Source organism: Eptatretus burgeri, chromosome 18, assembly GCF_056783735.1.
Source record: "Eptatretus burgeri isolate ZD-2024b chromosome 18, Ebu_testis_v1, whole genome shotgun sequence".
Lineage (NCBI taxonomy): Eukaryota > Metazoa > Chordata > Myxini > Myxiniformes > Myxinidae > Eptatretus > Eptatretus burgeri.
The window spans coordinates 7,071,730-7,185,491 of record NC_140978.1 but is presented as its reverse complement, the minus strand read 5'-3'; the positions used below and the strand labels follow the sequence as shown (position 1 = coordinate 7,185,491).

At 44.8% G+C, this 113,762-nt stretch overlaps 1 protein-coding gene across 2 annotated transcripts; it reads right to left on the bottom strand.

Annotated features, from left to right (window-relative positions):
* Window positions 1-21,966: 21,966 nt before the first annotated feature.
* DNAJB12 (DnaJ heat shock protein family (Hsp40) member B12) lies at window positions 21,967-89,791 on the bottom strand. 2 transcript variants are annotated; one of them, XM_085864163.1, is made up of 9 exons: window positions 89,542-89,791; window positions 67,027-67,219; window positions 65,292-65,437; window positions 63,604-63,792; window positions 40,919-41,001; window positions 33,812-33,921; window positions 29,438-29,610; window positions 29,176-29,314; window positions 21,967-23,624 (listed from the first exon to the last, which is right to left on the bottom strand). In XM_085864163.1, exons 1-8 carry the CDS (start codon window positions 89,672-89,674, stop codon window positions 29,193-29,195), a joined length of 1,149 nt encoding a protein of 382 aa, XP_085720289.1. In that variant the 5' UTR covers window positions 89,675-89,791; the 3' UTR covers window positions 21,967-23,624; window positions 29,176-29,192. The 2 variants fall into 2 exon arrangements, with proteins under 2 accessions (XP_085720289.1, XP_085720288.1); XM_085864162.1 differs by having other exon boundaries at window positions 29,162-29,314; window positions 89,542-89,790.
* Window positions 89,792-113,762: the final 23,971 nt, after the last annotated feature.

Sequence of the window (113,762 nt, the reverse complement as noted above, 5' to 3'; positions counted from 1 at the left end):
GCGGTTGGTCCAAAATAAAGATAGTAAAAGAAAAACGGCTATCCTGAAGAGTCGCAGCACGCATAAATGACATGTATTCCCACTAGACAACGGGTTTGGGCCTAACTACACATGTACTTACCGAGATACCTCACCTAAGGGACCTGAATGGTGGTTTGCGAATTTGGTAACCACAACACTACCCCCTCCCCTTTTTACAGACTCGTCCCGAGTCGTCAAATTTTCGTGTGCCATCATGTGTAGTTTTCCCCTAGTACATTTTACCTACGGATCCCTGAGTGCGACATTCATGGTATTCGTGTCCCCAAAATAAATAACCTGAGGGCTGCGTAACTACCTAAACAAACTCACTCACACGGACGACTTAAATAAAATTGCCGGTGCTAGACAGACATGCCGGGGGCGCACTCATATTTACAGTACATCTTAACCTTAACTTACAAATTTTACACTAAACCATGGCCCAGGATCACTGAACTCTGCAAAAGAAAAGCAGTTAGCAGGGAGCCAGGCTGCCCACATGCAGTCTCTGGCTCAAACAATGCAGGTGACAGGGAACGTGGCTGGCTGCTCACACGCAGTCCAAGGCCTTCCCTTTTGAACTGAACGCAGTGAACCACAACGGTGCATGGGCTGCACAACGCAGTCTCCGTGCCAGCTCAAGTGGCACACGCAATGAGCACAACGAAGGGATGGATGAATGGTTTGAACACAAACACGGTGCACGGGCCGCCACTGCAGGCCCGTGTTGTAGCTGCCAACAGGGCAGTTCTCGCAGCTTGCAAACTGTTGCTTTGCGGATCCTGGCGCACATGGAAATGAACAGGGGGGGGGGGGCAAAGCAAAATTGAACGGGGCTGGTGAACATGGGCAGTGGGCATGGCATGGCAAAGGTGAGCAGGCAAACACAGCCCACAGAAGAAGGCCGCTGCAGGCAAACACAGCCGGCAGATGAACTGGCCGGCACAGGCCTTGACGCAAAACACGGCCAGCCGATGGCACAGGCCTTGCAGCACAGCAGCTGCAGACGATCCAGCCGGCACAGACCTTGCAGCAAAACAACAGCTACCGATGAAGTTGGCCGGCACAGGCCTTGAAGAAAAACAGCCAGCCGGCTGAAGTGGCCGGCACAGGCCTTGAAGCAAAACACGGCCAGCCGATGAAGTGGCCAGCCTTTGCCGTTCAGTGGAGGTTGGTGGAGGGAGTGCGGTGGTGCTGGCCACTTGGAAGGCGGGCTCGGACCTACCTACCTGTCTCCCTCCCACCTATCGCCTTTGCCTGTCACTGTACATACCCACTCCCTTAATTTGTCAAACCCCAATTTAGCCCCAACTTATTTTTTTGTTGTTTTTTTTTTCTTACTTCCCCACTATAAATCGTCCCCTAACCCCCTTTATCGTCCTTGTTCGGCTAACCTATCCTGTCACCTAGCCTACTCCCAACCCCTACGTTCCCTTCCCGGAGGGGAATAAGGGAGAGCTAACGTCCTGTGTCGAGGCCCAACTCAAGCCTCAGAATGGCCTCCCCAGAGTTCGGCGATCTAACCCAAAGTGGGTCCAGCGGCCCACAACGAGAGCGAGGGGATGGATGGTGCGGAGGGGTACATCACCTAATCTACCCTAACCATTTAACTGTTAAACTACCCCGGGGCTTTCAACAAGCGCCTCTCGCTTAAACTATTGGTTCTAACAACCCAGATTCCCGTCGCCTGTGTTGGTGTCCTTACAATTTCGGGCCTCGCCCCCCAATTTTCTCTCCGTGCCCTCACACGGTCTCCTGGCTGGGACACGTGGCTCCCTTTGGCAGGCACGACCCTCTGCCGAATCTCCCGCTATGGCACCCCCGGGCACTATACTGCCTCCGAGCCTACCAGCTCCCTAACACCGGGGAGTGCCCCCCATGGCACCTCCCCTGAAACGCACACGTGGCAGGCCGGCCTCCCAGGCCCCTTTCCGAGGGTCACCCGTGCCCACAACACTGCCCACGCGGCTAATGGCGCCCCGGGCCCCCGCACCAAGCAGGCGCACCCGTGCCCACTACTCTATCCCGGCCCCCCCATGGGCCCATGGCCTACCGCGGCCGACCTGCCTGGTGCCCGGGGTACCCACTCAGCGATACTCACCTTTCGCAGCCACGCTCCCAAGCCCGTCAACAGGGCTCCTGCACCCCTCCAAATGGGTCTCGAGCCTACTTTCCCACCAACAGCAAAACGACCTCCATTTTGTAAATTTGACTAACCCCCAAACTCACTTTACTCTGACCCCGGGGTCCCTTGGGCGGGAGTCACTCCTCCCCCCAATCACTCATCGCACCATGCATTCCCCATTCACTCCACACACACAGACCCGCTGGCCTCACTCACTCAACATGTACACATACTCTCCTCACAACTCACCAACTCTTCAACACACACACCGCTGAACTCTGCCATCCTTCTAACTACATCCCCTAACTAACTCGTGCTCCCACGTCGTCCCTTAAACTATAGCACGTTCCTTTTAACACTACGTAGCTAAGCTACGTCCCCTCTACACATTCACAAGTCTGTCAGTGTCTTCAAATGTCCCAAAAATTAATTTCCCAACCTAAATCTGGCTACAATCCCTCTACCTAATCCATTCCACGGACTCCATGAGGACTTACCCCTGCCCCATGAAGTCGGTCTAACTAAGCTAACCCTTCCCCCTAACTAGTTTCCATCCTGTGCCCAGGTAAGGGGGTCTTTCACCCCTTGCCCAGGAATCCTGTGCACCCGAAAGTGAGGCTTGCTTTTTTTTTTTTTTTTTTTTTCCATGCGCAGCACCTGCGCGGCAACTCAGAGCTCGCGCACTTTGCACCTGCCCGTGACGTCATGCAGCTGCACGTGTTCCTCGTCCCTCCTTGGACGGTACCATCCGGCAGAGATACCCCTCCTGCCGGATTCCAACCCCACGTGCAGCCATGACGTCACCGTGCGCATAAAAAAAACAAGCCCCACGTCTCGAGGGGTTCCCCACGCGAACACATGTGCTTTGCCCGTTGGAGCTTAACACACACGATCGCGTGGAGAACCCGTCCGGTCCAAATCCGTTTACCTGCCTAAACTTTGTCCGTCCGCGGGATCGGCAAATCCACCGCGTGCGTTTCCGGACCGGGACTTCACTCTCGCAAGCGAGCACGTGGTGGTCTCGTGCGTTGCACAGCACGAACCTCGTGCTCACTGCTGGGTGAACCCGGCACGGTCCCCGAAACAACTACAGCCGCTACTCGGCTTTCGTTTCTCCCATGTCGCCGTCTCCGTCTCCATTCAACCCACGCACACCTGCGTGTTACGACGCTCACAGTCCACACCATTAAACTCACTCCGGGAGACGCGGCTGCGTGCTCCCGCATGCCAACCGACATCTCCCTCACATACCGCTCTCTCACACACACTGTCTCCCTTGCATACGGCCGTTCACTCACGCGTGCCTCACTACTCACACAAACCATACTACTCACACACGCGGGGGAACTCAACCGCGGTGTCTCATCCATACTCCGTGCCTCACTCACACACGCGGGGGCACTCACCCGCGGTGCCTCATCCACACACGCGGGGGCACTCAACCGCGGTGTCTCATCCATACTCCGTTCCTCACTCACACACGGTGCCTCACCCACACACGCGGGGGAACTCACCCGCGGTGCCTCACTCATACAGGCCGTTTCACTCACACCCACGGCCTCTTCCACACACGGTGCCTCACCCACACACGCGGGGGCACTCAACCGCGGTGCCTCACTCACACTCCGTGCCTCACTCACACACGCGAGGGCACTCATCCGCGGTTCCTCATCCACACACCGTGCCCCACTCATACACGCGGGGGAACTCAACCGCGGTGCCTCATCCACACTGGCCGTTTCATCCACACACACGGCCTCTTCCACACACGGTGCCTCATCCACACACGGCGTGCCGGGAAGCACGCACTCCGGCACCATCGCCACCACACCACTCACACACGGGGTCGCTTCCACACACGGGGACGCACTCACACCTTGCACCACGCACACAGGGACAACCACACTGGGGATTTGTGTCCCCACAAGGGTCTCCGGGGCCTCTATACCCCCCAAGCTCTCCGTGCACCTGTCCACAGCACTCCTCCCCTCAACCTCGCAAAGCACGACCGAACTCACCTGGTCGTGACTCACCTCAAGGGGGCATACTCCCTCCCCTCGTTCCTGGAGGAGGCCATCCAGGTGCTCGCACTGGGTCCCTACACGCTCCACGAGCTCACCCCCATGATCCTCCACTACCTCCGTGTGTGTGTGTGTGCGTCACTTACCCCGTCTTCATCGTGTAGTCTTTCCTCTATTTTTTCTATCTCCCGTGTCTCTATACATTTATGAGTTTCTATTGTCGTCACCTCGTGTCTCGTCTCACACGTTTTGGTCTCCCCATTTAATTTTTCCCTTTTGGTCACCGTCGATTCCCCTGTCACGACCCTCGCCCAACACGCCCCCTGAATTATTTTTTTACCCGCCTCCACCGCGGGCCTGTCAGCCGTTGCACCCCCTTCCAGCTCGTTTGCTCCCACACGTGGAGTCGCCATTCCCAGCTCCCTGATCACGGCCTTCATGCCCGCCTGCAGGCATCGGCCCATGTTCTGCGTCTCACCCCGGAGTTCTTTCATTTCTTTTTTCATTTGCTGTGTATTCGCATCCATCGTCGTTTTCACTTCATTTGTATTTGTATCCATCTTTTCGTTCATTTGCTGTGTATTCGCATCCATCCTTGCTGTATTCGAATCCATCTTTTCGTTAATTTGTTTGTTCATGCCTTTCATTTCGTTTTTCATATTCGCTTCCATCTTTTCGATCATTTCCGCATTCATCTTTGCCAGCATGGTGAATAGCTGGGCCATGTCGGGTACGCTTGGGTGAGCCGTTTCGGCAGGGATCGGGGAAGGGTTTTGGTGGAGAGGGGGGGGGGAGGTGTCATACACCGCGGCCGCTGCCGCACCCATTTCGGGCTCTGGGTTCAGTTGGGCGAGTCCGTGTTCCTGCACAATCAACATTTCCTGCTCGGGGATTCCATCCTGGACCATGGATTCTACACATTCTACATCCATTTCTAATACCCCCGGCTCCCGCTCGCCTTGAGACGCCATCTTGCTTCTCTTAAAGGGTTAATTTGAATCGCTCGTAATTTGGAGGGAATCGGGGGTCGCTTCTCTCACCCCTGGACCGATTCCCGTGAATTTAATTGGAGACAGGAGAGCCCGTTTTCCTGTTCTCCGATACCAGTGCCGCGAGGAGGGCGATGAATTTGTATCGCACGACCTGACACCAGTGTTGCGGATTCGCGCCCGCCGGCGTGCTGACGGCCACGTAACTCGAATCGCGGCACGTCGCCCACCGGACGGACAATCCAGTCGTGACCCTCTCGGACTAACGCCGGGAACCAGTCACGGGTGGACCTTTCGGTCTCACCGCGATCGAGCCAATCAGCCCCCGCGTGGGATAGGGTTGCTCGCCAAATTCGACCTACCTAAGTACCCACGCGGAGGGTAGACCGGGCGATCGCACCTCGCCGCAGGTCGACTTCGGACACGGGCCACTTAAGCGACCCGTTCCGTACTATCGGGATAACCGAGCGGTGTTATTCGTCGACCTCGACGGTTCGATTAATTATCGGGCGTATTCAGCCCACTACCAACCCTTTACGTGAAGCAAGATGAGGATTCAATGAAGGAAATGACGAAGCGAAGCGGGAAACAGTTCAACACAAAGCACATTTATTCGCGACGAACGGAAAGCACACATATTCAATTCCACCAAAAGCACACAGAAGAGAAAAACAATTCAATTTACACAAAAAGCAAATGCGACAATGCAGATCTAATACCGATTACACGAGCACACGGCAACACTTATACAATTTTACTTCACAGACGGCGCCGACAACACATACCCAAAACCAAGGAAAAAATACCCTCAAGGATGAGGCGGGCCTGAGGCCGAGACCGGGTCGGGCCTACCCGTCTGGTGATGAGACGCGGAGCGGCGATGGTGCCTCAACTCCGCGGGCCTCGCGGGCAGTGTCTGGTAGGGGGTGGGAAAGGGGCCCCCTTGGTCGCACTATCTCAGCGCGGGGGAAACAGGAGGGGGTTGCTGATGCTCGGGGTATAGAGGATTTTTATTGTCCCGCGACGAGCGTCTCCACCTCGGCCAGGTCGCGCTGTCGGCCTCCCTGGGGTGCAGCTCCCTGCACGACGCGAGCACCCCCTCGTCTGCCCTCGCCGCCTCTCCACAGCTCCGTCCCCTCCGTTCCGACTCCAACGCACACGACGACCAGCTCCTTCTTGCCAACTCCACCGCCCGCGAAGTCTTGACTCTCTGTTCCCTCTCGACTCTCCTACTCTCTGGACTGACGAACACGGTCGCTTTTATCAGCCCCGTAGCTTCGCCCTCTCATCTTTGACCCCCTCCCTTCGACCTTTCACCTCGCTCCCCATTGGCCTGAGAAAAAGTGGGCGTGAATGCTTTTTGATCCATAAATTTGCATATATCGATCGCCCTCCAACGCCCTGGGGGCGGGGCCACCCGCCCTCGCTCACCGATTGGACGGCAAAAAGTGGGCGTGTGTCGTTTTTGATCCGTTTTTGAAGCACAAAATCCGTGATTTTGTACACGCTGTTCGGCGCGCGCCCTGCACGAGTCCAACACCGGTACCCACAAGCGGCGCAAGAACGGTGGCGATGCGACGGTTGCGAGGTGTGACGTGAAGGTCGTGGCGGTTGTGGTGAAGCGGCATTGTGGTTGGTGGTTGATGTTGTGACTGGTGGTGGTAACAATGGCGGTTGGTCCAAAATAAAGATAGTAAAAGAAAAACGGCTATCCTGAAGAGTCGCAGCACGCATAAATGACATGTATTCCCACTAGACAACGGGTTTGGGCCTAACTACACATGTACTTACCGAGATACCTCACCTAAGGGACCTGAATGGTGGTTTGCGAATTTGGTAACCACAACAATATGTATATATATATATATATATATATACATATATATATATATATATATATATATATACATATATATATATATATATATATATATATATACATATATATATATATACATATATATACATATATATACATATATATATATATATATATATATATATATATATATATATATATATATATATACATATATATATATATATATATATATATATTCTGTTACACCTCCCTTCTTGATGAAGAGTAAGATCATACATTGTCAAAGTATTGTCAACTGAACAATCAGCATCCACAAAGCTTTAGCAACATGTGAAACTACTTATTGGCTTGCAGTGCCACCATAAACCAACTTCATATGTCAGGTATATCAGTACGAGTCTGCAATGGTCATCAACACCAGTTTTCAAGAAGTTTATGGATTTAACAAACAAAATCTTTATACTTCTTAGGCTCAGGCCTAAGTCACATTTGCTCTACGGCGAGGATACGGCGGCCATACGCCCTCTGAATTGACAGAAACGTGCGGCGGCCGCAGAGTTTCTGCGGTGGCCTCAGGGTGGCCCTACGCCATTTGGTTATATTTTACAGGTCGTAAGGTCGCCGTGGAATTATAACGCGGAGCTATAACCTTTTTCATTTCTACGTTCGCCATACCAATTCGACAAGCCGAAAAAAAAATATGGTAAAAAAAAATAAAAAAAAATTAACCCATTTGTTACCGTCCGTCTGGCCGCACGTTCGCCTCCGCCCCCCTGCGGTCGCCTTGCGGGCACCTTGAGTCTGCCTTGAAAATTCTATGGCCGCCGCAGGGCCCCCTTAAGGTCACCGTGCGACATCAAATCAAAGACCGTACAGCAACCCCACGTTTTTGGTCTCCACAATTTCTAAGACCTAGGCCTAGGTCACATTTGCTCTACAGCGAGGATACGGCGGCCGTATGCCCTCTGAATTGACAGAAACGTGCGGCGGCCGCAGAGTTTCTGAGGTGGCATCAGGGTGGCCCTACGACGTATGGCGATATTTTACAGACCGTAAGGTTTCCGTGGAATTATAACGCGGAGTTATAACTTTTTTTCATTTCTACGTTCTCCGTAGCAATTCGACAAGCCGAAAAAAAAAAATATATATATATATATATATATATATATATATATATATATATATATATATATATATATATATATATATATTAACCCATTCGTTACTGTCCGTCTGGCCGCACGTTCGCCTTAAGGCCCCCCTGCGGTCGCCTTGAAAATTCTATGGCCGCCGCAGGAACGCCCTAAGGTCACCGTGCAACATCAAATCAAAGAACGTACGGCAACCCCACGTTTTCGGTCTCCACAATTTATAAATACGCCGTGCAGCTCCCCGAAAAATAAAAACATATGTGACTGCTACATTGTGTGACCGTGGAAATACTGCGGCCGCCCTATAATTGATAGTGGCCGTAGATTTTGGAGACCCCACGGCCGCCATGGCAAATGTGACCGAGGCTTTAACGATCTCACATCTTCGTCTAGTATGCTGCACAGTTGGACGCATGTGTGTTGCAGTGTGCGTGTGTGTAATGTTCTCTCACAGGTGTAGCTGGTTGTGGCATACCTGCTCCACTGTTCATGTCTTCATGAGTGGTATTGCTCATATTGCTCGTCGCAGCAGGTTCTTGCTCACGAGGGGTCAAGACGTCATGAGAACTGATGGCTCATTCGTTCTCAGCTGATGACGTCTGTTACTGCGTAAACCACTCCGGATGCCGTTATCAATGCAGTATGATCTGGGGTGCGAATCCACTTTGTTAACGATGGCTGGCTGCCAGGTGTTCTTCCTCCTGATGCGAACATTGTCACCTGGCTGGAGGTTACTCAGCAATCTTGCCGATCTGTCACAACAGATTCTGTTTCAGCTTCTGTTGCATCAACTGTGCTCTGGGATGTACTATTGCTGGTTTGAGCAGCTGCTTGGTGACTGGTATCTTGGATCTCAGAGTCCTGCTCATTAGGATCTGTGCCGGCGAGAATGATGTACCTGTGACAGGAGTGTTTCGGTACTCCAGAAGTGCCAGGTAAATGTCGTCATCAGCTTTCTTCATCATCCTCTTGATGGTTTGGATAAAACGTTCACTTTAGCCATTGGACTGGGCAAATCCAGCACTGGATGTCGACTGTTTGATTCCCCAGTTTCGCGTGAACCACCTGAACTCTTGGCTGTCAAACGGCATATTATCACTCATGAGCTCTTCTGGGATGCCATGATGTGTGAAGACCTCCTTTCTCTTAGTGATGATCGTGGTGACAGTCTTGCCTCGATTTCCACCACCTCCGGATACTTGCTCTCGTAATCAACCACCACGAGATGGTCTTTGCTTTGATATATGAAGACATCGGCTCCCACCTTCTGCCATGCAAGCTAGGTATGGGGTGTGGTCTCAACGGCTCCTTGGGCTGTGCATTCCTATGGCTGAGGCAAACTGCACAGTTGACCACTGTCTGTTCAATGTCTGCAGTCATGTTGGGTCAAAACAGAGCACCAGCGGCCCTGGCTTTCGTTTTCTCAGCTCCCATGTGACTCATGCAGCAGAGCCAGCATCTCACTCTTCGGTGGGCTCGGGATCACAATGCGGTCAACAACAAACAGCAGTCCGTCAGCGATGTGAACCTCATCTTTGACCGGCTAGTAGTCTTGGAGGATGCTCGAAGGACTGTGCTTCTTTTTTGGCCATCCCATCATGGCTGCCTGCCTTACCATCTGGAGGTCAGGGTCCTCAGTAGCTGCAGCTCGGATCTGCTTTTGTCTCATGGCACTCACCGGCATGTCACGCACCAGGCAGTGAACCATGACTTATGTCATCCTCCATCTGATCGGTCACCTCGTCGGTGTTGTGAGCAGCAGCACCTCGCCCATCTTTACTAGCCATTTTACTAATAAAGAGAAGAAAAAAAAATCAAAGAAAAGTGTAATGGTTATGAGCCCAAGTAAAGAGCAGAAAGAAGATGAAAAAAACCTTAATAATAACTAGGCGGGAAACCACCGTTCCACTATCACTAACCAGTAACCACCTTAAGTTGTTAGCCCCAAAACATGCCACACTATCTCTTTCCTCTCTCTCTCTCTCGCTCAACAGATAAGACAAACCAAGGAGAAAAAGGTAAAGAGAAACGAAAACAAAACGTTAGACGATAAGAAGAGAGAAAGGAGAAGCAACACAGGCTCCACACGTACCGCCAGAGACTGAGCAACAGCACTGCGATTGCACGTGCGTGCCAAGCGAGCAACAGCTGAGCAAAGTGGGAGGAGAGACAGAGACAGACAGAGAGAGAGAGAGAGAGAGAGACAGAGAGAGTGAGAATTTGAAACCTCATTTATTGCATTCAGGCATACACAGTACAATACGTATTTACAATAATAAGAATTCAACAGAATAAAAAAAAAACTCACAGTTTAAAGAAAATTATAAAATAATTACAAGTTATGAATTCTTCACAAAACAAAACATTTGTGATGCGCCATTCTCTCTCAAAAAGTTTAACATTTTGATTGCTCAAAAAGAAATCAAATTCCAACCTAAATCGTGTTGAGACAAAGCCTTTAAAAATCGAGATAACACCTGATCTGTGACCATTGTCGATTTTAATCTTCCTAGATTTGTCGATTGCATATTTTGCAACAGCACCTAGAAAATGTAAAAGAACACCCACATCTCTACATATAGGTTTAAAGGGTACAACCAAAATAAACATGTGCAAATAAACATGGGATACGTTTCCCTTTTGTCGAAGATGAACAAATTCCAGTCTTGGTTACAATATGAAAAGGGGGGGGTATGTTCAATCCCCGACCGAAAAGAAGAAGAAAGCAGTACTTTAATCTCGAGAAAGCTTAACCGGAAATCCTCAGTGATACAAACACCTTTCCAGCCAATATTTATCTGTTTAAATTTCCGGATAACTATACACACCACTTGGTCCACAAGTTGGACAGATCTAGAACCAACTGCGGACACTACCCCACCAACAGGTTTCCACTTAACCCCAGATATGTCTCTCAAGTCACACATCTTATTGGTTCCTCCTTGGATAAATTTTTGAATCATGGCATGACTGAGGAATACCAGGGAAAAAAATATTGAAAAAAAGGGGTTCTTGAAGGAACATTCTACAATTATATGCCACAAGCAGCCGATGGACATTAAAACCTTTCCAAATGTACAGTAAACTTCAATAGAACTTAGAAAGAGAAACAAAGTTTATGTGCTCGAGACCCATCGTAAAAAGATGCCGATCATATCTCAATTTACCAGCTTGTTGCAGGAGAAAAAATGCAAAAGGTCACCAGGTAGCCGTTCAGTGAACAGCAGTCTCTGCAGAGACTGCAATCGAAAGGCCACAATCCGACCAAAGATGGGAATAACACCTTGGCCACCTTCCTTCTGGGGACAGTACAGTATCTCAGGTCAGAGCCAATGGTATCCACTCCAAAATAAATTTACCAGCATTTGCTGAATAGCCATAATTAGTTGATTTTATGGCTGCAGAACAGCGATTCAGTGCCACAATTTTGTTGCAATCAAGTTATTGATGACAAGAGTACGACCTTTTTATGAAAGGGCCTTCGACAGTCCTTCCCATGTTTTTAGTCTATACTTAATTTGTTCTAAAACCCCTCCCCAATTTTTCATCTCCATCTCATGATTGCCAAAGTACACTCCAAGATATTTAACTCCATCCGTTCTCCAGACCAAGTTCTGTGGGAGTGATGGTGGTAATGCACAAGAGAGGTCACTTTTCCCACACCATAATGCTGTACAATGCACCATCTGCACAAATTTTGCTCCTTCTATACCTCTCATTCCCTTTGGAGGTATTTGCTGTCTAATGGATAACAGGAGTGGTTCAAGGGAAACTATATATAAAGACCAGAAAGAGGGCAACCTTGCCGGATACACCGTTGAAAGGGAAAGGAAGAACATAACCTATTGTTAACTTTCAACATACAATGAGTATTGATATGTAGGAGTTTTACACAAGAGATGAAGTTTCACCAAAACCCATTCCCTTCAAAACAGAAAAAAAGGTATTTGTGATCAACACGATCAAGGGCTTTAGCTTGATCAAGAAACAATAATCCAAAATCATCACACAGGTGCTTATTGCACAAAATAATATCTCTTACCAAAAATATATTGTCATGGATAGATCTTCCAGGCACACAATAAGTTTGGTCTGGATGTATAACAGAACTGACAACAGTTTTCACAAGATTTGCAAGGACTTTAGAGAGAATTTCATAATCAACGCACAGTAAAGATACCGGTCGCCAGTTCTCCACCAGTTGAGGGTTCCCAGATTTTGGCAGTAAATATACGACCGCACTTCTGCAAGACACGGGAAGTTCTCCATCACGTATGCTTTCATCAAGAACGTCAAGTCAATCAGGTCCCACAATGTTCCAAAAAGTCTTATAGAATTATCCCGGTAAGCCATCCATTCCAGAGGCTTTTCCATCTTTCAGGCTCCTCACAGCTGCTTCAAGTTCATTTACCAAAATTGAGGAGTCAAGCACGCGTTTCTCATCCTCCTTGACATTCGGGAGCCCAGCAATTAATTCTTGCATTACCTCATTGTTCATGCGATGAAGGAAAATACTAGTTCGAATAGAAATCCCTCAGTGTACGCCTGATCGCTTGCTGAGAGGTTACCAGGGACCCATTGGAAGTGAGTAAACGATGACTTTGTTTTGACCTTTTAAGAACAGTCTCTAATTTAAAGAACCCCTTGTTTGGTGTATCCAATGTTAAATAGCTCATTCGCATTCTTACCAAGGTACCTATTGCTTGTTGCCATACCATCTCCTCTAGCAATGCTTCCTTAGCCCATATGAATCGGTCACGTGCGTCTTTCCCAACCTCATCATCGTTCTGTTCTTGGAATACTATTTCCCGTTTTAATCGGTCAATTTGACCGCCTTTTGGTGCTGTATAAACTGTATTGTTGGCAAAAAATTTTATTTGGGTTTTTGCGATATCCCACCGCAATCGGAGACCATCAAAATCAGATCGAGAAGACCGAATTTTCTCCCACACGACTCGAAAGGCATCAATGAAACCCTCATCTTGTAAGAGACGAGTATTGAGAGACCAATAAGCACTGCCACAGGGTGGAAAGAGTAATTTAAAAGACATTGAGATTAGACTGTGATCAGTAAACCCAGTCGGCACAATTTGAGTCGAAGATACAACATTTGACATTGGCTTGTTTACGTAGAACCTGTCAAGTCTTGCCATTGACTTAATGCCATCATTACATCTACACCATGTGTAACAACGCAAGAGTGGGTGTTGCGACCTCCACACATCCTTAAACCGGTAATTTTTGATGGTGTCTTCTAACACTTTTGTGGAGGCCACATGAGGTTCATGGCCATTCCTATCAATTGAAGGACAAATTGTAAAGTTAAAATCTTCTGCAATACAAATAAAAAAACAGTTGCATCCAAAGTTTTGACTTCGTCCTGTAGTGCGGAAAAGATTTTTCTCTCCATGGGATCACTTGGTGCATATACATTTAGGATAACAATCTTTTTTGAGTGTTGTAAGGAAACTCTACTGATATCAAATGCTCTTTATAGATTTCTTTGAAGGAAACCTGGTGAGCACACACCCTGTGACTTAGGCAGATGGCAATGCCGGCTCGAGGTGTAGGAAACCCGCTTAACCACCACCGCCCCTTGAATAGTTTTGCCCAATCAGCTACCTGAGTATTCATAGCATGGGTTTCTTGTAATAAAATGTCAGCTTTTGCTTTCTCGATTGCTTGAAGGATTTGTACTTTTTGGAAGGTGGAACGACCTCCATTTATATTCAGAGATATAAAATGTTCAATTCCATCATTAATTGTTTTGTGGAATGAAGTCACTTTCCTCATTTACTTCCTTGTTTGCTTTTGTAACAGCTTTCCTTAAGTGCTGAAATTCAGGTTCCTAAACATCCTTCCCTTGCAGCAAAGGCTTTGCGGCTGGAATGAAGGCCAGAATATCGGGGGGAAATGATCTTTGATTCTCACGTTGTGTTGTCTTAAGGTTTCTTTCAAGAACCTAACAACGTTTTCTTTAACCACTTCAGAATGCTCATCTTCTTCTTGAGGTACAGCTCCTCGCAAAGGAAAAGAAAGGTCATCAGCCACTACAACTGGTTCATCGTGGTCACTTAATCATGCTTCAGCAGCTAGCTATGCTTCCGTGCTACCTGCTCGATCATCGCCCAGGTCAAAAAACCAGTAAAGACCAGTAGCTTACTGGTCAACTGGTATCAGTTGAAAACCAGTAGCCAACTGGTACCAGTAAAGCCAGTTGGTTTCTTACTGGTTTTAATATGGAAATTGGAATAGAGTGATATATTACCAGTTGAAATACAATTGTATTTAACTAACTGGTATCAACTGGGAGACCAGTACATTGCAACTGGTATCAACTGGGAGACCAGTACATTGCAACTGGTATCAACTGGAACCAGTAAGACTTTAACTGGTACAAATATGAGCTACTGGTTTTTTCAACTGGGAAATTGGAATTCTGACTGAATTTAACTGGTACCAGTTGAAACCAATAGAGACCAGTTAAAGACCAATTAGAACCAATAGAGACCAGTTGAAAATGTGTACTGGTTTTAACTGGTTTTTCGACCTGGGCGTCTACCTTCGGCTCCTCATCCTCATTCTCCTCAAGCGGGAGGGTGGAGAAGTCGCCATTAATATCACCATCGGTGATCAATTTGCCTTTGCGAGCTCGATTTCTGCTTCCAGCAATGTCATTATTTTCATCGTGAGCAGGTGGCATGATCTCAGCCCTACTCTCACTCACTATCAACATCATTGGGAGTGTTTTCCGCTTGCACCACCAACACCTTACTGTCCTTATCCTCCTTTTCAGTATTTAAAAGGGACATTTTCAAAAGTTTCCGTAAACCTATGTCCACCATCATTTCCGCTGCAGGCTGTGACTCCTCTTCTGTGTCGTTTACACAACCCATAGGTCCATTGGCCGACTCAGCGTTGACACGACTAACCGCCATACTTGTTACCTCATTATTTATACTGTATATATGAACTTCCTCAGCACCCTCCTTAACTGTACCTTGGTGTCCGGTTCAGACTCTTGCTCTCCACGACGTTCACAGGAGCTCCTGTTCTGGTTAACACAGCATTGGTTTTCCTCGCATTAGGCCCAAAAAAAAAATGTTGCATTGGCGTAACGGGTCACTGAAAAATAGGGTACGTCGGTCGGGATCTTTTTTTTTCTTTTTTTTTCCTAATAAATCCCTCCCAAAATCTCCCCCGGCTCGAGTACCACCCTTTTTGTCGGCGGGTTCTGTCCGAAACACTTCCGGGTTTTTGCGATCGCGATGGCAATCAACAAGATACTTGAAAACGATAGCAAAACAACAAAAATAGCAATAAAATAGGGTCGGCAAAATTTTTCGATATCAAAAAAACAAAAAAAAAAACGTCGGGTCGGCAGGTTACGCCAATGCAACATTTTTTTTTTTGTTTTTGGCCTTAGGACACTATTGCCTTGTGTGGCCGCACGCTCCGCACTACTTTCTGTTGCCGCCAAAACCCTATGCTCACGTTTTGCCGTTTTAAACACAAGAGAGACGTTCGTTTAACTGCGTCACACAATCTCTTAAAACAACATAGCAAACCCGTCTCAACGTTTAGATGTGTTTCACCTTTCCATCCAATCTCGGGGTCGGAGATCCAGGAACTTCGCCGACCCATAGTGCAATGTCCGCATAGCAACGCTGGCAAAGGGGAAAACAAATAAAAGAACCTCGTTCGCTCGGATCGCCCTGCTATGCGTTGCAGCGGTGAATGTAGCGCTAGCGCTAGCGCACGGCACTCAACTCGTACCTGTTAAAAGTTTGTTCTTTCGTAGCTTTTATTACACATTATTGTTTGCAACAATGCCGAAAAGTTGCGGCATTTTCAGTTGTACTAATAATAAGGCAAAAAATGCAGAACTCTCCTTTTATCTCATACCAAGTCAGACTACTGAACCAGAGAGGAGACTTCTGTGGCTTAGAGCATGAAACAAAAAAATTGTGAGCTTCCAGTGATCGGTAGTTTTTCATTGCCTCATGTGTAAACACTCCTGAGATTAAAAAGAAAAATATATTCTGTGGTTAATTATTAAAATAGTACCAGGGCAATTAAGCAATGGTACATCATGCAAAAACATTAATGCCTTGGCCCTTGATTGCCATTAATAGGATTAGAACTTGCAAACTGAATGCATTGACAATGTGTTGGCCTTTCCTTTAAGTTCACTGCAGTCTTGTCCTCAGCCCAGGCGCTTCAACTCAGCAGCCACAAGAAATAGCCATACACTGCTACATCATTACAAAACGTAGAGACACATCAACTCGTACTGGGAATTCCTTCAAAGAAACTTGCTCTCCCTCGTGCACAGATTTATCCCCTCTCGTGTTCAGTTGTCTTACCCTTCCTCCCGCCCTTGGTTTACTGAAGCTTGTGGCGAGGCAGTTGTCCTGAAACAACTTGCCTTTGCCTCATGGAAAGCAAACCCAACTGAGGGCAATCTCAGTTCTTTCCACAAAGCTCGGAGCAAGTGTGTATCTACCCTCAGGAGAGCCAGAAAACACCATCTTTCTCATCTCAAGTCTGAACTCTCAAACCTCTCTCCCTCCTCAAAATCCTGGTGGCGTTTAATCAAATCTGTTTCTGGTGTATGTTCCCCCTCCATCCCCTCCCTTACCTCAAATGGCCGCACTGCTGATTCCACACGTGATAAAGCTGAATGTCTAAACTCGGTGTTTGCAGCTAAATCTTGTGTCAAAAACCCATCACTTTCTCTACCCACCTTACCCAGTCGCACCTAACTGTCTCTGGACTCTGTGTCCTTTTCTCCTGACAAGGTGGAGAGCTTGCTGTCAAACCTCGAGTCAGATTCTGCAACCGGTCCAGATGGCATCAGCCCACGTGTCCTCAAAGCCTGCTCTTCTGCTCTTGCTCACCCTCTCTCTGTTCTATTCACCCTCTCATTTTCCCAAGGTCATCTGCCATCTGCTTGGAAATCTGCTAACATCACTGCCCTGCATAAAAAGGTGCAAAAAGAGATCCCTGTAACTACAGACCAATCAGCCTTCTCCCAATCATCAGCAAGGTTATGGAATCCATCATCGCTTCAGATATGAAATCCTTCCTCTTCTCCAATGGCTTGATTTCCGATCATCAATTTGGTTTCAGACCTGGTCACTCTACCCTGGATATGCTGCTTCTGTTCTCCCAACAATGGATGGAGGTCCTCAATGCCAGACAGGAAATCCGAGCCGTATCCCTGGACATATCACGTGCTTTTGACACAGTCTGGCACCCTGCCCTACTCACCAAACTCTCTTCCTATGGTATCCAAGGCCATCTCCACTCGTGGCTCGCAGACTTCCTCTCCTGTCACAGTCAACGTGTGGCCCTAAATGGAGTTCTTTCATCCCCTCTTCCTGTCCAGGCTGGAGTTCCTCAAGGTAGCGTTCTGGGCCCTGTTCTTTTTCTGGCTTTCATCAATGATCTCTCTGACTCTTTGGAAAATCCTCTATTTCTCTTTGCCGATGACTCCACCCTCTGCCGTACCATCTGTCATCCCCCAGACCGGCAAGCAGCAGCTTCTTCGCTCACTGCAGATCTGGATAAAATCACAAACTGGTCCAACACGTGGAACATACCTTTCAATCCGGACAAATCTCACACTCTCACTATGTCTCTTCGAAAGGACCGTTTACAAAACCCCCCATCCACTTTCTCAACAATCCTCTGGAAGAAGTCTTTTCTTTCAAGCTTCTCGGTCTCACTATCTGCCATGATCTTTCCTGGGAAAGCCACATTTCAAACCTCGCCTCCAAAGCCAGTCGCCGACTGGGAATCCTCCGTCGTGCAAAGTCCTTCCTTGGCCCTCTTGAGCTCCTGACCACTTACAAAGCTTTTGTCCGTAGCCTGATGGAGGAGTACTGCTCTCCCCTCTGGGCTGGTACTCCTGTTTCCCACCTTTCTCGGCTTCACGCTGTAGAAACCAGGGCATTTCGGATCATCGGCATCTCCCGCAATGAAGCTGAGTCTTTGGGCCTCTCACTCAATCACCGCAGGTTGGTCGGTGGTCTTTCTGTCTTCTACCGTCTCCTCTCCAGCCTTGCCCCCCCTGCTCTCTCTGCGATTTGTCCCTCCCAGGGAGGGAGGAGAGGGGTGGGAGAGGGGTAGGAGAGGGGTGGGAGAGGGGTGGGGGAGGAGTGGGGGTGGGGGAGGGTGGGAGAGGGGTGGGAGAGTGGTGGGGGAGGGTGGGAGATGGGTGGGGGAGGGGTGCGAGAGGGGTGGGAGAGGGGTGGGAGAGGGGTGGGAGAGGGGTGGGAGAGGGGTGGGAGAGTGGTGGGAGAGGGGTGGGAGAGGGGTGGGAGAGGGGTGGGAGAGGGGTGGGAGAAAGAGGGGGAAAGATGGAGAGGGGCAAGGGATTCCCAGCATATAATGCCCAGTTTAACGTCCATCCAAGAGGCGGCACACACATTGATGAATCACTCTGCCTGTGAAACAACAGGATGACAGTTTATAGCTGGGTTGGGATTCAAATCCAGGCTACACCAAGTAAGCACGCAGATCTCTCGGCTTTCCTGCCATGATGTGGTGATTCATTATTTCAAAACTGAAAACATTTTTTACTCATTGTGAACAAATAATTTATGTTGCCTTCCTTCCCCCGGTATGGAACCATGGTATCGCCATTGAAACTTGAACGCACGCCAAGAGGCTTCACCACGCAATACACGAAATGTTTGAAGAAACTTTTAAAAAAAACAAAACGTTATTCGTATTTTAATATCTGTAAAAAAAAAATATTTGTATTTATCTATGCCAAAGTGACGGGTTGTATAATGGAAGAACAAAAAGGGGAAATGTCGTGGAAAATAAAATTTCACATTTTCAGAGAGCTTGCCACCACCTGTTGCACTGCAGAACAACACTTGGCTAACAACGCATGCAAGACCCATGAACTTTGTTCAAGTCGATCGACACACAGTAATCAGCGACAGTGCGAATATTGTAGAGTGCTCGTCAAGTGGCTAAAGCACACCAACCAAACGGTTAAGAAACGGCTCACTTAACACACGATTAGCAATCATCGAACAGTCATATTAAACACACCCCTCCCGAAAACACCCGAAACGTCAAATATGTCCAAATTGGACAAAGGAACACTTTTTTTTTATGAGTCGGAATTGCTTCTTAAGTTCAATTCTGGAGCTTAAATTGTGTAATTCTGCTTAGTTTAAGAGATTCTCGCCGTTATCGCATGTGCAGAAATGAAATAAAGCCACGAACGCTGGCATCACTGGGCATTTATAAGCATTGAAATGTACGCAGCAATTCGTAGCTATGATGAACATGCATTTGATAATATGAGTGAGGAAAGTGGAAAAAAAAAAAGCTATCGTTAAGAAATCATTGCGGCCTGTTCCAAGTCAAAGAATGGTTGAGCAGGTCAAAAAACATGGCAGCTTCAAACCCAGCAAGGTTACCCAGGATATGCCTTAAGACCCCAGAGAGCAAGGTGGCTGAAGATTGCACCTGATAAAGGATATAATTAAATAAGGCCATCAATCATCTTCAAAAGGGCTGTTTTAATCAACCCAAACACCCAATTATCAGTCATGCACTTCCTTGGAGTTTTCTTGGTATGCATGTAAAGTTTCAGGCTGCTAGGTTTCATGGTTTTGGAGTTGAGGACACACACACACACACACACACACACACACACACACACACACACACACACACACACACACACACACACACACACACACACACACACACACACACATTTATTCGCATACATGTGTGTGTTATGTGCTCTGCTAAGCAATAGTGGTCTGTGTAAGATGCCGCAAATAAATTACAGTCCACGGATTGTAGACTTTTGGACCTATGAGAACTGTAATCAGACGAGTCATCTTCATGTGTTCATATGTGTATTTGTCTACGTTTATATATTTTAACAAAATGGCTTCAAACACTTAGCAATAGTTGTCCAGCACTGTTGGATGGGGGGTTTTGGTCTATGAGGTCCACTCGATCATTTGAAACTCATCTATTTCCACCACAATCCCTGCAAGAATTTGCAAAAGGAATATTGAGGTTACTGGCTTGGGAACAGAACAGGCTTACTGTGCTTAATCAGTTTTTAATCGAGGACAAAGGCAGAAGAGGCGATGCAGGATCAGCAGGTTGGAATAGCAAATTGGAGTTATTGCAGTGACTTTCACTGATTGTTCATATCTAGAAAAGGAGTGGAATGGGAGCCAGAGGCTCCAAGTGGAAGTCGAAGGACTCAGACAGTGCATCAAGGACTTGCGAGATGTTGGTGAGTAGCTGGAGATGTGTTGTTGCAGAGCCAAGAGACAGCTTGAAGACCAGTATGAGATGACATCTCATGGGAAGATCAGTGGGTCGGTAGCTAATCTCAAACCAGAAATACAATACAGCCTGTTATCTGAACTTGAGTGCACAGGCCTGCAGCTCTGGGAGGTCACACTGTTGCTTCTATTCAGTGCTCCAGAACTGCAAAAAAAAAATTTCACAGCCCTCCACACCACGATGTCATCATCCTTCCCCCATCGTCCATCTGCCTATGTTGCGAAGCTTAATGGAGATTTATTTTGAATTTATTGTTTGTATTAATCATCTGTGCTCAATTCACCATGCCCCACTGTATTTTCAAAGGCGTTTTTACATCTTTGATCAAATAACGAATTTAATTTGATTACAAATTTAAGACAAAAAATACGATTACGGAAATACGAAAATAACGATTAAATAGCGAATTTAATCCTGACAAATCTCATTCTCACGATGTCTCTCCGAAAGGACCATCTGGAACCACCGCCCCCCCCCTTTCCATCTACTTTCTCAACAATTCTCTTGAAAAAGTCCCTTCAATCAAACTTTTGGGCCTCACTATCTGCCATGATCTTTCCTGGGAAAGCCACATCTCCAAGCTGGCCTCCAAAGCCAGTCGCCGATTGAGGATCCTCCATCGTGCAAAGTGCTTTCTTGGCACACCTGAGCGCCTGACCACATATAAAACTCTCATCCACAGCCTGATGGAGTACTGCTCTTTCCTCTGGGCTGGTGCTCCCGCCCCTCACCTTTCTCAGCTTCATGCTGCAGAAACCGGAGTTTAAGATCATTGATATCTCCCCCGATGAGGCTGAATCTTTGGGTCTCTCTCGCTCACCGTAGGCAGGTCGGTCGGTGGTCTTTCTGTCTTCTACCATCTCCTCTCTGGCCTCACGCCCCCCCCCCCGGCTCTGTCTGCTTTCTGTCCTGCCCATATTTCCACAGGGCGTTTAAGGTCCGCCAGTAAGGCTTAGATGCTGACTATCCGCCAGCAGATCTTAGATGTAAAACTACCAAAATCACGAATCACTGTTCACCTTCACTCTTTCATTCCTCTTATTTTCCCCACCTTTGGAATAAACTCCCTCACTCTCTTCAATCCCATTTTTACCCCCAGGCCTTCAAAACAGCCGTTCACCACCACCTTTTATCGTCCCCCATTCAAATCCTCGATTTCTACCCCCTTCAAATTCCCTGCCTTCCTTCCTGAAAGTCCCTGTAATATCCATCTGTGTACCCCATGTTCCCCACCCCATCCCTCTCCCTTCCACAGATCTCCTAATGTCTCTGTTCCGCACTGTTTTGTCTTTCCCTCTCCCACCCCTCTGGTCTCATGCCCTCCTTGCTGTGCGTTGTGTGTTAGCTCTCATACGAGCCTCGACAAGGTATACAAAAAATAAAATCTCAAGTCAGCATCTAAGACCTGGGGGCTATAGTAACTTGTGCACAGGCTCAGGGGGAAGGGAGAAGAGCCTCAAAATTCTGTCCAAAAAAATAAACCAATTGCCAAAGGAGATCCCTTTCTTACTTTTATTGAAGATGCTGAAAGCCATGCCAGTTATCCACGACTCAAATTAACTCGTTAAGTTGTTGTGAACACAGCACGGTGTATGTACACTGTATAATTAATTACACAGGCAGTTGTTAAATGGGAAAACTCATTCATATGTCCGACACCAAGTGCGAATTAACTTTAATATATATATCTTGCAAAATTTACAGAGCACATGCATTCCGAACAAGTGTGTGCAAAGTTACAATGCTATGAACAGAACACACTTGTTAAAATGCACCCATGACAGATGCTCTCCTCGATCGGAGCAGCACAGACATTAACTTACCCGGATGGTTCAATTCCGATGGGCTTTCAAAAGCACCAATTCACTAAAGTACAGCTATAAACATTTTTACTGTACAGTCAAATAAAATATTGCTCTCTCATTCTCTTTGTGCTGTCTTAATAAATTTCCAATGCAAGAAACAATTCAAGCAGCAGTGGACAATCAATACCAGAGACAAATACATTTCATGACAACACAATTTGTTCCAGTATAAACAGCCATTAAAGGTCTGTGTTAGATCCTATATTCAAAAGAATGACACCAGTGATACACTGTTTAGGATGCAAAATACATTTACAATGCTAGCCTTTATATACCACTTTGCTTCAAACTTCCAACGGTGTTAAGGTGCGTGTGACAGAACTGATAGACATTGTGAAAACATTTTAAAATGACCTTTAAATGTTAAGCAAAACAATTATTCAAATCATTTAGTTTCTCAATTCATGTAAAAATTGTTTACTGAAAATAAAAATCAAGTTTCGGGTGCGTTTTATAGGCCTGGATTGACTGTACTTTGAACCACCGAACAAAAGAATGACCGAAGTGGGTGGGTGAGAAAATGCATGGGGAAGATAAGCCACTGGAATTTGTCTAGCATCATTCACTACAACCATAATCATTTCCTGGTCAGTGTTGTGAAGGCAATAAAAACTCATCTCTTCGTACAACTGCTTCATTAGGAAACCTCATACAAATAAACCACATATAATGAATCGAGAAAAATTGAACCAAAAGTGGAAATATCTTTACGGAACTGCTCTTGCCTTCCATTTCTGTTGCAGACACCAAGCGACAAGTCTGCTGTGCAAATTGCATTCTTGCAGGAGTTGAGCTTTCAAGCAATCTTGGTGGTGTATCATCAAGAAAATTCCCAGGATCAAAGTAGTCTATAAAAACCAGCAGGATGTTGTTGGTGTTCCAGGATGGAAGAAAAAACCAAATAGAAAATAAACCACTTTTTGCCTGGGATTGTCAAGAAGGCTCGATGCACATGTTAAGGTGTTGGAAGGGACACCAAATAAAGACCGGCTGATGCTGAAAGATGATAATAAGGCTGATGATTTGGAGTGATCACAGATTCACAGCATGGTTCGTTTCCCTGGTGCGGTGAGAAGATAGGATTCAAAACGGTCGATGGCCACACCAGTGTGCGATGAGCTCTGGATAGCAGAGTTATGAGTCAGAAAGAAAAAGAGAAAATAATAATAATAATAATAATGCATTTGCTTTTCGCAATCCAGGGATGTGTACAAAATGGTCTCAAGCAGAGCATTTTCTCCAAGATGCCCATCACTTTCAAAACCTTGTCGCTTGTGGGCATGTGAGATTCCTGCAAGACAATGCGAATCAGAAAGTTGGCCAATCATACAAAAATTGTTGCAAAGCAAACTGGATGAATCAAAATAGATGCAGAGCATAGATTAAATAACGACAGTTACAGACACTCATAAAAAGAAGAAATACTCTGAAAAACCTTTAGATTCGTCCAATTGTTTCGAAATTATAGTACAAAAAAATAATAATAACAAAAAAAGTAAAGAGAACAGTTTCAAAACCAAGTGGATGTTAAAATAACTGCCCAGAGTAAAGGTGGAAATTATTTCTGAAACGTTTATGATCATCTATTCAAACAGAGCGACGATGTGGTCATATCAGACAACTGAAAAACATAGGGGCAATACCCTTGGGCACCCACCTGGTAGCAGCTGGATAAGATAACCAGGGAACCACTAGTAGGCATTGAGGACCCACAAAATATGTAATGGAGAAGTAAATACCTATGGATTTTTTTTCATGCCATGAACAAACTTTGGTACATCACGGTGATGAAGGTGGTGGTCAAGTTTTATCGAAATTGTGTGTGATTTCGGAGAAGAAAGCAAAAACATATTTTGGGGAGCAAACCCCATAAGACCCCGATTTTTCTGTCATGTCATGAACAAACTTCAGTACATCATGGGTGATGAAGGTTGTCATCACGTTTCATCAGATCGTATGTGTAGTTTCTGTGAAAAAGGCAAATACCTCTTTTGGGGGGCAACCGCCCCTGTAGATACCCTGAGACACCAATTTTTAGGTCACCTGAAACGTATTTCAGGGAGCTTATGAGATGGTGAGTCACCTGTCTGTCAGTCTGTCTGTCTGTCTGTCTGTCCACATATACTTGCAACTTCTTCCCTGAAACCACACAAACAATTTAGATGAAACTTTACCACAACATTAACAAAAAAAAAAAAAAAAATCAGGCCCTAAGGGGGTCGACTCCCCAACCCCCACCATGAAAGCATTTTTTTAACACCCCCCCCAGGCTTTACCTCAAGTCCCCCTATCAAACGCATGTCCAAAACACCCCCTTGCCCTCCCCACAACCCCCATATTCTCCACAGCAAAGCAACGGGTTGTATTTATAAAAAATTTTTTAAATCATCATATATAAAAATATATATGGGTCTTGGGGTGTCTACAGGGTGTGTGTGTGGGGGGGGGGGGTTGGGGGGGGGATTCCCCCCAAAATATGTATTTGCTTTCTTCTCTGAAACCACACACACAATTCTGATGCAACTTGACCACAACCTTTATCATCTGTGATGTACTAAAGTTTGTTTACAACATTAAAAAAAATTGGGTCCGACAGAGGTTGTAGGGGGTGGGTGTGGGGAGAAGGGGGGGGGTTGTCCCCCAAAATATGTATTTGCTTTCTTCTCTGAAACCACAAACACAATTTTGATGAAACTTCACCACAACCTTTATCACCCGTAATGTACCAAAGTTTGTTCACGGCATTGTAAAAAAACATCCATAGGTATTTACTTTCTTCTCAGTTACATATTTTGTGGGTCATCGACGCCTACCAGTGGTTCCCTGGTTATCTTATCCAGCGGCTACTTGGTGATTGCCCAAGGGTATTGCCTCTATGTTTTTAATGGTGTGACCAAGCTTTGGTACATCACGAGTGATGAAGGTTGTGGTCAAGTTTCATCGAAATTGTGTGTGGTTTCAGAGAAGCAAGTACATTTTGGGGGGGGGGGCAACCCCCCTTTTTCTGATGTCATGAACAAACTTTGGTACATTACAGTTGGTGAAGGTTGTGGTGAGGTTTCATCAGAATTGTGTGTGTAGTTTCAGAGAAGAAAGCAAATACCTATTTTGGGGGGCAACCCCAGTTGAGCCCCTTCAGGCACAATTTTTTATTCATGCCATGAACAAACTTTGGTACATGCACAGTGATGAACGTTGTGGTAAAGTTTCATCAGAATTGTGTGTGTAGTTTCAGAGAAGTTGTTGCAAGTATTTGTGGACGGACGGACGGCGCGCCATCCCATAAGCTCCCCGGAACTACGTTCCAGGTGAGCGAAAAACGAGGCCATTTTTAATTGTGGGGAAAACCAGAATTCATAGAACACCTTACCCTACACAGTCTCGAGAAACATGGACATGGGTGGGGTATCCGAACGGCAAATTTGATTAGTCGAGCCAATGTAAAATGCCGTAATATTTTGTCCAAGTACAGCTGAATGGAAGGGTTTTTAAAGTGACAATAAGGTGATTTGTGTTTGACAGTGTTGAAGTATATAATTCAATTTAAATAAAAATAAAGATTTTAAAGGTTTCAGAAATAAATAAATCGGGTTACCACAGTAAATCGGGTTTTTGTTCCCCTTATACCATCTTATTTAACACGTTACATGATTTATTCATGCTTGTTTGCATCCTTTATGACGTCCTTAAAAATAGTAAGTGTCCTGTTTGGAATGATTTTCAATTTTGTTTGACGGCCAGACAGAGTAAAAATATCTCACTCCTCTCTGCACATGTACAATCAGGACAAATTCAGAGGCAAAGTACTGCTTAGCTTAAGGTTGGCGTTCCGATTCATATTCCAATTTGTGTTCAAAATATAACATTCGATTGAAATAAAGTTGTTCCATGATAATAAACTGACGTTTGTAGACAGAGACAGCCAAAGTGAACAAATTCCTTCACCCTGCTTTTCGTTTGTGTGGGGTAACAATTAAAAAAAAAATGACATTCTTTGTGCCATTCCATTTGCTAGTTGTACAACACAGGCAATATTAGTATGATACAGCAGAAATGCAGTCGAGGCCAAAACCAAGCCAGTTGGTTATCCCTAACCCTCATAAACTAAAATAAATAAATTTACTAAATTGGGACAGGCACGATTTGAACCTGTGCTATTCCAATTTCTCATCCATTTGTTAACCACTTGTCTATGAAGGCTGAACCTGATAATAGGAGCATTGGAAATAGGTGGAAAGAGCCAACAAAGCCAAAGAGGAGCAAATCCCAGGAGTAGAGACGTTTGCATGTAAAAAGCTGCCCGTCGAGCCACTGATAGGATGAGTGAACGAGAGTGTACGCTTGAAAATGTCCAGTGTGTGAGACACTCACAAGAATGACAGCGCGTACCGGTCACGAGTTGTGTGTGCTGTTTATTGGCAAGTCCATCAATCGGCTTCAGATACAAATATTATTTTTGCAGGATTTGTCAGTGCGTCCAATGATGCATCAAAATGTCTGAAACGCCAAAACACGAGGCCATTTTCATGAGATTTTTAAGGCAAGGCAGGCAAAAAGGGTGGATTTCTCATCGTTCCAAGAGTACACAGGAAATTAGGATGGTTTTTTTTAACATTTGAGGGTCTATTTCTACGTAAATGCCATACAATGTGTATAATTTGTCTCTATTAGCATCTCCATTAACGGCTTGACTCGGTTCACACGAGTTGAGGCCTTCCGGACCGGATTTTCACATTCGAAAAGGAGTTAATGGAGGAAAAAAAAACTCCCAATCAGAGATGATGTTTCGGGGCACATGCGAACTCCCACAAATAAACTAATATATATATCATCGACAAAGTCACAAAGAATGTTAATGGTTTCAATTATTAACATTACTGATAATGTAGAGATAAATGATTAATGCTTTATTCAAAAATTTGCCATAAATACTCTCCAAAGGAGCAAGATGTCAGAATTGTGGTGGTTATGGAAGGTTATGAAATCCCTGGCGTAGTTCTCGAATATTTGCTGCAAAAAAATTATCCGAGTGCAGCGAAAAATTATTAATTATTACTATTATTTGTAGCATCATTAAAGGCACATTATCCTGCAGAGTAAAACTGTATTATCTTTGCCAATCGCAAGTTCACATTTTATGTTCACAGAATTCCTCAATAAAACATTATTATAATATATGTGTGTTTAAAATGAGTCTGGATGTTAATGATTCGATTCTGAACCTGGCAGGGTCATACCAAACAAATAACCCTATGGGTTGACATCCCATGGAGGGGGTGGGGGGGTGGAGAGGAGGAAATCAACGACAATGCTTGTCTGTCCTATGTTATCTGGTGTCTGTCTGCTTGTGCATTTGGGGACGACAGCTATTCTATGAACCTTAGAACCTGTAAGAAAAAAAAAACAAACCCTTATCCCTTTCCGACCGATGCACAAACAAGATTATAGAGAATCTGTCCATCCATATTAGCCTCTGTTCAACAATCCTTTTTTATTCCCCTTGAATACATTCGCTTCATCAACTTTGCCCTCAATTCTGTCAAATAAAAATACATAATCAACTGATCCAAGACATCGTGGTCCATCTATGACAATTAACAAAGGATTAAGACAGGAAAAGCAATTTGGGGATCCGATGACTGAAAAGCCATATTTACCTCTGCCAACTGAAGATGGATGGAGGTTATGTTTTCAGCCCTGTCTGTTTGTTTGTTTGATTGTTTGTGAACAAAATATCTCAAAAAGTTGTGGACGGATTTTGACAAGAACGAAATGATTACATTTTGGTGAAGATCCGATTTCCGGATGCGAGATTTGTAAAGTAATTCTTCACCATTGAGTGAGAAAGCAAAAACGATACATGAGCAGGCTATCTCAAAAAAGTTGTGGACAGATTCGGACAAAACTTGGTGGACAGGTTGGGTGTGTGCCAACGAAGAATTGATTCAATTTTGGGGAAGATCTGAATTCAAGAATTTTTAAGTGATTCTTCGCCATTGAGTGACAAGGCTAAAACGATATATAGCATGATCTCAAAAAGTTACGGATGGATTCGGACGAAACTTGGTGGAAGAGTCGATTAGGTGACGAGAACAAGCCGATTAAATTTCAGTTTAGGTGCAAATCCAGATCCAACCTGTCAGTGGGATACAAAACGTAAAGTAATCAACTTGGTGGAGGAGTAATCAACTCTCTACCGAGTGCCCTTCTAGTTTCATTTGTGCACATTATAAAAGTAGGTCTAGTGGGGGCAGGGGGGGGTTAGGTGGTGGAGGGGACTGGGTGAAGGTATGTTTTGAGCACATTCAAGTTACAGCTTTAATGAATGGAAATCTGCAATAAAGGTTTGATTGTTTCTTACACAACAGGCAAAGATAACAAGAAAGACAACTTTACTTTGGTGGGTATATCCATTTTTTTAACAAGCAAATGTCAATCGATTTGTCTTCAAACAAACCAGTGAAGCCGCAACAGACTCATGGAACACATGACTGAAACAATGATATCAATCTGTATATCATCATAGACTACATAATAACATCAAAACGGATGCAATAAACACATCGGTCGACTCGGTAGTTTGAATCACATGACAGAGGTCATTAGATGCATTAGAAAAAGTCTTCAAATTTAGGATCAAGATATTTAAAAAGAAGATAAGTGGAACTCATTAAATCATTAATTTCCTCCCTTCATCAGGTCATCAATACACAACTTGAACTCCTCAAGGAAAATGAAATTAAAATGCATAATCTACATCCTGTAAATGAGTTCTTGGCATTTGAACAGCCAACTCAAATGACTGTAAACATCAGAACAAGGCACAACCTGCGATGACGTACAAGGGATTCGGTGCCATTTACGCCCGCATGCGCAGCTGAAGGTCATTAAGCCGTTGGCAGTTTGGTGCAGGCATGTCCAGAGCTTTGTTGTACAAGTTCATGTCACCGAAGTACCGGGCCCTAAAAACGAGGTTCTCTTCTGTAGAGGTTTGGAAAGATAGTGGAACAAAAGTGGATTCAGTAATATAAGGGGAATTGAATAAAAACAAACTCTGCGGACTGAAAAATGGTAAACAATAATCGATAAGAGGGAAACACTTACTTTGCTGCTTCTCCTTCCAGCAGTTGTTTCGTAATGTGGCCATGTAGTCATCCTCAACATTGCGTTCAATACGGTCAAGAGATTTCCCTGTGTATTCCAACGTGAAGTCTCTGTCGACGTAGTACGTGATGCCCAACTGTTGCGTCTTCCGTAACATCGTGTGTCCAAGACCCCTGCATGACCAGGAGCACAGGTAGGTAGTGCTAATTATACAGAGGACGAGCTCAAAATACCAGCACACGGTACTCTACACTTTTCGAAAAAGGTGCATTTGCGGTTTTTTAACATCGAAAACCAAATGGCACAACTGACAGCCGGCTTTGCCACTGATTCTGAATGAAAGTGTGCTCAATAATGCAGGAAACTAGACGAGACGGCACACACTGCGAGCAAGTTAACAACCGAGCTGTCCTGCTGAAACATGCCGACGGACCTTTTCATAGGCTGAGCTTCAGCAAAATTTGCACTTCAGGGTAAAAACAGAGAAAAGAAAGAGAGGAGGCCAGTAAGGTGTAGAAAAAGACATCTATCATGAGACCATTAAGACTTGGTCATATAAATAGCAACTGCAAACAACTGCACGCTGCATCACCGGCCTTTATTAATCAAATGACTTCAGAGATAGACACAAGCTTAAAGAACACAGAAAGATCCACTGGCTTCCCAACTGTCCAAAGGCACAACAGTTCTACAATGGAGTTGTATGTGCAAATACACACCATCTAACTGCCCATCAAAGCCATTCAATACTTCTTCTTCTTCTTATTTCGGCTGCTCCCGTTAGGGGTCGCCACAGCGGATCAACCGTCTCCATTTCGCTCTATCCTCCACATCTTCCATTGACACTCCAACCGCTCTCATGTCCACCCTCACCGCATCCATGAACCTCTTCTTTGGCCTTCCTCTTCTCCTCCTGCCTGGCAGCTCCATCCTCAGCATCCTTCTCCCGATATACTCCGCTTCCCTCCTGTGCACATGTCCAAACGATCTCAATCTCGCCTCTCTCACTTTGTCTCCAAACTGTCCTACCTGCGTTGTCCCTCGAATATACTCATTCCTTATCCTGTCCATCCTAGTCACTCCCAACGAGAATCGCAGCATCTTTAACTCTGCAACCTCCAGCTCCGCTTCCTGTCTTTTTGTTAGTGCCACCACCTACAAACCATACAACAAAGCTGGTCTCACTACCGTCTTATATACTTTCCCCTTCACTCTTGCAGCTACCCTTCTGTCACACATAACTCCTGCAACTCTTCTCCACCCACTCCATCCTGCCTGCACTCTCTTTTTCACTTCTCTACCACACTCTCCGTTACTTTGGACAGTTGGTCCCAAGTATTTAAACCCATCCACCTTCCACACCTCAACTCCTTGCAACCGCACCATACCACCACCCTCCCTCTCATTTACGCACATGTACTCCGTCTTACTCCGACTGACTATCATTCCCCTTCTCTCCAGTGTGTACCTCCACCTCTCAAGGCTCGCTTCAGCCTGCTCCCTACTCTCTCTACAGATCATGATGTCATCCGCGAACATCATAGTCCATGGAGACTCCAGTCTGATCTCGTCCGTCAAGCTGTCCATCACCATTGCAAACAGGAAAGGGCTCAGCGTCGATCCTTGGTGCAATCCCACTTTTACCTTAAACCGGTCCGTCATTCCTACCGCACACCTCACCGCTGTCACACTGTCCTCATACATATCCTGCACCACCCTCACATACTTCTCCACCACTCCCGACTTCCTCATACAATACCACAACTCCTCTCTTGGCACCCTATCATAAGCTTTCTCTAAATCCACAAACACACAATGTAACTCCTTCTGGCCTTCCCTATACTTCTCCATCAACATTCTCAAAGCAAACATCGCATCAGTGGTGCTCTTTCTTGGCATAAACCCATATTGCTGCTCACAAATCGTCACCTCTCCTCTCAACCGAGCTTCCACTACTCTTTCCCACAACTTCATGGTGTGGCTTAACAACTTTATCCCTCTGTAATTTCCACAGCTCTGCACATCACCCTTGTTCTTGAAAATCGGAATCAGTACATTTGATCTCCACTCCTCCGGCATTCTCTCACTTTCCAAGATTTTATTAAACAATCTGGTTAACAGCCCCACTGCCATCTCTCCTCTCTCCTAATCAAATACACCAAATTGAAATGCTCCCTAAATAAAAGCATCAGCAATGGTGTCCCTCAGTCATAGTTAACGTTGGATATATATGACAACACCGGATTGTTAAGAGACAAACACAACCACTGACCTTTGGAGAAATGCAACCACTTCCAAGAGAAACTCTAAGGACCAGCAATGTCACAACAATGGCACTGTCTTTCTCATCACACTCAGCAGGGCATTTCCCTCATGTAGAATTTCCTCCTACCCACTGATGCCAGCCAACCTATGGGGATTGTCCATGCTCTTATCTTTTTAAATGCTGAATGTCAAGGAAGGAAGCAGCACGTACCATTTTTAAAGTCTTTGGTGGGACTCAGGCAGGGTCCGAACTGCTGACCTCCCAAACTCGGAGCGGATGCTCTAACTATTGCAACACCGAGGCTGGTTCAAGCTAATGTGGATAGCCAATAAAATATATTTTTTTTTTTAATCCAGGATAATATTAGTCTACCATCAATTACACCAGCAACTGAACTGCATCCGAGAGTATATACACTGCAAGATGTTGTCACTTCATATATGAGGGGCGTTCGAAAGGGTTCTCGGAACGAGACAGTCACAATAATCCGTTAAGCATCAGTTAAAATTTTGCTCAAAATATCAGTGTATACAAGGGTCGGTATGAAAGCAATCAGCAATGCCGCTGTCATTGAATAGCACCTCAAATGGTTCTAGAAATTCATACATACTTGCTGAATACCTGCTTATTTCCCACATAGATGCCGTCACAATCAACACACGTTTTCCGCCAATGAACGAAGGCATGGATGCCCCGCACTGTACAACTCCTTCTCAACCATGCTTAGCCACAATGCGTACCACCTCCTTCACGGCATCGTCAAAATAGTGTCCAAGCAATGCATCCTTCATTCAGCCAGAAAGGTGATCAGGAAGTGCAAGAACCAGGCAATGCACAAGGTGGGGCATCACAGTCCATCCGATTGATGTGACTGCCTTATGGTATGCAGGTTGGTGTGGGGCTTGGCATAAAGTCGAGCAAAGAATACATTTGCTCATTCCCAGAACACAGCAGCCATCACTTCTCCAGCTGTGGGTTGTTTTCATCTTTCACAGCGATTTTATATTGTGCCACTCCATTGATCGTCACCGTTTCTATTTGGAAATGGTGCAGCCACACCTCGGTCTCTGATGATTACACACAAAAGAATTTCCTCACCTTCCGCTTCAAAATGTTGGAAGAGTCCAGTACAGATTTCTTCTGATTTTCTTTGCAGACATCGAGTACATACCCAAGAGAACCTGTGATCCTCAATAATAATTGTGACAATTGGCTTCCCAATACAAACTACTTCACACAAATCATGCGTGGTGATGCATCAATCATTTCAAATGAACTCAATCCCTTGGCACTTGGTTTCTGGTCCACTGTGTGACTATTCAATATAAATAAAGAGGCATTGTTTTCAGACCAACACTCACATACTCAGGAAGAAAAAGATTTCCTTACTAATCTATATGCATATCAAAGGAGCCGTGACCTTGAGTGTGGAAGGCTTCTTTGCACACAAGAGGAAAATAATTTCGAACTTGGATTTGTCAGGGATCGAACCACATTTGATAGCTTACGAGTCAGCGACTTCAACTCGGCCATGGCCTTTTAAATGACAAACATCTGTTTTTTTTATTATTTGCAGGCAGGATGGCCGAGAGGTATGCACACTCACCTCAAAGCTGTCTAGCCTGGGTTCGAATCTCGATCTCAACCCAGCTATCAACTGTCATCCTGGTGTTCCAAAGGTCATGTGATTCATCAGTGTATGCCATCCCTCAGATGGATGTTAAACAGGGGTACCCCTCTACTGTCATTAGTTAATGGACGTTAAAGATCGCACGGTTTTTACTTCAGGATGAGTAGGCGAACAATCACTGGCACCATGAACAAATTACAAATTCCTGCCATAACCTGGTGTTCCCCTGGTCCCAAAGGAACAAAGTGAAAAAAAAAGTCAACCTCAAAAGGGGTCGATACGCCCCCCGAGTTTGGCATACAGATTACTAGTACTCATAGTAGTAGTTTTTATTATGACAAGGATCCTGCCCGGAAGAGGAATCAGGACTAGAGTGCCACAGTAAAATCTCAACGAGTTAATATTTTCAAGTAATATCAGACAAAGGGAAAAAAAATCAGTTTAAAATCCATGCCAAGCAATAGATGGCAGCACTCACGGCCTGTAGTTGAGGCTGTAGGGTGGGTTTGAAACCATGAGTTGACTAATAATAGAGATAATGACGAGGATGAGTACTGGCAGCAGTTGCACAAACATGGTGAATCCTCCCTGCAAAAAAGGCAAAGGCAAGTGAGAATGCCTACATAAAAATTCCACTATAATTTGAGATGTCTTTGTTTGACTTATGTGCACTCCTGAACCACTGGACGGAATGGGTTGAAAACAGATTGTTGTGCTCGGGTAGGATTTGGTAAACCATTAAAAAAAAATTTTTAACATCATGGGTGGGGGGCGGGGGGGAGCATTTCGGGTGTGTGAAGCACCACAATTCTCTCATATTAAATGTGTATTGGATAACACCGCCACCAGTGGGGGTGGATTTACAAGCCAGCTCGATCAGTGCTTTTTACAACACCCACCTATCAATGTGATACCACTCTCTGACACCAATCTTGCATCAAAGTACTGTTACCTTTCTAATCGTACAGGATTATCATCAATATTTTATACGAGCTTTTTAATTTTTTTGGAATACCATGTCGAGGCTCATGTAAGCAAATGCACAGAAGCATAAAACAAGGCAGGAGACAAAAGGGGTGGGAGAGGGAAGCACAAAATAGTGGGGAACAAAGACAATAGGAGATCTGTGGAAGGGAGAAGGATGGGGTGGGTACATGGGGAAAACAAAATGGTATTACAGGGACTTTCAGGAAAGAAAGCAGGGAATTTGAAGGAGGTGGGTTTGGAGTGGATTAAAAGGGGGTAGTAAAGATCAAGATTTTGGATGGGAGAAGATATGAGATGGTGGTGAACAGCTATTTTGAAGACCTGGAGTGAGGTGTGGGATTGAAGAGTATGGGAGCTTGTTCCAGAGGCAGGGGGGGTGAGAGAGAGGAATGAAGGAGTGAAGGTGAGTAGCAATTCTTGATTTTGGCAGTTTCACCAGAAGGGGGTTTTTGGCGGACCTCGAGTGCCCTGCGGAAATATAGGGGGACAGATCACAGAGTAGGGGGCAAGGCCGGAGAGGAGACGGTAGGAGACAGAAAGACCACCGACCTGCCTCCGGTGAGAGAGTGAGACCCCCAAAGACTCAGTTTCATTGCGGGAGATGTCAATGATCCTAAAAGCCTTGGTTTCCACAGCATGAAGTTGAACGAGGTGTGAGGCAGGAGCACCACCCCAGAGGGGAGAGCAGTACTCCATCAGACTGTGGATGAAAGCTTTGCAAGTGGTTGGAAGCTCAGGTGTGCCAAGGAGGGACTTTGAACGACATAGGATGCCCAGTTGGCAACTGGCTTTGGAGGCCAGCTTGGAAATGTGGCTTTCCGAGGAAAGATCGTGACAGACAGTGAGGCCCAAAACCTTGAATGAAAGGACTTCAAGGGGGTTGTTGAGAAAGATGGGGAGGGGAGGGGGAGGGGGTGGTTACAGATGGTCCTTCAGGAGAGATATTGTGAGGGTGTGAGATTTTTCAAGATTGAAAGACATATTCCAGCTTGTGATTTTATCCAGGTCTGCAGAGAGTGAAGAGGCTGCTGCCTGCCGATCAGAGGGATGAGAGATAGTACGGCCATACTTTTAAAGTCATCAGCAAAGAGATAAAGAGGAGTTTCCAGGGAGTCAGAGATCGTTGATGAAAACCAGAAAAAAAAAGCACAGGGCCAAGAACACTGCCATGAGGAACTCCAGCCTGGACGGGAAGAGCAAATGAGAGAATTCCATTCAGAGCCACACATTGACTGCGACAGGAGAGGAAGTCCACAAGCCATGAGTGGAGATTGCCTTGGATACCACAAGAAGAGAGTTTAGTGAGTAGTGTGGGATGCCAGACCGTATCGAAAGCTCACGATATGTCTAGGGAGATGGCTCTGATCTCATGTCTGGCATTGAGAACCTCCATCCACTGTTGCGAAAGCAAAAGCAGCATGTCTAGGGAAGAGTGACCTGGTCTGAATACAAATTGTTAATCAGAGATCAAGCCATTGGAGAAGAGGAAAGCTTTAATGTCAGAAGCGATGATGGATTCCATGACCTTACTGATGATTGGGAGAAGGCTGATTGGTCTGTAGTTGCAAGGATCTATTTTTGCACCTTTTTTATGCAGGGCAGTAATGTTTTCTGATTTCCAAGCAGATAACAGATGACCTTGAGTAAATTAGAGGGTGAATAGAACAGAGAGAGGGTGAGCCATCGCAGAGGAGCAGGTTTTAGGACACGTGGGCTGATGCCATCTGGATCGGTTGCAGAATCTGAGTCGAGGTTTGACAGCAAGCTCCACCTTGTTAGGAGTAAAGGACACAGAGTCCAGGAATAGCTGAGTGTGACTGGGTAAGGTGGGTACAGAAAGTGATTGGTTTTGGACACAAGATTGGTTTTTGGTTTAGAAGCAAACACGGAGTTTAGGCATTCAGCCTTTTCGTGTGCAGTGTTCGCTGTGCAGCCATTTGAGGTAAGGGAGGGGATGGAGAGGGAACATACACCAGAAACAGACTTAACGAGACACCACCATCAATTGGAGGAGGGAGACAGGTTTGAGAGTTCAGACTCAAGATGAGAAACATGTTGTTTCCTGGCTCTCTTCAGGCGAGACACACACTTGTTCCAAGCTTTTTGGAAGAAACCGAGATTGCTTTTAGCAGGATTTGCCTTTCATGAGGCGAAGGCAAGTTGTTTCAGGACAAATGCCTCGCCACAAGCTTCAGTGTACCAAGGGCGGGAGGAATGGTAGAACAATTGAAGATGAGATGGGATAAATCTGTACATTAGAGAGAGCAAGTTTCTTTGAAAAAACTCCCAGGACGAGTTGATGTCAGAGAGAGTAGAAATGGGAGACCAGTCTAGAAGTTTGATGGCTGCTTGAAGACCTTGCCAGTCAGCCTGAGTGAAATGCCAGACTCGACGGCACCGAGGTAGTTTTATAAAAACATCTAGGAGAGATGACAGCTTTAACAAGAATATGACAAGATGAACTGAGTGGAGCAGAAGAACAGCAGATATTTTCAGGGAAATTGGTCAAAATCAGATCCAGAAGAGATTGAGTACCATTGGCTGAGATCCGGGTCGGGAAGTTGACAGATTGTGTCAGTTCCAATGAGTTACTTGAAGTCACTGCATATGAGGAAGAAAAAGTTTGGATGAGTGGGTAGAGGTTGTTCCACGTTTTCGGTGAGCGAGATGTAAATGGAGTCATCACTGTTTGGTGGACGGTACAACGCACAGATAAACAAGGAGGTGGGGGTGGAGGGGAAGCCGGAGCCAGAGGTATTCCTGGGGGTGTGGAGGAGTGAGGTCCATGCATGGAGAGTGGGGAATAGAGTTTCTGATAAAGAAAGCAACTCTGCCGCCAGGACAAGGCTCAAGTCCATCACACCGGATGGCTTGAACATCTTTTGTTTATTGTCTTGTGAAATAACCTTCCTTTGCTTCCTTGGTAACTGGTGATAATAGCTCACAGTTTCTACCGTTTTACAACTTATGCTTTGTTTATTGATAACACTGAACAACAAATTTCAAATTTTTTTTTTTACTGGAGATGTGTAAAGTGATTAAGACTAATTTGGGTACGCTGATTTCAAAAATCATAACCGTTTTGCTGTATCACGTCAGGATTTTCAGGAACAGAAATATTCCCATTGCCTAGAAGTCAGGATTTCAATGAAATTTACATATGTCTTTAACATGTCTATTTCGTACAATTGTTGTTAACTTGTGTAATATTTCTTTCTTTCAGATAAAGATGAGTAGGCGTTCCTGTACCAATCATCCTGACAACTTCTGTTATGTCTGTGGTCGGTATACCAAAAAAGATCAACAGCGAAGTATATCTACAGCAGTGAAAATGAAGGCCGCCTACTTTCACTACTTCGGGTGTAAGGTGGGGGACCAAGAACAGAGCTGGGCACCACACATCTGCTGCACAAGCTGTCACACAACCTTGACTCAGTGGTTGGTGGGCAAGCGCGCGAGCATGCCATTTGCGGATCCCATGATATGGCGTGAGCCGCAGAATCATCATGATGATTGTTATTTCTGCTGCACAAGCATCGCCGGCTTCAACAAGAAGAATAAAGGTCACATCAAGTACGCTGACTGCGTCTCTGCTCGTAAACCTGTGCCTCATGATGACGAGAACCCCGTTCCAACACCTCCAGCTGATCAGAACATAGCTGTAAGCAGTGGTGAAGAGGATGGTGATGATGAACCTTTTGAACCCGACACTCAAGAATCACACCTTCTGAACCAGGGAGACTTAAATGATCTTGTAAGAGATCTCTCGCTGTCAAAGGCGAAGGCAGAGCTGCTTGGATCAAGGCTGCAGCAGTGGAATCTACTTGAACCTAACACCAAGATATCCTTGTTCAGAGCACGTCACAGAGACATGGCTGAGTTCTTTGAGATGGAAGACACGATGACATTCTGCAGTGACATCAACGGTCTGTTGAAAGAACTTGGGTGTGATCACGATCCTGCAGACTGGCGCCTCTTCATCGACTCCGGGAGGAACAGCTTGAAGGCTGTTTTTGCTCCACAATGGCAACGAGAAACCATCAGTCCCACTGGCTCACGCGTTCGGCATGACAGAGACCTATGAGACTATGCGGCAGCTGCTTGATTCCATCAAGTACAATGACTTCAACTGGCACATCTGCGGAGACTCTGAAAGTGGTGGCGCTGTTGTTAGGGCTGCAGTCAGGCTACACGAAATACATGTGCTTCCTTTGTCTCTGGGATAGCAGAGACGACAAGAATCACTGGACGAAGAAAGATTGGGAAGAGCGAAAAGAGCATGTACCTGGTCGACACAACGTGAAGCATGTCGCCCTTGTCGACCCAGCCAAGGTTTTCCTTCCACCACTCCACATAAAGCTCGGCTTGATGAAAAGTTTTGTACGGGCAATGGATCTGAATGGGCGTGGGTTTTTATACCTCAAGGAAAAGTTTGGCAACACCTTGTCGCAGGCCAACATCAAGGCTGGTGTCTTTGTTGGACCGCAAAGCCGACAGATTATGAAGGACTCAAACTTTTCCGACATCTCTAAACCCCAAAGAGCTGGCAGCGTGGGAGGAGCATCAAAGCTGTGACGGACAACTTCTTGGGGAACGAGCGCGGACAACTATGAAGAAATAGTGCAGCAGCTGCTGGAGTCCTTCAGGAAACTTGGCTCCAGGATGTCCCTGAAAATCCATTTCCTACACCAGCACCTGAACTTCTTCCCTGACAACTTGGGAGCAGTCTCGGACGAGCACGGCGAGCGATTCCACCAAGAGATTTCACTCATGGAGACGCGTTACCAAGGGCGGCACAGCCCGAACATGATGGGCGATTTCTGCTGGTTCCTGCATCGTGAAACTGACACAGAGCAGCACAAACGCAAAGCCAAATGCCTAAAGCATTTTTAATTACATTCTAGTGGAGTTTTTCTGTAATTTCTATAATTTTGAAGCATTCATGATGAAATAAATGAATAAATGAATTTTTGTAAATTTCATTGAAATCCTGACTTCTAGGCAATGGGAATATTTCTGTTACTGAAAATCCTGACGTGATACAGCAAAACGGTTATGATTTTTGAAATCAGCGTACCCAAATTAGTCTAAATCACTTTACACAACTCCAGTAAAAAAATTTTGTTGTTCAGTGTAATCAGCATTCATTCCATTCAAATCACTTAACTCTGTACAACTCCAAATCATCATTTTTATTTTATCTTTTTTTTTTCATATCCATTCAAATCTTGATAAATGCAAGTGTATGAGGATCAGCAAGTATGATTGTTGGTTTTCAACAACTACTTATTTTCTGTTGCACAATAAAAGCAGACATCGTTCATACAGTTGTGGATTAACCACACTTTTTTTCTCATTGGTGTCTAATCTAACCACCTTCATTATACAATAAACTCTCACCAGAAAAATTAAGCATTTATTATGGCAACAATCTGGGATGCCTTTTTGCAGTGGTTGTACCCCCCCAACGCAAGTCTGGGGCCAGATCTTCCCCATTCTTCTCTGCTGGCCAGATTTGTCAGGGCATCACCATGGACCGGCCCTTTCCCTTTCCCTTTCTATATCTCTATCTCTATTTCTCTTGTGCCCCTGACTTTGTGAAGGCAGGGGTCCTGGATGTGGATGTGGGTATGTGGGATCTCTGGGTTGCTCCTGGGAGTTTGATCGGCTGTATCCATGTTGCAGGTTTGTTTAAGAGAACTGTCCAGGTTTACATAACAACCATCCTTTTTTACGACTTATTTGTGGGTGATATCTTGTGAAAAAGATATTTACATGGACAGATCACCAGGTGATGGGGACTGGCAGAATGGTCTTGAGGTATACACACTGGTCTCTTAGCTGTCCAGCCTTTGTTTGAATTCTGACCCAGTTATAAACTGTCATCCTGAAGTTTCACAGGCAGTGTATTCATCAATGTGTGTGCCGTTCCTCGGATGGATGTTAAACTGGGTGTCACATCTGCCGAATTACTTGGTGGCTGTTAAAGATCCCACCGTATCCTTTGCGAAGACTAGGCGAGCTATCGCTGGCACCATGGCTGCAATCCAAAATTCCTGCTTTAACTACTTCGTCAAATGCCAGGCCTGGCAAGCCGGTTTATAAAAGACTTGGGCCAAACACTTCCCCAGCCAACCCCACAAGACCGTGGGAATAATCATGGCTGTTAAAGAAAGATCACCAGTTGATGGGCTGAAATAGAAGAACAAAATAAGGAGTTTTTTTCTTTTCTTTTAAAATTGAAAGGTTTTAAAAAATGTTTTATTGCCAATGAATTGAATGTTAGGATGTGGACTTCGTGCCTCTTTAATAAATGAGCTGTTTCATAACTCAGGTTTCCTTTTCGCATTCACCCTTTTATTCCAGACTTGGACGCCAGGACCGAAAAACATGAATTACCAAAATAGTCTGATTAATCAGCATCCCTTCATTTTTAAGTCCAGCACATTATATTGCTGGAAATGTCTTACTGATCAATTCATTATTACGCAGCACACAGTGGAAAGCAAACAGTTAAATGCTCCAGCTGTTATTGGCAGAGCACGTCTCAAAAATACCATTCGTCAAAGTGCACACCAAAAGAACAAGTGATGCTTACATCTCCTTGGTGGTGCTCAGCTCTGTCTGTGCGCTGATGGTTGGCAAACCGCGAGCGGCCGTTACTGTACACATGAATATTACCTGCAATAGATTAAATTAATATATTGGTAAATAAATCGAAAACACAAATGTTGCAATCATATAATTTTCTTTAAAGTATCCACCACAATTTCATGACCACAAATTTCAAGCCCATTCTCACACATTGCATGAACACCCATAAAATGGGGGTGGGGGGAGGGAGGCAGGGGAACAAAGATGGCTTTCAGACCCAAAGTACAGACTCCATTTTAAATTAATCACAATTGGAGAGATCTTCACAAAGCAGCGTCATTATCCACCGAACCCCCCCCCAACTCCCCATTCTAAAATGATCCGCATGCAACATTAAAATGGGTTTTAAAATGTTTGCATCGACACTCGTCTTTGGACCGTATGTCCTCATTGGCAACACAAACTGATTGGCCTGTTTAATGTTCCCATATGGTGCTGGGATCCTAAGTTTAAACCTAATATAATAAAAAATATATATAAACACACAAACAGAGGATGTGGGCAGCATTGCATTTTATAGGAAGCATTTTTGTGCCCATCCTAATTTTCCTTAAAGACAAAAGATAACCACTAAGTATTGACTCGCTGGGTTTTCAATAAGTTTACTGGTGACGTGCTTGCGATTGTTTTTTGCATAATCATTATTGTTATTGAAAAATCAGAGACTCTCTCTTCCTATTCCCCTTGAACCAGAAAGTGTACGACATGTAACCAGATCAAATGGAAGAACAAATACTACAATGGGTCATCAGAAGGAACCCCAATAAACAAAGAGCAAAGATGGAATCATCAGGAGGAACCTGGACAGGATTCTGGTTTCAGCCGCAACTCCTCTAAACTCTAACCCATACAGGTGCGGCCAAGTGAGCCTTACAGAAAAATTTATGCAAGAAATTTATCCATGATTTGATGCGTGGCCCATGCTTTGACAAAGGTTCACAGACAGTATTTGCTGCACTCAGTAACCTTGTCAGTCTTTAAATCCCACGTCTGTTTGCATCCTCTTAGTTTCTCCAAGCCTCAATACACATGTTCAAACAAAGCATTTGGCAATGCAAAGCTTCACTGGGGTATATAGATGACAGCAGATCTGAGAATAAAATCTGTATTAAGTTGATCTACATGCAGACAGACAGGCAGGCGGCTGCACCCATATACGCACCCAGTACCCTCCCTTTAGGAAAGGGTGAGGCAAACAATGCACTTTGTAAATGCATCTTGCTCAACAAAGCTCAAGCTCTGTTTTGTGAAGAGTATGTGGACAGGTCACGTGAAATCACAGCATCATGCATTTGGAAAACCACTTTGACGAGAGATGAAAGGTTATTGGAACATAGCTTATTGATCACAAAATAAATAAATATTGATTCACAGAGATCTGTGGAATAACATAATGTGAGTGCAATAACATCATTTATGCCTGGTGTTGGCTTAATGGTTAAGGTAGTGGGCTTGGGATCCTAGGGTCCTGAGTTCAAATCCCGCTCAGCTGTTGAATTAACACCAGGTGGGGTTGACTCTGCCTGTCATCCTTCTGAGGTCGGCAAAATGAGTGCCAGCATGCTGGTATACTGTGTCGGAGTGGCGACCCGTCCAGGATTGTTCCCAATAGCCAAGGAGACTGCTTCGGCGGCACCAACGCTCTGCACAGAGTATGGTCCTAATGGATGGATGGAATAACATCATTTGCAAAAAGGAAGTCGTGTGTGCCAAGCAAGGTATAACAAATAATGGCTATGCATGTCAGAGGTGGCCTTAAGTGTGAGGAAGTGAGCAATTTTGTTTCTTACATAAACATTAATATTCTCTCTTTCAGGACCATAATGAGTCCCACCTTATTTAGTTCAGGAAAACTATGCTGAATATGGCCGAACCTAGAACAAATTGCTTCAGAAGGTTTTTTTGTTTTAAATAGTTCCCTATAGCCCCCTCTACATCATAATTATCAAAAGGTCTCAAAGTTACCCCCCCCAAGGGCCCTAATTTGCATAAATTAAAGATGGCCACCATGTCAGAATTCAATGTACAGCAAACTTTTTTCTGGGTGGTTTTAGGGCCCATAAATGTATTACCAACAGATAGGAATGTGATATCAATCTATCGAATAAGGCCACTTCCGTTATGATATGACGTCACTATGACGTAGTATTACGTCATGTCATGACGTAGTCCCTGATTTTACTGAAAATAGACATTTTATACCTTGTTATTGTAATTCCCTGTAGAATTTGGTTTTGATTGCTGTTTCTTTAGCCCTAAAAGACTCTTTGGGACCAAATACTACCTACTTACATGTAGTCCAATAAACCAGCTGCACTACTTAGTCCAATGACGACATTTTCAGATAATAACTGCAAATTCGTTTTACTTCTGGAATTGTAATTATTGTTACATCATGTTCACACCACAATTATGTTTGTTACATCTGATGTGATACATTCTGCACTTTCACTTTCAATATGTTACTAAAACATTACATTTGACTTCAGATGGACCACCAACAGCAGGAGCTGGCCAGCGGTGCTTCGGTTGAGATCTGTATCCTCTGCCGTGAAAGCCTTAGGAATGGACAGCCAACAGTCAAGATCCAACAGGCTCGCGCTGTGAGGACTTTCAATGAAGCCAGTGAAGCCCGTAGAACTCCCTCTCTCCAAGTTAAGGAAGGGCAAGAACTTCACACGTTATGCAGGCAGATTCACATCGATAGACGCAAAATAGCCACCGCTAAGAGAAAGGCATCAGGGGAGAATATGCCTGCAGAGCCACCTCGCCTTCGCTCTCGAACGCCAGAATTTTCATTTAAAGACCACTGCTTCCTTTGTGGTACAAAGATTCTTACAAGAGAAAGAAAGAACCGAGACTGTTTTCTAGTAAGGACATACGACTTTCAGAAATCAATCATTCAGGCATGTGATGAGCGGGGTGATGATGATAGCTGGGCTGGAGATGTAAGGCATAGAATAAGTAACGCAATAGACTTACCGGCTGCCGACGCTCTCTATGATCATGTCTGCAGTGTTAATTTTCGCTCTAAAAACCTATCTATTCCTCTGCGGTACCAACAAAGTGATGGAAGGGAACGCAGTGTATCAAAACCAGGCCGGAGGTCTGATGTGTCACGGGAAGAAGCCTTCTTCAAAGTGGTTGATGACCTTAGACAAGATGATGATGAGCAAACTACCGTTACAGACCTTTTGTGAAAAATGTCCCAGATTACCCCAGATGCATATAGCCCAAAATATATGCGTCAGAAACTTGAGCAGCACTTAGGTGATTCTGTTGTAATAACCAATATAAACGGGCGCCCAGATGTGGTCACATTCCGAACAAAAGCTGCCAAAATACTGCAGACATTTTATGATACCCCGTCAACAGAAGAAAATCAAATAAAACAGCAAATTGTAAACGCTGCAGCAGACCTCGTTCGCAATGAAATCAAGTGCATTCAAACTTCAAAGGAGACTTATCCCGATAGTAACAAATTAAGCTCACTTGAGATAACCTGGATTATGTCCCAGGTTTGTTGCGCACATTTCTGGACCGTGTTCTAACAGGAAAGACTAAGGATCTCAAAGTTGCTACCCTTGGACAATGCATTGTTCAGATGACCAGACCAAGGATTGTTCTGGCTCCTATTCCCTTCGGTCTTGCTGTTCAAATGCACCACCAGTACGGATCGCGGTTATTAATTGATAGTTTGAATAATCATGGGCTATGCGTGTCCTATTCAGAGGTACTGAACTTTGAATCAAGTGCGGCTTGTTTTAAGGGCACAGATATTCCAGTAGCTGGACACTTTGGTTAGAACATAGCAGACTATGTTGACCATAATCTGAGGACTTTAGATGGACATGGTAGAGTCCATGCAATGGGCATCATAATGACAATGACCCCTGCTATGCCAAAAAGACAAGGTGCTATTCCGCGACTAACCCACCTCCCAACTGCAGGTGGATTGGAGGATACCAAAATTGCAATTTGCCACTATAGATACCTTAAAGGGAAGAGCCTTCCATTGGTATTAAGGAAATTGCCCCTGGTCAAAATAGCCGATGAACAGCAAGGAAAACTGGACACTTTGTGGAAAGTATCATGGTCCCTTCGACCATGTTCTCCAGGCTGGAGTGGAATGATGCAGGCATTGCGCAAGGGTGACCATCCAGGAAAGGCTAGTGTTCACTTTCTTCCTATGTTGGATCTTGACCCAACTGATATGACCTGCATTTATTCTACACTCCACTTCGTTGTGACTGAAAGCAAGCGCCAAGGCACAGTTCCAGTGGTAACATTCGACCAGCCTCTCTGGTGGAAATCTAGAACAATCATTCTGAATGAAGACACAGCCAGCATTCTCAAGCCAATTATACTGATACTTGGGGGTTTTCACACCACAATGAGTTACCTTGGCAGTATCGGTTACATGATGGAAGGATTGGGCCTGAAGGAAATGCTGGAGCTAGTTTATGCTGGCAAAGCTGTGGCGCACACGTTAGGTGGAAAGGCATATGCAAGGGCTGTTAGAGGACACTTCCTGGTAGATGCTGCTTTAAATGCGATCCTCTTAACACGATGCTATGATGTACCAGTTATTTTCAGAAGAGGAAGACGTCCCAGATACTTCAGATGACCTTCGGGAGGCCCTGAAATGCTGTGATGCTTTCCTGGCAGAGGAGATGACTGATGAAGTGGTTTGCCAGCAGAATGTGTTTGACCGGATAAAGGAGAAAATGGGAGCAGAGAAAGAACGTTTGTCTGAGTTCCCAACAAGGAAGCCTTTGGATCCAGTACATGGGAATGGTGGATTTGCTGAAGATGTTTCTGAGATCTCAAAGAACGGGTGACTTTCAGTTGTACCTGAGGTGTCTCCAGGACATGCATCCCTATCTTGCTGCATCTGGACACAACCACTACGTGAAATCAGTGCAGATCCATCTTCAGGATATGCTGGAATTGAAAGAAACAAACCCTGATGTCTACAACAGGTTCAGTTCTGGTCTTTTTATCATCCGGCGCAGTGACCGCTTCTGGGCTGGGTTGCCTAGTGACCTAGTCATCGAACAGGTTCTTATGCGGACAATCAAAACCACAGGGGGTTTGACGAAAGGCCGGGGTATGGAAGAGAAGCAGCGGACACGCTGGCTTCTTGCAATGCCCGCCTGTGCTGACATCAATGAATCGATGCAGCAACTTACAGGTGCAACATACAGTACTAGTGATCAGCATAAGGACCTTTTTGTTGCACGGAAGGAACGCGATCATAAAGACAATTACGAGATCTTCCAGTACCTCAATGACTACAACCCATTCGTGTCAGAAGAAGGAGGATTACACAGCATAGCCACTGGGGTGACTGCAAGTGCCTCGTGTAACCCACATGAAGCATGGAAAGTCGGAGAAGCTATCTTGGATAAAATGAAGGGACAAAACGCATTTGACTTTGTCTTCAGAAGGAAGGAACAAATTGAAAAAAATGGGAATGAAACAGCTGGTTGTGGATGGCAAAAAACTGAAAGTTGACCCTCAGCTTCTCTTTCAGAGGCTGCGAATTCTAGCTAACCACAGTGACTATAGCTTGGATGACCTATTGAAATATGAACTTTCTGCGCAACCGACAGCATTGTTTGATAAACACGGTCTTCTCTGCCAGGCAAACAAGCCACAAGTGGCTGATGCGCTACCGTCCACTTCATCAAATGAAGGCCAGCAGACGCGTGACAGCAAACCAGTGTACAATGTCCTCGATGGAGGTTCTCTTTTATAGAGATTTCCCTGGAAAAGGGGTGAAACGTTTGACTCCATAGCTTCTACGTACGTCAAGTATGTGAACACGTTTGCAAATCCACTTGTTGTTTGATGGATATGAAACGGACAGCTACACAAAATATGACTCATCTCAGGCGATCAAAGGGTGCAGTTGGTCCAAAGGTGTTGTTCACTGGCAGCATGGCGCCAAAAGTCGAAAAAGGAACACTTTTTGGCAAACGTCGAAAATAAGCAGAAATTCATCAATTTCCTGTCTGAAAAACTCCAAACCCAGGGTATCAAAACATTGCACTCCAAAGGTGACGCTGATCTTTTGATTGCATTGACTGGAGTGAAGTGCGCAAAAATTGGTGCAACGCATGTTATCGGAGAAGACATCGACCTTCTGGTGTTACTTTGTCACCATGCTGAAGAGGACATGAATGAGTTGACATTTCGATCGGACAAAGCAGTGAAACCAGATAAAAACACTAAAATTAGAGAGTGGCAGATCAATGCTTTGCAGGGGTGAAAAGCTTTGCTACCTGTTACCCATCGTCCATGCCATTGGAGGTTGTGACGGGGTTGGCAAGGAACTACCTCTCAAAAAGGCGATGTCAAACTCTTTGTTTGCAAAGCAGATGGAGCAAGTGTTGGATTGTTCCACTCGTGAGGAGATGAAAACCTCGGGGGAGAAGGTCCTAGTAGAATTATACGTAGGCAAGAACACAGAGTCCTTAGATTCACTGGGGAAAGGGAAGTTCAAGGACAAAGTAGTGAGGTGTGCTTCCAGCATAGAGATACAAAATCTTCCACCCTCACTGGATGCCGGACAGTACCACTTATATCGAGCCTTTTACCAAGCTAAATGTTGGATGTCAAAGGATGAGGAATGTGCATCGAGAGCAGTAGATTGGGGATGGCAGGATCTGCAGGGCAAACTTATACCTAAAACAATGGACTGTCAGCCTGCCCCTCACAATATTCTAAAGTTGATAAGGTGCCAGTGTGAAGGGGACTGCTCCACAAACAGATGGAGCTGCAGAAAGCAAGGCCTGAAATGTACAAATGCCTGTAGTGAATGTCGTGGTGATGACTGTTCCAATAGCACAGCTATTGACGTGACCGAGGACGACACGGACTTGTAACTCACGGGGGGGGGGGGGGGGGGTGAGCTAAGTAGTGCAGCTGGTTTATTGGACTACATGTAAGTTGGTAGTATTTGGTCCCAAATAGTCTTCTAGGGCTAAAGAAACAGCAATCAAAACCAAATTCTACAGGGAATTACAATAACAAGGTACAAAATGTCTATTTTCAGTAAAATCAGGGACTACGTCATGACATGACGTAATACTACGTCATAGTGACGTCATATCATAACGGAAGTAGCCTTATTCGATAGATTGATATCACATTCCTATCTGTTGGTAATACATTTATGGGCCCTAAAACCACCCAGAAAAAAAGTTTGCTGTACATTGAATTCTGACATGGCGGCCATCTTTAATTTATGTAAATTAGGGCCCTTGGGGGGGTAACTTTGAGATAACTTTCGATATGATGGTCAGTGGGGTCTAATGAACCAGTCAAAGCAAAAAAACCTTCTCAAGCAATTTGTTCTTGGTATTTTATAATTTTACTGGACTAATTGTGGGTTTTGCCACGGAAAGTTTTTGGCCCAAGTCTTTCACGAACCAACTGGCTTGACATGACTGTCGGCTAAGCAGGAATTTGAAATTTGTTCCAGCGATAGCTCACCTACTCTTGGTGAAAGACACCAGTGGAATCTTTAACGTCTGCTGACTAATGTCTTGTAAGTACTTGATCCATTCACAAGCACTAATTTCTCACTCAGAAATATGTTGATACCAAGTTACCTTCACCTAAAAAATTTAAGTGGGGTTTTTGGGAGTTATTGATGCTGAGTAATCATTATGTGCACGCTTGCCTCGTCCATATGGTGGAAAAACAAACATGGGGTTGAATATCATGGAATACAGTGATACTCCAGATGTAGGGATGGAATTGGAAAAAAATGGCCACCTCATCAAATATGTACAAAATGTTATGCTGAAAAGCTACTGTAGAGTGAAGACATAAGCCTTTAAAAGCCTTACCTTTTATTCTCAAACGTTTTCATGACCAACTAACCCTAACAGCTAACGCCAGAATACATCATTGAAGTACCAAATCGATTACAAAAAGAAAACACAAGTGGCGTGTGGGTGCACTCGAGAGTTTCCCCCTTCTCTCCCCCATCCATTCATATGTCCACTAGATTTGTCTTCCTGTAACCCTTTGATCTTCAGTGAGTCTGAACCTGCTATTGTCATTTCGGTTCTTATGTTTCTGCACTAAGAATAATATAAAATACAAAATAAAGACATGAATGATAGACTAAACATTACCAATGCACAGCCACATTTGTGAACTGAAATTATGAACACCTAACTCTTTGAAGAGTCAAAATGACATCCTAAGCTCACTGGATGTTTGTTGTTGTTGGTCGAGGCAGCCGGATCTTGCACCAAGGGGTTTCTTCTGTAATGTTCACATCAATCTTTCAATGATTTGTGTTAGTCAAGTAAGGAAAGCATCCAAATGAAAGTCATGAGGCTCGACGTTTCCCATGACCAGAAATTTCGCACTTATTTATTGTTCTACCCTCCGTCATCTCAGTTGCCACAATCTTGAATTAAGTCTTCTTCTTCTTCTTTCGGCTGCTCCCGTTAGGGGTCGCCACAGCGGATCATCCGTATGATCCGCATAGTGATTTGGCACATGTTTTACGCCGGATGCCCTTCCTGACGCAACCCTGGTCGCCTCTTACGACACAGGGATATGGTACACCTATTTTAACTGGGGTATACACCGGCCCAGTATACTGGTACTCATTTCGCCGACCTCGGAAGGATGACAGGCTGAGTCAACCCCCTGGTGTATTAATTCAGTGGCCCAACGGGGCTTGAACTCAGGACCTTTTGGATCCCAAGCCGCTGCCCTAACCACTGCGCCAACACCAGGCTTCACAATCTTGAATTAAGTAGCACATGCATAAAAGCAAGAAACACACGAGCCCAGTTATTAGTAACCAAACTATAGATACATTTCCTCAAACATTAATCTGCATTTAAATAAGGTCAATTTTGAATTCCTTGTAATTATGTCAAAGAAAAAAGTAATCGTTCTCCGTATCGCTAAAAATATGTTCACGATCGTGAATCCAATACATTTTGTGTAAATCCATGGAGGTTACAACAGGAAATACAGATCATACAGGGTGATGCAGAGCCGACTGACACATTTCAGACCGCTCTCCTGTCTGATGGGTGGGGCGGGAACTTTTGGGGTTGTGGGACCATTTTTCTAAGACCATTGTCGGGGCATGGTTGTAGTTGTGGGACCATTGTGTGGGCACTACAACTGGTGGAGGCCACCTTCCTGATGTTATCTACCATAAATAATAAAATTGCAAGCTTTCAACATAAACCTTGTGCGTTTCAATTATCACGTACATCCAAATGTGTCAGTCGGCTCTGCATCGCCCTGTATATGAGGAGCACTGGAGTTGCGTGTAAGTTATACGAGGTCACATTTATGACATTCAGCAAAAAAAAAATTTTTTAATACAGTCCTGCGGGACAGAAGAGGACAGAGAAGGAAGGAAACATAGCAACTTGCTCGTAGATGTTAAAGAGGACAAAAAAGGGGGAAAAAAAAAGAAGAGATTATGGGTATGGTCAGAGGATAACCCTGAAATGATGGTGTACTGTCACCTTGAAGTCATGGAGGAATGAGTGGAATTAAGCAGACTGAAGAAAGAGGATCTACAAGCAGGTAAAAAGAAGCACAAAGTGACAAGGTGAGCAGTGAATAACATATGTGAAGTCGAGGTGTGGCCTGTATGGGAGAGCAGTACTTGATTGAAAATTACAGACAAGGGCCTTGGAGGTTTTGAGATGTTCTGGTTTACCAAGGAAGGATTTGTCATGATGGAGGATGCCCAGTCTGCACTTGGCTTTGGAGGCCACTTTTGGCATACTGCTTGTTAGTTAGTCATAAAAAGTCATTAAAACATAGAACGCGAACCGTCAATTTTCATATCGAGCGACCCATATTTTTTCTACATGTGACTATTATCTTAGTTCCTGATGATCTAATCCCAAATCTGATGGTTCCAATCGACTCCCTGGGCATCATTACCTACAAATAGATAGTTTACACATATTTTTACGACCAATATTAGCGAAGTTATAATTATTTATAGATTTAAAAAAAAAAAATTTGGCCGCCATCTTGGATTTTGACCCATAATCACATGAAAATATGGTCAGATTTTTTTGGAGCATGGGATTTTTTTATTAAGTAAGTCCATAGGTAACCACAAAAAAAATTGGCACTTTTGTCCAGCGTGTAACGATGTTTTCCCTTATTCCCCTCACTAAGATAAAGTCATCGTAAGTTTTATCTGGAATGAAGTGTATGTTCCAAGTATTAGACCAGATTCTGATTCCTTCCTTGTCAACGAAGTGGAACACCACCGCTACAGGTCTATCGCTGTGGGAGATAGCATTGGACAGTGCAATGTGGATCGATTTGAAAAAAGGAATAGTTTTCCAGAGCATCAGTGATTAATGTCCACTAGAAACAGGACTCGGCCAAAGACTGCTTACGCTATTGCCGAGAGTCAAGGCTGGTCAGAAGTTCATCTTCTTGAGAGTGAAAGTCATAATGTCTAAGATGTATTGTTGCAAATTTGGAAGCTTACTGCACACAACAGCCAGATCCTATAGATCAGCTATATCGGTAAGTACGTGTTTCTAGTTAGGGTCCCGTCCTATGTTTAATGGGTGATTAATTGCACGTGCGCTGCGAGTTATTTTATAGTTAGGATTTTTACATTTTAAACTTCACAACGACAACGACACCTGCCTTCGCTTCCTTCCACCATTGCACGCGTGCGTGTCAGCACGTACGTGGGCGGAGTCCAATGTGCCAGGCGGGGTTTTTGTGGACGTTGGCATCTTGGATTTTTCTCCAAATATGGGCATGGCGCCCCTCTCAGCCAATCGGGGGGGGAGCGGTGCGAGCACGTCTGCCGCCTCTCGGCCAATGGGGAGCCAACGCAACATATTGCTGCTCAACTTCCTGGTCGAGGGGTGGAGACATGAGCACCCCCCCCCACCGACCAATCTCAGACGGCCGAGAGATCACCCGACACGCCTGTCCAATGAGGAGGGGAATGAGACGAGACAGATCTCTCCTACCTGTCAAGAAAAAGGGATAATTGTGTGGGGGCGACCGGCTGAGAGAGTCTTCCCGCCGTGAATCGCTTGCCTGCCTGCCTAGCTGACTTGCTTTGCCTGCCTCGTCGCCTGTTTTGCCAGTGGAGCGTGCCAGCGCCCGATGCTACCCTCCGTACCTGGTGCTTGGAGCAGCATTGTGTTGCGGGTCCGAGTCCCGCTGGGCCAGATCATCGAGAACCGCACGAAGCGGAAAGGTCCAAGCCAGTCTCTTACCTCCAGCTCACCTTCCCTCCACACTGGGGGTATCAATAAAGGCTGCGGCCACCATTTATTTTTGGGGGGTGTGTGTCTGTGCGTGGGCCCGTCTTTTAAGTAGAAACGTTGAAGTGCCGTGTGTGTAAATTGCATTCCTCTTATTCGGTTAACTCTGCCTTCTTGCGTGCTCCCCTGCCCCATTATAAATAAATATCCCTTTTGTTAAATGTTCCAGCTTGCTTATGTGTTTCTTTCATTGGTTTGGCACGGTGTGTGTTGAGAAATAGTGAGGCAGTGAATTGTTCATTTGGAGCGACAGGCCTTGGTAACCTCCGCTCGGGTTACACACGGTTTGGGCACGGTAACGGCACGTTCCGCTCGAGTTCCGTCGAGGGTGTGAATTCCCCGGTAGCTTTGCCGCGTGGGTACTTAGGTATAATGAAGTTTGGCAATTAACCCTACCCCACGTGGTCGAATTATTGGCGATTCATGGTCTCGTAAGGGACCCGTGCCTTTCGGACTTATCCGAGAGTCACAACCTAAATTCTGGGTGTTTGGTGGGAGACGACTCTACTGCTCCCTCTAGCGGTCGTGCTCGCCACCGATACCCAGCCCCGCAACAGTATGATGTATAACGGGATAAGAGGACAGTTATGGCTTGGATGCACAACCTTTATCGGCAAATACCAAGTTAAAGCATCGAGTCGTGTCTAGAGCTGAGTCAGCTGTTATGTCATTGGAGATGAGAAAAGGAATGAAGGAGGAATACACACACCAGAGACAGAGATAACAAAGCACCACCAGGACTTTGAAAGAGGAGATAGGTTGGAGAGTTCAGCCTTAGTATGGTTTGCCACGTTTTCTGACTTGCCTGAGGATGCACACACATTGGTGCGAGCCTTGCAGAATAACCTATCAGTTGGTTTAGTCTTTCAGTTTAAGAAATAATGCTGCTTGACAGCAATTCCCTCGCCACAATATTTGGTGCAACAAGGCAAAGACGATGGACATGAAATAAACCTGTGCATGAAAGAGAGAAGGCCTTGTTTAATACCTTTCCCAGGCAGAGTCAATATCATTGCAGAGGAGATGGAAACCAATAATTTTGCATGAGGGCAGATTGCACTGTTTGTCAGCTTGCCTGAGAGCATACCATAAACCACTCAGCAGTACTTTGTTAACTACAACCAGAGAGATTTGTGCTTTTACAAGAATATAGTTCAGGAGCCAATCAGGGCAGGCCGAGGAACAGACAACATTGGATGGAAATGTTGTCATTACCTGGTAAGGAGGGAGAATAGGGTTGGGAAGTTCACAGATCGAGTCATTCCAGATGGCTATTAGGTATTGGTTACCAAAAAGAACGACCACCCAACTGGATTGTGGCAGTTGAAATTGCCACAGAGGGATATGGCGAGTTGGCATGCACACTAACAAAGCAAAAAAAGTATACGTGTTGTTGTCATTGTAAGGTAGGCAGATCATCACAAAGACAGACATTCACTGATTGCAGGAAGGAAAGTGCAGCCACAATTATTCCATGGGGAGAGAGGTTTATGTGGAACATGGACAATGGGGTTCTGAAGCAAATGAAACAATCCCACCATCAGGGAACATCTAGTCTGTTATAATGGAAAAGAGTCTTGAGAGACACAGAAAAGTCAGGAACATCTGTGAGAGGAACATATAAGGGTGTATAAAATCACTTTAAACAAAATAAGTAAATAAATAATTTCACGACATCGACACAGAAACAAGCCCATAGGAGGATTAACACTGCAGATAATCTGTAATAATTAGGCAAGACAAATTCAGAATGGTATCGTCAACTATGGAGGTTGTAATTTCAGGGGGGGAAAAAAAGAGGATTCACTTATGCACACAAAGGAAGCCAGGAACAAAAACATCACAAGTCGATAAATATAAAAAAGTAAAAACACGGTGAAGCCTCGGTTGACCCACAAGACGAGACATCTCTTAATTATGTGCAGGTGGAACATCAGTCCATTAATTACGTACTATTGGAACGTACCTTAAAACCATCAGACCCTTTTGACTGCTGAGACCCCTTAGACCTTTGAAGATGCCATTAGACATTTACATCCTTCAGACCCCTTGAGATGCTTTCGAACCCCAAGACCCCTTCATTCCCATTCGAACCCTATGACCATCTGGACCACAAAGACCTTGTCGACACTTCATAACCAGATATACACTTAAGACCCGTTAGAACCCTCCAAGACCTTTTCGAACCATTTAAACCCCGTAAGACCGCAAAACCTCCAAAGACCTTACAGATGCTGTTAGAAGCATAAGACCCTTTAAAATGCGAAGACCCTTTACACCCTACAATACCTTCAGAAAGTATTCATGCCCCTCGACTTTTTCACATTTTGTTGTGTTGCAGCCTGAATATAAAATGGATTCAATTGAGATTTTTTTTGTCACCTATCTACAGATTGTTAACCTATCCCGCACGCGCATTAATCTCCGAGTCTCGACTGTAGGCCTCCAAAGGAGAAGTTTGGCCACCCGTCCAGGTAGGGGATAAAACCCCCTGGACACGACAATACTTTCTGAAGGCACTGTATAAGAACCCCAAGATCTTATAGACCATTTCTAACCCCAAGACACTGTAGACTCCATTATGACTCTTTGATCCCCAAGAGACTTTAGAACCCAAAGACCATGCCAGACCCTCGAGACCCCAAAGACCCATTCACCCCTTGCACCCTAGAAATGTCAGACCACTTTAACTTTCGACTGCTTGGGCCCTTGACCATTTAGAGTCTCCAGATACTTATATCCATTAGAGATTAGAATACTTAGACCCCTTAAATCCTTCCCACAATTGGAACAAACCCTTTCGACCCTGAAGACCATCTATAATCTTTTAGACACACACACACACACACACACACACACACACACACACACACACACACACACACACACACACACACACACACACACACACACACACACACACACACTACTGTTTTCAGCAAATAATGTGGAAACTCTACCCACCCTAAGGGTGGATACTCTGCTTGTACTTTATATATGCAACATTTGAAATCTACTTTCTGAAAAAAAGTGTCCCTTATGTCCGAATTGGCTCAATTCGATATTTTGGTTCTTTGAAGAGGAAATATCACCTTGAGATTGGGTCCATTTAAAGAAAAATGTGGTAATAACAGTAAAATGTGTCACCATTTTTCTCAGAGATAGTCAAACTGATCTTCGTCAAACTTTTAGAAGTTCATCAGTGAACATGTTGGTGGGGGGCAGAGGCAAAAATATTTTTTTTGAAAATTTGAAAAATAAAATTTTGGATTTTTGGGAATTTTATTTTATTTTTTATTTTAATTTCTCTATAGTGCCCAAGCCTTTGTGGCTTTATGAAAGGTGATATTAAATGATCCCTGACCTCATTCCTTCATAGGTGTGGGGAAGTGTTTTAGGCCCCCACAAAAAAAAAATTTTCAAAATGCCAATAGGATTAGAACAGCAACAGGCAATGCTGGATACCCCTGCATCGACTACTTCTACTATAAATAGATGAGGTGAGAGATAGAGATAGAGATAGAGATAGAGAGACATGTTTTGTTGTGGAGTTCTACTGGAGCTGATATGGAGTGTGATGCACAAAAATGATAGCAATGATCTCTCGAGTTGATTAGGCTAATTAACTACAAAGAACCTGGAAAAATTCTCATGTTTTAAACACATGCCATGTAAAGGTGTATCGAGTAGCTTAACAGGTCCTTCCACAGCATGGCATTATAATTACAAAATAAATAACAAAAAGAATGATCACATTGTAACAAAGCTTACATTAATTAATACTAATAACATCAACAAAAATAATAATAGCAATATCATTTGGCAAGAACAATAACGAAAGTATAATTCCCACCCTGGCACAAACTCACTTGGGCTTGTAGTGTAGTAGATAGTAGAAAAATCGTGCAAATTATGATACAAGCATCAAATTTGGCATTTCAGTTCTCCAGGGGATTCTAATCAAATCTGCCCAATTGGCCATTTGAAAATCCAAATTTTGGAAAAATTGAAGAAAAAAAAAAAAACTTCCAAAAATTTGAAGTCACAGCTGGCTGAAATTCTTGAAGCGCAAGTGAACATCCCAGACAGAGAACCAAGGGGAGATGCAGTCATCATTGATGGCTCAGCACTTATCAATGCCCAACCTCCACGTATGTCAAAGATATTTGATGGCTATGTTAAAGAAGACATCATCCCAAAGGTGGAATCCTATGGTGCCAGGTACGAGAGGGTGGACGTAGTGTTTGATGTGTACAAGAAGTCAAGTCTGAAGTCCGAAGCAAGGTCGAAAAGGGGGCAAGGAATCAGAAGAAGAAGAGTGACAGGAACCAGTAAGACCCCAAGTAACTGGAGAAGCTTTCTTCGAGATGACAGCAACAAGACTGAGATGTTTCACTTCCTTGCGGAAAAGATGTGTGAAGCACAGATGACAAGCACAGTCATTGTCACAAAAGGAGAAGATGCCATTAGCAACACAAGGAAGTCACTGGATGCTGTGTCTCCATGTTGTCATGAAGAATCTGACACTCGAATATTTGTACACGCCAGGGACGCAACGACGGATGGTAGCAAGTCCATTATCATTAAGGCTAATGACACGGACGTACTAATCATAGCAATATCTGTACTGCCATCCTTACAGGAACTTGAGAACATGTGGATTGCCTTTGGCCAAGGAGCCAAGGTGCGATGGATTCCAGTCCATGAGGTAGTTTCTGCAATAGGGCCTGAGAAAGCTAGAGGGATCCCATACTTCCATGCGTTCACTGGATGTGACGTCGTGTCTGCCTTCCACGGTAAAGGGAAGAAAACTGCATGGCAGACTTGGAACGTCTTTGATGATGTTTCTGAAACATTCACCAATCTCAGCCAACATCCAACATTGATTCGTGATCTTGACTTTTTTGAAGTTTTTTTTTTTTTTCAAATTTTTCAAAATTTGGATTTTCAAATGGCCAATCAGGCAGATTTGATTAGAATCCCTTGGAGAACAAATGTGCCAAATTTGATGCTTGTATCATCATTTGCACGATTCCTCTCAAAAATTGCTGTTATCTGCCCCACTATTGGTGAAAAGGCAAGCTAATGCTCAAACAGTATGGCAGACAGGTAGGCTACAAGGCCATGAAGACCAATGAAAATCTGGTACAATGGACCAATGGGCCCACTAGTATATTAAAGGAGCCACATCCATGCATGTTACGGTTTTTTCATGCCAAAGAATAAATACATTTTGAACTTGGCTTCATCTGCGACCAACCCGTATCTGCTGGCTTACGAGTCAGCAACTTTTACAAAAAAAAAAATCATTTTATAGACTTGTCATGAGAACACCAAAAATAAATAAATAAACCGATGCTTATCTTGTAAAACCATTTTTGACTTAAAATAATTTGTTTATCTCAAGCAAATAAATGGAATCATATTTATATTTTGCATTGTTTTGCTTACATCAATCATATTCTTTCCTTTGCATAACACAACATCAAAAGCAACAAATCTATTGAGTTCACTCTTGAGGACAGACTTAAAAATTATTTACCAGTGAATGTTCGGCGGTACATAGGTTTCCTGCGACGTTAACACTCTGTATGCTAATAATTCAATCTGGAACAAATTGTTTAATATGTTATGTATGAATGTGTAATATTTGAGGTGGGGGTGTTTATTAGAAAAGTGTAATCGAGTTAAAAGGTGACAACATATAATATTGTAGGATAGACTTTAAAGTATGTAGAAAGACCTTGAGAGAGTTTGGGGAATTTCTGGTTATTGCCACATTGTGATCTTGTGTCAATGAGGAATTTATCGTGGCTTCTGGTTACACAAAAGTTTTGTGATGACTTGGAAGGAAGTTTCGAGAGGGAGAAGCTTGCTTGAATTTTCTTGCTGCAAGTACACACACACACACACACACACACACACACACACACACACACACACACACGCACACACACGCACACGCACACGCACACACACACACACACACACACACACACGCACACACACGCACACGCACACGCACACACACGCACACGCACACACACACACACCGGTAGGCGGCGATGGGTCGCCGAGCATGGAAACTATAAGATATAGAGCAAATTGGATGTCATATAGCGGATAGGGAATCACTTTAAGATTATGCATATCAAATCTCATCCAGTTCCATTGCCTGATAACTACTCGGTATCCATTTGAATGAAAAGTACCGAAAATGTGTTTTGAAATCGGAAATCCCCAAAGTTCGAGGGGGTGCTGTGGGTGAACAAAGATCAAAATCGAAAATCCGGCTCAATCGCTTGTGCACAATGTATTCCAGACGATTATTGTAAATTTTCATGACCATCCGACCATAACCCTAGGAGGAGTAGCATTTGGCGCGAAGGCACCTCCAGCTCTCGCATATTATCGATTTTTGCACTGATTGACCTTTGACCCCTGACCTAAGAGAAATCGGTCAATATGTCCTGAGGCACAGTTGTAGTACTCATTGAGTACTATGAACCTGCAAAGTTTCATTCGTATCGATGCACTCACCTGGTTGCTCGGGGGCCTTCAATTTTCGCGCATACCCTAATTGTAGGGGGCGCTGTGGGTAAAGTATTCCATACATCACAAAAACCGGAATATATTTGATAGAGCACCGCCTGTAGATCATTCGTGCCAAATTTCATAACCCTACATGGGATAATGGCTTTCGGAATTGATTTCACGTGAACGGTACCGATTTTGAAGGTTTCTCGGTTGTTGCTCGGGAACCAAAGCGTCCCTAGCAACCACCACAATTTCCAAAGCACGAGGTCATAAGATGTACCTAACCACCTGAGTTTGGTCAAAATCGGCCCACGTTAACTACCAATTATGCTGATGACAAACTAACAAACATCCAAACAAACAGACAGAATTATTGACAAAAAGGGTCACCTATTTCGGCGACCCAATCTATATATATATATATATATATATATATATATATATATATATATATATATATATATATATATATATATATATATATATATATATATATATATATATATATATATATATATATATATACAGTCAAAGCTCGTTACTATGCCACCTCGCTTCTATGCCACTCTCGCTATTATACCACTTTTGCTCGGTCCCGACAAAATTCAATACAAAATAAATTTACTATGCCACCCCCTACTCTCGCTACCATGCCACTACTGTGTGACTGTTAAAAGGCACGAGTCGTGAAAAAGTCTGTATTGCGCAGTGCTCGATTAACACACTCACGTCCAAAGGCGAAGCGACGAACTACAGTCCAGCTGCGCACAACATAACTCAATACGTACGCGCATAGTCAGACTGTGTCAAAACATGCGATTCTTCTCCCCAATGCCAGCCACAACAAGCCAATCACAACACGCACAACGAGACACAAAAGCGCGAGAGCACACACACAGACACGCAGGCACACGTACAACAGTGACATCATTTTTTTTCAAATTCAGCCCATAATGTCAGCTCAGAAACGCAAAGCAAACCGACTTACGCTGAAGGAGAAGAAGGAGATCATCGATGCCGCGAAGAAGGAGCCGAATCAGTCCAAGTTGGCCAGGGAGATTAGCAAGAAATGGGGTGTCGAAGTTAAGAGAACCACCGTGAAGGGCATTCTCAGCAAGAAGGATGCAATCGAGGCTGCAATCAAAGCTGGATTTCCATCGAAGCGCATGAAGTTGATGCAGGCTCACGACCCGAAGCTTGATGAGGGAGTGCTCATGTGGCTGAAGCAATCAAGAGGACAGAATGTGCCTGTCAGCGGCGATCTGATCAAGGAGAAGGCGATGAAACTGGCCGAGCTGATGCACATCCCAGACTTCATGGCGAGCGACGGTTGGTTGGGCAATTTCAAGAAGCGCCACGGCATCACGTTCAAGACAGTGCAGGGCGAAGCTGGAGCGGTGGATTCGCAATCCCTTCTTGAGTGGCAACAACAGGTTCTCCGGCCCTTACTCTGGCAGTTCTCCGCAGACGACGTCTTCAGCCTGGACGAGACTGGACTCTTCTGGCAGCTGCTTCCGAACAAGACCATGGCTTTCAGGGAGAGCGGTGTACTGGAGGAAGAAAAGCAAGCAAAGGATCACTCTTCTGGTTGGGGCAAACATGAGTGGCAGCGAGAAGTTCCCTCTTCTGGTGATTGGCAATTCCAAGAAACCCCGTGCCTTCAAGAACAAAGAGATCCCGGTCAAGTACAAGGCGAACTCGAAGGCGTGGATGACGGCGGAGCTTTTCGAGGAGATGTTGCGTGCGTGGGATGGACGACTCCCCCAGCAGGGACGCAGAGTGCTGGTCTGTCTCGATAACTTCTCTGGCCACCCTCCCGAGCTCGAGCTGAACAACATCCAACTGGTCTTCTTCCCACCCAACACGACAGCTAATTCGCAACCAATGGATCAGGGAATCATAGAGAACCTCAATCGCCACTACAAGAAGCTCCTGCTATGCCGCCAGCTTGAGGCCATAGACGAGGGAAAGGAGTTCAAGCTCATGTTGCTCGACGCTCTACACGTCGCCCGGCGTGCTTGGGAGCAGGTCGGCAAGTCGACGATCAGGAACTGTTTCGCGAAGGCCAAGTTCATCGAAGAGGAGATCCAAACTGAGCCACAGGTTGCGGAGCTGCCCGACATCTGGGAAGCTCTGCCTGCTGAGGAAAAGATGCACGAGAACGAGGAGATCGAGGCTGTCTGACTTTCTCGAAGCCGACGAGCGCCTCGCGACTGGCGGGTATTTCACGCTGGAGGAGATTGCGGAGGAGATTCTGTGCAGTGAGGAGCCGGTGGAAAGCGAAGATGATGAGGTAACTGTCGAGGAGGAAATCGTTCCGTTCGAGGAAGCCCAGCGCTCTTGTAGCACCGTCCGGAAGTTCATGCAGCAGAGAAGCGGGAAGCCCGGTGTGATGCAAGCGTGCGATCGGCTAGACAACGAGATGCACGAGATCCGCCGAAAGAAGATGCGCCAGCCGACGATTCTTGAAAGCTTTGTGTGTCGTGAATTTCTCGCCATGCCATATGTTAGTGTGTGAACTCTGTTAGTCTGTGTATGTTCTCCGTTCGCTTTGCTTATACAACAGTCGTGCCTTTTACTTGCTGGAATAAATTTTGTCTAAAGATTAACTACAGATGGGTAACTTGAGAAAATAAGGCCGTTTTTACAAAATCTCGTTACTATGCCACTCTCGCTACTATGCCACTTTTGTTCGGTCCCGACGGGTGGCATAGTAACGAGCTTTGACTGTATATATATATATATATATATATATATATATATATATATATCTTCTTCTTCTTCTTCTTCTTCTTTCGGCTGCTCCCGTTAGGGGGTCACCACAGCAGATCATCCGTATGATCCGCATAGCGATTTGGCACATGTTTTACGCCGGATGCCCTTCCTGACGCAACCCTGGTCGCCTCTTACGACACAGGGATATGGTACACCTATTTTAACCGGGGTATATACCGGCCCAGTATACTGGTACTCATTTCGCCGACCTCGGAAGGATGACAGGCTGGGTCAACCCGCTGGTGTATTAATTCAGTGGCCCAACGGGGCTTGAACTCGGGACGTTTTGGATCCCAAGCCGCTGCCCGAACCACTGCGCCAACACCAGGATATATATATATATATATATATATATATATATATAAATATATATATAAATATATATATATAAATATATATATATAAATATATATATATATAAATATATAAATATATATATATAAATATATATAAATATAAATATATAAATATATAAATATATAAATATATATATAAATATATATATATATATATATATATATATATAAATATATATATAAATATATATATATATATATATATATATATATATATATATATATATATATATATATAAATATATATATATATATATATATATATATATATATATATATATATATATATATATATATATATATATATATATATATATATATACATACATACTGTATATATATATTTCGGCACACCCCTTTTTTTGTTCCACCATCAGATTTTTGTTACTGCATGAAATGAAACAAGCTTTGACATGTATAGTAATGATATTATTGTCTTCCTGAAGAGGCCCTTCAAAATTCGTTTTGATGATTATTATGGTAGTTAAACAGTTCTTGCTCATCTGACTTTTTATTATTCCTACTGCACTTCATTAGAACATAGATTGTGGATGGATGCGCAGATCCCAGGAGAACAACTATAGCTGTACAGAACAATTCATATTATCGATGGATAAAAATGATATTTAATTGATATTATAATAAATTGTTTATTTAAAATACCTTCAAATTTTGTGAGTTTTTCGTTTGTTGTGAAATATTAGGTCCTCGGGTCTCCGCATAGTGGCATACAGGCTTAAGTCGTACTTCTGTTTACTACCGTAGAAAATCACAGAACCATCCGATCGACATGCTGTTAACAGTTTCAGAATCAGCTAAATTCTACAACATATGAATATGGAGACGAAACTGATCCGGCCTTTTGGATCATTTTAAAGTAGGGTGCCCTGTAATTTTAATGCGCTCTATGGATCCTCCGGAACTCACGAATGGTACACGTTGTGTAGTCACTAAACGACGTGGTAATGTCATCGAAGTGGAGCTACTGCGGGACAGTCGAAGGGGAAAACTTGAATGATAATCAATGGATAAAAATGATATAATATATTGTTTAAAATACATTCATGCTATCTGTCTTTTACCATATGTTGCCAGTGACGCCCGTCCAAGACGGGCACCTTTACGTGTGTGTGTGTCTGTGTGTCTGTGTGTCTGTGTGTGTCTGTGTGTGTCTGTGTGTGTCTGTGTGTGTCTGTGTGTGTCTGTGTGTGTCTGTGTGTGTCTGTGTGTGTCTGTGTGTGTCTGTGTGTGTCTGTGTGTGTCTGTGTGTGTCTGTGTGTGTCTGTGTGTGTCTGTGTGTGTCTGTGTGTGTCTGTGTGTGTCTGTGTGTGTCTGTGTGTGTCTGTGTGTGTCTGTGTGTGTCTGTGTGTCTGTGTGTCTGTGTGTCTGTGTGTCTGTGTGTCTGTGTGTCTGTGTGTATATATAGGAAAGCAGTGGAAGCAAAAAGGGGAAAGCCAGTGATCAATTGTTTTGCTATGCACAATGCAGTGCCGGAGTGCTTCCTGTACAATATTTTAGGTAAAGACGTTTGGACTAAACCCACATGCCAGTTAGAGATCAATTAAAGAACCTTTGGGCTTTCAGACACTGAGAATGCAAAGCCACCTGGCTGCACTGTCAGCACAATCAATTGCTTCAGAACATATGCTCACTGCTTGGAAAACCGCCTCCGAAGAACATGTTGAAGAGGTCCTCAGGAGAGATGTCTGCTTCAAACTCGCGGTTGTGGTCATGTCTGTCCCGTCCTCGGCCACGCCCACAAGATGGTTGCTCATCTCCAAACTGATCATAGCGCCGACGCTTTTCAGGGTTGCTCAGGATGGCATAAGCGTTGCCAATGGCTGGGAAAGCACAGTATCAATTAAACCATTTCCTTGGATAATAATCAGTTAGCATAATAAAGCACCTAATTGTGTGGAACACAATTTTTAACTCTGCATTTGATGTCTGCTCGTGATAGCAATATTCAATGAGAACAGCACTCGGTAGCTGAACAGTTTACGTTTTGTATCCCACTGATGAGCCGGGTCTGAATCCAGACCTCAACCAAAATCGAACAACCATCTGCTTGTTCTTGTCATCTAACCAACTCATCCACCTAATTTTGTCATAACTCATCCACAATCTTTTGAAATTTCATGCTATGTATATTTTTTGGCTCAATCTCTCGATGGTGAAGAATTATTACATTTTCAGGACTTCTGATAAAAAATAAAGTTTGCATAAATAAGAGAGTTTTAAAATAATCTCTTTCAAATAATCTGGAACATTAAATGTCAGAAACATATTTAAAGCCATCAAAGAGCAGTTTGTACAAATAGTTGGAAGAATCTGTTATCATCAAAACTGCACGAACCACAGAGGGTAAGAATGCTAAAGCACAACAAAGTCGAGGTTTTGTCAAAATGGCAAAGAATCAGAACATCTGACATTCCAGCCATAGAGGTGGCCATAATATTCATGGACGAGCACAGGCCATAAATGTCCTCAAGAAAGGGGGGGGAGGAAGTGACATGCCTGCAGTACACCACAAAATCCAAGAGCATATGGTGGTCAAAAAGTTATACAGATGAGATACTTAAAATAATCCAAGATTGGAAATACAACGATGAGTATAAATTCATTTTAAAACTTCAACGGTACTCGGTAGAGTGCATACTTCCACCAGGTTGAACAGTTTACATTTTGGATCACACCGATTGGCCACATCTGCTGACCTGAACCAAAATCTAATTGACTTGTTCTTGCCACCTAACCAACTCATCCACCAAGTTTTGTCATAACCCATCCACAACTTTTTGAGCTATCATGCTATATATCATTTTTGGTCCTATTTCTCAATGGTGAAAAATCACTTACAAATATTTTTTTAACTCTCGTATCCAGATTCAGATCTTCACCAAAATCAAACAAATTCTTCATCGCCATACACTTAACCTGTCCACCAAGTTTTGTCCAAATCAGTCCACAACATTTTGAGATATCGTGCTCCATATCGTTTTTGGCCCCATTTCTCAATGGTGAAGAATCACTTTAAAAATTATAGCATCTGGATCGTTACCAGAATCTAACCATTTTGTCCTTGTCACACACCCAACCTATACACCAAATTTCATCCAAATCACTCCACAACTTTTTGAGATATCCTGTTCGCAAACAAAGACAAACAGAAAAAGACAGACAAGACACAGACAGACGGGTGAAAACATAACGTGCATCCACCTTTGGTGTTGGAGGTAATTTGACATGCACAATCAAAAAAAAAATAATTATTTTAATTAAAATGCAAAGGATCATGAAAAATAAATGGAATGAAAAATGCCAGTGCACATAATCTTACCTTTAAAAGCCTCTGTGGCACCAGGTGCGTGGTTTTTGTCTGGGTGAAACTTTAATGCCAGCTTACGATAAGCTTTCTTGAGATCCTCCTCATTGGTGTCCTTTACCACACCCAGAATCTCATAATAATCCTTGCACTGTTTTACCCTGCAAAGAATACACACTTGCCTGATACATACAGTTTGCCTTCGTGAATATTATTATTGTAGAAGATATTGTTACGGATGTGGAAATTCGCATTACATCATAAAGGGCCCTCAGGTGAGATATCTCCATAGGTACATGTGTAGTTAGCCCAAACCCGTTGTATAGAGGGAATTTATGTGATCCATTGGGGCTGCGATCCTCCAGTTAGTCGTTTTTCTTTCCTTATCTTTGATTTCAAATGAACAAAAACTGCCAAGGATGCTGGTGGGCTTTTCCCGCCATTCTTTCCCGCGCTTGGTGTGAGGGAAGGGCGGAAGGGTGGCTCGCCGCCGATTGGTGGATGGACAGCGTGAGGCGGTCGGGGTGAGGGAACGCCCCTTTTTGAGAACCCTCTCGAAGGAGGGTGGAGCCGAAAACGGGGCGGAGTGAAGGGCGGAGCCCCGCGCTATAAAAGTCGGACACGGGCGGGGCACGTTCTCTCCCTCTTCCTGTGCTCTCTCCCTCTTCCTCTCGCTCTCTCTGACTCGTTAAACTCGCCTCCGTCTGAAGTCGTTGTTGGCGATTGCCGAGCTGTGTCGTCGTGGTCGAGTATCTCTGCGTCGGTGTGGAGCTCGTGGAGCCCGAGGAGCTCGTTGAAGTCGAGCTGTGTCGTCGTCGAGTCTGGTCGAGTCGGCAGTGGAGGACGGCGAAGGAGACGGAGCTCGGAGTGGAGGTCATGGGAGGAGGACTCAACGGCCGCACCAAGGGAAGTCCTTTCTTTTCTTTGGGTTTGTGTAAATGACTGTGGGTGGCGCCTGTCCGACAAGTAGAACTGTTTAAGTGTTGCTGTGTGTACGCGTATTCAGTTTTAACTCTTCCTTTGCTTCATATGTGCATTTTGATTATTGTGACTGTAAATACGTGCCTTCCGTGCTGGTCTGTGTGAATTAAACGTGCTTGTGTGAACTTGTTCCCCGTTTCGCTGCGTCCTTTCCTTTGTTTGACTCTCCATCCTGCTTCACGTAAGGGGTTCGTAGTGGGTTCAACATCCCGGTAATTAATCGGAACCGTCAAGGCCGACGATAACACCGCTCAGTTATCACTGTAACACGGAACGGACCGCTTAAGCGGTTCGTGTCCGGAGTGGGCCTGTGGCGTGGTACGATCGCCCGGTCGACCATTCGCGCAGGTACTTAGGTAGATCGAATTTGGCGAGCAACCCTATCCTGCGCGGGTGGGAAATTGGCACGATCGTGGTGAGGTTAAACCCCCACCCGTGACTAGCTCCCGGCGTTGTTCCGAGAGGGTCACGACTGAATTGTCCGTCCAGTGGGCGAGGCGGCCATCATTCGAGTCGAGCGGCCGATCGCACGCCGGCGGGCGCGAATTCGCAACAATATGTACATATTTAAAATAATGTTCCTTCTTTGTTCAGCAATTTAATTTAGCACAACTGCAATTTCCACGATGTCGACATTAAGTTTGCTCGTTTTAAGCACACAAGCAAACAGACCTCCTTTAGGGATGGGAGGAAGAGGAAGCAGGACTTGGGGTAAATGTTTACTATAGCGCCGCAATCAAACACAAACAACCAATATGTACCCACTCACCTCCGGACACTTTCCAACTGTTCGTGTGTGTAACTCTTTGCCGATTCACTCCCCGACTCCTTTCTCTTTTCCTGAGTTTTCTCATCTGCTTGTGTCCCTTCTTTTCCCCTTCTTCTCATCTTGGGTGACCCTGGCTCAGCAGCTCCACCCTGTCCCGCAGAACTGCCATTCTTTGTAATTGCCTCAATGAGAGCTGCGATTCAAAGGAAAAAAAAAAAGTGATTTGAGAAGTAACATTACATTGCCATCACCCAACAATATAAAAGAACAAAAAGAAAATGTGTGTGTGTGTGTGTCCATCCTCCATAATCGCAAAACAATGAAACTTAGTGGCAGAAACTTTGCATGCAAACTAAGGGAACTGCAAGGAAGTGCATGAATGAAAACTGGGTATTTGGATACATTTAAACACCCCTTTTGAAGATAATTAACGGGGTGCTCATCATGAAAAAAAACAAAAATGGCTTTACCCACGTCAACATATTTTCCTCTCGCAGGGGTATTAAGCCATCATTTTGTTTCGGCCTGTTCAAAAAATGCCTTGCCTTCGTACCACGATGTACTTTCACGGACTAATTGAAGTACGAGTATATAATCAAAATCTGTCTTTGGATTGGAGGAATGGAGAATGTGGACTAATCATGTGTTCGACATCTGGAGTGAAATCTGAAAATTTAAAGAAATTAACAATTCTTATAACTTTATAGCTTGGCATATTTAATTATTTAAGCAAGCAAGGCTGTGATCCCTCCTCCTCCATAATTACAAAAGAAAATGTGAAACTGCCAAAGCATTAAACTTAACTTTTTCGACTGTTCGAACAATTATGAGTGAAGAAAAGATTAAGGAATGGTCCAAAAGTGTAACTTCAGAGTGCAACGAAAATAATTAACCAGTGGGATCGCCCCGAAGACTGCTGCGGCAGTGTTCTCCATGGGGAAATCTCCAGAATTAGGAAGGCAAATAAATTAAATTAGATTAAAGATTGAATTAAAAGGACGAACAACATAATGGAAGAATGAGAACGAGTAAAGCAACAGGACAAGTGAACTACAAGTTCAAGAGAAAATTGGAAAAATATTGTAATTATATTTTAATTCATTTACTCTTTGATAAAAAAAAATTCACTCAATTTTTGAGGCATCACTCTCCAACCTCCTCCAAATCCTCCTCACTCTCCGTCTCTGTATCGCTCTCAATCTCTCTCTAGCGACGGGTGGTATTTGCTAGTATATACAGGGCGTTTCAAAAAAGTGGACTATTTGAGCAGCCTGATATTCTGTCTTTTCTAATGCTATACCCTTCTCTTGCAGGTTACATTGGTGGCGTTATGCCATTTCTAACAAGTGGTCAGTAGGACCCTATGTCAACTATGGTGTTCACAGTGGAACAAAAAGTGAAAATTGTGACTTTGTGGTTTGTGACAAAATTCTACGTGCAGGTGCGCCGGTTACTGTTAGGATTACAATGTTCACACCGATAATGAATGGACTTTCCAATGGGAGCATTCAACAGTTTGTGGAGCACTTCCAAGCACATGGAAGTGTAAAAAATCAAAAGACAACAGTGGCTACCCACCAAGTGTTACTAAGGACCAAGGGAACATTGATCTTGTGATAGGTTCTGCTCGCAGAGTCCTAAGAAATCCCGTCGGCGTTCCCAATAACTGGCGATCTCAGCCTCATCTGTGTGGTACATTCTCACTTCTAAACTCAAGCTCTACCCCTACATCATATCTGTAAAGCATAAACCAATTCTGAATGACATGACAAGCCGAGTAACAATGTGTAATTCGTTCAGTGACCGAATGCAAAAGCACCCAAATTGGATCAACAAGTTGTGGTTCTGTGAAGAAGCACACCTCCATTTGAATGGAGCTATCAACAATCACAACATCTTCTGGGGTGCTGAGCCTCCTGAAGAAGTGGCTGAGATGTCTCTCAAAAGCCCCAAGTCCACTTGCTTCTGTGCATTGAACGCCAGATGGGGTATGCTGGGACCGTATTGGTTCAAGGACTCCAATGGGAAGACGGTGACAATCAACGGCAAGCGATACCGCGAGGTCTTATGCCGATTCTACGCTGATCTCGCTAAACTAGTATCTTCAAATCAACTCAAACATGCATGGTTCATACAGGACGGTGCCCCACCGTACATTACAGGTGAAACCATCAACTTGCTCCACCAGTTGTTTGGAAATCGTGTCATCACCCTGGGGACAGCACAGGAGTGGGCGCCCACAGCCCAGATTTGAATCCATTGGATTTTTAGCTGCGTCGCGTTACGAACGCTGGCTCCAAGAGAGCTCCGCGGTGTTGTTGTTGTTGTTCTTCTTCTTCTTCTTCTGGTGAAGTCAAAACCTTTATTTATATATTTCTCCTTTTTTTTCTTCTTTTTTTTAGCCGCGTCCGTTGCGAATGCTGGCTCAAAGAGAGCTCTGCGTTGTTCTTCTTGTTCTTCTTCTGTGAAGACAAAACCTTTATGACGCAGCTCTTGGACACATTTGTCCTTGTTTTCTTTTGTGGTGCTGCCACAAGTCAAGTTTATCCCAACAAACCTCGAATCCTGGCTCGCCTGAAGCAGGAGGACTAACATCAGGCTATCACTCCGGGCCACTTTCAGACGAGATGTGGAGAATTTCGGAGTCAGGATGAAAGCCTGCTTGAACAGAGGTGTCGCACACATTGAAAATGTCAATTTCAAGCAGTATAATGAGTGATTTGAAAATGGCACGGTGTGTGCTTTTCATCAATGCATCACTGAACTTGCTACCTTTTGTAATTTTTCTGCAAAAAAAAACGTTCAAATAGTCCACTTTTTTTTTTGAAACACCCTGTACATATATATATATATATATATATATATATATATATATATATATATACACATATACATATATATATATACACACACACACACACACACACACACACACACACACACACACACACACACACACTCACACACGGCAATAAACTAATAATGCTGTAGTCAATGCATATCAAGCCAAAATAGCTTATATTACTCGCCACCCCACCCCCCACCACAACTCCCCCAAACATCTCCCTTTTGTGAATCCATCTTCACTCTTTTTCAACTCCTTATCCACTTGTGTCCATAATATGTTAATAGACCCGAATAATGAAAAGCACCATGGGGCAACGACAATGTAGTGGTATAATATTACTCCTGGTAAAAACGATCTCAAACCCACAAACATGCCTTGTTTTTCCAGCTTTTTTGGAATATTTTGGTAGTAGACCAACATACCAAGCAGTAAAACGCTGGCAGGGCAGCACAACAGATTTTAACGAAAGCGCTGATTAGGGAGGAAGAGCGAACGAGAACATTGTGCTTACACTTGCACTTTCATGACCGATTAAACTCAGCAAGGGGAGTGCATGCCTGGTGTTGCCTTAATGGTTCGGGTGGTGGGCTTGGGATCCTCGGGTCCGAGTTGAAATCCTGCTTAGCCGTTGAATACCAGGTGGGGTCAACTCAGCCTGTCATCCTTCCGAGGTCGGAAAAATAAGCACCAGCTTGTTGGGATGATTGAGCCGTTCAAGTATCCTGTGTCGGAGTGGTGACCTGTCCAGGAGTGTGCCCAATAGCCCAGGAGACCGCTTCAGCAGCACCAACGCTCTGTACAGAGTATGGTCCCGATGGATGGATGGATGGGAAGTGCACTAGTTTTCAGCCCTTGATGCCTCATCATTCCATCACCAAAGCCGGTTGTGCAATATTCCTTTTTTGTTCCATATTCAATATTCAATATTCCAACTTGATCCATTTTTCATTTGTTTCACAAATAAAATTTTAAAAATCACCTTCATAATCATTTACAGCAATTTCATCAGGCTGGAAACTTACCACCATGTAATTGACAATTCCACCACAGAAGGCCAGGAAACAATGATTAAAATGGAATGTGAAAGTAGAGTACAAATTAAATGCTCTTTTCCATTAACTGCATGTAAGGTCCACAAATCAGAATTTTCAGAGTACCTCACCCAGTTTCCCCACTTAGTGCTTTCCCAGCATGCAATTATCCATTGACTCACACGTTTCTTTCCAAATATGCTGCAAAACGTATGTATGTGTATATATAGTTGCAGACCCGGGGCTCGGGGGTGAGAAGACCATGGGGGGTGGGGGAGGGAGCTACCTCAGGTCCCCACCAGACACCAGACACAGGCCGTCGCACACGAATAACTGTGACGCAGTGGGTCGCAAATCAACCAGGAACACCAGTAACTCGACCACGTGACTTCGAGTCGTCCGTCTAATAATTACCGTTTACATAATGGTCACGTCATCGAATTACCGGGGGACACGCCCTCGGTACGCCTTGTTCAAACCGGATCACCTTACCGGATCAGATGCAGCCAAGCGCAACTGCCCACGGACGTACCCACTAGAAAAACAGATTGTTGTGGGATAACGTCCCAGCTAGGCTAGGATATGAACCATGCTGGACCAATGAAGGAAAAGATGAAAATGAGCTCGGAACATTTCTATACAAAGCATTTATTTACACTCAAGCGAGGAAAGGTATGTGGCACAGTCAATTGTGTTTAATCGTATGTACAGCAGGGATAGCAAGGAATTTGTGGGTTGTAACAAAAGGCAAGCAATTTACAAAAGCAGACACAGAGCAGACTTATCCCATTATCACTTCTACAACCTTAACTTATGCTACGACAGGCGAACGCACGCACGCACACACGATTAGATAGCCACAAAGAAAGCAAGCAGATGAGGATAAACGGCCTCAAAATACCTGGCGCAGTCGGCTGACCAACGCAACCCAGTACGCTTCGGGGGAAGAAATACTGGTGTCTCGGATGTTGGAGTGGGAGGTGTGGTGTTGTACAATATGGGGGTTGCGGTGTCGTGCCAGAGGAAACTGATCGCGAATCAGTAGGATGCTCTTTTGTACGTCCAAAGGGGACGAGATAGAGGGGTGAAAAGAGAGAGATGAGAGAAGATGCGTGAGGCAAAATATCCCTAGCCTCGTTGTGCATAGGTCTGAGTGTAGCATGTACCTCCGTGGATGCTCTGCTTGAGCATTCCCACCTCAAGAGTCGGCATGTTATCTCCTGCTTAGTCACTTTTCCAGGGTTCGTGGCAACGTGCGCTCCGCACTGGTCCTCCGGAAGAAGAACGTCCGTCACACACACCAACCACGAGTGAAGATCCAGCGACGAGCAGACAACGAGGAGCAGTGAAGAGGGTGAAGCAGAGAGGCGGAGGAGAGGGCGAGGCAGAGGCGAAAAAGAGGGTGGATGGCTCCGTGATCCGCCTTTTATAAGCCCCGGGTGAAAGGTGGGGTGATGACCCGAAGCGATGTTATGTGACCCGAATCCCGCTTCTCTTTTGGGCCACAGCGGTCCTAGCCACGCCCTACTAGGCTCCTGGGCCGGAAGTGGTCTCATTCGCACATCCGGCATGACACAGCCCCTGTACCTAGCTAGCTCCTGTACCAAACTCCCAGATTGCTCTTCTCACGACCTCCCCCCTTTGCTACCCGTCTTGCCGTGTTCTGGCGACTGGACGAGGGTTGTATCAATCCAGTGTGCCCACCCGAGACACCCCTGGAGGGATGCAGTTGGTGCTACTAAAGTCCGTTACTTGTGCCCGCATCACGCAATCCGAGTACTCTGAGCCGTGCAGCATGCCTTTGTTTTGTGGCGAATTGTATCGATAGAGGTACGAGGAGGTGAGGGGATATTTTTCCCGTGTACGGGAGGGTGTTGGTGGTCGAGGTGGTGAGTTTTTGGTGAGCAAGGAGTGAGCAAGGTGAGATGCCGTTGGAAATTGGCAGGCAGATTTGAATGAAAGGGCACACCATGCGCATGCCGTGTAGCGTTTTCGTTCTTACGGTGATTCTCTCACGAGAGGCTGCGTGTTGTGTTTGTTGTGATTCTCTTGGTTCCAAGCCACAGGAAGCATTGTATTGCAAACATTCAATCGCATTTTGCATGGCGTGTGTGCTTGCTCGATTTGTATTATGGTTAAAAGGAAAGGGTTGGAATAGAAATCAGAATAGAAGATAGAGCTATAATTAATAGACCTTGCTTTAAGACCCACGCAAAGCACTTCGTCCCGTTAACCCATTAAACATGAGGGGGAGGTCTGACTGCATGAAGACGAACGAAATAACTGCCTTGGGATCACTGTATGTTGGGTGCCTTTGCCTTCGAGGGATGCGGTTTTGCAGAACCGTAACAGTGTGTGTGGTGTGTGTGGTGTGTGTGGTGTGTGTGGTGTGTGTGGTGTGTGTGCGCGCACATACACTTCCTGACTGTTATGGTGATCATCGCTGTGGATTATGTCTCATGGTAAAACTACACAGAACAACCATCCGTCTACCACCAGACGGTTGTTCCTGCTAATATAAACCATTATTGTGTCCAATGGGGATTGGCGGAGTGCTCGTCACATTCCACGTTTCCTTGTGTGTATATACATATGTACATAAAGACCCACCCACATCTCTCACCTGTGAATGGAGGGAATAGCCAATCAGCTCTCACGTAATCTACTAAACCCAGGTGGCTAGGATTATATAAACGATTGACCACTCCTACACTCCTCCAGCTGAAGAAGCTGCATAAAGCGACCAAGAAAGGCTACCAAGGTTAGGCCTTTGCCAGTTTCAAACTCCTCCCAGGAACTCCACAGCTATGCAATAAGCAATTACGCCACAGCTATGCACCCATTATCATTTTTTTTTTTTTTTACTTTTGCCATTTGAAGTGGCCTGAGAAAAATAACATGACAAGGTGGAACGACGCTCAAGCCACTAAATACTACACACCTTCCCAAGGTGGAAAAACGCAATAAAGCATGGGAATTCCGCCTGATTTTTTTGCAGGAAAGTGAAGTCGAAAGCAACATAGGCTAAGCGAGTGTGAAAATAAAAAGTCCTCTTACTCGTGATACAATTGAGGGTTCTGAAGCAGCACTCAATCTTCCCTCTCCCACCACCACCACCGGAAGCAGTGCCACACATTCACAAAGATAATTATAACTTGAATCATCACACCTTTGGAACTCTACGTGAAGGGGCAAGTGCAGTCGCTACAACCCTTGCCGTATGACCCATAATCCCCTTGGCAAGTTTAATTGGTTGGGATTGCATAATAAGTAAAGATCGACTACATCGACAAAGGATATATCGAAGATTTTTATACAAGTGGCCACATGGGCCACCTAGGACAAAGGTTATGGTGGCCCAACGGAGTCTTTGGTGGTATTTGGCACCCGGGCCACCACGTATTTTGAGCACCAATTTGCCTTCAGAATTTCTTTGTAATGCTTCCTTTGTCCTCCTTGAGGTCGCTGCCCTTCTCTCAGCTGCGAATGACTCATTTAGGAATGCAATAGTGTGCCATTCAAAAGACGTGGTCTGTTACTTTAAGATTTTAAGCTGTTAATGGATACTCATTTCCTCAACACGAGGGTGATCATGAGGTACCTCAAGAAAAGAATCCAGTTGCATTTAATGCATTTTTTGTTTAAACCAACTTTAGTGCTCACTCATAATAACTGCAGTCATAAAGACTTCCAAAAAGTTAAATGTCTACTCATTTCTAGGATTGGCAAGTGTTTATATTTCTGTCTTTTCCTGGCATCATTCAGAAGTTAATGTGCATGTCTTTGCATTCTTCTGAAAAATTAATGCAAATCTGAGGCTCTGCTTTCACACTTTCAACTTCCGGTCTGTTCCTCTCGCTTCTCCAAGCGGTAGTCATCATTGAAAAATCCTGTTGTGTGTGAGCATTTGCTGTATAGCAGTGAGATGGATAAACTGATTATCGTCATAGTCCTGAAGTGCATCTGGGCTTTGCTGAAAAAGTTTTAGATACCCCTCCTCACTTGTCTGGCATCATTTCGACCATTCTGAGTTGAAAGATGTCTTTTGCTTCAAACGGCATTTTGAATCAAGGAAGATGTCAAACAGATTTTGAAGACAAACGTTTAACAGCATTAAGCAATACCTGTAATGTAAAGATGTCATGAAGGAAAGTGACAAATAGGATCTTTGTTGGCATTCGCAGGACCAATACAAACGCAGGATGAATTAAATGACAAATATCCTAACTGTTAAAGATCAACAATCAAAAGTTAAATTGTAGGTTGAAAGGTGGGGGGCTTAGAGGGAAACAAAGGACATAAAGGAGTCTGGTTTCGTATCAATAGAGGGCAGAGGACAGAGTATCAGAAAACCGGACAAATGGCCACTCTACCCAATTCTGGTAGCACGTGCTTCGTCAATATGCTGATGTTTGCATGCCTGTGGTGCCATCTAATCCTCAAGATTTGGCGAAGGTAGAATTGAGGATAGCCCTCCAGGATCTTCAAATTCCTTCTATGGCTCCTCCAGGTTTGAGCCGTACAGCAGAGTTGGAAAGACAACTGCCTGATAAATAAGGAGCTTGGTTCCAGGATAAATATCATGATCATTAAAGATGATTCCTGATACGTGTGAAGGCAGTGCTGGTGCATTTCAGTGCTGGATCTCTGCATCTATGTCTGCCTTTGAAAAGCGATGGCTCCCCAGGTAGGGGAAGTGATCCACATTCTCCAAACCTCTTCGTTGATTTGGATGGAAGGAGTTTGCGGTACCTTATCAAAATCAAATCCATAAGTTCTCATTTCGGACCAAGTCCAATGGGGGCTAATAATCTGGACTCCACTTGGGAGATTCGCATTAATGAGATGAAAAAGACAAATAGGGTCAGAATGATGATACAACCCTGCTTCACTCCAGTTGTCACTACAAATGGTTCATCTTAAGAGCCACTGCTACTCAGAACAGCTCCCAACATGTTATCACGTAACAGCCTCAGAACCTTGATAAGTTTTTTTTCAGGACAGCTTGATAAGTTTTCAGAATTTGACAAGATGATCCACGATGAATGACGATTCAGTCAAACGCTTTTATCAGATCGATAAACATCACAGAGAGGTCGTTTCTGTTCTCAACACTTCTCCTAAAGTTAGCGAGTAGTGAATATCATATCCAAAGGTTCCTCTATAACTAGATCTAAATCTAAATCCACATTGTGATTCCAGGAAAATCTCCTCAGAGAAGGGCAAACTGCGATCAACAATAATGCAGGTGAGACCCTTTCCAACAGACGACAATAGGGATATCTTGATAATTTCCAGTTGGCCTTATAACCATTCTTTAAAATGTCAACAATCAGGGTATCTCAGCTCCGCAGGAGCCTGCTCCTTGTTCCAGACTTTTAAAACAAAAATGTGGCTCGGGCATATGAGCTCCAGTCTTGCTTGAAGATTTCTGCAGGAATGCCATCAGGACCTGTGATCTCATTGTAATTAATCTTCCTTTTGGCCATCTGCACCTCACTCATGGTAGGGGTTCCCAAAGTTCCTCTCTTATTGGTTATTGAGGTGTCCATACAATGACCTGATCATTCACGATGGAGTTACAATTTAACAGCTCATGGAAATGGAAATGCTCTTTCCATGGAGAGTTGATGGCTTCATTATCCTTCAGCTTTCATATTCCATTTTTTGATCAAAGGGGGTTTTTCACCATGAAAGCTTGGTCCATAGACCACTTTGATGGCACTGAAAAAGCCTCATATGTCATGGACGTCTGTTAGGTGCTGGATCTCTGGGGCTTTCTCAGTCCACCTTTATTTTTCAGTTCCCTAATCTTGCATTGGACTTATGCTTTTGCATGAGCTTCCTTCTTAGCATTACGGTTGACGTCATTCTGACAAGCACAAGTTTTCCTTTTCAAGTTGATAAGGCGTCCGATTTCGGCATCATTTTCATTGAACCAGTCTGATGCTTCCTGATTTTGTAGCCAATCGTTTCCCAACATGTAGTGAGAATGGCAGCCTTAAATTCACTCCAATGTATTTCAGCACCTTCTGGATGCTCTTCAGGCAGTCTTTTATGGAGCAAGGCCCAAAAAGAGTTTCGTTTGTTGCTGTCCTTTAGGCCCTAGACGTTAAATTTACATTGGATTTGCTTCTTTTGTAACCTTTGTTTTGGCAGGATCTTTATGGACGGATATGGCAATGGTCAGTCCAGGAATCAGCACTTGTCATGGCTCTTGGAAGGAGAATGTCCTTACAATCTCAACTACGTAATCAATAAGATGCCAACACTTATACCAGGGATGCTTCCAGTACGTTTTGTATTTGTTCTCCTGATGTTAAAGTGTTAGTGATAGCAAGTCCATGCACTGCACACTTGGAAAGGAGGACTCCATTGGAATTGGTGTTCCCCATGCCCTTCTTTCCATCATGCTCTTCCAACCCTTGCATTAAAGTCCCCAAGGAGAATGGTCTTGTCTTCCTTTCAGAGACAAGATAAGATGGCATCAAGATTAGCATAGCATTCTTCTTTCACATAATCAGCGTCCATTGTTGGAGCATAAGCACTCACAATGATGGCCTTTTGGTTATTAGCGAGCTTCAAGCAGAGGGACATGAGACATTCGCTGATGCCAAGGGGAGTTCCAAGAGTAACAGGAAACGATCCTGAGAGTAAGAGACGGTCAACGCAGTACCGCCACAAAGGATCGCCAGCCCTGACTTTGCTGCGTCATATTTTAATCTCTTCCCCAAACATAAGGAAAACCTTCGTGGAGAACATATTTCTTCCAAAGATGATGTGAAGACCACTATGAAGCGCTGATGAAGTCAGTAGGACACACAGTTCTATAGTGACGCCATCACAAAACTACTTGGACGTTGGTAGAAATGCATGGACCACAGGGGTGATTATGTTTAGAAATAAATATTGAGGTGAGCATCTGTCTGTGCAGATATTTCTCACAGGTGAACAAATATTGAGGTGAGCAGATACATTGGAGCATCTTTACCTGTTTTTGAGAAAAAGAACAGGAGGCATGAAGAAAGACAGGGACACATTTTCCTGTTAATACATGCAGTGCCTTTTGTCCTCGGCACAATTTCAAATTACTTGACCAGTATTAAAAAAAATGCCTCAACCTCTGCTTCGGTGTACTCGCTTTGTCACCTGAGAATAAACTAAATGATAAACAAACTGCCACAATTGTATAACCTTAGGCTAAGGTTGGTAAAACGTATTACTGCAAGAAAGACAATAGGAGCATTTGCATTTTACAAGGGACTTTCATCAGATTGGTGACATCAACCAGGCAAAAAGATGTACTGTAGTATATCGATAATATTATTCAATGTCTCATATGTTGGAACATGGCTTCTCAAAAAGTTGAAGTGACATCAAACATGTTCACAACATAGCACATCCCATAAATGTGAACCAATTCCAATTGTGCCTGCCTATTCATGCACAGAAAAACTCAAAGTTCATGGCGTTCTCTCATAACCTCACCTATAAGCACCATCCAATGTTCTTTCATTTTGAGAGACAGAGACAGATATATGACCAGGTATCCTTACTCAAATTCACGGACCAGTGTTTGTGTTTGTTTCTTTGTCATGCTACTCCTCATACAGTTCTGGGCCAATTACATCCAGACTTCCTACAGAGGATTAGCATGGCCCAATTAATGTATTGGGGTGTTTTGATCATTGCCAGTGTTCTTCGGAGTTGAGGGAGGATGCAAATTCTCTCTGTAAATGTGTATCGTGTAGTGCCGCCTCCAGGTGTGGGAGGGTATTACAAGTCTCCACCATTTACAGTACAGTATTTCTGTCCCCACTTTTTCCAGTGTAGTGAGGTGTTTTGAATTATAAGCAGTAGGTATGTTGTTGCTTCATGCACATAACCCGAGTTAAAAAAAAAAAATTGCCAAGATAGTCGTAAGTTGCCTATACACTGCCGAAATAAAGGTATGCGTCAGAACGCGTTGCATGCTTGGAAGAGGTACTCTGCGAATGATAAACAATGAATGTAGATTGAGAAATCAAAATAATAATAATAATAATAATAATAATTTAAAAAATAAAAAAAAATAAAAGACACCTTCCTTTCACATGTTAATGAATTAAACAATGCTAATAAATAATTGATGCTTTAAAAAATAAGAAATAAATAAATAATTATAATAATAATAAATTGAAAAAAAAGGTCCCTTCAACAATTGGAGGTCATTCGTTGCAACAGTAATCAGTGTTAATTTCAGCGCGTGATAGCAAGGTTTAAAACATTGGGCTACCCATGGCTCCTTGCAATGTGGGAAAGTGATACTAAGAGCTATAATTATTCCAAGGATTCAGTGCCAAATCATGGCACTGCTACCCAGGGGGCAAGGCAGTGAGAATAACCTCCAGGGAAAGAAGGCCAGGATTCGTTGCGGGTGTAAGAGACACACTCCCGCTGGGTTAGGTGAGGTTTTGCATGGTATTCCTGAGCTGAGCAAAGACAGTACCTATTCCGAGTCAGCGAGCAACGACAAGAATACAAAAAAAGGTAGATGACATGTCAGCTTTAAAATTTACAAGCACGAGAAAAGGTGCATTTAACAATGCTGGGCATTGCCAAGGTATGTCGATTATAGCAACTCTGAGAACCAGGGTGGACACACTGAATGAATGACAGCACAGCACCTCCCGCTTCTTCAGGAACATGTGAGGTGAACAAGTCTTCCAATCAATTCAAAACATTATTATTTATAATCCCATTTCAATGGTGCACAAAGGTGTGTGTGTGTGTGTGTGTGTGTGTGTGTGTGTGTGTGTGTGTGTGTGTGTGTGTGTGTGTGTGTGTGTGTGTGTGTGTGTGTGTGTGTGTGTGTGTGTGTGTGTGTGTGTGTGTGTGTGTGTGTGTGTGTGTGTGTGTGTGTGTGTGTGTGTGTGTGCCTGCCTAAGCATGAACCATGAACAATATAGGTTACTGTAGGTGCAGAAATGCACAAACACCCTCAGGAATGCACACGGCAACTTTGACAACACACAAATTATAAAATCAACTAATGGCTCAATTAAGCGTTAAAATGTGCAGGTTTGATTAAACCACGAGGTCGAACTGTGCCGAAGGGTGCCCAGTTGCACTGATCAAGCCCAAAGGCCTTGTGGCGCACTTCATACCACAAACTCATTTTGAAACACAATTTACTGTGGACATGTAGATGCTACACAGAATATGTGGATTCTTCACTTTTTATGCTTAAATTAGACAATCTTATTCCAATTTCACTAATGGAGAAAAAAGAAAATAGAAGCTTTGATCTGCAGTAGGTGTCTGGGGAGGAGAGGGGGTGTACATATATATATATATATATATATATATATATATACATATATACATACATATATATATATATATATATATATATATATATATATACATATATACATACATATATACATATACATATACACACAGTGTATAAAAAGGTACTTCAAAAACTTAAATAACTAGATGCAGAGCACTCGGTAGAGTGCAAAACCTCCACCGCCAATACTGCTGGGTCACTTAAAGTGAACCTGATGTCCTATTGATTGTAGGTCAAAACGGATCAGACTCTACTGAACCACGATTGAATAAACTAAACTAGATCGATGCGCATGTTGAAATGCCAAAAAAATAAAATCGAAATTTTTTTGAAAAAAAAAGTTGCAAATTTTTTTTTTTTTCTCTAACAAATTTTTTGGGGTTGGAAATCACTTAAAACATGTAGAAATGCAAAAAAATATAATTCAAATATTTTAATAAAATCAAAATATTTTTGAAAAGTTGCAAAAAAATTTTTTTCTCTAACAAATTTTTTTTTTCGTTGGAAATCACTTAAAACATGTAGAAATGCAAAAACAAAAATTCAAATATTTTTTCAAAATGCCCGCCATAGCGGCCATATTGGACTTTGGACCAAGTCCAAAATCTAATGGCATGATCCTTGGACCATACCTAATCCCCCCACCAAGTTTCGTCAAAATCCATCCAGGAGTTTTTCCGTAATACTGTTCACAAACAAACAAACAAACAAACAAACAAACAGACAGGGGTGAAAACATTAATCTCCGTCCATCTTCGATGGCGGAGGTTAATAATAATAATAAACTAAATTTTGCATGTTGCCGAAGAGTACGGTTTTCTTGAGGTAGCATATCTGGGGGAGGGGGTTCAGGACGGTAGGATGACTCCAATTCTCTCCATGCAAATATGTTCCATTCACACCACATCACATCACATCACCTGGTGGTAGTCGGTATTACAAGTCATCTCATATATGAAAATACACAATTTGGTGTCTGTCTGTCTGTCATACATTCGGTCGTTACTTATTCAATCCCAACCAAACTTGCCAGAAAAAAACTGAAGGTCACACGATTGAGGTTGTAGTGACTTAACTTGCCTCCCTCCCCAAGGCGGAGTTCTGCATTGGACAAACTCAGTGTTAAGGTGTATAAATAGCTGAGTGTGGAATTTCATTGAGTACAGTACCAACTGGAAATAAAAATTATTACCATCACAAACTATTCTGTCAATTCTTTCGAACATACGATTATCTTTTTTAAGTCACTTACTGTTAATTTTTTTTTAAAACAATCGTTACTGAAGTAAATTGAGCAAACCAGACACGTGTTCCATTACCAAGAAGCTTGCTATCGCTTGCCAAGCTAGCTGTTCCTTGTCAACTATTTTGATGAAGTGCTTAAGCTACTTAGTGAGCGCTCTAAAAGCTGATCGGGATGGAACACAACAAAGACATCTTTGAGACATTTTATGCTTGTCGTGGTTGCCACAGACCAACGAATCCAACCCATCAACCTTGCCCGGTCTCGAGGTAAGGTGCTCAAATAAGTGTTTACGCATGAATTATATATATATATATATATATATATATATATATATATATATATATATATATATATATATATTCCATTGCCTGTCCAATTTTTCTATCCTGCAAATGAAATGTTTATAACATCTTGGGACCTCATGTCATTTCTCCAAGCAATGGCTTCAAGTGTGATGTGCAATATTGTCCTTGACATCCTTACGGCCGAATTGTGACCTTATCCGACACATAACCCCCTTCTTAATGCACTCTCGTCTCCAAGCTCTTACTCGCCTCTTACCAGCCTGGGTTTGAATCTGACCCAGATATAAACTGCTACACTGGAGTTTCACAGGCAGGGAGATTCATCAATGTGTGTCGTCCCATCTGCCGGAATAAATTGGTGAACATTAAAGATCCCACAGTGTCCTTCGCGAAGAGTAGCCATGCGATGAACGAATTCCAAATTCCTGCTCTAACCTGAGTCCAAAGTGAGGCCTGGGCAGCTGGTTCTTGAAAGGCTGGGGCCAAGCTTCCAATGGCCAACCTGACAAGAGCATGGGAATAATTATGACCGTTAAAGAACATTAACCCACCGTCATCCACATAATCAACCACCACCACCAACCCCGCTCTCCCCCCCCCATCCCCCCCCCACCCGCTGCTCCCATCAAGAGCGTGTGTTTCCAGTAAAGAAAAGTTTAAACAACTTGATAATATGCATGAAGGTGATGTTGAAATCTGAGTGAGAATAATTCGTAATTTTCAGTTTCATTTTAAACAGATATTAAATTCAACATATTTTAAGCAGAGGTTGAAACTAAATAATCCAACACTGAGCTTCACAGTAACGTGGAAGTGATTTTTGCTCATATGTGGCAGCAAGGATGGTTGATGAAGGTGACCTCAGGTAAATTATAGGGTGAACAGAGCAGAATGTTCGTAAAGTACAAAATGTTTTCTCTTCCTCAAATCCTGGGGTTGGCTTTATGGATCCCAAGCCCACCACCCTAACCTGGGGTCCTGAGTTCAAAATCCCGCTCAGCTGTTGAATTAATATCAGGTGGGGTTAACTCGGCCTGTCATCCTTCCGAGGTCGGCAAAATGAGTGCCAGCATGCTGGTATACTGTGTCGGAGTGGCGACCCGTCCAGGATTGTGGCCAATAGCCAAGGAGACTGCTTAGGCAGCACCAACACTCTGCACAGAGTATGGTCCCAATCTCCTCCTCCTCCTCCTCCTCCTCCTCCTCTAAATCCATCAGTGAAGTGATCTGAGAATTATCTATAATCAAAGGATATCTGTGTGGATACAGAAGAATAACAATAACCTTTCCTATCGCTTTGGGAATGTTCGAGGCTAAAAGGTTACACAAGTGATAACTAATGTGCAGGTGATCATCAACGTGCTGATACAAAGTTATTGCAAACAGATATTGAGTCAGCATGTTAAAAAATAAAATAAACACAAAACAAAAAAAAACAATGCATCACAAATCCTACAACACCACACTGTGGAACCCCCACCTCCAACATCACCACTGTGGTGAATGGAAGGTCGTGACGTGAGACCACGTGATGCCCGGCTCGAGCACAGAAGAGATAAAGCTGAGGTTCGGCTCGGCCGCGGGGTTTTGTCCCTGGGGCATTGCCGTTGTATGTTGCCGGCTCACTTGGTGCTCATTGAATGGTGAGAACACTGATTGATATATAATACTGATTTATTTTGCGGTGATTAGTTGCGCGTGTGTACCTTACTGCTTGTACTCCATACTGCGTTTGTATTTCCTGGTGTGCCCGCAGAAGCGGCTTCAATCAAATGGAATAAAGCCTAAACTCTGAAGGTTCTTCTCTCGTCTTCATTACAATTTATTCCATTTGGTTTTCTCGGCTCTCTCAACCAACGATGGACAAGATCTACAAACCAGAGAGGTTCGACGCAGACCCAAACGCGACTGACTCAGAAATGAAATGGTCGCATTGGTTCTGTTCCTTCTCACACTATCTGACCATCATCGAGGAAGGAGCCGACAAATTTGCCGCTCTCGTGAATCATGTCTCGCCCAGCGTGTACAGGCTCTTCTCGGAGTGCGACACTTACGAAGCAGCGATCGACGTGCTGCAGGCGCTCTACGTGAAGCGCAAGAACGAGGTATACATACGACATCTTCTCAACACACGCAGGCAAGCTGCCGGGGAGACAATCGATCAGTTCCTGCAAGCTCTGAATCAGCTGGGAAAAGACTGCAGCTTCCGGGCCGTAAGCGCCGAGGAACACTGAAAGGAAGCGACACGGGAGGCATTCATCCAAGGACTCAGATCAGCCCACATACGGCAACGCTTACTAGAGAAAGCGCAACCCACTCTTGACAAGGTAGTCGATCAGGCTCGAGCGATGGATACGGCACAGCAGCAATCTGAGTCATTTGGGACACCGATGCTGCTAATGAACGCTGCTACGATGGGAACCCAAGGAACCCCACTGGCACAGACACAGCCAGACATAGGGGATGGAGAAACACCCGAGGAGCCGGATACACAGGCCACGTCAAACTCCTCAGCTGCTACTCCAACAGCTACTCCGGTTGGTAAATGCTTCTTTTGTGGGTACAAAAGGCACCCCCGTAAAAAATGCCCCGCCAGAGATGCCACATGCATGAATTGCGACAAGAAAGGGCATTATGCCAGGGTATGTAAATCTACTCTAAGGAGAAATAAACCCACTTCTGCGGCTCTCTACTCGCAAAATAAATTAACTGCAGCCTCCCCGGGGAATCTATCCAAGGCTATCATCAAAGTACGAATTAACGGGCATATGGCTGAGGCACTGATTGATACCGGTAGCTCTGAAAGTTTCGTCAACAGCTCGCTAGTGAAGGGCAGGAAATGGATAATCCACCCGACAGACAATACGGTATGCATGGCCGCCACCTCACTACAATCCCGCGTACGAGGGTACTGCAAAGTCGAATTGGACGTAAAAGGGTACACGCATCGGGATGTAAGGGTACTGGTGCTTCGTGATTTGTGCGCAGACGTAATTCTGGGTCATAATGTCCTCAAGCAGCACACGAGCGTCGAAATACCCTTTGGAGGAAGCAAACCTCGTCTAATTTTAAATGCGTTGACCACCGCGGAGATGACGTCCCCCCAGCTGTTCGCTAACCTGTCGCCGGTCTGCAAACCGATAGCGATCAAATCGCGGCGATATACCACTGCTGACATGAATTTCATCACTTCAGAAACCAAGCGATTACTGGAAGAAGGAATTATAGAACCGAGCGATTCGCCATGGCGCGCACAGGTGTTAGTAACCAGCAGTCAGAACCATAAGAAACGAATGGTTGTCGATTATTCCCAAACGGTCAATCGCTTTACCCAACTCGATGCCTACCCCCTGCCGCGCATAGACGAGATGGTCGAACGCGTGGCCAATTATAAGGTATTCAGCACCATCGACTTGCGAAGCGCCTATCACCAAATTCCCATCCGAGAGGAAGACAAACCTTACACTGCATTCCAGGCAGGGAGGAGCCTCTACCAATTCAGGAGGATACCATTCGGTGTCACGAATGGAGTAGCTTGCTTCCAACGGGTTATGGACGACATCATCTCAGATGAAAACCTCAAAGACACTTTTGTTTACGTGGACAATGTCACAGTGTGCGGTAGGGATCAGGGGGAACATGATAGGAATCTGGACAGATTCTTGAGCATTGCTAGAAAATATAATCTGACTCTCAACTACGAGAAATGCGTATTCTCGGCAAGGTCAATTGACCTTCTCGGCTACACAATAGCCGACGGCACAATTAAGCCTGATCCTGAACGATTGCGCCCGCTCCGTGAGCTACCCCCACCTCAGGACCTGCAGACAATGCGCCGGGTGATCGGCATGTTCGCTTACTATGCAAGATGGATTTCGCAATACTCCGAGAAAATACATCCCCTAGTGCATTGCAAAAACTTTCCACCAGATGCCGCTGTTGTGACAGCTTTCCACAACCTCAAAGACGATATCAGTAATTCCGTGGTTTTATCGATCGATAGCTCGGTGCCCTTTGTGGTGGAGACCGACGCTTCAGATCACGCCATAGCTGCTACGCTTAATCAGTCTGCGCGACCCGTCGCGTTCTTCTCGAGAACTCTCTCTGGAAGCGAGCAGAGACACTCAGCGATAGAGAAGGAAGCGTACGCCATTGTCGAAGCCCTACGTAAATGGAGACACTATTTACTGGGAAACCACTTCACGCTCGTTACGGACCAACGATCCGTGGCATTCATGTTTGATGGGAAAAATAACGGGAAAATTAAGAATGAAAAAATTATGAGATGGCGGATAGACCTAGCTTGCTACAGTTACGACATTGTTTACCGGCCCGGGAGGGAAAACCCTGCTGCAGATACCTTCTCGCGGGTCTACTGCTCGGCGGTAATCAGTCGGGCTTTGCAAGACCTCCATGTGTCTCTGTGCCACCCCGGGGTAACCAGAATGGCACATTTCGTACGCAGACAGAACCTGCCCTATTCTATTGAAGATATTAAACAAATGAATGCTTCATGCCCTGTTTGTGCTGAACTAAAACCCAGATTCTATGGTTCGGCTTCTGGCAGACTGATCAAGGCCACTTCTCCCTTCGAGAGACTAAACATTGACTTCAAAGGGCCCCTGCCGACCGAGACAGACAACAGATACATATTCACTGTTGTTGATGAGTATTCAAGGTTCCCTTTCGCGTTTCCGTGCTCGGATATGACCTCGGGCACTGTCGTGAAATGTCTGTCTGACCTCTTCGCTATGTTTGGGAAACCTTCGTACATACATTCAGACAGAGGGCCGTGTTTCATGTCGGCCGGGCTAAAACAGTTCCTATTAGAGCACGGCATCGCAACTAGTCGAACGACGGGTTACAACCCACAGGGTAATGGTCAGGTGGAACGTTATAATGGAGTCATTTGGAAAGCCGTAACTCTGGCGTTGAAATCAAGAGGACTGGGCCCCGAGCGGTGGGAGGTTACCCTTCCCGACGCTCTGAATTCCATACGCTCTTTGCTCTGCACGTCCACCAATGCGACTCCTCACGAACGAATGTTTACTCACCAACGACGTTATGTTGACGGCCAATCGGTGCCCAACTGGCTAACCCATCCCGGAACAGTGTTCATGAAACGCCCGGTACGACAAAGCAAGTATGAACCCATGGTGGAAGAGGTCGAACTCATCGATACTAATCCAGAATACGCTCATGTCAGGCTCCCGGATGGCAGGGAGACCACTGTGTCGGTTCGTCATTTGGCTCCCTCAGGTACTCCCCCCGCCGGTACACCACCATCTGGCACACCTCCCTCTGACATTCCCTCCCCAGGTGTTTCTCCCCCAGGGACTCCACCCGAGAAGGGTGACGGCGGAGCTACCGCGTTCCACCCGGGGGCGATCGGGGAGTCATCTCCGGCTCGAGTCGAGGCTCACCAAAAGGATCGGAAGCCTCCCTCAAGTGAAACCGCCATCTACTCCCGGAGAGGCCGGCGAATAATACCCCCTCGCCGACTCAATCTGTAAAGGGGATTATCGGCATCCTCGATGCTCATGCCCCTATATGCTCGTTACATAATATATCGATGCTCATTACCATGCTCCTACAACTCCAAATAATCCTCACTGCTTGGCATGTATGCTTCTGTAGATTAGATAGTTCGCATTGCTTGAAATGTATACTCCTGTAGCGCTGAAGTAATCATGGTGCGTTAGCTGGGCCTCTAGTTACATTTTAAAGACGGGGAGAATGTGGTGAATGGAAGGTCGTGACGTGAGACCACGTGATGCCCGGCTCGAACACAGAAGAGATAAAGCTGAGGGTCGGCTCGGCAGCGGGGTTTTGTCCCTGGGGCATTGCCATTGTATGTCGCCGGCTCACTTGGTGCTCATTGAATGGTGAGAACACTGATTGATATATAATACTGATTTATTTTGCGGTGATTAGTTGCGCGTGTGTACCTTACTGCTTGTACTCCATACTGCGTTTGTATTTCCTGGTGTGCCCGCAGAAGCGGCTTCAATCAAATGGAATAAAGCCTAAACTCTGAAGGTTCTTCTCTCGTCTTCATTTCAACCACACCATGGACCCCCCACATCATCACACCATGGACCCCCCCACCTCCAACATCATCACACCATGGACCCCCCACCTCCAACATCACCACACTGTGGACCCCCCACCTCCAACATCACACCGTGGATCCCCCACCTCCAACATCATCACATCGTGGACCCCTCACCTCCAACATCACCACACCGTGGACCCCCACCTCCAACATCACCACACCGTAGACCCCCCGCCTCCAACAACATCACACCGTGGACCCACCACCTCCAACAACATCACACCGTGGACCCCCCACCTCCAACACCACACCGTGGACCCCACCTCCAACACCACACCGTGGACCCCCACCTCCAACACCACACCGTGGACCCCCACCTCCAACACCACACCGTGGACCCCCACCTCCAACACCACACCGTGGACCCCCACCTCCAACACCACAGCGTGGACCCCCACCTCCAACACCACAGCGTGGACCCCCACCTCCAACACCACAGCGTGGACCCTCACCTCCAACAGCACCACACCGTGGACCCCCACCTCCAACACCACACCGTGGACCCCACCTCCAACACCACACCGTGGACCCCCACCTCCAACACCACACCGTGGACCCCCACCTCCAACACCACACCGTGGACCCCCACCTCCAACACCACACCGTGGACCCCCACCTCCAACACCACACCGTGGACCCCACCTCCAACACCACACCGTGGACCCCCACCTCCAACACCACACCGTGGACCCCCACCTCCAACACCACACCGTGGACCCCCACCTCCAACACCACACCGTGGACCCCCACCTCCAACACCACACCGTGGACCCTCACCTCCAACACCACACCGTGGACCCCCACCTCCAACACCACAGCGTGGACCCCCACCTCCAACACCACACCGTGGACCCCCACCTCCAACACCACACCGTGGACCCCCACCTCCAACACCACACCCCGGACCCCCACCTCCAACACCACACCCCGGACCCCCACCTCCAACACCACACCCCGGACCCCCCACCTCCAACACCACACCCCGGACCCCCCACCTCCAACACCACACCCCGGACCCCCCACCTCCAACACCACACCCCGGACCCCCACCTCCAACACCACACCGTGGACCCCCACCTCCAACACCACACCGTGGACCCCCACCTCCAACAGCACCACACCGTGGACCCCCACCTCCAACACCACACCGTGGACCCCCACCTCCAACACCACACCGTGGACCCCCACCTCCAACACCACACCCCGGACCCCCACCTCCAACACCACACCGTGGACCCCCCACCTCCAACACCACACCGTGGACCCCCCACCTCAAACACCACACCGTGGACCCCCCACCTCCAACAACATCAAGTCGAGTTCCTCTCGCATGTTGAGAAACCGCGACACGGTTCAATGATAAAGACTTTAAGGACTCTTCCACAAACTCTCAGCATGAATGAGAAGAAAAATATTTAAAGCTTCATTTCCCTTCATTCACCAAGTCCAAGAGAGTTCCGTCATGTCATGGCGTTGGGTTGGGCCCTTTAAACACCTTCCGTTGGCATCACGTCACAACAGAGGACCTGGACTAGTGAATCGATCCGCGTGCCCCACACCCAGCCCTCCGCTACCGGCTAGTCGGAGTAGGCCTCAGAGCAAGGCCCCAACAAGTCTTTTACAGCTCAGGCCGTACCCTCGGCTTTGTCGGTCGGGTAGAGTTTCTCGGCTTTTCGGAGGAATCTGAGTGCCCGATCCTTGTCCCCGCTGCGAAGAGCCTGCTGCGCGATGTCCCAACAACGATCAGCTTCATCCCGGTTCCCGTCCATAGCGAGGGACCGGAGGTTGCCGTACCTGCAATCGCGGCGCTAGGGGGAGCTAAACCGAGCCAGGGTTTCCCGGTTGCTTGGTGGGGGTTTGGGGATTTGATGTTCCGTTCGTTTCAGTCCCGACGATGACGTTTGACCCAACTCGATCCCAATTCCTTTCCATTTAAACAGCGTTGCTTCGTTACCTGAACAACGCGCGTACCTGTTCTGCAGACATCATCTGTATTATCTGAGATTAATGTGACTATATACATTTAAAACTCTATTCGTATTCATTTTTATGTTTCTTTCTTTCTTTCTTTCCTTCCTTCCTTCCTTCATTCCTTCCTTCCTTCCTTCCTTCCTTCATTCCTTCCTTCCTTCATTCCTTCCTTCATTCCTTCCTTCATTCCTTCCTTCATTCCTTCCTTCATTCCTTCCTTCCTTCATTCCTTCCTTCATTCCTTCCTTCCTTCCTTCCTTCCTTCATTCCTTCCTCCCTTCATTCCTTCCTTCATTCCTTCCTTCCTTCATTCCTTCCTTCCTTCATTCCTCCCTTCATTCCTTCCTTCATTCCTTCCTTCCTTCATTCCTTCCTTCATTCCTTCCTTCATTCCTTCCTTCCTTCATTCCTTCCTTCATTCCTTCCTTCATTCCTTCCTTCCTTCATTCCTTCCTTCCTTCCTTCCTTCATTCCTTCCTTCCTTCATTCCTTCCTTCCTTCATTCCTTCCTTCCTTCATTCCTCCCTTCATTCCTTCCTTCCTTCATTCCTTCCTTCCTTCATTCCTTCCTTCCTTCATTCCTTCCTTCCTTCCTTCATTCCTTCATTCCTTCATTCCTTCCTTCCTTCATTCCTTCCTTCCTTCCTTCATTCCTTCCTTCCTTCCTTCATTCCTTCCTTCCTTCATTCCTTCCTTCCTTCCTTCCTTCATTCCTCCCTTCATTCCTTCCTTCCTTCATTCCTTCCTTCCTTCATTCCTTCCTTCCTTCCTTCATTCCTTCCTTCCTTCCTTCCTTCCTTCATTCCTTCCTTCCTTCCTTCATTCCTTCATTCCTTCCTTCCTTCATTCCTTCCTTCCTTCATTCCTTCCTTCATTCATTCCTTCATTCCTTCCTTCCTTCATTCCTTCCTTCCTCATTCCTTCCTTCCTTCATTCCTTCCTTCCTTCCTTCCTTCATTCCTTCATTCCTTCATTCCTTCCTTCATTCCTTCATTCCTTCCTTCCTCATTCCTTCATTCCTTCCTTCCTCATTCCTTCATTCCTTCATTCCTTCATTCCTTCATTCCTTCCTTCCTCATTCCTTCCTTCCTTCATTCCTTCCTTCCTTCCTTCCTTCCTTCATTCCTTCCTTCCTTCATTCCTTCCTTCCTTCATTCCTTCCTTCATTCCTTCATTCCTTCATTCCTTCCTTCCTCATTCCTTCATTCCTTCCTTCATTCCTTCATTCATTCCTTCATTCCTTCCTTCATTCCTTCATTCCTTCATTCCTTCCTTCCTCATTCCTTCATTCCTTCCTTCATTCCTTCATTCATTCCTTCATTCCTTCCTTCATTCCTTCATTCCTTCATTCATTCCTTCCTTCATTCCTTCCTTCATTCCTTCATTCCTTCATTCCTTCATTCCTTCCTTCCTTCCTTCCTTCATTTCTTCCTTCCTTCCTTCCTTCCTTCATTTCTTCCTTCCTTCCTTCCTTCATTCCTTCCTTCATTTCTTCCTTCCTTCCTAGAAGCAAATTGTAGAATTTCATCAAACTTGGTAAAAAGGTAAAGTACGACGGGGCAATTAAGTGATTAGATTTTGGGCCAGATGTGATAAAGGTCAAGGGTCAAAGGTCAAGGTGTCAAACTCTGAAATTTTACTGTTTATGCCCTAACTCAAGAAATATTGGACAGAATTTCATCAAACTCGGTACAAAGGTAAAGTAAGACAGGGCAATTAACTGATTAGATTTTGGGCCAGATATGATAAAGGTCAAGGGTCAAATATGTCAATACTCAAGTGTTTGTGCGGGAGAGCGGAGGAATACCCGTCGACGACGCGCAGTCAAATTACTCCAGTTGTTTTATCATTGCAGGAATATTGCGCAGCCGTGCTGAGACGTGGATACAGCACAGGCACGCTGGGCCAAATGATCTTCAGCTCATGGTTGCGGGAAAACCGCAAATGGTTGTGGAAGGTGGGATAATGGTGTTTTCAAACATGTGTGAGCGTTTCAATGATCAACATCCCATCCCGTAGGATCCCCACAGTGCCTTTTATGAAGAAGGTTTCGATGGATTTGGAAAGAAGAGTCTGGGATTGGAAACCGATGAGGGGGTAAAATAAGGGCCATGTGATTGTGATAATTAGCACAAGGTTTATCAAGGGCTTTGCTTTGAATTCCCTAAGTCTCAGCCATGACACTTACGGACCAGGGCAAATAAAGCATTTCGTTCTGTTCTCATTTAAGATTCCTGTTGGAGGTCCACCGAGTGCTCGTTTATTGGCGGTACAAATCCAACCAAGACAAAAAGTCACAAGCACATCTAATCGTGGACAGGAAAACATGGACAAGATTGTTTAAATGAAATGTTTGTCGATTTCAAATCATGACTACTTTACTAAACCGCTGGTAATTGCTCATGAAAGCCCCTTCCTCCCCTCCCCACCCCCCTTTCTTACACCAAAATAATAACCACCATACTGTTATGGATCCAGGGTTTGGGGCTTGCCACAATGGGAAGCATCTGGGTCCCTCCCGAATGCCCGGTCCTGAGACCACCGGGCACAGATAACTACACGCAACAGCAGGTTGCCAAGCAACCACAAACGCCGATTGGCACTGACAATCCTGGCAGGGTTACACTACCCCGCATGATACCTTACCTGTGGATGGTTGAGTTAATGGGGGTCTCGTGCCATTAACGCACACTCAGATTATTGTCAAGCGGTACAGTGAGTGTGCGCTGGCTGACAAAGCGAATCAGGTGGGATACAACTTCCCGGCTATCTATACCTGTGCACTGCGTCGGACCAATAAAGGAAAAGACAACCGAGACAGATTGGAAATTTCAACAAACAATTAGTTATTACAAAAACACAGGCAAACAATCATTAAGAGCGAGTATCTACAATCATTTAAAAACGAGTATCCACAAGCAAGAAAGCAAAAAGGCACGTAAGAGCAGATTTAACCCGAACGTGTATTCTTCTTCAATCTTACTTCAACAAAACACTTGGCCATCATTCACTCAGGGGAGAAGAATAAGACAAGAACGACTTGAATATTAGATAAAAGTAATGAATGGAGAAAAGGAAAGCAGTCTTTTCCTCTCTCCCTCACGTCACACAAATATACAAGAGAATGTGGAGGAAAATGGATGGGGAAGATGAGATGGGTAGTGGCGATGTGACGCGATGGGGACACGCACCCAGTAGGCGAATCCTCTCTGGCATCCCAGATATGCGACTCACTCTCCTCTGCCTCAGCTTCTTCCTCCTCAAGCCCCCATCGATGAAATGATGCGTTCACCCTCCTTGTCCATCGTGGCTGACAGGATCAAGCAGGGGCGTCAAGAGGGGAGGGGGGGGGTCAGGGGGAGGGTCACTGCCTCGGGGACAAGGGTCTGTTGAGGGACCAGAGCTTCTCCTGGAATGTTTTTTAAACAGCACAGTGAAACTCCTCATCGGCTCATCCTCATTTCCTCATCGTTACATTTAAACCCAGAAGCTGATTTTGCTTTCCTTTCTGGCTTTCTTGCCAGAAACAAAAACATTTACTGCTGTTAATGGTGTAGTTTCAAACTTTACAGAAAATGGCTATTAACCAGAAATATGCATTACAAAGAAATGGGTTTGTATCCCCTTTGTCCAAAAAAAATTATTAACCATCTTCTCACCTTTTTTTTTTTTTGCCACAATCTTATGGAGAAATAGTGTTCAACAGTCGAGGGTGCGAATTGACTCCATCGGTCCAAACGTCCCGCTTGCTCCTATATTTTCAATCGTATGGCTAAATAAGTAAAAGTAAAAGTGGTTTCGTTATTAGTCCAGATTTATGCACAACTGTTTGTTTTAGGAAACTATTATTTCGCATGAAATGTCATTTAAATTATTGATATAAGGGGCTCAAAGACCCCCCTTTTGCATACATGGCAAGTTGCAGGCGACAAAAAACGGGTTGATTTGTTTTTTAACCCTTTGTGCTGCGGTCGCACAATTGCGACGAGATTAAAACAATTGAAACAAATTTTTTGTTTCAACTTTGGTTATTCGTCTAACTTGACACCTAATGTGTGGTTTTTTTTTTTTTGCAAATACCACTTGAAGTCCACAGCCCGATGAAAAAAATTCATTGAGCAACAGAACCATGTGACACTAAATAATACAGCACGCAAATCGTTAAACAAATGTGGTAAAAACACGATTCAATATGTTGCCTAATCATCACACTAATGATAAAGAGGTTCCAAGTAAGACAAACATACAAACATACATACATAACATTTCTCAAACAAAGAACATTTCTCAAACAAAGAACATTTCTCAAACAAAGAACATTTCTCAAACAAAGAACATTTCTCAAACAAAGAACATTTCTCAAACAAAGAACATTTCTCAAACAAAGAACATTTCTCAAACAAAGAACATTTCTCAAACAAAGAACATTTCTGTTATGTCGTTCAACAGACACAAAACAATGCCATTGATTGCAAGGCACAAGTCCATGTATTCCGCAGCACGTAATGTTCACATATCTCCGACTCCGTTAAGATAGCGGTGCTTATTTTCCCCTCGTTACTACACTGATACATGTAGTCCTCTGGTAGGGTTGGTACTTCAGTGTACTTCCAATGCTGACTTAAACTAGTTAACCGTTTTTGCGTTGACTGCTCTTTCAAGAACCGAGTTGCAGTTCTTGATGCCTCTGAATGAGAATGCATTATGCCTGAGTCTGATTCTACAGTTGTATTTCCTCATTTTTCAGTCTGTGCCCTCCGATTCTTGACCCCTCATCCATCTCGAAGAATTTCATGGCCTCCAGGTTATCAAACTTCTTGACAATTTTCAAGACCTGGATGAGTCTTCTATCGGTTAGTGTTGGTAATTTCAGGGCTATCAGTATGTCTGGGTATTCTTAATGTCATACATCAGGTATTAGTCCAGTAGTTATTTGTTGTATTTTCTCCATCAGGTCCTCGTCCTTTTTGTATGTAGGGTACCATACAAAGTTGCAGTATTCAAGTGTAGGCCGAATCATGGTCTTGTGGAGTTGAAGGATTCCTTTCTGTTTTAGAGCTGAGAAGGATCTTTTAATGATTCCCAGCTTCATATTATCTCTCTTGGCAGTATCAGCAGCATGAGTACTGAAGGTTAGACTTGTATCGAATATAATACCAAGGTCTTTTTCCTCTTTCCGCTCCTTGACTTCCTTCTGCCCTGAATCATCTGACATAGAGTTTGTGAATCTCTGCTTTTTTTTTTCCTCTCATAATGGACTAGTTTACATTTCTCTTCATAAAATGGCAATTGCCACTTTCTTGACCATTCAGTGACCACATCTAAATCTCTTTGAAGGGCTTCAGCATCATCTTGACAGTCAACAACTCTGGATAGCTTTGTGTCATCAGCGAAGAGCTTCAGATTTGATTTTACATCCTCTGGGGGATCGTTGATGAAGAGGATGAACAATACTGGTCCCAGTACACTTCCTTGTGGAATTCCGCTCACAACATCCACCCTGTGCGAGATCTTTCTTCTCACTTGAACTTCTTGTGATCGTCCAGTCAAGTACTCCTCTATCCAATTTAGTAGACATCCTTCAATTCCATATGACTCAAGCTTGCGAAAAAGGCGTTGGTATGGCACACTGTCGAAAGCCTTTCGATAACCTAAGGACATGCAGTCAATATTGTGTCCCCAGTCAAGATCTCCTGTCCATTGTTCAAGAACCTCCAGTAGTTGGGTTGCACTAGATCTTCTGCTGTGAAATCCTTGCTGCTTTGTACTTTGTAAATCGTTTTCATCCATGTGTTTTATCAGGGCTTTTTTAATGATCTTTTCCATTAACTTACACACCACGGAGGTCAAACGGAGGTCTGTAGTTACCTGGGTTAGACTTCTTTCCCTTCTTGAAAATTGGTGCTTCAGTAGCTTGTTTCCATGACTTTGATACACTTCACTCCCTCAAGAGTTTGGTGAAGATCGTCTGAAGAGGTTCACAAATTTCTTCACGGGTTTCTCAAAAAAACACCTGAGTGCATCCCATGTGGTCCTGGGAAACTTGTTGATGTCCATGTGTGCAAGAAGGCAGTCTATATCTTGTGGAGTAAATGCAACATCAGATATGGTGGCCTCTGTTCTCAATTCCTGACTGGGCATTATTGAGACATCCTCTTGTGAATAAACACTCTCAAAGTATACGTTGAGAGTTTCTGCCTTCTCTGCGTCAGTCCTTGCCCAGTCTCCATCAGATGTTTGCAAGTCGGGAACTCCTGTCTTAGCCTCGGATTGGCTCTTCACGTCTTTCCAAAAGCTCTTATCGTTGATCTTGACCTCCTCTACTAACTTATTCTCAAATTCTGCTTTAGTCTGTCTAATTGTTGAGGTTGCGATGTTTCTAGCTTTCATGTAGTCCTCCCATCCATCTTTGCTTTCCTTGTTTCTATGATTTAGATATCTGGCCCAGCACCTTCGTTTCTCTTTTGCTGACTCAAGAGCTGCTTTGTTCATCCACTGTGGCCATTTCCTCGTCAATTTCTTTCTCAAGGGGATGCAGTCCTCCATACAATTCTGAATAGTACCTTCAAATGGTATCTAGTAGTTCTTGCTCCCAATGGTATCTAGTAGAGTCAGACTAGAGCGGTACCTTGAATATCGGATGGAGATCACGACAGAGACAACAGATCTGTCACTCTGTGTGAGAATCCATTGCTAGTGTAATGGAAGCGAAACATTGCGTTTTTGAAATTGTTCGTACTTTTCATCCAATACGGGTTTTAACGATATTAAAACAGGTCCACGGGTTTAAAGAAAGAAAAACGGGTCAAACCCGCAAAATATGGGTCACTTGCCATGTAAGCTTTTGCCCGAAGACCCAGAATACAGGAGACAGCCGACGCACGGACAGACACCATGACTTCAACTTGTATAATATATTTGTTTATACTTTCTTTGTTTACTTTTCAACACGAGTACTGTCAGCTAAAGAGGCTGCTGCTGTGATTTTGCTTCATTTCTGAGCTCATTGCTACTCTAATTAAGGATCTTTATTGGAGAAAGTTCCTTTAAAAGTTATGAAAGAGAGAAAGGGTGGACATGAGGTGAGGGCCCCGTGGTTGTTTGCCTCGGAGCCCGTGCTGGCTCTCGACGCCTCTGGGATCGAGAGCACAGGATCCCACCCTTTCTCTCGGACCACGAACCCCGGACCACGAAGAAGATGCTCGTGGAAGGAGTGTTCTTTTTTTCCACAGAAGCTCGACACCAACTGCTCGTGAATCTTCACCCGAACAGATTTTTTTTTCCCTTCTCTCTCGCGCCTCCTCCATCCCTCAGCCTTCTGCATCTCAGAGCCTCCTGCTCATCAGCTCTTTTCCTTCCCCTCATGAGCTCTTCTCATCTGGCTTGTGGGAGCTTTCCCCGTCCGCTTCTGCTTTTCTTCCTCTCACCCTGATCATAAACCTGCTCCATGCACGAACGTTCGTTGACCATCAAGCCATCAATATACCATCAAGCCTTATTCAAGTCAATGTAATCGTCGAAGAAAAACGGTTATTTTATCCATAGCGAGCAGTGTCCAACCATAAATTAATTTTCTCCACAGGAAAACTTGGGAATATTGAGCTACTTGACGAAAAGGCCTCAGGCCTATCACAAAGAGGAGAAAACGGTAAATTTCTCCAGAGCGAGCAGTGTATGACCACAAATTTATTTTCTCCACAGGAAAACTTGGGAATATTGAGCTACTTGACGAAAAGGCCTCAGGCCTATCACGAAGAGGAGAAAACGGGTTTATTTATCCAGAGCGAGCAGTGTCCAACCACAAATTTATTTTCTCCACAGGAAAACTTGGGAATATCGAACTACGAGACGAAAAGTTCTCAGGCCTATCAGCAAGAGGAAAAAACGGTTAATTTATCCAGAGCGAGCAGTGTCCAACCATAAATTAATTTTCTCAACAAGAAAATTTGGGAATATCGAACTACTTGACGAAAAGTTCTCAGGCCTATCACGAAGAGGAGAAAACGGTAAATTTATCCAGAGCGAGCAGTGTATGACCACAAATTTATTTTCTCCACAGGAAAACTTGGGAATATCGAACTACGAGACGAAAAGGCCTCAGGCCTATCAGCAAGAGGAAAAAACGGTTAATTTATCCATAATCCTGTGGAGATAATTTTTAATTTATCCATAATCCTGTGGAGATTTAATTTATCCATAATTTATCCATAATTTATCCATAATTTATCCATAATCCTGTGGAGAAAATAAATTTGTGGTTGGAGCAGTGTCCAACCACAAATTTATTTTCTCCACAGGAAAATTTGGGAATATCGAGCTACTTGACGAAAAGGCCTCAGACCTATCACGAAGAGGAGAAAACGGGTTAATTTCTCCAGAGCGAGCAGTGTCCAACCATAAATTTATTTTCTCCACAGGAAAACTTGGGAATATCGAACTACTTGAGGAAAAGGCCTCAGGCCTATCATGAAGAGGAAAAAACGGTTAATTTATCCAGAGCGAGCAGTGTCCAACCATAAATTTATTTTCTCCACTGGAAAATTTGGGAATATCGAACTACTTGACGAAAAGGCCTCAGGCCTATCATGAAGAGGAGAAAACGGTTAATTTATCCAGAGCGAGCAGTGTCCAACCACAAATTTATTTTCTCCACTGGAAAATTTGGGAATATCGAACTACTTGACGAAAAGGCCTCAGGCCTATCACAAAGAGGAGAAAACGGTTAATTTATCCAGAGCGAGCAGTGTCCAACCACAAATTTATTTTCTCCACTGGAAAATTTGGGAATATCGAACTACTTGACGAAAAGGCCTCAGGCCTATCATGAAGAGGAAAAAACGGTTAATTTATCCAGAGCGAGCAGTGTATGACCACAAATTTATTTTCTCCATAGGAAAATTTGGGACTATCAAACTACTAGACGAAAAGGCCTCAGGCCTATCAGCAAGAGGAAAAAACGGTTAATTTATCCAGAGCGAGCAGTGTCCGACCACAAATTTATTTTCTCCACAGGAAAATTTGGGAATATCGAACTACTTGACGAAAAGGCTTCAGGCCTATCACGAAGAGGAAAAAACGGTCAATTTATCCAGAGCGTGCAGTGTCCAACCATAAATTAATTTTCTCCACAGGAAAATTTGGGAATATCGAGCTACTTGAGGAAAAGGCCTCAGGCCTATCACGAAGAGGAGAAAACGGTTAATTTATCCAGAGCGAGCAGTGTCCAACCATAAATTTATTTTCTCCACAGGAAAATTTGGGAATATTGAGCTACTTGACGAAAAGGCCTCAGGCCTATCATGAAGAGGAAAAAACGGTTAATTTCTCCAGAGCGAGCAGTGTCCAACCACAAATTTATTTTCTCCACAGGAAAACTTGGGAATATTGAGCTACTTGACGAAAAGGCCTCAGGCCTATCACGAAGAGGAGAAAACGGGTTTATTTATCCAGAGCGAGCAGTGTCCGACCACAAATTTATTTTCTCCACAGGAAAACTTGGGAATATCGAACTACTTGACGAAAAGGCCTCAGGCCTATCACTAACTGATTCTTAAGAAAAGCTGAAGATTTTGGAATCTTTGCGATGGATCTTGACAACGACAATGTAAATACACAAAATGTTTCCAAAACAAATCCATGAAAAATATCAAATGGACAGGCACAAAATGGGGCGAAATGACCACGAACACTAAACCATTGTGGATCATCAGATCATTAATTATAATTATGGACGATGTAGCCACTGAAACTTTGAATTACCTGGTGAAATAGTTCAGGATTGTAGTGCGCTTTGCTGGAGGACATGATCCCGAAAATGTTTCCTTTCTCTTCGGAGCCATAACTAATCACTGAGTCTCAGGGATGAATACAGAACCAGCGGAGAAACGTATCACGACTCGGATTGATTGCTGAGTGAAAGCAAAAGACGTGCGATTAGCCGATTGTCCAGTGACATTCAAACCTGGTTACATCATCGCACTCCTCACCTGGTTTTTACATAAACCACTGCAGCAATTGGTTGAGCAAACAGAATTACATGAACATGAGTAATCGAAAAATTCCTTTCTCCATTCTCTTAACTTGCCATTAATCCAGCCCTCCCATAAAGTTTTTTTTAAATGTGTCTCTGACTTGAAAATCTTAAGATCCCCAGTTTGCAATACATGTTTGTATTCCATCTATCATTCCCTTTGTCAAATCTTCAGTGCCAGTTCACCCCACCTCCTCAAATCTCCCTCCTCCTTATCCACCCCCATCTTGCCCCTCATCCTACCTCCTCTTTTAGCACCTCTCCACTGGCCTCCGCCATACTAACAGCATCTCCTCTGGTGTCCCAAACTGTGTGGTGTTCAAACATCTGTTTTGTCCATTCCAAACTCACAGATATCCCACTCTCTCAATCAGGACACTCCTCAACATCTCAAACATGCTCTTTCTTTCCTCTGATTACCCTTCCCCCTGTTCAGTTCCCATACCACCCCTCAAATCTTGTTCCTCTGCCAACCTGCTCCCATCTTCACCATACGACTACCTAGTTTCATTCTTCCCCTCTCCCCACCCTCTCCCTCCTCCCCTCATGGCTGTGCCTTCTCTCATCGTCTCCCCTTCCTCTCAAATCAGCCGCCTCTTCCCTCGTCAAAACAAACTTCGCTCTCCTCCCCTTCCAAACTACCCACTCACCTTTCTCTAAAGCTCCTCCCCCACCCCTCCCCTTCAAATCTCCCCTCACTTCCCCTTCTCAAAGTCCCCCCCCCACCCCTCACATCCACAAAGCTGCCACCTTCCCCAACCCTCTCTCTTCCAACTCATTCCTCCACTTCCTCCAAACTTCTACTTCCCTCTGCCCCCTCTCTTATTACTCCCCTCTGTGCCTCACCCATCACCACCAAGCCTCTTGTCCTCCCCTCATCCAGCCCTCTCCCCTAGCTCTTCTGAAATTCCCGACACACTGTCAACCGCTCTCCCTACGTCCCCCTCTCCTCCTTCGTCTTACCCTCCTCCTCCCCTACCCTCTCCTGCACCCAAAGCCCCCTCCCCTCCCTCTTCCTTAATGGTGTGGACCTCAAACATCTGGAGCCTTCACTCTCACCAGACACATCTCTCCATACGGGTTGCCACTGACAAACCAGACAAAATCTGCTTTACAGAAACTTTCCTCCTTCAAGATACCTCTGACTCCTGAGTATCTTTCACTGGTTACTGTTACTCCCTCCTCCGGTATGATAGACCCAAGCCTCGTACTGGTGGAGGAGTTGCTCTCTTTATCAAAAACTCCATTCCTCACTCTCTATTCACTGCCCTCACTCCACCACACCCCCAGGATTACCTCTGACCATGGCTTCCCCTCCACTCCCACCTCTTCGTGATATGGGTGTTGTACCGTCCACCCAACAGTGATGACTATTTACATCTCGCTCTCCACCAACAAGGACCAACTTCTATCCTCTCATCCCAACTTTGTCTTCCTCATATGTGGTGATTTAAATTGTCATCATGCCAGTTGGCTGGGTGTGGGTACCTCTCTCACCTGACATGGTACTTCAGCAAAGGACTTTTGCGACTCATTGGGACTTACGCAATCTGCCAACTTCCCTACCCGGATCTCAGGCAATGGTACGTCATCTCTTCTGGATTTGGTTATGACCAATTTCCCTGCAAATGTCCGCTGTTCATCTTCCACTCCAATCAGTTCATCTGATATAATATGCTTGTTAAAGTGGACATCTCTGGCCATTTTCAGAGAACATCTCAGCGCCGACGAGTCTGGCATTTCACACAGGCCAAATGGCAGGGTCTTCAAGCAGCCATCAAACTTCTTCACTGGTCTCCCATTTCTGCTGTCTCTGACATCAACTCATCCTGGGAATTTTTAGGTCCTCGTGGAGGATCTCTAAGTGTTACTCACGTTGTTGTTCTTCATCTTCTTCTTGTGGACCTTTTTTGTTTCACAGCCTACAGTTTTCATCCAAACTTCCTGAAACTTGGCATATATATGTAGAAATACCCTGCGGAGACAGTAACCATCTCCGATTTTGAAAATTCCTCCTAGGAAAAAAATTATGACGTCAAAATGTCTCCGCTAATGGAAATCGCCGAAAAAATTATCTCCGAAACTAGGCAAGCTTTTTGAATTCTGTTTGCGGGAATCGAACAGGGCATTGGCAGAGATGAATTACCGCACATATGATACATCACTATGACGACATATCAATTTTTATGACGTCATTCCTATTTTTTGACATTTTTTTGTTTCACAACCCAGAGTTTTCATCGGATCTTCGTGAAACTTGCCATGAATATGCAGAAAGCCCACGCGCAGGCAGGAACCATCTCCGATTTTGGAAATTCTTCCTAGAAAAAAAAGTTGACGTCATAATATCGCCGCTAATGGAAATCGACTATACCATTATCTCTGAAACTAGGCAAGCTGTTTGAATTTTGTTTGTGGGAATCAAGCCGGGCATTAGCACAGATCATTCATCGCAAACCTGATACATCGCAATGACGTCATATTCGTTTTTATGACGTCATCATGAAGAGGACGAGGATCTTAGCTCATTTGAGCTTGTTTCAAAGAAACACTCTCTCTCTCCCTCATGCACGGATTTATCCCCTCTCGTCTTCAGTTGTCCTACCCTTCCTCCCACCCTTCCTCCACTGAAGCTTGTGACGAGGCAGTTGCCCTGAAACAACTTGCCTTTGCCTCATGGAAGGCAAATCCAACTGAAGGCAATCTCAGTTCCTCCCAGAAAGCTCAGAACAAGAGCCAGGAAACAACATCTTTCTAATCTCAAGACTGAACTCTCAAACCTGTCTTCCTCCTCCAAGTCCTGGTGGCGTCTATTTAAGTTAGTTTCTGGGGTATGTTCTCCCTCCATCCCCTGCCTTACCTTCATCTTCTTCTTCTTCTTCTTCTTCTTCTTGCGTATGGCAGCTTGACTGCTGAGTTGCTATCATTTTGTTGGGGCGCGGCTGTGCCACTGATGCTGTGCTCCGATACCAGTACACTGGTACTCATGTCGCCGACCTCGGAAGAATGGCAGGCTCAGTCAATCCCACCTAGTGTTAATTCAGCGAAAAAAGGCTCAAACTCAGGACCCCAAGACCCCAAGCCAGCCACCCTAACCTTGAAGCCAACACCAGGCTCCCTTCCTTACCTCAAATGGCTGCACGGCTGACACTGCCCATAAAAAGGCTGAATGCCTCAACTCTGTGTTTGCTTCAAAATGTTGTGTCCCAAACCCATTGCTTTCTGTACCCACCTTACCCTGTCACACCCAGCTGTTCCTGGGCTCTGTGTTTTTTCTCCAGACAAGGTGGAGAGCTTGCTGTCAAACCTCAACTTTGATTCTGCAACTGGACCAGACAGCATCAGCCCACGTGTCCTAAAAACCTGCTCCTCTGCTCTTGCTCACCCTCTCTCTCTGTTCTATTCACCCTCTCATTTGCTCAAGGTCATCTGCCATCTGCTTGGAAGACAGCGAATATTACCGCCCTGCATTAGAAAGGTGCAAAAACAAATCCCTGCAATTACAGACCAATTGGCCTGCTCCCAATCATCAGCAAGGTTATGGAATCCATCATCGCTTCAGACATTAAATCCTTCCTCTTCTCCAATGGCTTGAACTCCGATTAACAATTTGGATTCAGACAAGGTCACTCTACCCTGGACATGCTGCTTCTGTTTTCCCAACAATGGTACTAAATGCCAGACATGAGATCAAAGCCATCTCCCTAGACATATCGCGAGCTTTGAATATGGTCTGGCACCCCGACCTGCTGAACAAACTCTCTTCCCATGGTATCCAAGGCCATCTCCACTCATGGCTCGTGGACTTCCTCACCTGTCGCAGTCAACGTGTGGCCCTTCATGGAGTTCTCTCATCCCCTCTTCCTGTCCAGGCTGGAGTTACTCAAGGTAGCGTTCTGGGTCCTGTTCTTTTTCTGGTTTTCATCAATGATCTCTCTGACTCTGGAAAATCTTCTTTATCTCTTTACTGACTCCACCCTCTGCCGTACCACCTGTCATCCCTCAGATCGGCAGGCAACAGCTTCTTCACTCTCTGCCGATCTTGATAGAATAAGGAGCTGGTCCAACACTTGAAACATTTCTTTCAATCCTGACAACTCTCACGCTCTCACCGTGTCTCTCCGAAAGGACTGTCAGGAACCCTGCCCCCCCCCAACATCCATCTATCTATTTTCTCAGCAATCCTCTTGAACAAGGGCTGTCACTCAAGCTTTTGGGTCTCACTATCTACCATGATCTTTCCTGGGAAAGCCACATTTCCAAGCTGGCCTCCAAAGCCAGTCGCCGACTGGGCATCCTCCATCATGCAAAGTCCTTCCTTGGCACACCTGAGCTCTTAACCACATACAAAGCCTTCATCCACAGCTTGATGAAGTATTGCTATCCCCTTTGGGCTGGTGCTCCTGCCTCATACCTAGCTCGCTGTGGAAACCAAGGCTTTTTCGGATCATCGATATCTGCCACGATGGAGATGAGTCTTTGGGTCTTTCAATCTCTCGCAGCAGGCAGGTCGGTGGTCTTTCTGTCTCCCACCGACTCCTCTCCAGCCTTGCACCCCCTGCTCTGTCTATGCTCTGTCCCCATAATATTTACACAGGGTGCCCAAGGTCCGCCAACAACCCCCTTCTGGTGAAACTGCCAAAATCACAAATCACTGTTCACCTTCACTCTTTCATTCTTCTTTTTCCCCACCTCGGGAACAATCTCCCACACTCTCTTCAATCCCACTCTTCCCTCCAGGTCTTCAAAATAGCTGTTCACCACCATCTCATATCTCCCCCCCCATCCAAAACCATGATCTTTTCTACCCCCGTTAATCCATCCCAAACCCACCTCCTTCAAATTTCCTGTTTTCCTTCCTCAAAGTCCCTGTAAGTGTCCATTTTGTTTACCCCGTGTACCCCACCCCATCCCTCTCCCTTCCACAGATCTACTGATGTCCCTGTTCCCGACTGTTGTTGTGCTTCTCTCACCTGCGGTCCCGGCCCCTCGTCTCCTGCTCCTTTTGTTATATGTTCTGTGTGTTAGCTTTTTTACGAGCCTCGACAAAGTATACAAAAAAAAAAGGTCTAAAATAGAAATAATACAATTCACAGAACAAGATAAGATCTAGCATATGCTGGAAGTTTCACTCTTGATTCCTGTCAGTTTAGATGTTTTGTAAGGTTTATGGTTGGACTATTTCTCCACATTGAAGCATCAATTGCGCACCAGTTTTTTGAATCTTGACCAATCAGAGCACTTGCTTGTGTCACGTGATGTGCATTGTCAATTGCCACACGTTCGTCATGTCAACCACAACATCATCTTTGAAATCGTATAAAGTGGTGAATGATTGAAGTTATTCATATGGAGTAGTACTTAAAATAAAAGAAATAATTAAATACATTTGACGAAGGATATTGCATTGCTGTGTTGATTGATTGGTCACAACTTTGAGGTTGTGGATCCATTGATGTTGAGTAATCTACTGATGTGGACCTGTGGCTGGGGTTGTGGACCCGCCGTTTGGAGAGGTTCTGGGCTGAAAGGATCGAAACGTTGATGAAAAACGGTGCCCAGCTGATGATCCGGGCAGTTGGGAAATCAGTCGATTGTTTATGAGTTACGGTTATTACTTCAAATGAAATAGCTTTTGTAAGTTCTTACCAGTACATAATATTGTTGCGAATCTGGAAGCCATGAGCACACAACATACAGGTCCTATAGATCAGTTATATCGGTAAGTACGCGTTGCCAGTTTGCTCCCTTTTCCCTTGTCGAATGGGAATTAAATGTACGTGCGCTGTGCGTTATTTTAATAGTTAGGATTTTTACACCCCTTATAACAACAACAACAACAACAACAACAACACGCCTTCACCTCGCTTCCTCACACCGACGCCATTGTCTACGTGTGTTCGACCACGTACATGGGCGGAGTTTCCTCGGCCACCAGAGCTCTGACTCCGCCCCGGAAAGATGGAATGTTCCCCCCAACCAATGGGAGGCGTGAGACGTCTCAGACACCGACGTTCCCAACAACCCCCAACCAATGGGAGGCGTGAGACGTCTCAGACACCGACGTTCCCACGAACCCCAGACCAATGGGAGGCGTGAGACGTCTCAGACACCGACGTTCCCCCGAACCTCGGACCAATGGGAGGCGTGAGACGTCTCAGACACCGACGTTCCCCCGAACCTCGGACCAATGGGAGGCGTGAGACATCTCAGACACCGACGTTCCCCCGAACCTCGGACCAATGGGAGGCGTGAGACGTCTCAGACACCGACGTTCCCACGAACCCCGGAACAATGGGAGGCGTGAGACGTCTCAGACACCGACGTTCCCACGAACCCCGGAACAATGGGAGGCGTGAGACGTCTCAGACACCGACGTTCCCACGAACCCCGGACCAATGCGAGACGTGAGATGTCTCAGACACCGACGTTCCCATGAACCCTGGACCAATGGGAGGCGTGAAACGTCTCAGACATCGACTTTCTCACGAACCCCGGACCAATGGGAGGCGAGACGTCTCAGACACCGACGTTCCCATGAACCCTGGACCAATGGGAGGCGTGAGACGTCTCAGACACCGACGTTCCCACAAACCCCGGACCAATGGGAGGCGTGAGACGTCTCAGACACCGACGTTCCCACGAACCCCGCACCAATGCGAGACGTGAGATGTCTCAGACATCGACTTTCTCACGAACCCCGGACCAATGGGAGGCGAGACGTCTCAGACCCCGATCCTTCCCACGACACCCCAGACGCAGGAGAAATACAATATAAGGAACGACAAGGCCTTGGAAAGGGCACCAGCGTCAGGGTTGGGCGATCGGGTTCGAGGTGCCGGAGATCGACTCGTCTGGTCGGCTTGGCAGCGATCGGGTTTGAGGTGCCGGAGATCGACTCGTCTGGTCGGCTTGGCAGCGATCGGGTTTGAGGTGCCGGAGATCGACTCGTCTGGTCTGGTCAGCTTGACAGCGATCGGGTTCGAGGTGCCGGAGATCGACTCGTCTGGTCTGGTCAGCTTGGCAGCGATCGGTTTGAGGTGCCGAAGATCCACTCCTCTGGTCTGGTCAGCTTGGCAGTGCTCGAGTCGTCTCTTGTCTAGTCCACCTGGTGTCCGACGCTTTTCCTCCGTCCCTGATGCTTGGAGTGGCATCGTTGCTGCGGGTTCGAGTCCCTAAGAGCCAGATCGTCGAAGACCACACGAGGTGGACAGGTCCAAGCGCAGGCTCTGGTCTTAAGCTCACCTGTCCTCGAGCTGGAGGCCTTCAACAAAGACCATTGTGGTCCGTTTCTGTGTGTGTCTGTGTGTGGGCCCGTCTTTAAGTATCAACTGTTAAGTGTCTTGTACATTATTTGCATTTCATTTCTATTAGTCGTGATAACTCTGCCTCTTACGTGCTCCCCTCCTTCCCCACCGATTATAAATAAACCCATGCGTTAAATGTATCGGTTCGTCCTCATCCTTTCTTTTATTGGTTTAACACGGTGCGTGTTGGAGAATTGGCCAGGCTGTTGCCGCTGTAAAAGGACATTTGGACTGACGAAAGCTCGGTCATCATCTGCTCAGGTCGCACACGGTTCGAGTACACGAGCATCTCGTTCCGTACGAGCATCGTCGAGGGTGAATTCCCCTGGTAGTTGGACGACGTGGGTCTCTCTTCTTCTTCTTTCGGCTGCTCCCGTTAGGGGTCGCCACAGCGGATCATCCGTATGATCCGCATAGTGATTTGGCACATGTTTTACGCCGGATGCCCTTCCTGACGCAACCCTGGTCGCCTCTGATGACACAGGGATATGGTACACCTATTTTAACCAGGGTATACACCGGCCCAGTATACTGGTACTCATTTCGCCGACCTCGGAAGGATGACAGGCTGAGTCAACCCCCTGGTGTATTAATTCAGTGGCCCAACGGGGCTTGAACTCAGGACCTTTTGGATCCCAAGCCGCTGCCCTAACCACTGCGCCAACACCAGGCTCGTTGGACGACGTGGGTATTTAGGTAAATTGAAATTGGCAATCGACCCTACCCCACGTGGTCGACCTATTGGTGAACTTCGGTCCGATAAGGGACCCATCGGCTCTGGAGTTATCCGGGGTGACGACCTATACATTCCGGGTGATCGGTGGAGCTGACTCTACTGCTCCATCTTGTGGTCGTGCTCGTCGCGGATACCCAGCCCAGCAACAAGAGAAGCGTACAGCTTTTCTTCAAGCGGCCTTCGGGCTTCTCGTTACTCATCGCACCCACTTTTAATGACCACAGCCATTCACATCACATAAGTGATGCATATATATCACAATTAACTCCTTTATGCCCACTCAAAAACATTTACTGCAGAACCAACTAAACTCCACGAGGCAATGTTAGCCCCACCCTCGGAGTTACTCCCACAATACCTCCATATAAACATGAAAAAAAGCATTTTATAACACATTATTGATGCTGCTGCTGTCATGGCTGTGATTGTTCATGCTCCTTCATGTACTTTTTTTTGGTATTTTTCTATTGCTTCGAGAAGTATTACAATATACAATTCTGCATGCTCCTTCCATGTCCTTCTAAAAAGGTTTCCGTTGTCGAAGAATAATAAATGTGACTGTTGGAACCGCTGCATTGAGCTCCCATTCCCGCTTCTTCAACTCTGGTGTGGAAGAAAAATATTTACATTCATGTATTCTCAATTATAATTGTTGCTGGTACTTTATAAATTTAATTTTTGTGCGATAGCCGAATTGGCTGTAAGTCATGTTTCCCTTTACCCAAGAGTCTTTTGACCTATATATTGATAAAAGGAAAGTCTTAATATGAAACAGGGTGACCTGGTTGATAACACTGCAAACTTTTGCCACAATTGTGTCATTCTCTCCCTCCACCCAAAGTGGACACATAATGCAGTTTTGAGTTATTTTGCCTAATGCTTATGAGATAATCCTGTAGTTGAGTTGCCAAATGTCTCCCCTCCCATTCTTTGGAATGTCAAATTGTATACAAGAAGAATTGCTTCGGGCTTCTGTTTCAGTGAAGTCCATTCGAATGTTTCAGTGAATCATTCCATGTTCTTCCTCTGTATATACGAAATTAAAGATTCTCCTTTGGTATGCCGATCCAATTTCCTGAATACAAAACTTCATATTTTTGTTAATTTTGTGTTGGAAAATAACTACATTTTCACACTGGAAAGAAAGGCTTTTAAAACAGGTATCCTAATGATGAAACACACATTAACATTAAAAATGTTCCAAGTAAATTGATTATTTGCTTTCTAACAGCACCATTTTTATTATTCTACGACAGCAGCAACCGCTACATGAAAGCTCGAGGTCCTGCTTCTTCTTCGCGCAACAGGCAGACGTCTCCTTTTAGTAATAACTGTGAGCTGACCGAGATGGTTGCTGGGGAAACATAATTCAGCCAATCACCGCCGTGATATAATCAGGTTGAGATGTCATGGGGAATGGATATCTGCAATACTAAAGCTAAATGTTCAACGGTTTTTGAAATATTGTTACGAATTTGGAAGCCTTTTGCACACAGTCAGCAGTCCCATAGTTCAGTTATTTTGTAAAGTATATGTGGATAGTTAGAATCCCTCCCTTATGTCTAATGGGAATTTCATGTGTGCGCTGTGAGTTTCTTTCTAGTTAATTTTCTACATCAATCCCCTCCACTCCTTCAGCTCCATTACGCACGTGTTCAAGGCCACGAACATAGACGGAGCTTCCATCGCTTCAGAGCGGACTCCAGTAAGATGGAATGTTCCTCTCGTCCAATCAGGGGTGAGATCGGTTCAGCTCCGACTCCGCCCCATCAAAGAAGAATGTCTCCCCTGTCAACACTGGGGAAGACAACAGGGCCTCTCTCGGGGGAGGAGCACCGAGCCGCCGACGCGCCCCTCCTCCAATCGCGGCTGGCCACCACGACACCCGAAAACGCCCCGTCTAATCCGGAGGCGAGTGACCCGAGAGCGGATCCCTCCACCCCGCACGGGGGAGGGATAAGGATCGCGAGTTGTATCCGGGGGGGGTTCCTTGGTTCCTTGGAGGTCGTTCCTTGCTTCTGGTCTGCTGGGCTCTCCTGGTCGTCGGTCATCGTTCGTGGCTGGCCGGGTCGTTCGTAGGATTCTGGCTGCGCTCGTTGGAATCTGGTTCGTGGGTTCGAGTCCCACCGTGGTGGGTTGTGTTGGAGCGCTCGAGCTGGGGATCCCCGTTCCCTTCCACGGACTCCGAGCTCCACAAGTGTGGGTCGGTAAAACCGCACGAGGCGGCCAGGTACCCAACCAAACTCGAACCCCAGCTTGCCTATCCTCCGTGGCTGGAGGGTCCGAATAAAGGCCAGTTGGCGCCATTTCTTTTTGGGTGCGTGTGTTTTGTCTGTAGCCAGTCTTATAAGTAGAACTGCAGAAGTGCCTTGCTTATTGTACATTGCATTTTAGTTGGTTTAACCCTGCTCTGTCTCTCCCTCCCTGATTATTATTTGTAAAATAAACCCTCTTGTTAAATGTACCAGCTCGTTTTCTGTGCTTTCTCTCATTTGGCCGAGCATGGTTCGGGTTTGAGTTATAATGAGGCCGATTGTGCCGTAAATTGTTATTTGCGCCGGCGCGGCTTTGGTAATTCCCACTCGGTTACGCCGGATCCGAGTCGGTAACAGCAACTCAGTTCGGACAAAGCTGGCCGAGGGTGTGGCTTCCCCGGTAGTTTAAATCACGTAGTGACTTAGGTCTTTTGGCTAAAGACGAATAACCCTACGCTACGCGGTTGAAATATTGGCGTCCACGGTCCATTAAGCGACCCGTCGACTTCAGAGTTATCCGGGGTGACGACCTTCAATTCCGGGTGTTCGGTGGGAGACGGCCCAACTGCTCCATATGGCGGTCGTTCCTCTCTCCCAAACCTGGCAACTACAACGATATCGTGTACGTACATAAAAGTACATGGACGGATGGGTGATCGGGCGTTTGGTCATACGGAGCTCATTTTAATGTGGTCGGAGTGAGGGACAATAAAACACGTTCCCTCCACGAGTGAAAAGGTGCAATACCAACTCTGTCCAGCAGGGGTCAGTGGTTAACCCACTTGCACCTTCTCCGTGCACAGTCGAAAAAAAGTTGTTTTTTTACTCCGAGTGGGCCCGTTGATCCACTAGACCAAATTTTCATTGGTCTTCACAGCCTTGTGGCGTACGTGCCTGCTGTACTGCTTGAGCATTAGTTTGCGTTTCACCAAACCCAGATGTGCATGGGCCAGGGCAGGGATTTTAATATGTTCGTTATTATTCTTGCTAAATTATACCACCATTACAGTAACAGTTTATTATTGAAAAAAAAGCTGGACACACCAGTGGGTAAAGCTCACCTGGGTCACGACCGATGTTGAAGTGAAGAAGAAGCTTGAGCTTCATCACGTGCTCTGCCAGTGGTAGGGTGAGTTGCTACCATGGTAACATAATTCATCCTCAATTAACCTCATCCAGTTCACACTGGAACCACAAAACAATGATCAGCCTTTCTTGATGACAAGGCTCACATGAATGGTGACGGCCACTTGGATGTTGAGGTGTACAGGAAACCCACACATACCAACTACCATTTACAGTTCGATTCACACCACCCACTGATCCACCATTCGCACTCTTTTCCATCGTGCAGATGCTATTCCAACCACCAAGGAAGTGAAGGGGGAAACGATATGAGGAGAATATCAGGAGTGCTCTCAGTAAGTGCGGTTACCTGGGATGGTCTTTTTTTTTAAGCAGCAAAAACATGTCTGGTGACCAACAGGACACAGCTCAAGAAAATGACATTAGTGACCATTCCATATGTGGTAGGACTATCTGAGAAAGTGAGAAGATCCTTCTCCAAATTTGGCATTGTTACATCATAGAAACCCTCCAGGATTCTGCACAGCCAGTGAAGTCAGTTCATATTAAAGGATAAGATCCGCCAGGATAGGAAAGGGGACAGTGTATGACATCAGATGTGGAGACCCATTTGCAACCACTGCAAATGGTAAGGTGGTTAGTGCCATTTTTTCCACACCAAATGGGTTTTTATTTTTTTCACTATTTTCCTGGATTTTTTTTTTTTTTAAACACGATTTATTTTTTTACACTTTTTAAATTTTTTTTAACACCAAAGTGGTTGCGATTATTTTTCCCCCCATTTGTTTTGTTCAAACACATTTTCTCCTATTCATTTCCTTTTCGAAACTTAACATCTTCACCTATTTTAAATATTTTTTGTTCCAAAACTCACAATTTAAAATGTATTTTTTCATTTGGAAATTTTTTTTTGACTAATGTTGGAGCACTGCTTTGGTGCACTTAGATCTGCATGATCACAGTTCTAAGTCAAGTGGTCATCTTACAGAAAAAGTGGTTTGCTTGAATTGGAAAGGAATCCATTTGAAGTGTTGAATCACCATCTCAACAAAAATGGCGGTTTGCGATTTCAGCCGATTAAGCTGATCTCTACACCTGAACATGGCATGTGTTTAAAACATGGTAATTTTGCCAGATACTTTGTAGTTAATGAGCCTAATCAACTGAGATCATGTTCATGTATCACACTGCACATCAGAAAGCTCCAGAACTCCACAAAAAAATGATATATATTTTTTAAACATACCCCACACACAGCTCATTCATTTATAGTAGTTAGCCTCAGGATAGTGAAGAAGTGCAAAATTGAATGGAAATGTGTAGTACCCACATCCTTTCATATGCCATAAACCAAATTATCCCTTGGAAGTTTCAAGTTTACAAACGATGCAAGAGCCCAAGACTACTAAAAATTGCCAACCATTTGGATTTCAAAAACTCAAAACATGAATTGACAAAAATGGTCCAAAATGTGATCCTTTAAGTTGTGATAACTACTCTCGATTTGAAGTAGGTTTTTGTACAACTGTGATCCTCAAACAGTACACCTGGATTAAACCCTAAACAATCACTTGATACACCAATTTGTTAAAATGCTTGTACAATTTTTAAGCTGATAATCGACTTGAAGGATATTTTAGAATCTTGAAAAAAGTTCCAGTACAGCAGTTTGTTTCCATACAAAGGCAGCAAACTGGAGAATGCTAGACAGTCAAAAGTGAAGTTAACCAAGCACCGACTTGTGAAAATCCTGTGAAGATTTAGGACTGGTACATTAGAACATCGCTAAAACGATTCCGATTGCACTCAATGCACAATTTTATGGACGCTTGCACACAATTATAAATGGGAGTGAAAATAGAGATGAAAAGCTGCAATATAAAATAAATATAATAAATATTTCTAACTTTTATTTATTAAATGTAAAAATTAAAAAGTATAATCTTAAGGTATGTTAATAAAAACTGACATTTCAATTTGGAATAAAAGGAAATGCATCAAATGTAACGATACAAAACGTGCTGGGAAACAATCCTAAATCAACATGATGGAATAAAAGATGGCACCTTATTTTAATGTACAAACCAGATTGATTTACTTTATAGCTTGGAGCAATAGGAAGGAGGGGGGAAGTGGAGGACAAAAAAAAAACAAACAAAAAAAAACAAAACAAACATAAATCACGAAACGCTCATTTATTCCGACTATCATTCAAAAAGTGAAACAACAGATTTTTTTTTTTTTTTTGTCCTTTTACATAATCCATTGTGACATGCATTGACATGTTGTATGACAACTTCAGGCTGTATGCAATTTGTTGTACTGGAGGATGGAGAATGTAAGTAGACACCATGAAAATACCTTAATGGTTACATTATCGGGTTCCATAGAGAAAGGCAACCCAACGAGCTTTCAAAATGATGAAAACTTGCAACTCTGAGTAACGTTCAAATTTGTTGTAATGTTACACTA

Bases quoted from the DNA above. Each gene is read 5' to 3' on its own strand.
- DNAJB12 (XM_085864163.1), bottom strand. From the start codon at position 89,674: ATGGACGGGAACCGGGATGAAGCTGATCGTTGTTGGGACATCGCGCAG. The intron at 65,438-67,026 runs GTGAGTGGGTAC...TATTCTTTGCAG, and splicing joins CAGTTGGAAAGTGTCCGGAG to GGTAAAACAGTGCAAGGATT. The intron at 33,922-40,918 runs GTAAGCATCACT...CCTTTTTTGCAG, and splicing joins CTGAGCACCACCAAGGAGAT to GGAGGATTCACCATGTTTGT.